Source organism: Heterodontus francisci, chromosome 23 (assembly GCF_036365525.1).
Source record: "Heterodontus francisci isolate sHetFra1 chromosome 23, sHetFra1.hap1, whole genome shotgun sequence".
Classification (NCBI taxonomy): domain Eukaryota; kingdom Metazoa; phylum Chordata; class Chondrichthyes; order Heterodontiformes; family Heterodontidae; genus Heterodontus; species Heterodontus francisci.
In genome coordinates this window covers 60,518,696-60,662,874 of record NC_090393.1, presented here as the reverse complement: position 1 = coordinate 60,662,874, position 144,179 = coordinate 60,518,696, and the positions used below count along the sequence as shown (strand labels likewise).

Sequence of the window (144,179 nt, the reverse complement as noted above, 5' to 3'; positions counted from 1 at the left end):
ACCAACCACAAAGCTGCTGTGCTGAACATCCTGCTCAATGCAACTGTCAGAGAGAGAGAGAGAGAGAGAGAGAGAGGAGGGGGGACAGAGAGAGAGAAAGCGGGGGAACAAAGAGAGAGGGGGAACAGAGAGAGAGAGAGAGGGACAGAGCGAGAGAGAGGGGAGCAGAGAGAGAGAGAGGAGGGGGGACAGAGAGAGAGAAAGCGGGGGAACAAAGAGAGAGGGGGAACAGAGAGAGAGAGAGAGGGACAGAGAGAGAGAGAGGGGAGCAGAGAGAGAGAGCAGGGGAACAGAGAGAGAGAGGGACAGAGAGAGAGTGGGAGGGAACAGAGAGAGAGAGGGGCAAAGAGAGAGGGGGGTCCAGGGAGAGAGAGAGAGGGGGAACAAAAAGGGGGGGAAAAATAGAGAGCAAGAGATAGTGAGAGAGGGGAACAGAGATAGTGAGAGGGACAGAGAAAGTGGGGAGCAACAGAGAGAGAGGGAGAGGGACAGAGAGAGGGGGGAACAGAGAGGTAAGGAGGCAACAGAGAGAGAGAGGGACAGAGAGAGGGGGGATCAGAGAGAGAGAGGGAGGGGGAAGAGAGAGAGAGGGAGGAACAGAGAGAGGGAGAGAGAGAGACAGTGAGAGAGAGGGGGAACAGAGAGAGTGGGGGGACAGACTGAGAAAGAGGAGGGAACAGAGAGAGAGGGGGAACAGAGAAAGAAGGGGAGAACAGAAAGAGGGGGCAGAGAGAGTGGGGGAACAGAGAGAGGCGGGACAGAGAGAGAGGGGGGGCAGAGAGAGAGAGAGAAGGGACAGAGAGAGAGGGAGGCAGAGAGAGACAGAGAGAGGGGTGAATAGAGAGAGAGAAGGGTCAGAGAGAGAGAGGGACAGAGAGAGAGGGGGGCGACAGAGAGAGAGAGAGAGAGAGGGCAGAGAGAAAGAGGGGAGACAGAGAGAGAAGGAGGGGGAAGAGAGAGGGGGGAACAGAGAGAGAGTCTGGGGGGAATAGAGAGAGAGGGGTGAATAGAGAGAGAGAGAAGGGTCAGAGAGAGAGAGGGACAGAGATAGAGAGGGCGACAGAGAGAGGGAGGGAGGGGGCAGAGAGAGAGAGGGCAGAGAGAAAGAGGGGAGACAGAGATAGAAGGAGGGGGCAGAGAGAGGGGGGAACAGAGAGAGAGTGTGGGGGGAATAGAGAGAGAGAGAGTGGTGATTAGAGAGAGAGAGAAGGGTCAGAGAGAGAGAGGGACAGAGAGAGAGAGGGCGACAGAGAGAGAGAGAGAGAGAGAGGGGGCAGAGAGAAAGAGGGGGGACAGAGAGAGAAAGAGGGGGGCGGAGAGAGGGGGGCACAGAGAGCGAGGCTGACACAGAGTAGGGGAGCAACACGGGGGGGGGAACAACATAGAGAGGGGGGAACATAGAGAGGGGGAGGCACAATTAGAGAGAGAGAGAGGCAGAGAGAGAGAGAGGGGAAGAGAGAGTGATCAAGATCACTCCTGACAGATGGACATCTATCCAGAATACTCCACATCGCTACAAGAAGTGTGCGAACAAACATTTTGACTACTTGTGCAAGCAAAAAAATGCTAGGTATCTCACTAAATCAGTGTACAACCTAGTGATGAGAAAGTAAGTCAATAAAATAATCTTCTCATTTAAAGCTTCTTCACAAAAATGCACATTTGTTATTGTTTCGATTAATAGTAAGATAGGTTTTTAATGCCTTTATCTTTCTGAAATTGTCTCAACGGCCCCCTATGTAAGACAAAAATTGTAATGTGGCCCCCCCCCATGCGAAAGGTTTGGACAACCCTGAGCTAAGAGATTATAGGAAGGAATCATGCCATTTCCAGTCATGTTAAGTGCCTTCTAGGACTATAATAATCGATTGCCTAATTATTCTCCGCAGGATCAGAAGCGGGCAAGTACAAACTGCTTTGCGCTGATGGAACCCAGGCCAATCTGAAGGACTTCAGAAAATGTAATCTTGGACGGGGGCCTGGGAATGCTATTGTGACCAGATACAACTACAGAAAGATCACACGGAAATTTCTTGCTGTGGCTCAGGTACAGTAACCTGCTGCTATGTGACAGGACCTGGAATGCTTTATTTGATTAATGATCTGTGTTAATAACCAAATGACAACTTAAAGGAGTTCAGTTATCTTCCATAAAAAAGGTGTCTGGTAAATGTTTGTTTGAAAAAGCATTGCGATATTGAGATAGGACACATCATTGTGTCACTTGCGTGTGACTTTACTGAATGTGACAGATGATTCTTTTTCAAGTACTCAGACCTGCTAAGCACCTTGTAATATAAGAAATGCTGGAAATACTCAGCAGGTCTGGCAGCATCTATGCAGAAGAAGGGTCTCTGACCTGAAACGTTAACTCTGCTTCTCTCTGCACAGATGCTGCCAGACCTGCTGAGTATTTCCAGCATTTCTTGTTGTTATTTCAGATTTCCTGCATTTGCAGTATTTTGCTTTTATTACCTTGTAATATAGGTAAGTTTCATTTAAAATCCCTCCCTAAAACACAGTGCTCACCAAGAAACTTTCAGGGGTAAATTTTCCACTTGGCTTCTAGTGCAGTCTAGCATGATTTCTTTACTTCATTCACGGGATGCAGGTATCCCTAGCATTTATTGTCCATCCCTAGTTGCCCTTGGGAAAGTGGTGGTGAGCCTTCTTCGTGTACTGCTGCAATCCATGTGGTGCTGTTCAGTAGGGAGTTCCAGAATTTTCACCCAATGACAATAAAGGAATGGCAATATATGTCCACATTTTTACTGTATTTTTACATGAACAGTCAGCGGAGGCGTTGAAAATGCTGGTATCTGAGTGCTAACTAATCACTTGCTCTGTTTATAGTCTACCAAGTGGTCCCAACCTCCTAGAGGCAAGCCGAGGTTGAAGGGGTACAGGCAGAGAATCCATGCTACTTTTCTGTAGGATTATCTCTGACTGCTGCTTCTGTCAAGCAAGGGCCCCTGCTGGGAATATGGGAGCACTGAATAGTTTCCAATGAGGGTCATTGTTTGAAAACAGCACTCCTGTCTGGACCAGGCTGATCCCATAACCCCATGTTCCTATCTGGTTTATTGTGGGATGCTGGGGGCTCCGGGCCTGCGACGAGTCGTCACTCAGCTGGAAGTGGAGGATCAGCCCTGTTAATCCAGTGACGTAAGCTCCCTGATCCTGATCATATGAGAAATATTATGGATTAACATGTCACAAATGACACATTGGCCGGGATCTTGTGGAGGCGGTAGGGCTCCTGGCGCGGGCCGAAAAGGCAGGAGGAACAACGCCTCGGTCTTTTTGCATCACCGGCACGATCCTCCTTTGTTCCGGAGGCAAACTTTCTGGCGCCGGGATCTCCGTCCCTTTAAAGACCGGGACCCCACCTCTAAGAATTGCCAGCCAATCAGAGGGCCGGCAGCTCAGCAGTATCAGCAGCACCAGCAGGAGTGGTGGCCACTGCTCGTACTGCAGAGGCCTTGGACCCAGGCCTTATGCTGAAAGCCTGAACTTCAGGTCTGGAGGTTCCCAGTGAGGTGGGGTGGTGGCGGGGGGTGGGGGTGGGGGTGGGGTGCGGGGTGGTGGGCGTGAAGTCCGGGGGAAGGGGGTCCAGGGAGTTGAAGGTTTTGCGAGTCCTCCGTGGGCCACAGTTTGCCCAAAAAGAGGTCCCCTTCTCTTCCTCATCTACATGCCACCCCTCAGCAACATTTTTGGATCCTCCAAAAACACAACATTGGGTTCCAAATGTACATTGACAACAACCTAGCTCTACCTCACACACCTCTCCCTTGACCCCTCCACTGCCACTGATTGTCACGCTGTTTGTCCTAGATATTCTGCAATTTCATCCAATTAAATATTGAGAAGATTGAAGCCGTTGACTGGTCCCTTGCAATCCATTCCATCCCCCAACACAGCTACTGTCACAGCTGAACTACACAATCTCGATATCTTATTTGATTCCGAGCTGTGCTTCTAACCCTATATGCTCTCCATCACAAATACTGCCTACTTTCACCTTCATAACATCACCCGTTTCTGCCCCTGCCTCAGTTAATCTGCTGATAAAACCCTCATACATACCTTTGTTAACTACAGACTTGACTTTTCCAATGTTCCACTGGCCAGCATCTCACTTTGCACCCTTCATAAAATTCAGCTCATCCAAAACTCCGCTGCCTGTATCCTCTCCAGCATCATCTTCAAATCCCTCCATGACCTGCTCCTCCCTATCTCTATAACCTCCTCCAGCCCTAGACAGCTCCAAAATCTCTGTGCTCCTCCAATTCTGGCCCCTTGCATATCTTTGATTTCCATTGCTTCACCATTTGTGACCGTGCCTTCAGTTGCCTAGGTCCTAAGCTCTGGAATTCCCTCCTTAAACCTTTCTGCCTCTCTACCTCTCTCTCTCCTCCTTTAAGATGCTCCTTAAAACCAAGCTTTTGTTCATTTGCCAAATATCTTCTTATGTGGCTCAGTGTCAGATTTTGTTTGATAACACTCCTGTGAAGAGCCTTTGGATATTTTACTATGTTAAAGGTGCTATATAAATACAAGTTGTTGTTGGTGCCAAGGGCTCTAATTATCTGCTTCAACTGAGAACTGTTCAATTGACATTGTAAATTTTGAGAATTACATTGTGTGATATTATTATGCAAATACTTAGCATGTTCACATCAAACTCCTCCTAAGTTATAAGTTAACATAAACAAGGTAATGTCTTCATCAGAATAGGAGACACAGGAATCATCAGAACCCGAGACATTTGCAGCACAGCAGGATCTCATGCGGTAAATTGGACATGAATGGCTGCGGCAGAGGTCTCCTGATTGTCCGCTCTGACTTCAACAGAAGATCTGCGGAAAGCCTCTGAGAAAGGGTGTAGACAATTGGAAGAGGCCTCTGTGGGAAATTATCCCCACTACATCCGTGGCAGTTCCCTGCTGGAACACTCCAAAATTAAATCTCCCTATTAACTCTATCACTAGCAATTTAATGATGTCATACAATAACATTTGATATTCTCCATGGCTGCCACACTTAATAGAATCATGGTGGGGGAGTGGTTCGTCTGCATAGTGCAGCTTTAAAGCGATGCAGTGCAGACCACGTAGATTCCCTGGGGCAGAAGCACCACTGGGCCACTCCTGCGTGATCCACAAAGTGTTCACCATTGATACATTGAGGAAACCTGCGTGGGTCACGGCCTGTGACGCTGTCGGCCTCTGGTTAATCGATGTAATTTGCGTCGCGTCGTGAACAAATTTGACTCCCATAGAATCTTACAGCACAGAAGGCAGGCCATTCGGCCCATCATGCCCATTCTTTGAAAGAGCTATCCAATTAATCCCACTCTCCGCTCTTTCCCCGTAGCCCTGCAGATTTTCCTTAAGTATTTATTGACTTCCTCTTTTGGAAATTACTGTTGAATCTGCTCAATCACCCTTTCAAGCAGTGCATTCCAGATCATAACAACGCGCTTTCATCAAAAAATTCTCTTCATCTCCCCCCGGTTCTTCTGATAATTATCTTTAATCTATGTCCATGGGTTACTGACCCTCCTGCTACTGGAAACAGTTTCTTCTTAGTTACTCTATCAAAACCCCTAATAATTTTGAACACCCTTATCAAATCTCCCACTCACCTTTTCTGCTCTAAGGAGAATAATTCCACCTTTTCCAGCATCTCCACATAACTGAAGTAAACGAGGCTTGTTCAGGAGATTTTCCAGAAGTAAGATCATTATTCTGCCATGGTTAGTATTGGAGAACGGCTTGGAGCTAACAGCTTGGTGTTTGTTGCAGCATCTTTTTGGGAGAAACGGGAAGCAGTCGCGACGGTTCCGCTTATTCGGCTCAGCCAGCTTCAGCGGTAGAAACCTGATGTTTCAAGATGCCACTGAGAAGCTCCTGCTTCTTGCAGACAACGCTGACATCAATCAGGTGTTGGGGTTGGACTACATCGCCCTGTTGAAAGGACTGGGCCATGGAGGTAATGCTGTCTGTTATCAGTATTGGCTGATTCCTGCTTTACCAGAAAAGATTAATGTGGCCTGAATTGTTTATCTTACCACTCCAACAGTCCCGATAGCACATTTCTCAAGCAGAGAACCAAGGGCCCAAAAATTTCAACCTGGATCAAGGGTGGGGATGAAAGGGCGGATCGCCCAGCAGTTGCTGAATTTGGGCAGGACCTGGTTTCGTCAGCATTCTGTCTTGTTTATTCTGGTGGGGTGGGAGGGTGGGAGACCCATGGGTTAATGCTCCACCTACATAGAGGGGGCCATGTCGGGGGAGTTTCTAGATTACTCCAGGAATTCTGCCTATTGTTAATTATGCATAAATTGTGTTTAATTGTATGCAGGTGGTGGGCATTCACGAGCCCCCTATAGACACAGATGAAAACTGTGGTTGTTAGGTTAGGAGATGTTTGCTTGTAATGTGTAATTCTGTAAATAAATGTAGCAGTGTGTAAAGATTGGCTCCACCTCTATCCTTTACCAGTTGGCTTTCTGAAATAGAATACCCACTCCACCCATGAAAAGCCTGTTATTGAATGTTCACCAACTGAGAGCTGCATGAGTCCCATTGAGGCCTTATAAAAGGACCTAAACCTCACTCAGGCTGAGGTATTTGATTCCGGGGGGGAAGCAATGACCTCCTGTCCAGAGGCGGAATGGCTCCTTCTGGTGTCAGAAACTCCTAAAGACAATTTCTTCCTTTGGTCAACTCTGGTTGTACTTATTCCTGGAGGTTTCATCACATGCCCTCTCATCTCCATTTGCCCCACATGGTCGAACATCCTCTTTTCCTGTCTCCAAACAACAACTTCCCATTTATATCACGCACTTAACATAGCAAAACATCCCAAGACACTTCACAGGAGAATTATCAATCAAAATTTGACACTGATCCACAGGAAGAGATATTAGGACAGATAACCAAAATCTTGGCCAAAGAGGTAGGTTTTAAGGCGCATTTTAAAGGAGGGAGAGAGGGGTAGAAAGGCCGAAAGGTTTAGGGAGGGAATTCCAGAGCTTTGGGCCAAGGTGGCTGAAAACGCAGCCACCAATGGAGGAGCGATTTAAAATTGAATACGCACTAGATACCAGAATTGGAAGAGCGCAGAGATCTCAAAGGCTTGTAGGGCTGCACGAGGTTACAGAGATAGGGAGGGGTGAGATTATGGAGGGATTTGAAAACAAGGATGAGAATTTAAAAATTTAGGTGTTGCTGAACTGGGAGCCAAGGTAGGTCAGCGAGCACAGGGTGATGAGAAATAAAGACAGAAGTGTTGGTAATACTCAGCAGGCCAGGTAGCATCTGTGGACGGCGAAACAAAGTTAATGTTTCACGTTGATGTTCATGTTCAAAGTTAATGATAAAGTCTAGTAGTAACGCAGGCGTGGATGAGGGTTTCAGCAGCAGATGAGCTGATACAGGGTTGGAGTTGAGAGATGTTACGGAGGTCGAGGTAGGAGGTCTGGGTAACGAAGCCGACATGTAGTCAGCACAACACCAAGATGGCAAACAGTCTGGTTCAGCCTCAAACAGCTGCCAGGGAGAGGGAGTCGTGACCAGGGACCAGAGTTTATGACGGGGACCAATTTGCAATAGCTTTGGTCTTCCCAATATTTCTGCTCACCTAGTACTGGATGTTGAACAAGCAGTGTGACAAACCAGAGACAGAAGGTTCAAGAGAGTTGGTGGCGAGATAGACCTTGGTGTCATCTGCGTACATGTGAAACTTGACATTGTGTTTTCGCATGTTGTAGCCAAGGGGCAGCATATAGATGAGAAACAGGAGGGATCCAAGGATAGATCAACAGCTCTCCAGAGATAGCAATGTGGGAATGGGAAGTGAAGCCTGGCAGGTAATTCTCTGGCTATGATTCAATATTCCAGAATAAAATATTGCAATTTTTAAAAATAAATAATAAACGTAAATGTTCAAAGATAATAATAAAGAACAATTTTTTTTCAATGTGCCTATGATTTTTCTCCTGGTATGCTCACTGCAGTTTTCAGAGGCTCCAGGGAATCCTGGACGGTTGGCGACCCTGGACCAGAAGGCTCGAGGGGCTGCACAGTTGGAGCTGCTGTGGGCTGCTCCGCCTTTCAAGGATGGATCAGGAGGGAGGGGCCTGGCTGAAGCTTCCTCTCAAGCACCGGCACACCAGTCAATGCAAGTGATCCTGTCCCCACAATTTGGGACAGAGTCTGTGTTCTATTGCACAGTTTAACAGAGGGGGATTCTGGAATTTTAAGCTTCAGTCCTCCATCTCTGGGATTAAGTAAACCACTGGGGAAAGAGGCTCCTGAAAGACTGAGTGGGCAGTTGCACTATGCAGTATGAAGCAGATTCATAGAATCATATGGCACAGAGGATGGCCATTTGGCCCATCGTGTCTGTACTGGCTCTTTGAAAGAGCTATATAATTAACCCTTCTCTTTCTCCATACACCTGCAAATTTTTATTTTTCAAATATCTATCCAATTCCCTTTTCCACCACCCTTTCAAGCATTGCATTTCAGGTCACAGTAACTTGCAGTGTAAAAAGGAATTCTCATTTTCCCTCTGGTTCTTTTGCCAATTATATTTAATCTGTGTGCATTGGTTACTGACCCACCTGCTAGTGGCAACAGTTTCTTCCTAGTCGCTCAGAGCAGGAAGATCCAGGTACAGTCTCTAATTTATGCCTCTTTTCTTCCTTCCTCAGGTCTAATTACTGATATTTGCTAATGGGTTTGTGTTACTCTTCTTTAAAACTTGGGGAATACAGAGGCCTGGAAATTTCGAGGGCTTCTCTTGGTCTTTCACTGTAACCTTGGCTGGAGATTGGCAGAAGCCCCAGAGAAAGGCCATTTCTGCCACTTTAGTCCCCAGGAGCAGTGAAGCAGTAAAAAGGGGCCAGAAACCCATTACATCAGATCTCTGACCCACACTATGCTGGCCTGGGATTTCCTGAGGTCTCCTCGATCAGCTGTGGATGGATGGGCATGTTGGACAACCAATGGCAGGAGTATTGGGGGCAGGGCAGTTGGAGACAGGAGGTCATGTGATAAAACCTCTCAGAATACATCCAATCAGAATTGGCAATCCTGATGTTACTGCCACATGGTGAGGTGGTTCCCATTGTTCAACTCCTACCTGACCGCAGCAAGTGTTTTGTAATATTAGGGTTTAACCCCTTTGTGTTTTATTTGTCAAATAAACTGACAGCGACAGGTTTTCTTGTAGGTTTAAAACAGAAGATTAATTATTTATTGAGCAATATGCTTTATCCTGACATTGTAGCAACCACATTCACTCACAAATTCACTCGCACAAGAAGAGACTGATAGGAAAATTGAGGTAGGGTTTCGGGTTTCACAGTAGACCTGTTGAATTCTCTCGGAAGTCAGGTTCTTGTTGGTTGCAGGCCCGAGGTGTTTGTAGGTTTTTCTCTTGGTGGAAAGTTCAGTTTGAAGACAAAGGATCACTTCCAATTCACTGCTGCACAAGTTAAAAATGTAGAATTTACAGCAGGGTGCCTTCCCTTCTGACTTGCTGGATTTTCTCCCAGCTCTTAGCTGAACAAGCTTTTTGCTGATGCTTCTTTCTGGGTCTCTCTGTTTCTCTCTCTGCCTCAAGGACTGTCTTTTTACGTTAGTTACATCAGATTCTGGTAGGAGACGCTTTGGTCTCTCCCCCACTGGTGATCACACAATGGCCCAGGATGAGAATAATCCAGTTCTGATGTTTCCACTTCATATCTTCTTTGTTTCAGTAGAACCCATTCAATTCAGAAATGTTTCAAGATAGGGGTAATTGATACTTCTCAACCTGGTTAGGCATCCATTGTTCTAAACCACAGTGTAGCACTGTTTGAATACACATGCGGCTATCTTTTGCATCATTGTCCTTTTATTTAAAAGGTAAAGTTCATTTTTTATAACTCTTCAGTTTGAGTCTGTATTTTTTCATCATCGCACTTCTCGTAAGTGTGACACTGGTTAGGAGAGAAAATTGGTGGGGGTGGGGATGGGGAGGGTGCAGAAGTTGCAAAATAAAATGTGCATTTTCCAAATGTGATCTTGTGCTGTTGTTCTTTGTTAGGGAGCTCCTTGGAAAACAGCATCGTGCGGTGGTGCTGTATCAGTGCAGCTGAGCAGAGCAAGTGTGAAGAGTGGGCCCTCAATACAAAATCCGACCCACTGGTCTGCATCAGAGCGACGTCAATGAGTGACTGCATAGAAATGATAAAGGTGTCTAATTTCACTGAATTTTAAATTAACCATCATCCCAAAAATGTTGTTGATGTAAGTTATTGTAATATCCACTGCCTGTTGAAATATTATTACTTTGTCCCAAAGTTTCATGCATAATTTACACAGAATTATGTAGAATTTACGTAGAAATTATACCACAAAATCTGGTGTCACATAAGTGTCTTAAATCACTCCCCTGTTTGACAATCACCATTTTGATGAAAAACCCTGTAAGTCACGTGGGTTCCGACATTAGCTGGCATAGAGATACTTACTTGGAGAGTTAGAATATTAAATAATATGGCAAAAGAATAGGGAATAGGAATTAAAAAGATAAAGAGCTGCCATGGCTGACAAAATAGTGGAGCCAACTCAATAAACCAGTGGCCTACTCTAGTTGCCCCTCTGGCTTTTTGAGGACCCACCTAAATCATATCTGAAAATACCACATTATATCACTAGCTCTGCAAAATTCAACCGCAACTTGTGTATATTTAGCACCTTTAATGTACAAAACTATCCCGATACTTCGGAGTATAAAATAAAAATGTATGTCAAGCTAAAGAAGGAACTATTTGAAGGGATGACCAAAAACTCGGTCAGTGAAGTGTCTTAGGAGGGTCTTAAAGGAGGGGAAAGAGGCAGCGAGGTTTAGGGAGAGAATTCCAGAATGTGGAACCCAGACTGCTGAAGGTATAACTGTTAATGGTGGGGTGAAGGGAGTGAGGGATGCATAAGAGGCCTGGGTTTATGGAGCAAAGTTCTGGGGTGGGGGGTGGGCGGTTTAGAGCTGAGGGAAGTTACAGAGATAGGGATGTTTGAGGGCTTGGAGGGCTTTAAACACAAGAATGAGGAATTAATTTGGAAGCATTGGAGGACCAATGTAGCAGCTGAAGGATAGGGGTGATGGTTGTGGAGGACTTGGTGGAGTATTAGATACATACAGCAGAATTTTGGATGAGCTAAAGTTTACAGAGGGTGGAGTATGGGAGGCCGATTAATTGAGCAGTGAAGTAGTCAAGTCTGAAGGTGATAAAGGCTTGGATGAGTGTTTACGAAGCAGATGGGCTGAGGCAGAGGCAGAGACTGGCAATGTTACTGAGGTAAAAGCAGGCTGACTTTGTGACGGATAGGATATGGAATCAGAAGCTCAGCTCAGGGTCCCAGTAGGAGCTGAAGTTGCAAATGGTCTAGTTCACTCAGAGCCATTACATAGGGAGGGGTTAGCGGGGATATGGAGTTTGTGGTGGGGACAGAAGAAAAAGTTCAACGGAAGGAAATGGCAGCTTATCCAATGGATATTAGATAAGCAGTGTGACAACAGAAGAGAATGGAGAGATCGCAATAGGTGGTAGAGAGGTAGAGTTGGGTGTTATCAGTGTATATGAGGCAGTGACCACATAACCAAACCCCAATTTATTACAGTACTCACACAACCATACCCCAAGAAGACATGCTACCCACAGAACCGTACATCAACACATTAAAGTACCTGCGCACCCGTACCCCAACCTGGGACAGTACCCACACAACCATACCCCAACATACGGCAGTGCCCACAGAATCATACTCCAAGATCAGGCCACACCTTTACGAGTGAATGGAAGAAAATTGGCTGTTGGGCGGAAGATAAAGTATATTTTTTGTTAATAATTTCCATGCAGAATAACATATATTGCCTTTCATTTACACCCTCGAAAACAAAGTGGTTGTGCCAAGACCACAAGAAGAATAGAGTTAAGGCTGTTTGTCCCATTGTTATTCATCCATTCATAAAAAAATCCACAGTCCCTCATTTAGGGCATCCCAGTGATCTGAGGTTGCTACCTCTACTTCCTCAATCAGAAATCCATTTCAAGAGTGTATTGCTCTTTATGCGAAGAAGAATCCTGAGCTAGTCCTAAGTTTTCCTTTAATCTCAGGGATCAGACTCATGAAAGCCTAACAATGGAATTTATTTTTATTTTGAAGAGGGATGAGGTGGATGCTGCCTCCCTCGATGCAACTCATGCTTACATTGCTGGGAACTGTGGTCTTGTTCCTGTGGTGACTGAATATTACGGTAAGTAACTAGGTCTATTTGGCATTTTCTTTCATTGCAAAGAAATACTGGTGAATATCGTAATAACTGAGTTGAGGGTGATCAGTAATGGAGAAAAGATTATGACTCATCCGGGATTAATATCAAATGTTGCAGGTTAGGTGCAGCACAAATGTCATATTCTTAGTCTATATTCCGGTAATGCATCTTTACTTGCAGATTCAGAAATATGACAGAAAAATTCCAATATAGAGGCACTGAATCCAAAGTGGATATTACTGCACTGCCTCAGATAAAGTAGTGACCTGGGTATCAGTATTATTTAAGAATGGGAGTTAAGAAAGCCAAGTGCATGTCATGGTGTGAATTCAGCTAATTACACTTACTTGCTCTTCTTGAGGCTGTAATAAATAGAATAAAAGCATAATACTACAGATGCTGGAAATCTGAAATAAAAACAGGAAGTACTGGAAATATTCAGCCGGTCTGGCAGCATCTGTGGAGAGAGAAGCAGAGTTAATGTTTCGGGTCTGTTCAGGAGTCAAACTGTTCCAGGTTTACTGGATAGTGCCTGAGTTGTACCATTCCAAGTACACTAGATAGCGATCAATTCATGCCATTACGTGTAGACTGGATAGTGCAGTTTCTAGTTAGATTTGCAACTCAAAACTTGAAGTTTGGACCATGAGCTCCCTGTCTGCCTCAACTGGTAAATTTACTGGCCAGTGTGGAACTCAGTCATATCGACCAGGATGCTCTCAGGTTCAATTCCCAGTCTCTGCCATTTTACAGCCGCAAGAATTTCAGTGGCTCTCTGTCTATGCAGAGCTCACTTAAGATGGTATTTGTCACAACACACTTGCCATATATGACCTGCGTTCACATGCACATGATGTCATTGATTTCAAACGCTGACCTGGGTTTGGAGAGGTAAATCAGCCAGGTGTTCCTCCACTGATGACTATTCACTTGATCCTACCTGGAAAGCATATGTGTGGGTGTGGGCTGAGGACAGGGTTGGGAATGCCTGCAAATATTCAATAACTAGTCTGACCCAGGAATAATAGCCACTTGTATGAAGTAATTGCAGGCTGCTGTGGAAATGTAAGAGCTGACCCCTTCAGGAGTTCCTGCTCATCCACTGACGACGCTCCTGACTCCTTCCACAATTCAGGTCACTTTAAATATTTTAGCCAGCTGGGTGAGAGGTAGGTGGAGAAATTAGAGAGGCCACGGGCTCTGGGATGGAGGGCAAAAATAACTGAAACCATCTGTTTCTTTCTTCTGCTAGTATCAGCAATACCATCAGTTGCACGCTTGAAATTGGCTATTGAATTGGGAAATTGGGCACGTGCCTTGCAGCCCGGGCTGTACTGTACCCCACCAAATCACAGGCATCCCCGGTATCCAGTGTTGCGAATGGTGGATGACATGTTTACCTAATTTACATTACATTATAACACCCCTGCCCAGGAGTATTATGGAGCCCATGCCTGAAAGTACAGGGCAAAGAGGGGTGAACCTTGGTGGATCTGGGTTCTGCCCCATATTCTGATCCTTCCCCCCGCCCCGAGTTAGTGTTGCCAATCCTCCAGTATTGCCCCGGAGTCTCCCATAATTAAACATTAATCTCAAGGACACTGCTGCAAGCAACGCAGGAGAAAAATCACGGGGGCATTAAAAAATATTGTTTTTCATTTTGGGGATGGGTAAAAAGCTGTTTGAGTGAGGCAGAACAGTTGGAGATGGGGATTCATGTGATGAAAGCTCCAGGAATGCATCTCGAGCGTGCAACCCTACCCCAGTGCACTGCAAAATTGCCATTTTACAGCCGCAAGAATTTCAGTGCCTCTCTGTCTATGCAGAGCTCACTTAAGATGGTATTTGTCACAAAACACTTGCCATATATGACCTGCGTTCACATGCACAGCACTTTCACATTACAGAATGCAGCGGTATTGTAAATCACATGTAAATCTTTCTGTTGGATGTACCTATTCTAAATGTTTTTTCCGGTAATGGTTAATAGGCATTCTGTGTTCCAGGTGAAAAATGTGCAACAGCCAATGGGAATAATGGAGAGGCTCACTTTGAGGCAGAAGGTATAGTGCTCGTAAATGCCTTCATGTATATGGAACAAAAGTAAAACACTGTGGATGCTGGAAATCTGAAACGAAAACAGAAAATGCTAGAATTACACAACAGGTCAGGCAGCAATCTGTGAAGAGAGAACTAAGAATTCCGGTGAAAGGTCATCAACCTGAAACATCAACTCTGTTTCTGTCTCCCCAGACACTGCCTGACCCTGCTGAGTGTTTACTTTATAGTGTTTTTTGTTTTTATTTAAAATTTAAGGATTTGGGTGTAATATGAAAACCCTCTGATTAAAATTAGGTCAGTTTGATGGGGGTTAGGAGGGGTGGTGGTGGTGGTGGGCCCTGCCTGATACAAGTCGCAGAAATCACAAAAGTACTTAATGATAGACTTGTCACTGAGGTGATTGCACTTTAACTAGATGCAAACAGTGAACTGCCAGAAATAGCAACACCACTTAATATGATTCAAGTGGCACCAATGTCATTGATCCCTATGGTGATGGAAAATGGTCAGCACCATTTGCTCGATAGAGGCGACTGCCAGTGATAATCGGGGACGGGGTTAATGGTGGGGACTGTATCATCTTAATCACATCAAACTGCCTGTGTACAATGAAGAGCTTTTTGAAGTTCCATTTACCCATGTGCTGCCATGTGATCCTGTTGCAGCGCTGCCTTCAGCCTACGCTGTTGCTGTGGTGAAAAAGGCTTCCCGGAGCGAGAACATATTTAATCTAGCAGGAAGGCGAAGCTGTCACAGCCACATGTACAGTCCAGCGGGGTGGCTCCTGTTAACAAAGTACACCATCAGATCTGATCAAAACAGCACCGACATCTGTAACGTCAACAAGGGTAAGAGCAGTGTGAGAGAGACAGGCTGAATATTGGAGTGATGTCTCTATCAGTACCAGCACAAACATGAGCCTTTCCTTGTGTTGCCAACTCACCAGGATTATCCTGGACTCTCCAGGAATTAGTGATTAATCACCAGGTCACTGCGGCGAGCATTTCCAGGAGAAAAGTCATAGGGGTTGCTGTGTGATTGCCTTTAAGAGTGATGTTTGTTTAAGATCTTAGTACGCTAATGAGCTAAGTGCCAGAACCAGAGAGCAGGTTATATTAGACTTGATTTTGTGTAATGTGACTGGATTAATTAATGACCTCAGAGTAAAGGCATCTCTGGCTAGCAGCGACTACAATGTGATTGAATTTTACATCCAGTTTGAAAGTGAGAAGAGTGGGTCCAAGACTAGTATTTTAAACTTAAATAAGGGCAATTCTGTGGGCATGAAAGCTGAGCTAGCTGAAGTGAACTGGGTTACTAGGCGAGGAGATAGATCAATAGAGATGCAGTGGCGGACATTTAAGGGGATATTTCAACTCAGAATAAGTATATTCCTACCATGGTTAACTAAAGAAGTTAAGGAAAGCATCAAATTTAAGGAAAAAGCATATAATTGTGCAAAGATGAGTGGCAGGTCAGATGTTCGGTCAGAATATGAAAAGCAGCAGAGAATGACTAAAAGGTTAATCAGAAGAAAGAAATTAGAGTATGAGAGGAAGCTAGCTAGAAGTGTAAAAACAGATAGAAAGAGTTTCTACAGGTATTTAAAAAGGAAAAGAGTAAGTAAAGTGAGTGTTGGTCTTCTAGAAGGTGAGAATGAGGAGTTAATAGTAGATAATAAAGAAATGGCGGATGAAATGAACAAATATTTTGCCTCTGTCTTCACTGTGGAAGATACAAAGAAACATTTCAGTAATAGCTGTAAATCAGAAGGTGGAAGGAAGAGAGGAACTTGGTGAAATTACAATCACCAGGGAAACAGTACAGAGCAAACTGATGGAGCTGCGGACTGACAAGTCCCCGGGTCCTGATGGGCTTCATCCTAGGGTCTTAAAAGAGGTAGTTAGTGAGGTAGTAGATGCGTTGGTGTTAATTTTTCAAAATTCACTGGATTCTGGAAAGGTTCCATCAGACTGGAAAGTTGCAAATATAACCCCTCTATTCAAGAAGGGATGGGTGGGGTGGGAGACAGAAAACAGGTAACTGTAGGCCAGTTAGCTTGACGTCTGTCATGGGGAAGGTGTTAGAATCGATCATTAAGGAGGCTATAGTCGGGCACTTAGAAAAAGTCAAGGTTACGCAAAATTGTCAGCATGGTTTAGTGAAAGGGAAATCATGTTCAACCGATTTATTGGAGTTCTTTGAAGGAGTAACATGCACTGTAGATAAAGGGGAGCCCGTTGACGTACTGTACTTGGATTTCCAGAAGGCATTTGACAAGGTGCCATATAAAAGGTTATTGCGCAAAGTAGGAGCTCATGGTATAGGGGGTAACATATTAGCATGGATAGAAGATTGGCTGGCTGACAGAAAACACAGACTATGCATGAATGGGTCCTTTTCTGATTGGCAGGATGTGACGAGTGGCGTCCCACAGGGGTCTGTGCTGGGGCCTCAACTTTTTACAATTTATATCAATGACTTGGATGAGGGGAGCGAAAGCTTGGTAGTTAAATTTGCAAATGACACAAAGATAGGTAGGAAAATATGTTGTGAAGAGGACATAAGGAGGTTGCAGATATAGATAGGTTGAGTGAGTGGGCAAAAATCTGGCAGAGGCAGTATAATCTGGGAAAATGCGAACTTGTTCACTTTGGCAGGAAGAATAAAAAAACAGTATTACTTAAATGGAGAACGACAGCAGAATTCCGAGGTGCAGAGGGATCTAGGTTCTACTGCGAGTCACAAAAAGTTAGTATGCAGGTACAGCGAGGTCATAAAGAAGGCTAATGGAATGCTATCCTTTATTACGAGAGGAATTGAAAATAAAAGTAAGGCTGTTATGCTTCAGTTATACAGGGCATTGGTGAGACCACATCTTCAATACTGTGTGCACTTTTGGTATCCTTATTTAAGGAAGGATGTAAATGCATTGGAGGCAGTTCAGAGGAGGTTTACTAGATTGATACCTGGAATGAGCGGGTTGTCTTATGAGGAAAGATTGAACAGACTGGGCTTATTTTCACTGGAGTTTGGAACAGTGAGGGGAGACTTGATTGAAGTTTATAAGATCCTGAACGGTCTTAACAAGGTGGATGTGGAAAGGATGTTTCCTCTTGTGGGTGAGTCCAGAACTAGGGGGCACTATTTAAAATTAGGGGTCACCCTTTTAGGACTGAGATGAGGAGAAATTTTTTTCTCTAAGAGGGTTGTGTGACTTTGGAACTCTTTGCCTCAGAAGGTGGTGGAGGCGGGGTCATAGAATATTTTTAAGGCGGAGGTAGATTCTTGTTAGGCAAGGGAATCAAAGGTTTTTGGAGTGGAGATGGAAGTGTGGAATTGGAGACACAAATGGATCAGCCATGATCTCATTGAATGGCAGAGCAGGCTCGAGGGGCCAAATGGCCTACTTCTGTTCCTAATTCGTATGTTCATAGATGCAGTCATGTGACTACATGCCAGTCTCATTCTGCTATTGTAACACAAAAAGGCAAGTCCTGTAAATAGTTAGCTCTGCACTGTATATACTTGTTAGCTGTTAATAAACCTGTTTGAGATCTTCAATCAACTAAACTCCAGGAATCTCATTTATGTTGCATCAGACAACATAAAAAGTTTCTCACTACATGGTGGCAGCTGTGGCGAGAAGACAAAGTCCAAGATTGAAGACTACAGGAAAACAGCGTTAAAAACTACCTACAAAAGAGAGAAAGTCAAAGGAAACACTGGCCGAAACAGTGTAAAGAAGAAAAAAAAATCACCTCCAGCTGTGGAAGACAGAGCTGAACGACAGGCTGCAAATCAATCACTGTGATTGGGTGAGTCAGTGTGCCATTGGTGCAGGAACCCCAGTTTAACAAAAAAAAGCTTTGAGGTGCTTACAAAGTTGATATTTCTTAAAGGCTCAGTAAAAGATAAAAACAGGGAAAACACGATCCCTATCTCAGGCTAAGTGATTGTTTACAAAAGCTCCCCCATGCTGATCAGGTCTGTGCCATTACAGGAGGCGTCCGGCAGCAAAACATGCGGCAATCCTCCATTCACACAGCTCGCAGCCAAAGCTATTAAAAAAACCCAATTAAATCACTCCTGCTTGAAGAGCTTTCATTCACTCAGCTGAAGTTTAAAAAAACTCATAAAACCACTCAGTTGTGAAGAATTGTCTATTGAACAGCTGCATAAACAAACTCTAGCAAAACAAGGACTTGAAATGCCTATTGCACAGCTGTATAAACAGACAGACAAGAGTACTGGAAGCTCGATAAACAGACACCTTGTTTCTGTCAATCAAACCAGCCAGTCTAAAGAACAGAGAATTTTTTATAAAGGGAAAGCAGTACAAAGTCACAGAACCATGACTTAAAGCAAGTTTTAAAGCAAAATAACAACAGGAACATGGATACCAATTTTCCCAGCATGAACTGGAAAGCGTTGGATATCCTATCCAAGTTCAAACTGTTACAACAAAGAATGCAATTGTGCTTTACAGTCCAAGTAATTGTAGAACCAGAAAAACAGGCTGTAAAAATAATGATAGCAATTGGAAATGAGGGATTACACAGAATCAATACCTCATGCATATCTAAAGAGGACCAGAAAGATCCCACAAAAATATGGAAGATCAACTCACATTAAGGGTGAATTTTAGAATTCATCGCCTAAAATTGATGTCCTACAGGCAACAGCCACAGGAATCAATAGACCAGTAGATGCCGTAGCAAGGGCAATGAGTGTGACTTTTCAGAAATTGAGCTGTCAGACCAAATAATGGAGCTGGTAATTGTATCAACACCCATTGAAGCGTTTCAGAAAGACCTCTTGGGGGAAAAAGAAAGGTCACAGCATTGAGGTACTGCTGGAAGATGGCAGGAAATATGAAGCCATTGTAGCTGGAGAACAGCACCTGCAAGCACTACGTGCAGCCAATAGTAGCAGAACGATAACCAGGATGAAAAGAGCAGGCAAGCAGTGTGGTAAGTGTGGTCTGTCCCACTAACGGCGAAATTGTCCTACACTTCGTGACCTGTGCAAAGCATGCGGTGCAAAAGGACACTGGGCCCACATATACAGGAATTCTGGCTCCAAAGACGCAGCCAGAAGTCACCGTTGGATGCAAACGAACAGACAACAGGGTAACAGCAGCAAGAAAAGTGGCAAAGACTGATGTAAACACAAACTGATACACGAAATCCACGACAAAACAGACCTGAGACAAGACTCAGACAGTAGCAGTTCTCAGACAGAAGACGAACAGGCATTCACATTGTGAACCTGACGCATCGTGTTGATAAGTCCAACAACTGGAAGCTTTCTCATGTGCCCAAAGAAAGCTGGCAAACAAACACTCAAGGTCAAGATTGACACCAGCGATAATGCAAATATCCTACCAGTCTGAATCCTCAAAGATATGTATCAAAGTCATTGGAGATCAATGATACAACTGACAACTGCCTAGCTGGCACATTAACAATGCAATGCAGCTATGGCAAGTCAGCATTGGATACCACAAACGTTCTACCTAGTAGACAAAAGCGGACCAGCAGTGGCAGGACTACCAGCGTGTAAGGACTTCAGCATCGTAACCATCCACGAGAGCATTGCCAAGGGAAAATCTCCAAGGACCAGAAGCCGCTCGCAAACTCTGACCAACATCAAATGGTGCAGTCTGGAAACCCAGAAACAGCACAAATATGCTGCGCATTCATTTCTGCTCTATTGAAAACCGCCAGCACCACTTCGAGCCAGAATGGACAGGTGTTTCCATGAGATCAATACTCAACCCCCAACAAGTCCTCGACTTTGAGCCCCAAGCCTTCAGACGCAGAGGATGAGGAGAAGCGAAGGACACACAATGCTCTCAAGAGGCAGAGGAGGAATGAGTTGAAGCATTGTCTATTGGCTCTTCGAGATGAGGTGCCGGAACTTTCCAAGAATGACAAGGCCCCAAAAGCAGTCATCTTGAGAAAAGCAACAGAGTATGTTAGCTGGCTGAAGGCAGAGCAACAGAAACTGAATGCAGAGAGGGAGAAACTTCAGAAAGAACAGCAACAGATGAGAAGCAAATTCCCTGAGCAAGAGTTGTTGAACCACCAAGACAATTTATGGACTTTTGAGCCTTTATATCTGTAAACTTCACAATCTCCATCCATGTGTAAATAATTTTGATGTTCTCTAATTTTAGATGTTTCTTACTTTTAGCATACGAGACTTATCTTTGGAAAGAAAGGGGATTTTATGTGATTGTCTTTAAGAGTGATGTCCCTTTAAGAGCTTAGTATGCTAATGAGCTAAGTGCCAGGATGCAGTCATGTGACTACATGCCAGTCTCACTCTGCTATTGTAACACCAAGAGGAAAATCCTATGAATAGTTAGCTCTGTACTGTATATACTTGTTAGCTGTTAATAAACCTGTTCTTCAATCAACTGAACTCCAACATCTCATTTATGTTGCATCAGACAACATAAAAAGCTTCTCATTACAGGGGTGTTAAAAACAATATTTTTAATTTTCTTTTTACAGTTTTATCAGTTATAAAAATATTGATGATAGGGCAGGGTAAAGGTTGTTTGACCATTAATTAAAAATCACCCAAATGGGTAACAAAGGGCAGGACATACCAGTTCGAATTGGGCTTTGGAACCCCGATGTTGGGATGAAATGGGAGTCCTGAGCTCGCACTTTCTGGCAGCCAGACCGGCTCAGCGATTTTACCAGAAGGAGTCTCCTAATTGGCTGCTTCCAGGATTGCTGTCCAATTAGGATGTGCAGGCGGGCTCCCGATGCTGCTGTTCCAATCAGAGGGCCGGCAGCTCTGATACCTCGGCAGCCCCACTGGGAGAGGTGGATGCTGCTGAGGCAGCTCAGGGATCGAGAGGGTGCCTGAACAGACGGGCCAAGTAGGCAGGCCCTTCCAGATGGACCAACTCAAATAGAGTTTTTCTGCTTTGAAAATGCATGAATTAACATGGTGTTGATCAAAATCTCACACTGAAGAGTGCCTGCAGAGTCTCATCGACAGGTTTGCGGCTGCCTGCAATGAATTTGGCCTAACCATCAGCCTCGAGAAAACGAATATCATGGGGCAGGACGTCAGAAATGCTCCATTCATCAATATGGGCAACCACGCTCTGGAAGTGGTTCAAGAGTTCACCTACCTAGGCTCAACTATCACCAGTAACCTGTCTCTAGATGCAGAAATCAACAAGCGCATGGGAAAGGCTTCCACTGCTATGTCCAGACTGGCCAAGAGAGTGTGGGAAAATGGCGCACTGACACGGAACACAAAAGTCCGAGTGTATCAAGCCTGTATCCTCAGTACCTTGCTCTATGGCAGCGAGGCCTGGACAACGTATGTCAGCCAAGAGCGACGTCTCAATTCATTCCATCTTCGCTGCCTCCGGAGAATACTTGGCATCAGGTGGCAGGACCGTATCTCCAACACAGAAGTCCTCGAGGCGGCCAACATCCCCAGCTTATACACACTACTGAGTCAGCGGCGCTTGAGATGGCTTGGCCATGTGAGCCGCATGGAAGATGGCAGGATCCCCAAAGACATATTGTACAGCGAGCTCGCCACTGGTATCAGACCCACCGGCCGTCCATGTCTCCGCTTTAAAGACGTCTGCAAACGCGACATGAAATCCTGTGACATTGATCACAAGTCGTGGGAGTCAGTTGCCAGTGTCCGCCAGAGCTGGCGGGCAGCCATAAAGGCGGGGCTAAAGTGTGGCGAGTCGAAGAGACTTAGTAGTTGGCAGGAAAAAAGACAGAGGTGCAAGGGGAGAGCCAACTGTGTAACAGCCCCGACAAACAAATTTCTCTGCAGCACCTGTGGAAGAGCCTGTCACTCTAGAATTGGCCTTTATAGCCACTCCAGGCGCTGCTTCACAAACCACTGACCACCTCCAGGCGCTTACCCATTGTCTCGCGAGATAAGGAGGCCAAAGAAAGATCAAAATAACTTGACAGACTTATTGTAACAATTTGTGCCAAGTATCTGATCTGGGCCATCTGTCAGGGCAAACAGACATCAAGGCCCCTCCCCAGAAAAATCAATGGATGAGTGTTCCCCCTCCCCACTTTACCCTCTTTCATTTGAGCTCATAGTTGCACTGGCACAGACCTAGAAGATAGGCCTGGCTTGCTCTGATGGAGAAAATGCATCTAAAGCGAAAGGACAGGCGAGAGGCACACTGAGGCCGCATGTCTAGTGCTATGGAATGGCAGGCAGGGGTTGGGAGATTTGTGCTGCTGCCCACGATCCTTCTTGCCACTGAATGGCTGATCCCAAGAAGTAACAGTGTCGGTGGAGAGATTATAACTAGTGTTCCCTCGAAGCTGCATGGCCATGCAGCAACCTGAAAGTTCCCACACAGGCTGCGCACAAGTTGGCCCTTTAAATTACTGCATGTGGGCAGCTGCACAAAAAAATTTAAAGGGGCCACGCACTTAAACAAAATTGCCCGTGCAGTCCAAAAAAAATTAGAGAATATGTTGGCACGGCAGGAGGGAAAAGCAGAGGGGAATTCATGATGGTGCTATTCTGGCCCATATGGTAAAAGCCTTGGTCATGGAGGTCTGAGGAGGTTAAAGTTGTACCTTTGACCAAGTTGAAATTTTCCCAGTTTGTACTGTAGCTAGAGAGCCTCACCTATTGGCTGTTCTGATGGGGACATTGCTCCACATTGTTACGACAGTGCTTCTATAACTTTTGTTACGTATATGTTTTTGAGGACTTGTATTTAAATTGTGGAGGTGGATTCATTGGAAGGCTGAAGATTTCATAGGAGCTGGACTTTGCTTTGTTGTTGACTGTTCATTGAAAGGACATTGGGATGTTGTTTGAAAACAACCTTGCTGGAAGTCATGTGCTTTAAGCAATAAACAACAGAAACCTGGTGACCTGGGAAGATGTTTACAGAGAAGTGAAAGGTCAAGATTTATAGGAGTCAGGAGGCTTGACTCTTGAGATATTGTTTTTGGTTTCGCTTTGGACAGTGTGTTGGAGTGTGAACTGTTTTGAAGACAGTTGGAGAAAACCAGCCAAGAGAGCAGCCACTATCAGCTCACCCTCTTCCATCTCTTTGAGAACTTCCTGAAAATCAAGTGTAAGAAATAGAGAAACTGATGCATTTCTCCTGAAAAGTGTGCCAGAAACCCGATACCGCATTTCTCCTGGAAAGCCTGCCAAACTGATCCTCAATGTCGTCTGGAAAGAACTGCTCTAGAAAGCTCCCAGTGACAGCCATCTACGTGTATTTGGGACGCCAGACCAAAAAGGGATAACTGACATCTTTCCATATCTTCTCTTTTTTCTTCAAGAATTAGAAAGTATTTGGCCACACAATTCTTTTTTGTCTTTTTTTTAAACAGACCTCAGCAGAGAGAATTTCTGTGTATTTTTCAGTGTGTGTGAGTTTGTGTGTGGGGAATTTAAAAAGGGAACTTTCATATTTCAATCTGTACGTTAATGCTTTGCTTCACTACTGGTTAAGTCCTGTTTTCTAATAAACTGGTAATTTTGTTGTTTATTAAAGAAACCTGGTTGGTGTATTTTATTCTGGGATAAAGGGTAGAGTATATGATTGACCGCCGGTAACTGGGTAAACATTTAAAAAAATATATGTTGTGACCTGTGGAGAAGTGGAACTAGAAAAAGACAGTGCACTCCCCCCACCTCGGTCGTAACAACATCAAACACTCAAATTTGGGTCATGACCAGTGCGTTCTACAGGCAACCCCCAAAAAATGTCTATACTCACTAAAATAAACACATTTTAAAACTGAAATGGAGCAGTGAAACTTCTGTAGAGAATACGTTAGAGAAAGTCATCATCCTTGTGAACTCCGCAGATGCTCTCCCTAAGTGAGTTTCCACTTTTTCCCTTCCTCTTCTGAAAATGCTAAATTAAGTTGGAGTAGTGTCGCCATCCCTCCAGGATTATCCTGGAATCTCCAGGACACTGCTGCAGGCAATCCAAGAGGAAAATCATAAGGACATTAAATTAATTGTGTGTTTTTTTCCACTGTTTTTGAACACTTTGTTCATAAAGTTATAGGAAATGGGAAAAAGATTGTTTGGGGCAAGGCCATTAGATACAGGAGGTAAAGTGATGAAATCTCCAGGAATGCATCCAACCAAAGTTGGAAACTCTAAGCTGGAGTTCCACAGGTTCTGGCTTCCCTCTGGTCTTTCACCCAAAGGCCCATTCTCTCTGATCAAGCCCAGGCAGTGGGATTTGGCAGGCTCTCAAATTGTTAGAGTCATCATAGTGAAACCTGATCCTGACATCCACACCCAGTTACTTCCAGTGGCAGAGGTGAGGGGTGTGACTGGATGAGACCAGAAGTGTGAGCACTGAATTTGACCTCCTTAGCTCTTGAGGTCACTCAGCACGCAGTGGGAACTGTGAAACATTTCTGCTACAGTCACCTGAACAATAGTAGACTTGGGGCATGAAGGTAACCTCATTTGAATAGAACTAACCGAACACTTGAACTTTGAACATTCAGTATTTTTTTCTCCCCATGATTTCTAGCGTACACAAGTTACTTCCGCAAAGGCTGTATGCCAGGAATGGATGGTAAAGGCAAACTTTGTAAAGTCTGCATTGGAAGGGAGCAAGCTTTGACAAAATCATTTAATCAGAGGTGTGCAGCAAACCATGATGAACTTTACTATGGCAATATGGGCGCTTTGCGGTAAGTATTAAGAAACATAAATGGATAAAGTTTGTATTATTTTATTGGTCTGCTGTGAAGCACATTGGGATGTCCTGAGATTGTGAAAGATGTTATATAAATGCAAATCTTTCTTTTCTCTTCTTTTCTATTCATTCATGTTAAGTAAATTACCGCTCAGCAGTAAGAGGCCCCCAGTCTGATGACCACTGGCCTCAGCAACCCAAGTTACGAGTGAGAAAAAGTTAACCAGAGTTACCAATCATGAACACTAAGAAACCTCCCCCCCCCCCACCCCCACCCCCGCCCCCGCCCCCAACTCTAAACCGTATGTGGAAAAGTGCTTCCTGATTTCCCCACTAAATGGCCCTTTTCTTATTTTGAGATTATGCCCCCTTGTTCTGGATTCCCCCATCAGTGGAAATAGTTTCTCTGCATCTACCCTATTGAACCCTTTTACCATTTTAAACACCTTGATTAGATCAATTTTCTAAACTCAAGGTAATACAAGCCTAATTAATGCAACTTGCCCTCATAGTTTAATACTCTTTCATTCTAGCTATTATTCTGGTGAACCTGTGCTGCATTCCCTCCAAGATCAATAAATTCTTCCTGAGCATCAATGCCCAGGATTGAATAGAGTACTCCAGCTGAGGTCTGAGCAAGGCCCTAAACAACTGAAGCATCATTTCCTCACTTTTATATTTCAAACCCAAACAGCATAGAACAACAAAAGAAAAAAGGGAATGTAGTGATGCCCACATCCCACGAAAGAATAAAGTTTAAAGCTATTTTAAAAACTGATGAAAGAAAACAGATTTGGTTGAGGAAAAATGTGTGTTTAGTACAGTGATTAAACAAGGTGGTTGGAAGAAGCCTTAAAAAAAAGGAATACTTTAGAATGGGGTGTGCAATCTATAGTTGTTTGTTACTCAGACGTCCTGGGAACTTGCACCACAGTCACAAGCAACTCAACCCTATTTGTGTTTATTTGGTCCATTTGAATTCCACAGGCCTATTGTCTCACTGGTGGAAAAATCTTAAATCAGAACACCAAGATCTGGTGCTAATTTCCACCAGGGGTCCGGCTTGAAGATGGGCGTTAAATTGTCCTGGAGCTCTGTCCGGTGCCGTCATGGGGCTTTCCAACCTCCTCCAGTCCCATGTACTGCACCTTGGTCCTTTAATGTGGCAACACCCAGAGTGGCCAGTGCACCTGGAACGAGATGCCTGGAATCGAAGCTGGTGATGTTACAAACTCATAGCACTGGTAATGACATGTGGGTCTAAACAGTCCAGTGGAATATTTGATCATTGGGCAGAAAAAATAGGGGTTAAAAAACTGTATTTGTAATACCAAAATTCAGAACAAAAATTATTGCTGTTGCTGTTACTGTTGTGCTGCTTTTCCAGGTGTTTAGTTGGGAATCCCAGTGGGAAAAGCTTTGGAGATGTTGCCTTCCTGGAGCACCACAACTTAATGGAAAACATAGAGAGTAAGTTTGTGACATTCTGATATAGACTGTGGCTAAAGAATATGTCCACTGTGAATTGGTTGGTAGTGGGTGAAGATTTCTGGTCCTGTATTCATGGTGTAGATAGATTTGCTGTTGGAGACTTAGAAAGCTTAGAGCTTTTTTTTATTCATTCATGGGATGTGAGTGTCTCTGGCAAGGCCAGCATTTATTTTTCATTCCTAATTCCTGTGAGGTGGTGGTGGTGATGAACTGCCTTCTTGAACTGCTGCAGTCCATGTGGTGTAGGTACACCCACAGTGCTGTTAGGAAGGGAGTTCTAGGATTTTGACCCAGCGACAGTGAATAAGTGGTGCTATAGTTCCAAGTCAGGAGCATGTGTGACTTGGAGCTGAACTTGCATGTGGTGCTGTTCCCAGGCATCAGCTGTCTCTGTCCTTCTGGGTGGTAAAGTTTATGAGTTTCGAAGGTGCTGTCAAAGGAGCCTTGGTGAGTTGCTGCAGTGTATCTTGTGTATGGTACACACTGCTGCCACTGTGCACTGGTGGTGGAGGGAGTGAATGTTTAAGGTGGTGGATGAGGTGCCAATCAAGCAGGTTGCTTTGTTCTGGATGGTATCGAGCTTCTTGAGTGTTGTTGGAGCTGCACTCATTCAGGCATCACACTCCTGATTTGCGCCTTGTAGATTGTGGACAGGCTGTGGGGAGTCAGGAGGTGGGTTATTCACTGAAGAATTCCCAGTCCCTGACCTGCTCTTGTAGCCACATTATCTATATAGGTGGTCCAGTTAAGTTTCTGCTTAATGATAACCCCCAGGATATTGAATTCAGCGATGGCAATGATATTGAATGTCAAGGGGAGATGGTTAGATTCTCTCTTGCCTGGTTCTTGTGTGGTGCAAATGTTACTTGCCACTTATCAGCCCAAGCCTGAATGTTATCCAGGTCTTGCTGCATGCAGGCATGGACTGCTTCAGTATCTGAGGAGTTGTGAGTGGGTCTGAACAGTATGAAATCAATCAGCAACCATCCCCACTTCTGACCTGATAATGGAGGGAAGGTGATGATTGGGTCTAGGGCACTCCCCTGCGGAACTCCTGTAGTGATGTCCTGGAGCTGAGATGATTGGCCTTCAACAACCACAATCATCTTCCTTCATGCCAGGTTTGACTCCAACCAGTGGAGAGCTTTCCCCCCAATTCCCATTGATTTCAATTCCAATATCACACTCGGTCAAATGCTACCTTGATGTCAAGGGCAGTCACTCTCACCTCATCTCTGGAATTCAGCTCTTTGTCCATATTTGGACCAAGGCTGTAATAATGTCTGGAGCTGAGTGACCCTGGCAGAACCCAAACTGAGCAATTGGTAAACACATTGTTTCTGAGTAAGTGCTGCTTGATAGCACTATTGACAACACCTTCCATCAATTTGCTGATTAAGAGTATAGATGGGGCGGTAATTGGCTGGTTTGGATTTGTCCCTGCTTTTGGTGTACAGGACATACCTGGGCAACTTTCCACATTTTTGAGCAGATGCTAGTATTGTAACTATACTGGAACAGCTAGGGAAGTCTTCAGCACTACAGGTGGGATGTTATCAGGGCCCATAGCCTTTGCTGTATCCAGTGTGTTCAGCTATTTCTTGATGTCACATGATGTGAATCAAATTGGCTGAAGACTGGCATCTATGATGCTTGGGACTTCAGGAGTAGGACAGGATGGCTGAAGGTGGATGCAAATGCTTCAGCCTTGTCTTTTGCAATGACTTGCTGGGCTGTACCATCATTGAGGGGTGGTTTTTGGAGCCTCTCACTCTGGTTAGTTGTTTAATTGTCCACAATCATTCACGGATGTATGTGGCAGGACTGCAGAGCTTGGGTCTGATCCATTGGTTGTGGGGTCACTTAGCTCTGTCCATGGCATGCTGCTCCCACTGTTTAGCATGCATGTAGTCCTGGGTTGTAGTTTCACCAAGTTGGCATCTCATTTTTAGATATGCCTTGTGCTACTCCTGGCATGTCCTCCTACACTCTTCATTAAACCAGAGTTGGTGCCTGGTTTGATGGTCATAGTAGAGTGGGGGATATGCTAAGCCATGAGGTTACAGATTGTGGTTGAATACAATTCTGCTGCTGCTGATGCATCATGGATGCCCAGTTTTGAGCTGCTAGATCTGTTCTCAATCTATGCCATTTATCACAGTTCTAGTGCCACACAACACGATAGAGGGTGTCCTCTGTGTGAAGATGGGACTTTGTCACCACAATGACTGTGCAGTGGTCACTCCTACCAATACTTCATGGACAGATGCATCTGCAATAGGTAGATTGGTGAGGATGAGGTCAAGTAAACTTTTCCCTTTCATTGGTTCTCTCACCAGCTTTCGCAGGTGCAGTCTGGCAGATATGTTCTTCCTCTGGCCAGCTCAGTCTGGACTGATGCTACCAAGCCACTTTTGGTGATGGGCAATGAAGTCCCCCATCCAGAGTACATTCTGTGCCCTTGCTACCCTCAGTGTTTCTTCCAAGTGATGTTCGACATGGAGGAGTCCTGATTCACCAGCTGAGGGAGGGCAGTTGGTGATAATCAGCAGGAGGTTTCCTTGCCCATATTCCATGTTTGACCCGATGCCATGAGACTTCATTGGGTCCAGAGTCAATGTTGAAGACTCCCTGGGCCACTCCCTCCTGACTGTATACCACTGTGCAGCCACCTCTGTTGGGTCTGCCTGCCGGTGGGACAGGACGTACCCAGGGATGGTGATGGAGGAGTCTGGAAATTTGGCTGTAAGGTATGATTTGGTGAGTATGACTGTCAGGCTGTTGCTTGACTAGACTGTGGGACAGCTCTCCCAACTTTGGAACAAGTCCCCAGATGTTATGAGGAGAACCTTGAAGGATCGACTGGTCAGGGTGTGCCTTTGTCATTTCCAGTGCCTAGGTCAATGCCAGGTGTTAAGGATGGCAGATTTCCTTCCCTGAAGGACATTAATGACATCCTATTTGAAGTGGACTAGTTAATGTGCCTGCTACAAAGGAATATTTTAAAGTCTCAGATTTCTAAAGGAAACCACGTATGTTGAAAGTGATCATGAGCTCCATTGACTGTTCCCTTTGTAGGTCTGGGCAGGAGCAAATGGGCCGATGGTTGGAGTGCTGATGACTTTGAGTTGCTGTGTCCAGGTGGTGAGCGTGCCCCAGTCACAGAGTGGGAGAAGTGCAACCTGGGCTCCATCCCTCCAAATATTGTGATGACCAGGTCTGTCATTGCCACCAAAATCTACGACTTCCTGATGAAATCCCAGGTCTGTGTTTGTTTGGTGGTGCATATTTCTGTCTCAGATCTTATGGTGTCATTGCTGGGAAGGACAGGAACAAGCTAGTGTGAAGAGTTGTTGAGAAGATTCAAAACTAATAGCTGAAGATGTCAAAGGGGCAGCACGGAGAGATGACTGGGCAATTCTGAATACTGGTGAGAGTGATGGTTCCTCTGGGGAATGCAGCCAGAGCCAAGGCAACGGCACCATGGCTGGCTCAGCTGTACAGGGGGCAGGAGAAAAATTGGGAAATAAAAAGTGGTCGGGGATTCAATTGTTAGGGGAACAGACAGGCATTTCTGTGGCTGCAGACATGAATCCAGGGTGGTATGTTGCCTCCCAGATGCCAGGGTGAAGAATGTAACTGAGCGGCTGCAGAGCACTTTGAGGGGGGACGGTGAACAGCCAACAGTTATGGTCCATATGGGTACCAACGACATAGGTAGAAAGAGGGAAGAGGTCCTGCAGGCAGAGTTTAGGGAGCTAGGAAAGTGGCAAGCAGGACCTCAAAGGTAGTAATCTCCGGATCACTCCCAGTACCACACGCTAGTGACGATAGAAATAGGAGGATAGAGCAGATCATAGATATCATAGAATCATAGAAGGTTTAAGGCACAGAAAGAGGCCACTTGTCCCATTGTGTCTGTGCTGGCCAAAAAACGATCCACCTATTCTAATCCCACCTACCAGCATTTGGTCCGTAGCCCTGCAGATTACGGCACATGAGGTGCATAACCAGACTCCTTTTGAATGAGTTGAGGGTCTCTGCCTCAACTACCCTTTCAGGCAGTGAGGTCCAGACCCCCACCAGCCCCTAGGTGAAAAAACATTTCCTCATCTCCCCTCCAATCTTTCTACCAATCACTTTCAATCTATGCCCCCTCGTCACTGACCTCTTTGCTAAGATGAATAGACCCTTCACCTCCACTCTATCCAGGCCCCTCACAATTTTGTACATTTTCAATCAGATCTCCCCTCAGCCTTCTCTGTTCCAAGGAGAACAACCCCAGCCTATCCAATCTTTCCTCAAAACTGCATTTTTCCAGTCCTGGCAACATCCTCGTAAATCTCCTCTGTACCCTTTCTAGTGCAATTACATCCTTTCTGTAATGAGGTGACCAGAACTGCACACGGTACTCAAGTTATGGCCTAACCAATGAGTTATACAGTTCCAGCATAACCTCCCTGCTCTTATTTTCTATACCTCGGCTAATAAAGGAAAATATGCCTTCTTAACCACCTTATCGACCTGTCCTGCTACCTTCAAGGATCTGTGGACATTCACTCCAAGGTCCCTCACTTTCTCTACAATTCTCAGTATTTTCCCATTAATCGTGTATTCCTTTGCCTTGTTTGACCTCCCCAAATGCATCACCTCACACTTCTCCAGGTTGAATTCCATTTGCCACTTTTCTGCCCATCTGACCAGACCATCAATATCTTCCTGCAGCCTACAGCTAACCTCCTCGCTATCTACCACACGGTCAATCTTTGTGTCATCTGCAAACTTCTTGATCATGCCCCCTACATTTACGTCCAAATTGTTAATATATACCACAAAAAGCAGGGGACCCAGCACTGAACCCTGCGGAATACCACTGGAAACAGCCCTCCAGTCGCTAAAACAGTCATCAACAATTACAATCAACAAAGGTTTTCTGCCACTGAGCCAATTTTGAATCCACATTGCTGCATTTCCTTGGATCCGGTGGGATTTTATGTTTTTAACTAGTCTGCCATTTGGGACCTAGCCAAAAGCCTTGCTGAAATCCATGTAGACCACATCAACTGCACTACCCTCATCTATCTTCCTTGTTACTTCTTCAAAAAATTCGATTAAGTTGGTCAAACAAGATCTTCCCTTAACAAATCCATGTTTACTATCCTTGATTAACCTGTGCCTTTCTAAGTGACAGTTTATCCTGTCTCTCAGAATTGATTCCAATAATTTGCCCACTACTGAGGTTAGACTGACTGGCCTGCAATTATTCAGTCTATCCTTCGTTCCCTTTTTAAACAGAGGTACATTGTTAGCAGTTCTCCAATCCTCCGGCACCTCACCTGTATCCAGTGAAGACTGGAAAATGATGGTCAGACCTTCTGCTATTTCCTCTCTTGCTTCTTTTAATAGCCTAGGATAAATTTCATCTGGCCCTCGTGATTTATCAACTTTCAAGGATGCTAATTCCATTAATACTTCCTCTCTCCCTATGTTTATCGCATCCAATACTTCAGATGAATGCGTTGCTGGAGAGATGGTTCAGGAGGTACGGCTTTAGGTTCCTGGGACATTGGGACCGGCTCTGGGTGAGATGGGACCTGAACAGAGCCGGGACCAATGTCCTTGTGGAGTGATTTGCTAGTGCTATTGGGGAGGTAGTGTGGGAACCAGGAGTGAATATTAGAGAGGAAAAACAAGGTGCAGATAATTGGGAGAGATGGGAAATAGTATGGTATTTGTTGGGGTCTGGGTAAGAGTGAATATAATAAGGTCTAAATTAGGTTTACTGTGCATGTATGTAAATGCGCAGAGTGTAGTCCATAAGGTTGGTGAGCTGCAGGCACAAATAGTCACGTGGGAATATGATGATGTGGCGATAACAGAGACTTGGCTCATAAAAGGCAGGACTGGGTACTAAATATTCCTGGATTCAAGGTGTACAGGAAAGATAAGTGTGGAAAGAAAGGAGGTGGGGTAGCAGTACTGATTAAGGAGAGAACATTATGGTGGTAGAGAGAGAGAATGTCCTGAGGGGTTAAGGGCACAATCTATTTGGTTAAAGCTAAGAAACAATAGAGGTACCATTACACTACTGGATGTATTCTATAGGTCACCAACTAGTGGGAAAGGTATAGAGAAACAAATTTGCAAGGAAATTACAGAGAGGTGCAAGAACTATAGAGTAGTTATAATGGGGGTTTAATTATCCTAATTATAGACTGGGTTAGAAATAGTGCAAAGGACAGAAAGGGGGAAGAGTTTATGAAGTGTGTTCAGGAAATATTTCTAGATCAGTATGTTTCTGGCTCAACCAGGAAGGAAGCATTGCTAGATCTGGTTCTGGGGAATGATTTGAGTCAAGTGGATCAGGTGTCAGTTGGGGAATATTTAAGAGAAAGTGATCATAGTATCGTGAGGTTTAGGTTAGCTATGCAACAGGACAAGGAGAAATCCAGAGTCGGGGGCGAGCCGTATTCAATGGGGTGAGAACAGATCTGGCCCAGATAAAAAATACTGCAGATGCTGGAAATCTGAAATAAAAACAGTAAGTGCTGGAAATACTCTGCAGATCTGTCAGCATCTGCAGAGAGAGAAACAGAGTTAACATTTCAGGTCGATGACCTTTCATCAGAACTGTTCTGCTGAAAGGTATTTGATCTGAAATCTTAACTCTGTTTCTCTCTCTGCAGATGCTGCCAGATCTGCTGAGTATTTCCAGCACTTTCTGTTTTTTTGTATTTCTGGCCCAGGTAAATTGGAATCAAAGATAGGCAGGCAAATCTGTAACGGAACAAAGGGCTGCCTTTAAAGAGCTGATAGTTCGGGTACAGTCGATTTACATTCGCATGAGGGGGAAAGGTAGGACAAATAAATCCAGAACTCCCTGGATGACGATAGTGATAAAGAGTAAGATAAAGTAGAAAAATGGTGCATATGATAGATGTCCTGTGGACAATACAAGTGAGAACCAGGCTGAATATAGAAAGTTCGGAGTGGAAGTAAAAAAGAAATAACAGCTGCAAAGAGAGAGTATGAGAAGAGACTGGCAGCTAACATGAAAGGAAATCCAAATATTTTCTATGGGCATATAAATAGTAAAAGGGTGATAAAAGGAGGAGTGGGGCCAATTAGGGACCAAAAAGGGGATTTATGCCTGGAGGCAGGGGGCATGGCTGAGAGACTAAATAAGTACTTTGCATCTGTCTTTACCAAGGAAAAAGATGCAGCCAAAAACATAGTGAAAGAGAAGTTATTTGAGACATTGGATGGGCTTAAAATTGATAAAGAGGCAGTATTAGAAAGGCTGGCTGTGCTTATAGTTAATAAGTCACCAGGGTCAGAAGAGATGCATCCAAGGTTACTGAGGGAAGTAAGAGTGGAAATTGCGGAGGCACTGGCCATAATCTTCCAATCCTCTTTGCATACAGGAGCAGTGCCAGAGAACTGGAGAATTGCAAATGTTACAACCTTGTTCAAAAAAGGGTGCAAGGATAAACCTAGCAGCCATTTAACCTCGGTGGTGGGAAAGCTTTTGGAAATGATTAGAAAAATGTGGATTAATTAAGGAAAGCCAGCACAGATTTGCTAAGAGCAAATCATGTTTGACGAGGTAACAGAGAGGGTTGATGAGGGTCATGTGGTTGATGTGTTGTACATGGACTTCCAAAATACCATGATAAAATACCACATAACAGGCTTTTCAGAAAAGTTAAAGTCCATGAAATAAAATGGACAGTAGCAGCAGGGATACAAAGTTAGCTGAGTGACAGGAAACAGAGAGTAGTGGTGAATGGTTGTTTTTCAGACTGGAGGAAGATATATGGGGTGGGGGGGGTGGGGGGGGGGGGGGGGGGGGGGGGGTTCCCCAGGGGTCAGTGTTAGGATCACTGCTTTTCTTCATTTATATTAATGACCTGTACTTTAATGTTCAGGGCACAATTTCAAAATTTGCAAATGGCACAGAATTTGAAAGTATTGTGAACTGTGAAGAGGATAGTGATAAACTTCAAGAGGACATAGACAGGCTGGTGGGATGGGTGGACAAGTGGCAGATGAAATTTAATGCAGAGAAGTGTGAAGTATTCATTTTGGTAGGAAAAATGAGGAGAGGTAATAAAGGATACAATTCTAAAGGGGGTGCAAGAGCAGAGGGACCTGGGGGTGTATGTGCCCAAATCATTGAAGGTGGCAGGGCAGGTTGAAAAAGTGGTTAATAAAGCATACAGGATCCTGGGCTTTATAAATAGGGGCAGAGAGTATAGAAGCAAGGAAGTTACGATGAACCTGTATAAAAAACTGGTTTGGCCTCAGCTGCAGTATTGTGTCTAATTCTGGGCACCACACTTTAGGAAGGATGTAAAGGCATTAGAGAGAGTACAGAAAAGATTCACGAGAGTGGTTCCAAGGAACAGGAACTTCAGATACATGGATAGATTGGAGAGGCTGGGTCTGTTCTTCTTGGGGAAAAGATTAAGAAGAGATTTGATAGAGGTGTTCAAAATCATGATAGGTCTGGACGGAGTAGATAGGGAGAAACTGTTCCCAGTAGCGGAGGTGTCGAGAACTAGAGGATACTGATTTAAGGTGATTGCCTCTTCAGCAACAGCGACATGAGGAAAAACTGTTTTACGCAGCGAGTGGTTAGGAACAGGATTGCCCTGCCTGAGTGTGCGGTGGAGGCAGATTCAATTGTGACTTTCAAAAGAGAATTGAATAATTATCTGAAACAAAAAAATTTGCAGGGCTACAGGGGAAAAGGGGGAGGGATTAGGTGAGTTGCTCTTGCAGAGAGCCGGCACAGACATGACGGGCTGAATGGCCTCCTTCTGTGCTGTAGCCATTCTATGATTCAATGACAACTATGGAGAGGAGACATGTTACCCAGTGACAGTGTTGGGATAATAACACACTTAGTTACACCTTACTGCACTTCATTCCTTGATTTCCAGGTGCCGACTTCAACATCTAAGCCAAGAGGAGGCGCTGAGCTGAAGTAAGGCGCTTCCTCTCTTTTCCCCACCCCCCAGCCCCACTAGGAGGGAACCTTGGTTGCACTTACATTACATTGACCTCGATGCCTGGCTTAGCTAACCGTCTTAAAAAAGTTTGCTTGCTCTCCACCTTGGATTGGAAGTTGTTAAAGACAGCACATGGGACCGAATGAGAACAAGAGTTCTGTTTAGTGTGAAGTCAAATTCTAATTGTTAGCTCATCCTCAGTCACGATGCTGCTGCCAGGGACAGTACCTTCATATATAGATGGCACAAGTATCTCCAAAGACAGTAAGACACTTCCAAAGGCAAAGATAAATGGTGGCCCCAGCAACACTAGTCTTCATTTTCCTGGCTGAAGCTGAGCTGATCTCTCCAGCTGCCCAGAGAAGCTGAAGAGCAGGTTTTCATTGCTGACGTTTATGGACAATCACCTATCATGGGTCATAGAGTGATACAGTACTGAAACAGGCCCTTCGGCCCACCGAGTCTGTGCTGACCAACAACCACCCATTTATACTAATCCTACCTTTAATCCCATATTCCCTACCACCTACCTACACTAGGGGCAATTTACAATAGCCAATTTACCTATCAACCTGCAAGTCTTTGGCAGGAAACCGGAGCACCCGGCAGAAACCCACACAGTCATGGGCAGAACTTGCAAACTCCGCATAGGCAGTACCCAGAACTGAACCTGGGTCGCTGGAGCTGTGAGGCTGCGGTGCTAACCACTGCGCCACTGGTTGTGACTTTGAAATCCACACTACATCATAATATAGGAGTGCTGCCTTGTCGAAGTCTCAATAAGCATTGTTAAACTGAGGTCCCGTCTGCCCATTCAGTCGAATGTTAAAACAGTGATAGACAGTAGACTTGAAGAATGAGAAACTTGTTCATGCAAACCTATCTTCATTTGTATTCACTAGGCTCCTGTGGAGCAGTGTAGTATGTCCAGATCATTCTGTGCTCCTTGGTAAGCAAGGTAAGTTGGATGTATCTGCCTGCCATTTGACTCCATGGCAGATTTTGTATCCTGATACCTTAGCCAGGTGGGTCTACGGCACTTGAAAAAGCAATATTTATAATTGACCAGGTACCCTGGCTCATTAATACCATAAAGGGAAAGCTGTCCCTGGCTAGGCAAGCAGCAACCAGATCACCAGTGCTCTGTGCATGGTCACAGCTGGCGAAACTCCAACAGTAATTCTTAATACCCTTGCAGTACCTAAACATTGGCTTTTGCCATCCTGCAGTGAAGCTCTCGGAGCCCCATGAGGAAGAAATGTGCACTCCATATTGGGCAAACAGATAGGTAAGTTGTGAAGAGGACATAAGGAGGCTACAAAGGGACAGAGATAGGTTAAGTGGGTGGGCAAAGATCTGGCAAATGGAGTATAATGTGGGAAAATGTGAAATTATCCATTTTGGCAGGAAGAATAAAAAAGAAGTATATTATCTAAATGGTGAGAGATTGTAGAGCTCTGAGGTGCAGAGGGATCTGGGTGTCCTAATGCATGAATCGCAAAAGGTTAGTATGCAGGTACAGCAAATAATTAGGAAAGCTAATAGAATGTTATTGTTTATTGTGAGGGAATTGAATACAAAAGTAGGGAGGTTATGCTTCAGTTATCCAAGGCATTGGTGAGACCACATCTGGAGTACTGTGTACAGTATTGATCTCCTTATTTAAGGAAGGATGTAAATGCTTTGGAAGCAGTTCAGAGGAGGTTTATTAGACTAATACCTGGAATGGGTGAGTTGTCTTATGAGGAACAATTGGACAGGCTAAGCTTGTATTGGAATTTAGAAGTGTAAGAGGCGACATGATTGAAACATATAAGATCCTGAGGGGTCTTGACAGGGTGGATCTGGAAAGGATGTTTACCCTTGTGGGAGAATCTAGAACTAGGGAACACTATTTCAAAATAAGGGGTCGCCCATTTAATACACAGATGAGGAGAAATTTTTTCTCTCAGAGGGTCGTGAGTCTTTGGAACTCTCTTCCTCAAAAGGCGGTGGAAGCAGAGTCTTTGAATATTTTTAAGGCAGAGGTAGATAGATTCTTGATAAGCAAGGGGGTGAAAGGTTATTGGGGGTAGGTGGGAATGTGAAGTTGAGGTTCCAATCAGATCAGCCATGATCTTATTGAATGGCGGAGCAGGCTCGAGGGGCTGAGTTGCCTACTCCTGCTCCTAATTCATATGCTTGTATGTAACTCTTCCGAGACGGATTTGTCAGTAACTTGGCTTAGCGATCGGGCGATGGGTTCATGTGTGCATATCCAACTGACCAAACCAAAATCTTGATCATTTGGTAAAGAAGGGAGCAGATGCACAGTAGTGAGATTAACATGTTTACTACATTAACACCAGTGTGTTTAGGCTCTTTGGTCATCACCGTCACCTCTTGGTTAGTAAATTAGCTGATCATCCATCTATTATAGGACCCGCCTGATTACATTTCCATTGGATGGTCTGCCGTGTTCTGTTACCTCTCAGGTGGTGAGATAAATTTACAATTTATAATATTACATTTTATTCTTCAGCCTCTGGCAAGTATTTGCATTACATTTATTTTTATAGGTTTCTTAAAATCTCAGTGAAATTCCTGTGGAGGTATAGTGAGTCAGAGAACATGACAGAGGGTGAAAGACATTAGTACTCCCTTTGTATTGTGCTGAACTGCCAGCCTAGACTTAGTCCTGAAATGAAGTTTAAACATGAGTTTCCAATTCAGAGGTGATAGGGCTACCACTGAGTGAAGTTAATTATAGTTATCCAGGTTTTAAGCTCATTGGCATTTGAGTCATGAGGTATCGTTAGGAAATCAGGGCCAGGATATTTCCCCAGTCGGGCACTTACGGAGATGATAGGTTTCAGACAAACGACGGGAAGCCAGTAGTAGCCTTGACTGTGAGTAACTCTGCTGCAATGTTTGGAAATTGTGGGTAGCATGCTGCCCCTAGTTTATTACCATACTAGTTCTTTCCCCCCCTTTGACGCACAGTTTAATGGTCTACTTCTCAATTAACAGGAATATTTTGGGGTTAGCTCCGACTCTGAATTTCAGCTTTTCCAGTCGGACAAATATGGAGAAAGGGACCTACTTTTCAAAGACTCCACAAAGTGTTTGACTCATGCGACTCACCTCAACTACAAGAACATCCTAGGTGCTGAATTCTTCAATCTAGCAGAATCCGTTTTCAGTTGCACAGATTCAGGTAATTCTCTCATCATTTTGTAATCATTAGAAGTGCATCAAACATAATACCAATGTCACCCAACAAGTCTTATCTAGATTTCTGTACTTATTGCTTGACAGAAATCCTTGAATTCTGCACTCAGGATGTCTGCAGCAACTTGTGAGTGCGACACTTCAACTGACTGACTCTCACACCCTGGCGACGTGAAGTGGCCCTGAGCTGAGTATAATTCTGGTCTTCACTGGGATTAGGTTGCTCCATACACAACTTTTAGGGGCAAGGTGCTTGGACAAATTCTTCTCTCCGTTGTGTTGCTGCAGTTGATAATTGTTTAAAATAGACGAGATACAGTCTGTGAGGTGATTTTGACATTGGCCAATAGTGTAACAAGAGTGTTATCGATTCGCGGCTTATTATACACCTCTTCCAATTTTAATTTCCAATGAAATATAAACAGAAAGTGTTGGAAATACTCAGCAGGTAAGGCAGCATCTGTGGAGAGAGAAACAGAGTTAACGTTTCAAGTCTGTGACCTTTCAGCAGAACCCAGACCTGAAACATTAACTCTGTTTCTCTCTCCACAGATGCTGCCTGTCCTGAGTATTCCCAGCACTTTCTGTTTTTATTTCAGATTTTCAGCATACGCAGTATTTTGCTTTTAATTTCCAATGAGTTTGCCAGCCGAATCAATGTCACCTGTTTGACATGATCACCCAAAATCAAACATAATCCCCTTCCACGTTGTACTAAAATATCATGCAGGACTTCACCAGAATGTGTTAACTAGTTTGCTAAATGTAGTTCACCAAGGAAATCAAAGTCCTGCATTAGAACTGGGTTCCATGAAATGCATCCAGCAGAATCTTGTCTCCATGAAAGGGTGATTTATTGATCCCACACTCCCAGCCTGGAGGAGTTGGTGTTGCAATTCATCTCCAAGCCATGCTCTCCTTGAGTACAGCCTGCAACAGGGACTGTGAACTTGATGGGATTACTCCATCAGGCTATATAATCCCTCAGGGCAATGAGAGAGGGAGTCTCACCCACACAGCCCACCAGTCATTTTATTCTTTTCCATGGCTGATGTTTCTGGTTTTGAAATTTTGTTTGTATTTAAGCTGGTTTGGAGTTATTACGGAGTTCCACATTGCAGAGGACCCTGCATGACCTGAAGCAACAGGCTGCTGGTTGCATTGTTCCTAATGTGAATTGAACTCCTGCACACTGTTGACTCAATGGGATTGATCCTGACTTTGTGTGATAGTGTACAACGGGTGACAGCGAGTCAGCAACACGTTCGACAACTCTCCCTTTAATGGAAATAAAAATTGGCGGAGATGTAAAACAGACTACTGACAAAGATGCATCCCAGTATCTTCTCTCTCATTGTTGCCCTAATAATCTCAGCAGGTTTCAATGGCTAAAAATCAATAAAACAATAAAGAAAACTTAGATAATTTCTGATAATTCTTCATAATTGATATTTGAAAGGGGAAGAGAGGGAGTGGTGGATGATGCTCTCTGTAATGGTCAATAGATCAGGATATAGGATAACAAAGTGGCCACAATCAGACATTTTCCTTTATGATACTGTTCTAAAATATTCTGCTGTCTTCAGCGAGTAAAATCCGAATGGTTTGAAATCCTGCTGTGATATTAATAATTAACCTTGACTTAGGGGTGTGTGGGTGATATTATAGTGGTTGTGTTATTGGACTAGTAATCCAGAGCATATGAGTTCAAATCCCACCATTGTAACTGGGGAATTTAAATTCAATTAATTAATAAATCTGGAGTTAAAGAGCTAGTGTCAATAATGGTGACCATGAAACTACCAGATTGTCATAAAATCCCACCTAGATCTCTAATGCCCTTTGGAGAAGGAAAACTGCTGTCCTCATCTGGTCTGGCCTAAACACGAATCCAGATTCACAGCAATATTAACTAACCTAAAAAAGGCCGAGCAAGTCACTCAGTTGTATTCAAGAAGGCAGCTCATCACCAGCTTACTAAGAGCAATTAGGGATGGGTAATAGTTTCTGGCCTTGCCAGTAGCACCCACATCCTGAGCATGAATAAAAAAACCTCCAATGTGTATCAAATTGTCCTGTCTGCTATTTTAACAAACCTGTTAACCCATTTCATGACCAGGTTAATGCCATCATTCTACAAGTGGACAAAGGAATTTGCTACTAGCTCATTCTATAAAGAATCGTAAAGCACAGAAGGAGGGTATTACACACATTGTGCACGTGATGGCTCTTTGAAACAGGGATCCAATTAATCTCTGCTCTTTCCCTATAGCCCTGCAATTTTTTTTCCTTTTCAAGCATTCATGCAAATTCATTTCAAAAGATTCTGCTGAATCTGCTTCCACCCTTTCAGACATTGCCTTCCAGATCATCATAACTCTGCGTTTAAAAAAGAAAATTCTCATTTCCACACTGCCTCTTTTGCCAATTATCTTAAATTTGTGTCCTTTGGTTACTGATGCTCCAGTCACTGGAAACAGTTGCTTTCAAAACCTTTCATAATTTTGAAGACTGCTATTATATCTCCCTTTAATTAAATTAGTTAAATATCTTTTAAACCTTTTCTGCTCTAGGCAGAACAATCCCTGCTTCTCTAGTCTCTCCATATCACCGAGGCCCTCATCCTCAGTACCATTCTAATAAATCCTTTTGCACCTTCTCCAGGGTCTTAGCACTGCACTTTAGGAAGGATGTTGAGAATTAGAGACAGTACTCCACTTGAGGCTGAACCAGTGTTTTATATAGGCTTAGTATAAATTCTTCACTGATATCATACTGAGATTTTAACCATGTGAGTTTGGTGTCTATTGACACTTCATTCATTATTTACCACTCATGGGGCCGGAAAGCCTGCTGGAATGTTCAAATTGGATACTATTTTTTGTCTAAACCATTTTCTGACACTCACCAAACCACCTGAAGACATAAATACATGATGGGAAACTCAGTCGCAGTAGCATGTTCACACTTAGTTTGGGGGGAAAACTTCAAAATCAATCACTTTCTGTTACTGCAACAGCTGCACAGTTGGTAGAATATAATAATAGGTAAAATATTGAATCTAGCCCTCTCATCAAGCCTGATGATAGAACCTGCCCAGTCTGCGGTCTAGTGAGTGCTGCAGTCTGAGTTCGTTTGGTGTGTTATTTAGTGCAGTAGTTTGTTATATGCATGTTATATGTTGAAGCATGTTTTTTAAATTCTTTCATGGGATGTGGGTGTCATTGGCAAGGCCAGCATTTGTTGCCCATCCCTAATTGCCTTTGGAAGGTGGTGGTCAGCTGCCTTCCTGAACTGCTGCAGTCCATCTGGTGCAGATACACCTACAGTGCTCATAGGAATAGGAGTAGGCCAATCAGCCCATCGAGCCTGCTCTGCCATTCAATACAATCATGGCTGATCATCCACTTATAGGAACATAGCAGCTATCCCATTTACTATGGTGGTAGTGCCACACAATATGATAGAGCGTATGCTCAGTGTGAAGATGGGACTTTGTCTTCAAAAGGACTGTGGGTTGGTCATTCCTACCTATGCTATCATGGACAGATGCATGTGTGACAGATAGATGGGTGAGGGTGAGGTCAAGTAGGAATTTCCATCTTGTTGGTTCCATCACCACCTGCAGGCCCCCATCTGGCAGATATGTCCTTTAGGGCTCGGTCATTAGTGGTGCTACCGAGCCACTCTTGGTGATGGACATTGAAGTGCCCCACCTAGAGGGTAGGTGGTAATCAGCAGGAGGTTTCCTTGCCCATGTTTGATCTGATGCCATGAGACTTCATGGGGTCCGGAGTCTAATGTTGTCTAATAGCTAAAAGGACCTGCACAGAGAAACAGTGTGAGGATAGATACAATGTATTGTGTAAATCCATGAGATGGTATGGGTCTCCAGGTGAAGGCCCAATTGATTTATGATTTAATAACTTTACATGTGATATTTAACATTCTTGTTTCATCACATTTGGAATGTTGATTTAAAAATAATTATTTGTGGAACATGTATACTTTAAAATAAGAGTCTTCATGTTACTAGTGGAATTACAATGAATGGATAACAAACAGTGCCTCTATTGACATAGTCAATGCCCTGTGTGGAATTGAATCAAACAAACCAGTATGGTCCCAGGTTCCATCCCTGGTTTGTGTTGAGCTAATAGAGTCAGGGTGGTCGTTGGAGTGCTGGAAGAGATAGTCAGGCCAAGAATATCAACAGTTAAAATCATCGAAGGTAACAAATGGTTCCTGTTAGTTGGACCCTCTGAGACAAGAAGAATTGTATCTTCCAACAACTGGGAGAAAGGATTAAAGAGGAAAAAGGGATTCAAGATTAAGTGATTCAGCCATTGCACTTGGAGAATATTAGATGTTGTGAACACTGATCTAAGAACATAAGAACATAAAAAAATAGGAGCAGGAGTAGGCCATGTGGCCCATTGAGCCTGCTCGACCATTCAATAGGATCATGGCTGATTTTCTACCTCAACTGCACTTTCCCGTCTGTTCCCCCTATCCCTTGATTCCCTGAGAGACCAAAACACTTGTCTATCCCAGCCTTAAATAAACTCAACAATGGAGCATCCACAATCCCGGGATAGGAAATTCCAAAGATTCACACCTTGTGAGTGAAGAAGTTTCTGCTCATCTCAGTCCTAAATGATTGACCCTTGATACTGAGACTGTGCCCCTATGTTCTAGATTCCCCAGCCAGGGGAAACAACCTCTGTCTACCCTATCCAGCCCCTTCAGAATCTTGTATATTTCAATGGGATCACCTCTCATTCTTCTAAACTCCACTGGGTATTGGCCCAATTTACTCAGCGCATCATCATAGGACAACCCACTCATCCCAAGAACCAATCTAGTGAGCCTTCATTGTACCACCTCCAATGTTTCCTTAGATATGGAGACCAAAACTACGCACAGTCCTCCTGATGTGGTCTCACCAAAGCACTGTACAATTGTAGAAAGACTTCCTTATTCTTCTACTCCAATCCCCTTGCAATAAAGATCAAAATGCCATTTGCCTTCCTATTTGCTTGCTGTACCTGCATGCCAACTTTGTGTGTTCCTCATGCAAGTACATCCAAGTGTCTTTGAACAACATTTGGAAGTTCCACGCCTTTTAAAAAAAATTCTGCTTTTCTATTCTTACTACCAAAGCGATTAACTTCACACTTCCCCACATTGCATTCCACCTGCCACCTTGTTGCCCACTCCTTTAACATGTCTATATCTCTTTGCAGCCTCTTTGTGTCCTCCTCACAGCTTACATTCCCACATAGCTTTGTATTATCAGCAAACCTGGATACATTACTCTCTGGCTCTTTGTCCGAGTCATTAATATAGATTGTAAGTAACTGAGGCAGCAGCACTGATCCTTGTAGCATTCCACTCATGACAGCCTGCCAATTTGAATATGTTCTATTTATCCCTACTCTCTGCTTCCTGTCCTCAATCCTCTATCCATGCTAATATATTATCTCCAATTCCATGAGCCCTTATCTTGCATACTAACCTTTCGTGTGGCAACTTATCGAATGCCTTTTGGAAATCCAAGTATACTACATATACTGGTTCTCCTTTATCTACCCTAGTAGTTATAGCCTCAACCAGCTCTAATAAATTTGTCAAACACAATTTCCCTTTCGTAAAACCATGTTCATTCTGCCTATGATTTTCTAAGTGCATTCAGACTTCCTTAAGAATAGATTCCAGCATTTTCCTGATGACTTATGGCCTGTATTTCTCATTTTTTTTTTCTTTCCCTCCTTCCTTGAATAGCAGTGTTACATTTGCTAACTTCTAACCTGCTGGAACCATTCTAGAATCTAGGGATATTTGGAAAATCATAACCTGTGCATCCATTATTCCTGCAGCTACCTCTTTTTAGAACCTGAGAATGTAGGCCATTAGGTCCTGGGGATTTGCTGGCTTTTAATCCCTTAAATTTCTCCAATACTTTTTCTCAGCCAATATTAATTACTTTAAGTTCCTCGTTCTTATTAGCTCCTTGGTTACCCTTTATTTCTGGTATGTAATTTGTGTCTTCTACTGTGAAGGCAGATACAAATTATTTGTCCAATGTCTTTGCTATTTTCTCATTCCCCATGATAATTTCACCTGTCTCTGCCTCTAAGGGACAAACATTGGACGGGCTAGGTTTGTATCCACTGGAATTTAGAAGACTAAGAGGCGACTTGATTGAAACATATAAGATCCCGAGGGGTCTTGACAGGGTGGATGTGGAAAGGATGTTTCCCCTTGTGGGAGAATCTTGAACTAGGGGTCACTGTTTAAAAATAAGGGGTCGCCCATTTAAGACAGAGACGAGGAGAAATTTTTTCTCTGAGGATCGTGAGTCTCTTCCTCCAAAAGGCAGTGGAAGCAGAGTCTTTGAATATTTTTAAGGCAGAAGTAGATAGATTCTTGATCAGCAAGGGGGTGAAAGGTTATCGGGGGTAGGTGGAAATGTGGAGCAATCAGTTCAGCCATGAACCTATTGAATGGCGGAGCAGGCTCGAGGGGTTGAGTTGCCTACTCTTGCTCCTTGTTCGTATATTTACTTTAGCAACTCTCCTTTTTATATACTTGTAAAAGCTCTTGTAACCTGTTTTTACATTCCTGGTTAGTTTACTCTCATTCAATTTTTCCTGTTTTCAACTTTTTGGTCACTCACTCTTTACTGGTTTCCAAAAATCCCCCAATCATAGGAACATAAGAACAAAGGAGCAGGAGTAGGCCATTCGGCCCTTCAAGTCTGCTTCACCATTCGATAAGATCATGGCTAATCTGGTTGTGGTGTCAACTTCACTTTTCTGTCTGCCCCCATAACCCTTGACTCCCTTATCTATCAAAAATTTAACTCAGCCTTGAATAAAACCAATGCCCCAGCCTCCACTGCTTTCTGGGGAAGAGAATTCCACAGACTAACGACCCCATGGAGAATATATTTCTCCTCATCTCTATCTTAAAAGGGAGTCCTCTTATTCTAATATTCACATTATAAGCCCCTTCTTTTAATCTAATACTATCCTTAACTTCTCTAGTAAGCCATGAATAGATCTTTCTAGCTGCATTTTTGTTTGAATGAAATGTATTTTTGTTAAACATTTTGAATTGTTTCTCTAAATATTTCCCACTGTTTATTTACTACCATATCTTTTAGTCTATTTAATCTTAGTCAGCTCTCCCCTCATGGCTTTAAGTTTAAGGTTCTTGTTTTGGACTGAAGTATGTTGTGCTCAAACTTAATATGGAATCCATTTGCATTATGATCTTTTTCCCAGATGATCTTTTACTATGAGATTACTAATTAAACCTGCCTTATTACACAATACTAAATTTAAAATAGCTTTATCCCTAGTTGCACAACATATTGTTCCAGGAAACTATCTCAAAAGCATTCTACAAACTCATCTTTCAGACTACTTTGCCAATTTGATTTGTTCAGTCTATATGTAGATTAATGTCCCCCATGATTATTACATTGCCTTTGCACCTTTCAGTCCCTGACCATTGACTAACTCTAAAGTTCTACTTAATCTAAGGGCTGTGACTGTCACCTGGAACAAAGTGTCCAGGTAACTCCACCCCTCCCTGATGACCCGAAATGTCTGCAGCTCAGTCTCCAGCTCAACAACTCTGAGCCGAAGTTGTGAAAGCTGCAGACACTTAATGCAAATATAACTGTATGGGATTGCAATGCTGTCCACAAACTCTCTCATACAACAGTTACGGCACACCACCTGCCCTGCCATGTCTGTCTAAACTTATTTATTTATTTGATTACTTAATTCATTACTAATTTAGTAAAGTAATAGCAAGTTACAATGTCCTAGTTTGGAGACAAAAGGACACTCACCAGCTGCTGGAGGTAAAAACCAAAAGAATAAAAAGCAGCCCCTCCTTCCCCCTCTGCAGCTATTTCCCACTCGCACCAAATTCCTGACTTTAGCACTCAGTTTACAAAGCACTCTGTTCCCCAATCACGCTGTGTCCGACATCTCAAGGAAGTCACTGAATGTAAAAATCTAGAATGGAATAATAATTGAAAGGAGCAGATGAGGTTAGATCATGAATGGAAATTAGAGATGGAGAAGAAACAAAGTGGGAAAGAAGGCTCAGTCCTGAGATAATGGGATGGTCGGCCAATGTTTGAGGAGATCTCAGAACCATGAATTTTCTGGCAAACTCACCTGTCCCTCACTCAGCTTTTTACAATCAGTGAGAATTGGAGGACTGATAGAACTCCCCATACCTAAGAGAGTGATAGTCTCTCAAGCATTAGTACACTGGGACCCTGATGAGAAAGCAGGGTTAACATATTTTTAAAAAGTAGCTCCTGAATTTTCTGATGAAATAAGTTTTTCAATGTGTATAAATGGGACAGTAGAAAACCCAAAGAAATAACATAAACACAGAATGAGAATAAGGCTCAAAGAACCCATTCCTTGCATAGACCATGTACAAACTACTATATACTGTTACAAGTTAAAGACTTGCCTTAGATATTCTTATGGTATGGCAGTACTGGTCACTCATGTTAGCAATCTGAGCATTTGACATTTAAGGGTGTGTCCGCTCTGCTCAATATCTATTACTGTCTCTTAAACCCCTCTCCTCACTCCTTCCACCTTCACCTACAGCAAGTGTGAGGAACTCATGGATTTCTTTGTCGCTAAAATTGAGAATATCTGTTGATCTGCCTCTGCTGCTTCCATCTTGGCCTTACCCACTATGTCAAACCCCAACCCCGCCCCCAGAGTCCCTCCTGTCCTAGCCCTGTCTTTCTATAATTTAAGCTGCTTTATTTCACAAGTGCAATTATCTTTCTGACCCATGTTATAAAATATGATGAGCACACTCACATTACCGGGTTATGTTACTTGACTTAGATTAACTCCTAATTAGCCTTCTGCATGCCCATTTCACCTCCTGAGAGAAAGTTCTTCTTAAACACTTCATGCTCTCCAAAGATTAATGAAACAAGGCTCCTGGATATCTACCTCTGCCCATATCTCTGCTATTAAAGGCCTTACTGTCCTCCACAAGACATAATCCCTCAGACTGTTGAATTGTGTGAAGCATTTAAACATTTCAGTCTTTGCCTAACCAATAACCTCCAGTCTGGTTCACAATCCATTTTGAAGAAATCAAGCAGCACAGTCTCAATGGTTTTTCTTTTTTGGCCCCAATTTATTCCAGACATCCACAAACTCTGTGGGAATGGGAGATAATGTTCCTTCTAAATAAAGAGTGATTTACAATGCGTTCTCCTGTTAAAAAGTTGTCCAGATGAATAGTTGTCTTGAAAAAAGAAGGCGCGGAAAATGTGGAAGTTGTTAGAAGTTGAAAAGGAAGCAAGGGTCACTTCTACAGATCTGATGCCCTTGAATCATGAAGGGGTATTGCTGAAATCAGGCACACATTGCAGCCACGTGCTGGGAAGGTGTGGGAGCTTCCTCAGCGAATGCTTTCAGCGTGCCCTCTAGCCCAGTCACTGATGGTACTTCTTTCCTGCTTCTCAACTGCTTTCTTATTACTCACATAGATCAAAAAGGGATGTACACAAGACTTTAACAACCTTGTAACCCAGTACCATCCCTGACTAAACGCTCTGTAGAGATATCTTTGAACTGAACATAATTAATCTGCACTTTTCCATTTGCTTCTGAATGGAATGAATTACATTTTTTCATTGTGTTCAAAATATTCAACTAAATAAATTCTAAAACTTTTTATGACTCTTATGTCTAACTCTGAATTAACGTGATTTTAAAAAGGTAGATAACTAGTTAAACAACTTGCATTTATATGGTGTCTTTCATGACTTCAGAGGCCCCCAAGCACTTTACAGCTAATGAGTTACTTATAATATATATAAATATATATATAATCACTAATAAATCCAATAAGGAATTCAAGAGAAACTTCTTTACCCAGAGATTCAAACGTGGAACCTGTTGCACATGGATTGAGGCAAATAGCATAGATAAATTTAAGGGGAAGCTAAATGGAGAAAGGATTAGAAGGTTATGCTGATAAAATTAGATAAAGGGTGGGAGGAGGCTTTTGTGGAGCATTAACCCTGGCACAGACCAGTTGGGCCAATGATCTTTTTCTGTGCTATACATTCAATGTAATTCTATGAAGTGTGGTCACTATTGTATTAAAAGAAATACAGCAACCAATTTATGCACATCAAGGTCTCACAAATAGCAATGTGATAATGATTAGATAATCTAATTTAGTTTGAGGGATAAATATTTACCAGGGAGAACTCTTCGAAATAATGCCATGGGACTTTTCACACCACGTGAGATGGCAAATGGGGCCTCGGTTTAACATCTCATCCGAAAGACAGCACCTCTGACAATGCAGCACTGCCTCAGTACAATTGTGCAGTATCAGCCTAGATAATTTGCTTAAGACTCTGGAGTGGGACTTGATCCCAGAGCCAACTGGTGAGAATACTGAAGCATGGTTGACAAGGCTGAAAACTGCTTGTTCCTCAATATTAATTCATTATCTTAATTTGACAGATTATAGGGAAAGGTTAAATTCTCCCATTTAATTTCACTTGCCTGGTATTTTTTCAGCCCTTGCCTAAATATTTAGTTAACTGAAATTCCGCAGAGATTCTACTGGTTTCATGTTGAAGCTGTGTGCACCAATAAACCCCCCTGGGGAAATGGCTGAGATCCAGTGTCGTGGGGGGTGCAGAACCGAGAGGCTAAACACCTCTTGGAGAATTTCAAGGCCATTGACTCTACGTGGTTCAGTGGTATAATGCATCATGCAAGGTTGGCAATTCCGGTGGGACATATTCTTGGAGGTTTCTTCATATGACTGCCTGCCCCCACACTCCTACCATCGGTCCAAACTCCAGACACATTGCCTTCCCATGGCCAATTGGAAAGCAAATATAATCTTCATTACCCAATTAGATCATTCTTGACTTTAAACATTTCCCTTCACGTCTGAAATTTATAAGACTAACAAGTATTCAAAGAAAATTTAAAAAAAATTGAATGCCCCAGTAGTTTTTCTCTTGGGTTAGTCAGAGCAGTGTGCTGGAGATTAATCTTTAATTTCAGAAAACTCCAAGGGCAATCCAGGAGGATTGGCAACTCTAGCACTATGCAGGGTTGCTACTGAACAGTACAGACCAGAAAGCTTCCAAGCTAAATCCCTGCTCCATGCTGAGTTGGCTAAACTTAAGGCGGAATATGAGTGGAGGTGATTCACTTTGCCTGCAATAGCAGGCTAGGAGCGGGTGGGGGAAATCCATCAAGATTTACATTCCTGATGCCCATGCAGTAACTATTGCTGAAAAGATGCAAGGATTTGGGAAAGGTCAGGTTCAGACCCAGCTAGATGACCACAATGGTTGAGTATAAACTGATATTTGTATTTGGTGACCTCATAACATCCCAAGGTGCTCAAGAGCCAATTTTGAAGTGTCGTGACTGTTATAATGTAGGAAATGCAGCAGCCATTCTGTGCACAGCAGAATTCCACAAACAGCAATGTGATAATCTGTTTATGGTGGTGTTAGTTGAGGGATAAATGTTGACCAAGACAGCAGGGAGGACTCCTTATTCTTCAAATAAGATTAACATCTGGACCCCAGTTCAACATCTCATCTGGAAGATGAATACCTTCCTGATGCTTATTAATTATGAAGAATGGTCACATTGAGGCATTGGAGGGCAGTGAGCTGCTCCATGGATCACTACCTTCAGGATAGAACAGCAAAGAAAATGTCCTGAATTGTATTTACAGTGCAAGAGGATCGCCAGAGGTGCTGTCCTTCAGGCAAGATGTTGTTCTGGTGGATGTTAAAGATCTCATGGCACTATTTTTAAAGAACAGAGTTTTCTCAACCAACACCCAAATCACAGTAACTGCATGTTCACCTTGTTGCTATTTGTGGGATCTTCTTCAGAGACAAATGCAACAGCCAATCTGCACAACAGTGCCTGGAATTCCCTCCCCACCTTATTTAATATGCTGCTTAAAACTACCTCTTTGACTAAGTGTTTGGTCACCTATCCTAATGGTTCCTTTGGCTCTGTCAGTTTTGGTCTGCTAATGCTCCTGTGATGTGCCTTGGGGTGTTTTACCACATTAAAGGTGCTAGATAAATGAAAGTTGTTTTAGGCACTCATTTTCATAAATCACTGACACCTATCGTGATATTAAATTTATATTAATGTGTTCCATTCCTTTCAGTTTCTTCACTTTTATTTCTGTCTAGTTTCTAGACTTAATGAAGAGGCATAGCTATTGGCCGTTCCCAAATCATCCTGGCCACCCCGATAACAGCACAGCTTCCCATCAATCCAATTTTCCCATCGCGTGCCAACTTGCTGAAAATTGAGGTCACCATGCAGCGAGGTGATTGTGAGGAAGCCATGAGATCTCAACACACCAATGCACTCAACTAGCACTTCAGAGAAAGGGATGTAGCTCAATGGGAGAGGCTGTGCATTGAGCAGAGCTTTTTCAAGACAGTTACTGGGTGGGAGAGTGCAGGTTGGTAAAAAGAATAGACTCAAATAGCTTGATTTGCCCCTCCTTCAAAGGTTCACTCACTCAAGCCAAACTATTGCCTAGTAACCTCTGACTTTCACATCAACAAGGCAACCAATAAAAAACAGATTTTATTAGTATCATTGAAAATATACAGAGACAACTCTCAAACAGAACACGATTAATATAAGATCTACATATAGGGCACATTAATCACTCGGGTACTCAAAAGGTACCAGTTAATTACATTTACAATAAAGCGGTATAATGGATTAGAAGCTGGTCAAGTGCAAGACATTCTGATCAATGAGACCAATCCAACCCAGTAACCAGCACTATCCTCGAGGTATAATCTCCCTGGTGTCAGACCAAAGGTTGGAACCTCCAAAAACAGCATTAAAAAGGCAGCCAAAAGAGTTGGAATATCCAGCCTCTCTCTCACTAGCAGATATACACATGCATGCAAGTGGAAAGTTCCCAAATTACTTTAATGGGTAACTGTCAGCTACATCACTGACTTGGTCCCGGCCTGTGCCGAGTTAGCCGATTTTAACTAGGGCTGCATTGAAGATTTCACATTCGCCCCAAGTTTCCCTGGGCTGGGAATCAAAAGTATTAGAAAACAAAAAAGTCAGCTGGCGTTAGGCAGGATTGGCTGCAATTCACCCCCTCCTCCTCCAGTTGAATAACCGGCTGTAACTGATTGCCTGGATGAGGTAGCGCGGAGACCATCTCTCCTCTAAGGGACACTTCTGGCAACTATTCAACACCCACAGGACTGCATTTCAGACTCCAGAACTGAGAAGGGCACGAAGAGGTCAGAATGCAAAGTTGCTCCCGACAAACTACACAGCAAGGTGTGAATGATACGCAGTACAATTCCCTAGAGATTTCAGTTCCAGTTAAAAAAAAGAATCGTCTGGTGACAAGGCAGCAAGTTATTTCAAAACCTGGTACCCGTAGGTACTGTAAAGATTATAGCACAGTTCCTCCAGGGCTACAGGAGACACTGGATAGACAGAATAGTCTTTCAGGGACACATGTGAAACAATGCAGCTGCTTCCACCCTCATTTCTTACACATTAAATAAGAAAGGTTGCTAAGTGAAACCTATTTGAAACAAAGATCAGATTCACATTGTATTTTTCAAAAACCGCTAGCGATTATAACTTTTTAAAAAAAGAGTGCATATAATACACACTTCAGGATCACCAAATGTTGGTGCTATCTTATCAGGACAAAAATAAACGTTCAAGTAACTACGGATTTAATAAAAGTTTGAGGTTTAGTATGTGGCTTATTTTTGTTCCCAGGAGCTGTTGATTGAGGTGGAAATTTTTTAGTCTGAGTTGAAATACATATATACTGAAATAAAACAAGTGAAGTTAAACAGTTAGTGTTGATGTGCTGTAAAAGTACCATTACCAATCCATTTGAAAACACCAAACTTGTGTTATGTGGACTGGTAGATGATAAAGATTTCTGTTTTAACAGGGTGATTGGATGGGTGAACAGAACATTTCCACCACAACATGCATGCATCAATCTGTAAATGATTAAACACCATTAAATAAACATGCTCCCACTCTCCTCAATCCAGGCATTAGCCAGCTCAGGCTGTTGTGTTGAAAGAGGGGAAAGGAGGAGGAAAGTCTTGCCGACGTGATACCTCACACCTCCTGTGTCTACTAGATGCCAATGACCTGCCACCTGCCCACATCAACAAATACAAGTCAAAGGGGAAAAAATTAAAGTGACAAGTTAAACAAAAAGGCATCCTGTGGTATCTATGCCACTTCCAAACAACTACAGTCAGCTTGGGTGCACAAGAATCCCTCCAATTCCATATGAATTACACCCAGTCCCCATGAATACCATTCACTCCTCCCAAAGGAAAATTGCCCCAGATGGATTTTATAACTGGAGCAATAGAGAGGAAAGACTCCATAGTTTGGGAACTGGACTCTACCCTGTGTAATAATCAGAGAATTGGGATGAGGGAAGGGATGCTCTCCCAGGATAAGGAAGCACAAGAACTTAAAAACTAAAAGTACATGTGCATCGATGTGAACTGGGGCAGAATCTAGGTCACTCCAGAGACTTGAGCACATAATCCAATCTGACACTCCAGTCAGTACCAATGTTCCTGCTAGTTACGCTTTGCTGCGCGCAGCTGGCTTGTTGCAGGACAGCAGAGTCCCTTTTAACGACTGCCACGTGATTGCACACAACTAACATTCCCTTTAAGATGCACAGTCTGTTTGTTCCCTGTGCGGCATGTTCTGGATTGCTGTGCGGCCAGGCACCCGTGCAGCTTCGAGTGAACATTGGTCAGTACTGAGGGAGTGCTGCAGCATCAGACATGCCATCTTCTGGATGAGATGTTAAACCAAGACCCTGTCTGCCCTCTCAGGTAGACATAAAGGATCTCATGGCGCTATAAGAACAGGAGTTCTCATGTTGTCCTTGCCCACTAAAACAGACAATCTGGTCATTTCTCATTTGCTGTTTGTGGGATCTCGGTGTGCGCAAATTGGTTGCCACCTTTCCTACAGCAGTAACTATGCATCACAAAATAAGTTAATTGGCTTTGAAGCGCTTAAGGACGTCCTGAGAATGTGAAAGGTGCTATATAAATACAAGTTGTTTAAACTGTGCACAATCCCCAATAATGGGAAGAGCTGCACACTGACTGCTGCTCTCCCAGTTATAATCTAACAGGAGAAATTGAGTTTCACAAATACCCCTCCAAAAAGAAACACTTGCCTTGTGCACCTCGAGCTCCCACAAGATAGATACAGCCGAGGAAGGCAATTTGGCCCATTCTAGCTTACGCAAAAAGGACCCTACAGTCCCATTACAGCAGTCAGCTGTTAAACAACTGCAGGAGTTTTTTCTTTGGCCCACCCCAAATCTGGAAATCTATTCAATGCATTAACCACTTTCCTCTGAACTTCCTGAAATCAGTCTGAAGCATTTCTTAGACCAACCTTACTAACAACTAAATTGACTGAAACCACTTGTACAGACCAGAGCTGACGGTCACACTCCGACTGTGTCCCTTTATTTGTTTTTTTTAGGTGTGTTTTTGTTTCATGCAGGAAAGACATAGAAAGGAGTTTATTTATTATAGTACCTTCAGGACTTCCCAAAGCACTTGGCAACCAATTAAGTACTTCTGAAGTGTCACCACTGTTGTAATATAGAAAATGCAGCAGCCAGATAATTTGTGGGTTGAGGGATAAATATTGGCCAGGACACCTGGAGAACTCACCAGCTTTTCTTCAGATTAGCTCAGTGGAATCTTTCATATCCATCTGCGAGACAAGACGGTGCCTCAGTTTAACATCTTACTTGTAAAACAGCATTTTTGACAGTGAAGCATTCAGTCAGTACCGCCCTGAAATGCCAGACTGGATTATGCGCTCAAGTTTATGAAGTGGGCCTTGAACCCATAACCTTGTGACTCAGAGGAGAGAGTGCTACCACTGAGTCACAGCAGAAATTAAAGACAAATCTTAAAACCTTTTAGTGAGCATTCGGGCTTCTGCCCTGTAAGAAATAAGGTGCACTATTTATACGGTACTGCTCCCGTTTCACCCTGCATGCTGGGTTACATACTGTAGCTTGCACTACTCAGATCTACATACAACACACACACACACGCCCCTAAATTCAAGAATGTCTGATCTTAATCTGGTTAAGATGGAGCAGATAATGCCAGTTACTGCCAATATGATCCAGCGTCTGACTATCAAAAACATTACCAAAATCTAGCATCAACTAGTTAAATCTGCAGTAATCATAAATCCAATTCACATGACCGCTGTAAATTAAGCACTCTGCCAGTGTAAAACTAAAAAAAAAAGAAATCAATATGGACCAAAAGCACATACAGGTACCTCCTCGAGCAATGCAAATCTTCCATGGTTAAAACTTAGGCCATCGTTACTGGAAAAGGACATAAGTTGTCAGTTTAAAGTTGCGCTACCCTCTACTTCCCAATGTCAGTAGTACCTGTACTCAATTTAGGAGCCGACAACCACAGCCAGAAGTATGTTTCAGTATTTACTTTGGAATATTTATTTTTAGCACTTTAGGCTATATATATATATATATATATATATATATATAAATAAGTCAGCATCCACCCCATCAAACTGATCTCAACCAGAAAACACACAAGGTTAGTCCTGCACCGATCAGTTAATCCAGCCCAAACCACTGAAATTTACTGCTGGATCTGCAATCTTGTAAACATTAAAAGATGTTTTCTGCATTATGTTCAAGCTACTCCTTCCCCAGTGTGAAGGTTTAAACCAGAAATTGGTTTACAGTTAATCAATAATTTGTAGAAATTGGGAGCAGCAGCTTCATTCAATGGCAAGCTTGCAAGGTGGATTTTCTCTGATGAATCCTCTTCCATTCAGTTCTGAATCTCTCTCTATAAATGACCTTTCAATTAAGTGTTCCTTTCTCCATCACTGCTCACACACAGTAACAGTGGAGCAAAGATGTTTAAAAGACCTGCTCTCCATTTTGCTTTTGCATGCAGCGACCTTCAAGCTTCGCACCATTCTCTTCCCAAGCAACCAGAAAACGAGGCAAACACCCAGTAAACCACCACCACCCCCTCCCCCCCACCATTTCCTGCATGTAGTGTAAACAGACCTGGGCACTCTAATGGCAAGCTGAAGTCTAGTACAACTGATTACATTTGTCAATTGTTTAACTGGAACTTTAGTCCTCTCCGGCCAGGAACGTCTCCAGTTCAGTTAGTTTTTGGACGAGCAGTGAATCGATCTCCCCTTCGCGTGTAGTCGCCTTCCTGCCTCGCGTACGGCTCTGAACCTTCACCCCAGCGTGTGCTCGCCGCTTGCGGGGAAGAGTGTAGTCTTGAAATTCTAATAGGCGCTTGCGTTTCTGGAGGCTGGTGCAGACAAAGGAGCCCTTCTTCAAAATAGGCTCTTCAAAAATAGTCTCCAGATATTTACTGTCGAGGGGAGAAAAAAAATTAATTACACAAAGAAATATTTGAACGCAAGCAGAGTCAAATAATTAGCATGCATTACAGGTTGCAGTCCTGCCCCTGCTTCTAGTAACTAATATACACAGCCAACAGTGCAGTGTAATCTCTATAGATTGCAGGTTGAATGACAAAGCCATGGATATTTCTGGTTACTCGACCTTCCCTGATGGTTTGGGACAACTCATTCAGGTGACTAGAGCAAGCTGCACATTTGTGACCTTGAACCATTACCTACCAAAAAGAAAAACGACAGCCAACTCAGTTGCATTGCAGCTCCCACCTCATTGAACACAAGGTATGACACATCACACTCTTGCTTACTGTGCCAAGTGGCCTCCTTGTCTTTAGAATCCATAGAATCACAAAGTTTACGGCACAGAAAGAGGCCATTTGACCCATCGTGTCTGCACTGGCTTTGGTAGGTGGAGGACTATAAACCCACTTCAGACTTAGACTCAGCCTATTAATTGAGAATTTTTTAATACTATTATCCAGGTAAACGAAAAGCACACACAGTATATTTACATCGTTTAAGTACTTTACCATCCTTTTGTGAAATGTTTAAGGCATTTCACAAAGTTCCAAGGTCCTCGCTAACAGAAATGGAGACCAAATCACTGAGCCACTGGAGGGAGGTTCAGAGCTGTGACTGAGGGTTGGTCAAATACAGGGCTTTTTGAAAAGATTTTTTTTTTTTAAAAGTAGAGGTGTGGGAGCAGAATGGCTAAAAGAAGATTTAAGGGAGGAGACACGAGGCTGGAGGCCGTTTTGGATACAGGGTGGGGCAAAACAGTAGAGGGATCTGAAACAAGGACTTTAATTTTAATGCACAGAAGCCAATGTAGTCAGCAAGAACCTAGGTACAGAGTAAACGTGACTTGGTACGGGATAGGAAATGGGCTGCTGTGCTTTGGTTAAATTGGAGTTGAGAGAGAATAGAAGGCTAGCAAGCACAATAACGTAGGAACAATTGAATCGAGAGGTAACTTGATCACAGACAAGGGTTTCAGTGATGGACGGAGGGGCTGAAAGGGGTGAAGGTGGAACATGTAGAAGGCTGCAGTAAGTGGTCTTACCGATAGACAGGGTATGGGGTTTTTCCCCAAGATTGAACACAACACCTGAACTACAACAGGTTTAGCTCAGCCAAAGAGTGTGGCCGGGAAAAGGCAGTGGAATCACAGTTAATGGCAGAGACTGATAACAGTAGCTTTAATCTTCCAGATCTTCCCCGGTGCCAACTCTGGATGGCCCAGTAACCGGTCTTTTCCCCCCCTCTTCACAACACAATCCTAGAAGTTCTGGTAAGTTTTTCTCAAGTTCAATTTAGATTAAGAGGCAGACTTTGACATAGAACTTCCAAACTTCAAGTTAGTTAAATTGCCTCGTTAAACAAACAGTCAGCTGCCTGGCAGTGCCAGTTACCCGTCAATCAGCTGAAAGTATTTGGTTCAATGGGTGTTAATTACTGTAGCAGCTAGCTAGTGACTCAGCAGAGGCTCTATAAAGGCAGTCAGGTTTTCAAGCTGCACGGAGTGAGGGACGCACAGAGTGGAGACTTCGCCAGAGTGAGATGTAGTCAGAGTGTGAAGATGGGAATTTGGTGCAGGGAGGGACGTAACCATAAAGGAGGTTAGTGATTAGTTGGTGAATGTTTTCTCTTTTTTTTTCCCTCTTATCTAAACTAAGGAATTTTAAGTGGGCTTAATGTAACATTATTTGGAATAAGAAGAATCTTCTGAGACTCAGGTAATTTATTAGTAAGGTTTGATGAGTAGTAGTAATAAGGTTCAGCAGCAGTAGTAAAGCTCATTAGGAGTGGGGCTTATTAATTATAAATCAAATGGTTAATTAAAACACAATAAAGACAGTAGTGCAGGTGATGTGTTGTGGCTGCAGTACGTGGGAGCTGGTGGATGCCAGTGTGATCTATGGCAAACACGTCTGTAATATTTATTTATTTAGAGATACATCACTGAAACAGGCCCTTCGGCCCACCGAGTCTGTGCCGACCAACAACCACCCATTTATACTAATCCTACATTAATCCCATATTCCGTACCATTCTCCTACCATCTACCTACATTAGGGACAATTTACAATGGCCAATTTACCTCTCAACCCGCAAGTCTTTGGCATGTGGGAGGAAACCGGAGCACCCGGAGGAAACCCACACGGCCACAGGGAGAACTTGCAAACTCCACACAGCCGTACCCAGAACTGAACCCGGGTCGCTGGAGCTGTGAGGATGAGGTGCTAACCGGTACTCGCAGCTCGAGGAACTCAGCTCAGAGTCAATGCCAAGATTGAGGACACTTGCTCAGGGCTGGAGAGGAACTTGCAGTGGAAGGGGGAGGATCTAGTTGTTGTGAGCCACATGGGTACCAATGACATAGACAGGACAAGGAAAGAGGTCCTGCATAGAAAGTATGAGCAGCTAAGAGCTAAATTAGAAAGCAGAACTCAAAAAGGTAATAATCTCTGGGTTATTACCTGAGCCACAAGCAAACTGAAGTAGGATAAATAAGATTAGAGTTAAATGCATGGCTCAAAGATTGGTGTGGATGAAATGGGTTTTGATTCATGGGGCACTGGCACCAGTACTGGGGAAAGTAGGAGCTGCACCATTGGGACAGTCTTCACTTGAACCATGCTGGGACCAGTGTTCTGGTGAGTCATAAAGCTAAGGCGGTAGAGAGGGCTTTGAACTAAACAGCAGGAGTGAGAGATCAAGTGGGGGAAGATGTGATAATTTAGAAAGAGAAAAGGCAAGAGAACAAGGTAGCAATAAGGGAATTGAGAATCTGAGTGTAGCAGGAAGGGAAGATTGGGGAGAAGTAAAACTGGTAACAGGAAGTAGAAAAGTAGTAAGCAAAATCAGAAGACAGATGAACCGAAAGCAAGCATCAAATAGGATCAGAATGCAGAATAATATTAAAGACAAAGTTAAGGGCACGCTATCTGAATGTATATAGCATTTGCAACAAGGGAGATGATTTGAAGGCACAAATAGAGGTAAATGGGTATGATTTAACTGCCATTAGAAACATGGTTACAGGGTGACCAAGACTGGGAACTGAACATTCAAGGATATTTGTCATTTAGTATGGATAGGCAAAAAGGAAAATGAGGTGGAATAGTGCTCTTAAGGGATGAGATCAGTACGTTAGAGAGAGGGGGGATCTTAGATCAAAGGATCAAGATGTAGAATCAATTTGGGTGGAGCTAAGAAATAGCAAGTGGCAGCAAACATTGGTGGGAACTGTTTACAGGACAACCAGTAGTAGTAATGTTGGGCACTATATAAATCTGGAAATTAGAGATGTATGTAACATGGGTAATACAGTAATAATGGGTGACTTCAATTTACATATAGACTGGATAAACCTAATCAGCACTAATGCTGTGGAGGAGGAATTCCTGGAGCATATACAAGATGGGTTTCTAGGGTAGTACGTTGAAGAACCAACTAGGGATTGGGCTATTTTAGAGTTAGTATTATGTAATGAGAAAGGGCTAATTAATAACCTTGCTGTAAAGGAACCTTTGGGAAATTATGACCATAATATGATAGAATTTCCCATTAAGTTTGAAAGTGATATAGTTCATTCTGAAACTAGGATCTTAAATCTGAGCAAAGGAAACTATGAAGGTATGAGGGCAAGTTGGCTATGGTGGATTTGACAGTATACAGGCAATGGCTAGTATTAAAAGTAGTATTACATGGTCTATAACAAATATAGATTCCCCTAAGACACAAAATCCCAAAAGATGAATCAACCATGGCTAACAAAAGTTAAAGATCGCATTAAATCAAAGGAAGTGGTTATAAGGATGCCAGAAAAAGTGGTAAGCCTGAGGATTGAGAGCAATTTAGAATCCAGCAAAGGATGACCAAGAAACTGATAAAGAAAGGGAAAAGAGAATATGAATGCAAGCTAGTGAGAAACAAAGGAGGACTGTAAGTTATAGGCATGTACAGAAGCAAAGATTAGCCACGTCAAATGTGGGTCCATTACAGGCAGAGACAGGAGAATTTAGAATGGAGAATAGCGAAGAAACTAAACAATTACTTTGTGTCTGTCTTCAGAAGATACAGAAAATCTCCCAGAAATACTAGGGAACCAAGGGACTTGTGAAAAATGAGAAACTGGAAGAAATTAGTATTAATAAAAAGCTAGGACTCAAAACATTAACTGGATTGAAGGTTGATATATCCCCATGACCAGATGAGCTATATCCTAGAGTGCTGAAGGAGGTGGCTAGAGATAGTGGATGCATTGGCGATTACATTTCTAAGGCGGTACAGTGGTTAGCACTGCAGCCTCACAGCTCCAGCGACCCGGGTTCAGTTCTGGGTACTGCCTGTGTGGAGTTTGCAAGTTCTCCGTGTCTGCGTGAGTTTCCGCCGGGTGCTCCGGTTTCCTCCCACCTCCAAAAGACTTGCAGGTTGACTGGTAAATTGGTCATTGTAAGTTGCCCCTAGTATAGGTAGGTGGTAAGAGAATGGTGGGGATGTGGTAGGGAATATGGGATTAATGTAGGATTAGTATAAATGGGTGGTTGATGGTCGGAACAGACTCGGTGGGCCGAAGGGCCTGTTTCAGTGCTGTATCTCTAAAAATAAAAAATAAATTCTATAGATTCTTGAGGCTCCTGCAGACTGGAAAGAAGCAAATGTAACCCCACTATTTCAGAAAAGAGACCTGTTAGTTTGATGTCAGTAATGGGGAAAATGTTATAATCCATTATAAAGGATGAGATAACTGGACATTTAGAAACTAATAATTTGACTGGACAGAGTTGACACGGATTTATGAAAGGGAAATTATGTTTGACAAACCTGTTGGGAGTTTTTTGAGGATGTTACTTGTAGCATAGATAAAGGAGAACCAGTGGAGGTGCTGTATTTGGATTTTCAGAAGGCTTTTGATAAGGTCCCACACAGGAGGTTAGTAAACAAAATTAGAGCACATGGGATTGGAGGTATTATACTGGTTTGGATAGAGAACTGGTTAACAGACAGAAAACAGTAGGAATAAACAGGTCATTCTCAGGCTGCTACTGGTGGGGTACCTCAAGGATCAGTGCTGGGCTACCCCACCCCAATAAAACTTAGTCAAACTGAAGTAGAGGCGCAAAACACACTGGAACAGCACATTCCAAAACACAACCATTTTTGGGTGTTCAACTTGGATTTTGGTTTGTAAATAAAAATATTTAATCCTGCAACGTACCTGTGTGCAGATGGTGATTTATAATTCTGGTTAGTGTAAATCTCCTCCAAACTAAATTCTTTCTTCTTCAATCTAGAAGTATAGAGGTCTCCAATTAACAGAAAAAAAATCAGCAAATTATCCAGAATATCAAATGCTGTGACATGCTAGCTGCACACAGGGATACATCGTACTAACCTCTTGGGTTTGGGCAGCCCCATGGGGGTGAGATTAGTGTCTTGTTTGGGAGCCCTTTTCCGGATTCGGATTTGGGAGACCTTCCTCAGAGATCCCTTCGATTTGCTGACGGACTTGTCGGGAGGTGCACTTTCCTGAAGAGGAGCCAAGACTGGTTAGTGCCACATCAGTATCAACAGGGCAAGAGATGGGAACAAGAGTCAACCATTCAGGCCCTCGCACTTGTTCCACCATTCAATTCGATCATGGTGATCTGTATCTTAACTCCATCTACCCGCCTTGGTTCTGTAATCCAAGTATCTATCACTCAGCTTTGAAATTTTCAATTGATTCCCCAGCAACTTTTTTTTTGGTGGGGGTGGGGGGGGGGGGGGGGAGGGGAAAAGAGACAGGGGGAGAGTTCCAGATTTCCACTACCCTTTGTGTGAAGGGCTTCCTGACATCACCTGAGTGGACTAGTTCTAAATTTTAACGTTATGCCCAATTGACTCTGCCATCAGAGGAAATAGTTTCCATCTACCCCATCAACTCTTTTAATTACTTTAAAACATCTCAATTAGATCACCCATAACCTTCTAATCAATGGAATACAAGCCTCGTCCTGCAACCTGTCTTCTTAATTGAGGCTAAAAGAGTTCAATCTGGTGAGTATGTGCTCCAAGGCATATTATGGAGCATCAGCCAGAACTGATGATGATAATCATAATACGGTTATAGCACAGAAGGTGGCCATTCAGCCTATTGTGTCTGTGCTGCCTCTCTGCAACAGCAACTCACTTAGTCCCAGTCCCCCGTGGCCCTACAGATTTTCTCTTCAGATAATTTTCCAATTCCCTTTTGAAGGCCTCGACTGAATCTGCTTCCACCACACTCTCAGGCAGTGCATTCCAGATCCTAACTACTCGCTACCTAAAAACGTTTTTCCTGATGTCACTGTTGCTTCTTTTGCCAACCACCTTAAATCAGTGTCCTGTGGTTCTTGAACCTTCTGCCAACTGGAACAGTTTTCCCCCCCATTTACTCTATCCAGACAGTTCATGATTTTGAATACCTCTATCAAATATACTCCTAATCATTTTTTCTCCCAGGAGAACAGACCCAGCTTCTCCAATCTATCCACATAACCAAGTTCCTCCTCCCTGGAACCATTCTCATGAATCTTTTCTGCACAGTCTCGAATACCTTAACATCGTTCCTGAAGTATGGTGCCCAGAACTGGTTTCTGCAGCTTTATCTTAAGTTACTTGGTTTTGCACTCTTATAAAGCCCAGGATCGTGTATGCTTTATAAACTGCTTTTCCATCCTGCCCTGCCACCTTCAATCATGTGTACATATACCTACCCCCAGGTACCTCTGCTCCTGCACCCCTTTTAGAATTGTACCCTTTACTTTATATTGCTTCTCATTTTTCCTACCAAAATGAATCACTTCTGTGCATTAAATTTCATCTGTCACGTTTGCCCATTCCACCAGCCTATGTGTTCTTGAAGTTTATCACTATGCTCGTTACAGTTCACAATAGTTCCAAGTTTTGAGTCATCCACAAATTTTGAAATCATGCCCTGTACACCAAAGTCCAGGTCATTAATATACATCAGGAAAAGCAGGGGTCCTAACACTGACCCCTGGGGAACCCCACTGTAAACCTTCCTCCAGTCCAAAAACAACAGTTCACCACTGTGACTCAGCCAATTTTGTATCCATGCTGTTACTGTCCCTTTATTCCATGGGCTCTAACTTTGCCTACAAGCTTGTTATGTGGTCTTTATCAAATGCCTTTGGGAAGTCCATGTACACATCAACTGTATTGCCCTCATCAACTCTCTGTTACCTCATCAAAAAACTCAAGCAAGTTAGTTAAACATGATTGTCCCTTCACAAATCCATGCTGGCTTTCATTTAATTAATGCACGTTTGTCCAAATGACTTCATTTTGTCCCCAGTTATTGTTCCTAAAAGCTTTCCCGCCACCGAGGTTAAACTGACCAGTCTGTAGTTGCTGGGCTTGTCCTTGCACCCTTTTCCTGAACAAGGGTGTAACACTTGCAGTTCTCCAGTCCTCTGGCACCACACCTGTATCTATGGAGGTTTGAAAGATTGTGGCCAGTGCCTCTGCAATTTCCACCCTTACTTTACTCAGTATCCTTGGATGCAACTCATCTGGTCCTGGTGACTTATCAATTTTAAGTACAGCCAGCCTATCAATACCTCCTCTATCAATTTTTAGTCCATCCAGTGTCTCACCTACCTCCTCTTTCACTATGTCTTGGGCAGCATCTTTTCCCTTGGTAATGACAGATGCAAAGTACTCATTGTACCTCAGCTATGCCCTCTGCCTCCATGCATAAAGTGCCATTTAGCTCCCTAATCGGCCCCACTTCTTTTACCATCTTTTTACTATTCATTTACCTATAGAAGACTCCAGATGGGTTCCAACCTAGAACACTGTACTGGTCAGTCCTTTCACTTGTAAAGCAACACTAGGTTCAAGGTCTTGGGAAAATTCCCTTGTACTCATCAGACTTCCAAAGAAATCCTTTAAAACTCTAATTGGAGGCCCAAGCAGCACAGCACAAGATATCACTGTCAAAGAACAGTTTTAACATGGCCCAGATTGTTCAAACACTCTGCAAGGGTACATGTCTACACATTTAATACAGTGTACAATGGGCTTACATGGAGACCAGTCTTCACAGGTTTGAGTGCAGGTCTGTCACTGGTAGGTGCTGTGGTCAATTTGGTTGATACATGTCTGTTATAAGGAACAGGAGCAGGAATAGGCCAAATGGCCCCTTCAGCCTGTGCCACTCAGTAAGATCATGGCTGATAGTCTGCATTAGCTCCATTCTCCTGTCCTAACCCCATATCCCTCGATTCCCATAGTGTCCAAAAATCTATCCATCAGTCTTGCAAATATATTAATTAAACATCTACAGATCTCTGGGGGAGAGAATTCCAAAGATCCTCAGTGGGCAACCCATTATCCAGAGACTGTAACCCCCTATTTCTGGACTTTCCAGCCAAGGGAAACAGCCTCTCAAAATCTAAACTGTCAGGTTCCTCTGAGAATTTTATATGTTTCAACGAGATCACATTCTTCCAAACTCCATTCTACTCAATCTCTTAATGGTCAGCTCCTTAGGTAAGGAGACCAAAACTGTACACAGTACTCCAGGTATGGTCTCAGAAAAGCCCTATATAATTGCAGCAAGACTTCCTTACTCTTGTACTCCAATCCCCTTGCAATAAAGGCTAACATACCATTTGCCCTCTTAATTGCTTGCAGTACCTGCATGTTAACTTGGTGATTTGTGTACAAGGACACCTAAATCCCTCTGAACACCAACATTTACTAGTCTCTCGCCTTTTAAAAATTATTCTGCTTTTCCATTCTTCCTACCAAAGTGAGTAATTTCACACTGCCCCACATTATACTCCACCTGCCATCTTGCCCAATCACTTAACTGGTCAATACCCCTTTGTAGGCTCTTTGCATCCTCCTCACAGCTTATTTTCCCACCTAACTTTGCATCAACAGCAAATTTGGACACATTATACACGATCCCCTCATCTAAATCATTGGTATGAGTTGTAAATAGCTGGGGCCCAAGCAATGATTCTTGCAGCATTTCATTAGTTACATCCTTTACTTTAACCACCGAACTCATCTATTAAGTGTCAACATGATCTCTATATCTTAATTTCTTCACCCAGAGAGTGGTGAATCTGTGGAATTCGCTACCACAGAAAGCAGTTGAGGCCAAAACATTGTATGTTTTCAAGAAGGAGTTAGATATAGCTCTTGGGTCTAAAGGGATCAAAGGGTATGGGGTGAAAGCAGGAACAGGTTACTGAGTTGGATAATCAGCCATGATCATAATGAATGGCGGAGCAGGCTCGAAGGGCCGAATGGCCTACTCCTGCTCCTATTTTCTGTTTCTATTCCATGGATTTGGATCAAAGGCAGCTAAATGGGATTAAAGTACAGATCAGCCATGATTAGACTGAATGGCTGAACCTGCTCCAAGACTTGAATTTACCCATCTTTTGCTTCATATGCCTCGATATCTAACAAAAATTTATCAATCTCAGTCTTAAATTTCAGTTGAACTCCAACAACTACCATGAGTTGTGGGCGGTGAAAAGAAAACAGTTCCACATTTCTACTACCCTTTGTGTGGAAAAAGGCCTTCCTGATTGGCCTAGCTGTAACGCTAAGAATGCACCCCTTTTTGGAACAACAGGAAGAGCTAAACATGTAACTGCCCCCAATTTCACTTGCCTCCTTTTGCTCCGAGTGGAGTTGAGTTTCCACATATGTAATGCTCGGGACGAAGGGTGAAGCAGAGGAGAAGGTGCTGTTAGTAACAGTGCATTCTGGGGATGAGGTAGGCGGGTCTGGTAAAGCGAGATACGGCTCTTTGACGCAGGCAAAATTCAAGTGCTGCAGGTCACTGTGGGGAAAGCACAAAAATTACTATAGCCCCTCCTTTAGAACAAGCCCATCCACCACTGCAAATTCCCAACAAAAAAAAAAAATCACAAATTATTTTGTGTTGTTGGCCAATGGCAAATGTTTTGCTCCTCTCCCTACAAGATGCTGATTCAGGCTGGAGTAAGAGTCTCATGAACACCAGCCCTCCAGTATCTCGTCCAAGTAACCAATCTGCATGCGAGTCTGCAGCAGTGTTACCAGGCTACTAGACCATGGGGGTGGCATTCCAGCCAATTCTAATGTTGAGCTCACCCAGCATTCACATGACTGAGTACTCTCCAGTAGGGAGGCTGGACAGTGATCAGAAGCAAGAACACTCACTGGTCCTCTGTCTGGGCTTCACGGAGACAAGCACATGGGTCACAGCCAAGATCATTCAATTCTCCTGGAACTTAAGCTTGGACCTTCCAGCTCTACTTGACCCAGTACAACCCCAGCCTCACTAGAGGATATTGCTGCAGACGAGCCTACTTCACCTGATGTTTCTGAAACTAAAAGATGAAACTCTCTCCATGTTAGACAATCCAGATTTTATTTTAGGAACAAAGTGGACAAGGTGAGGGCACATTGTGTTCCCAGAGGTTATCATTCAGGGGCAGGAAACCAACTGTTATTTGGAAAGAAAGCCCAAGTTCCATATCAACCAGCTAGAGAATTCAAAATTTAAGAGGGACAAGCTCACCTCCACAGGCAAGGGCTGCTGGAGTGACATTGTATTTTTCTAAATGCACAGTCTGTGGCTGGCAGGGAGAGGGATGAGGAAAGGAATGAGGGAGAGGAAGGTGAGAGACCAGCATTCTATAGTAACCCACATGAGTAACTTTGACACTTACATCGTCTTATTGGTCTGTAGAATGAGCAATGACTTTGCTTCACTCAAATTGGTTCCATTTCCAGTGATGAGATAGGATGGACGGAAACTGGATAAACAAACATATGTTTATTAGCTGTACAACTCTATCCCTAAAAACAATGCAGAGGGGTGAAAAACACTGATGTGAAAGATGTAAGACTTTTTCTAAAGTATCAGCATAGGACACGAGGCTGGGAAACAGCTACAAAAACTACAGAAAGCGATGGGCCAAGACTCAACATCACAAACAGACATCAGAACACAAGGTCTATATTAAGTATTTTAACTTCCCCAGCAGCACATCAGGGGACATTTTGATACCATGACATAAAATCTTACATAAAGAATGCTACACGTATCCTCGGGTCAGAGGCATTTACCTCCAAGTTTGAACAGAACCTGCACATTTACTGCACTCTATTTACATATACCATTGAATCTTAAGATAGTACCAATCATTTACTGCACTGACATGGTTTTGAAAACTTTATACACAGGGAATATAATTCAATTCAATAATTAAGAGGACAAATAACAGTGAGAGTGTTCGGGAGGGTGTGTTGCCTACCTGCTGCTACAGTAAACAACTCCTCGAGGCAACTGAACAGTAACTTGAAATGGGACAGGGAACATCCAATTGTTCTGGTCCATATTGGGACCAATGACGGGAAAGAAGAGGGTTCTGTTAACACCGGAGCTAAGAACTAAAATGAAAAGGCAGGAACTCACGGCTGGTAGTCTCGGTTTCACTGCACAAGCAACATCCTAATTGGCATAAAGGTAAACAGATCAGAAAGGCAAATGCACGGCTGAAAGAATGATGCTGGACGGAGGGGTTCCACTTCATGGAACACTGGTACCAGCGTTGAACAGGAGGGAGCTGTACAGCTGGGATGGGCTGCACTTCAGCCAGCAGGAGATCACAGCATACAAGCAATTAGGGAGGCAAATGACATGTTGGCCTTTATTGCAAGGGGATGGAGTATAAGAATAAGGAAGTCTTGCGATAAATTGTACAGGGTTCTGATGAGACCACACCTGGAGTGTTGTGTGCAGATTCAATCTCCATATCTAAGGAAGGATATACTTACCTTGGAGTGCAAGGTTCACTAGATTGTTTCCTGGGATGAGAGGGTTGTGCTATGATGAGAGGCTGAGTAAATTGGGCCTTTACTCTACAGAGTTTAGAAAAATGAGAGGTAATCTCATTGAAACATACAAGATTCTGAAGTGGCTTGACAGGGAAGACAGTGTTTCCCCTGGCTGGGGAAATCTAGAACCCGGGGGTAGGTGGGCACAGTCTCAGCAAAAGGGGTCAATCATTAAGGACTGAGACGAGGGAAATTTCTTCACTCAAAGGGTTGGGAATCTTTGGTATTCACTAGCCCAGAGGGTTGTGGATGCTCATTCATTGAATATATTTAAGGCGGAGACACAGATCTTTTATCTCTCAGGGAATCAAAGGATATGGGGAGCAGAGGCAGAAGATTAGTCATGATCGTATTGAATGCTGGAGCAGGCTTGAGGGACAATACGATCTACTTCTGCTCCTATTTCTTATGTTCTTACAGAAAGGATAAATAGGGCTGTGCATAAAACTTTAAACTAGAAAAACAGGGGTGGGGGTATATCTGGTGGAAATGACAGAAGCCTGAATGTAAAAAAGATCAGACCAGGGTAAGGCATGAGGGTATCAACGGTCAGAGAACAGACAGTTGGAACATTAAACAGGAGGCCATTCAGCCCCTCAAGCCTGTTCCACCATTCAATTAGATCATGGCTGATCTCTATCTCAACTCTACATCCTTTAATACCCATTCTGAACAAAAATACTAATTTGAATTTTTCAGTTGACTCCCAGCCTCAACACTTTGAGGTAAAGATTTTCAGATCTCCTGCATGAAGAAGTGCTTCCCAACATCACCCCTGAACAGCCCAGCTCTAATTTTAAGGTTATAACCAATTATTCTGGATTCCGCCACCTGAGGGAGTAATTTCTCTTATCTATCCCCTCAGCTCATTTAAAGCATCTCAATTTGATCATCCCTTAAATTTTCCACACTCGAGAATACAAGCCTAGTCTATACAACCTTTCCTCATAATTTAAAGCTTTTAGCCTGATATTATTCTGGTGGATCTGCATCCCTGAGATGCCCAGAAGTGAATACAGTACTTCAGATGGGGTCTAACCAGAACTTTATGCAATTGTAGCGTAATTACCAACTTTGAAGTTAATATTAAGCCTTTAAATTATTTTCTGTACTGGTGCACAAGGTTTTAGTGATTTCTGTGCACCCAAAATATCTGTTCCTCAATTCCCAGCTTCTTACCGTTTAGAAAATGCCCTGATCAGTTTCTTCGGTCCAAAGTGGAACACCTCTCACTTCCCCCACATTGAATTCCATCTGCCAGTTTTGCCCACTCACAAACTATTAATGCCCCTTTGCAACTTTCTGGTTTCATCTGCACTACTTACTACTCTTAAGTGTTGTCATATACGACTTTCTATTTCTTCAAAGAGAGCTGAGACCTTTAGTACAGACCCCTGGGGACACCACTAGTTACATCCTGCCAATTGTAGTACACGCCCATTTATCCCTACTCTCTGTCTATCTCCCTACCCATTAACAGGTTGCCTCCAATTCCATTCACGCTTTTGCTAAGAGTCACTTCCGTGGAAACTGATCAAATGCCATCTGGAAGTCCATATAACGTCGACAGACACTCCCTTATCAACCACGTTGGTACCAAGTTACAGAACACAAGTATAAAATAACAGCAAGAGGAACAATTCATAAAAATGAATTAATTTGACTGTACAGCAACGTGCACAACATCTGAAACAAAACAGGGGAATGGCAGGCAATAATTTGTGGAGAGAAACTTGATGTAGTAGGGAACAACAAATATGACTGCATAAAGAACAGGACCAGAAACTTAACTGGACCAACCAGTATCCACCAGAGCAGGTCAGAGGTGGGAATTCTGTGGTAAGTAACTCAGCTCCTGACTCCCCAAAATTTGTCCACTGTCTACAAGGCACAAGTCAGGGGTGTGATGGAATATTCTCCACTTGTCTGGATGAGTGTAGCTCCAACACTCGAAGCTCAACACCATCCAGGACCAAGCAGCCCACTTGATCAGAACCCCATTCTCCAACTTAAACATTCACTCCCTCCGCCACCGATGCACAGTGGCAGCAGTGTGTACCATCTACAAAATCCACAGCTACAATTCACCAAGGCTCCTTCGACAGCACCTTCCAAACCCGCGACCTTTACCACCTAGAAGGACAAGGGCGGCAGATGCATGGGAACACCACCGCCTTCAAGTTCCCCTCCAAACCACACACCATCCCGACTTGGAACAATATTGCCGTGTCACTGGGTCAAAGTTCTGGAACTCGCTTCCTAACAGCACTGAGTGTACCTACACCAGATGGACCTCAGCAGTTCAAGAAAGCAGCTCATCACCACCATCTCAACAGCAATTAGGAATGGGCAATAAATGCTGAGCTGGCCAGCGACGCTCACATCCCATGAAATAATTTTTTTTTTCAAATTGCAGGATGCAACTTATTTTGAAAAGATAGGGGAGGAAGAGGGGCAGGGTTAGTATAATTAGAGATAACAATGGCAGTAGGAAAATAAATGACATAATGAACATTAAGGTAGAAACAGAATCCATATGGATTGCGATAAAGGATGAGAAGGGATAAATTATGCTAATAGGACTATACTACAGACCACCAAATACTGGAATGGAAGTGAAGGGAAAAATATGTAGGCAATCCTATGAAATTTTTAAAAGACAGAATAATCAAGGGAGATTTCAACGACCCTAAAATAAATTGGCAAGAATAGGGAAAAGAAAATGGAGTTTTTGAACTGTTGCAAGACTCTTTTCTTACCCAGTACAAGAAGCCCCAGGAGAGTGAAATCACTGCTGGATCTAGCAATGGGAAATGAAAGAGAGCAGATAAGAGAAATAAGCACAGGGGCGCATCTAGGCAATAGTGATCACAAAATATGAGAGATAATGACAAGAAAGAGATATAAACAAGACAAAGTAATAAATTGGAAAAGGTGATGAGAATGGAAATAGGTAAGGTAAACGGGAAAAAGTATTGACAGAACAGTGGGAAATATTTGAAGAGGTGATCGAGAGTTTAGGAGAAATATTTGTCTAAGCCACAAAAACAAACTAGCCATTAATGAGACACCATGGGTGAATAAACAGATTAATGCTAACCATAGCTCAAGAAAAAGGCATAAAGTACAGGGAAAAAGGATAACAAAAGGGAATACAAAGAGGTTAGGAAGGTCGTTAAACAGTCAAAGGCAAAAAGAGGGACAACGAAATTAAATCCTGAAGGAATATAAAAATAGTGAAGTATTCTACACAGACACAAATGGCAAAAGGAAAATTCAGATAGGGATATTGCCACTAAAGGATGCACAAGATAAGCTCAGGTAATAGCAGCAAAATGGAAGAAATATTGCATAATTATTTCATCTCCGTATTTACTAAGGTGTGATATTGGGGGAAATCTAAAAAGAATATCAGGACACTTAATTTAGAAGGTTGGGGGGGGAAAGAGAATTTATAAACGAGAAATAAACCCATGGTTTGGATGGATGCATCTGAGGAGGTAGGGATACATACATAAAAATAAGAAATGGGAAAAGTGCCAGAGGAACAATGGATAACTAATATTACTATACTTTAAAAAAAAGAGAATAAATGCAGGGAAATATAGACTAGTTAGCTTCACGTTGATGGCAGGAAAGATAGTGGAATCTTTACTCAAAGATGCAATAGAAAAACATCCTGAAACTTATAGCAGTTTCAAAAAAAGGTAATTCACGACCAACATTTTTGAATTCTTTAAAGTAACAGAGATAGACCAAGGGTAATGCAGTGAATATATTATATACGGACTTTCAAAAGACCTTCAGTAAGGTATTTAAAGTAGACGCATGACCAAGGTCAGAACATGTGGATTCAGAGGACAAGTAGCAGAATGAATCTAGCAACAGAACAGAATAGGGGTTAAAGGTAGTTGATCAGACTGGCAGATGGTGGGAAGTAGTGTCCAGCACAGATCAATACTGGGATCACTGTTAACCATCTACAGAAACTGTTTGGACACAAGAATTGGAAGTACAATTTCAGAATCTGCAGATGACACCAAGTTATTTGGCGTAGCAATACCAAGGAAGACTAGAAATAACACAAGGTGTTAAAAAACAATTTGCAGAATGGACATGTAAATAGGAAATGAATTTCGATATAGATGAATGAGAGCCTCTTCCCTAGAAAAAAAAGATGAGCAGTAACCTGATAAAGTCATTTAAATCCTGAAGGGGTTCGATCAGGTAGAATCGGAGATTTATTTATTTTTTATTTAGAGATACAGCACTGAAACAGGCCCTTCGGCCCACCGAGTCTGTGCCGACCAACAACCACCCATTTATACTAACCCTACAGTAATCCCATATTTCCTACCACCTACCCACACTAGGGCAATTTATAATGGCCAATTTACCTATCACCTGCAAGTCTTTGGCTGTGGGAGGAAACCGGAGCACCCAGCGAAAACCCATGCGGTCACAGGGAGAACTTGCAAACTCCGCACAGGCAGTACCCAGAATCGAACCCGGGTCGCTGGAGCTGTGAGGCTGCGGTGCTAACCACTGCGCTGCTGTGCCGCCCAAAATGCTTCCACTTGTGGGGGTGTCTAAAACTAGGGGCCTTAAATATAAGATAGCCACTAAGAAATCCAATATGGAATTCAGGAGAAACTTCTTCACTCAGAGTGGTGAGAATGTCAAAATTGCAATTACTACATGTATTTTAAATAGTGCCTTTAACATAGTAAAATGTCCCAAGGCAGTTTACAGGAGTGTTATCAAGCCATGTAAAGAAATATTTGGACAGATGTCCATATTTTTTGGAAGAAGAGATAGATTTTAAGGAGTGTCTTGAAGAGGAGGACATAGAGATGGAGGTTTAAAGAGCAAAGGGCTAAAAAAGCTGATGAAATATTAAAAATCTGTGATGCGTAAGAGGAGTGCAGAGATTTCCGAGGGTTGTAGGGCTAGAGGAAGTTACAGGGATAGAGAGAGAGGTGGGACCCTGGTAGGATTTGAAAACAAGGATGAGAATTTTAAAATTGATGCATTGCTGGAACAGGAGCCATTGTAGCTCGAGCCCAGGTGAACAGGACTTGGTACGAGTTAGGATGCAGGCAGAGATTTTGGATAAGCTCAAGTTTATGTAGAGTGGAAGGCAGGCCAGGAGAGCATTGGAATAGTCGAGTCTAGAGGTAAAGACATGGATGAGGGTTTCAGGAGCAGGAGCGGAGACTGTCAATGTATTGGAGCTGGAAGGAGGTGGTCTTGAAGAGGATGAGTTGGGGAGCTCAGCTTAGGATCGAGTAGGATGTTGAAGCTTCAAACAGTCTGGTTCAGCCTCAGAGTGGCCAGAGAGGAGGATGGTGATGGAATCGGTGGCTAGGGAATATGGCCTTGATCTTTGCAGTATTTAAATGGGAGAATTTTCTGTTCATTCAATACTGGATGCCTGACAGTGACAAATCAGAGGCAGTGGAAGGGTCAAGAGGTGATGGCGAGGTCGAGCTGGGTGCTTTCAGCATGCTTGTAAAACTTGATGTTATATTCTCTAGTGATATCTGAGGGGCAGCACATAGATGAGAAAGGAGGGTGCCAAGGGTAGATATTGTCACAGATGCATTTAAGGGAAAGATAGAGAAGCAGGAGAGATAAAGGAATAGAAGGATATATTGATAGTATTAGATGAAGGTGGGAGTCTAGTGTGAAGCATGAACGAACAGTCATGGACCTGTTGGGCAGTTCGACCTGTTGCTGTGCTGTAACATTTTAATACAATAATCAGAAACAATTCAATCAGGAGTATAGGCTCACTATAGGAGAGTTGGGATGCAGGGCAATAATCCTGATCCTGCTTTTACCCCTACCTCACCAGAACTAACTACTGATTAGAAACCAGAGGCACTCTTGACTGGTTTTAAAACTTGATGGATCAGGGATAAACATGGGAGGACCCCGAGCTACAAATACCAGGATGGTTCCCTGTGCAAATGATGGACACATCAAAATAAACTTCAGCAACCTAGACTTGAAAGGGGAGACGAAAGGGAAGGGAATCAAACTTCCGCTCACAACCCAATGGCTCCCACTGGAAATGCATGTATTGATGGAAATAAGAACTGAGCTGCAATGGCACCTGCCAGCCGACAGCCATCTAGGCTTATATGTAAAGTAGGCCCATTTTTGGGCGAAATGCTGGGGATGCGGATGTCTGGGTTGTCACTGGCAGTGCCCAGAGAACCACATCCCCAGCACAAGTTTACCCTTCCTGTCCTGAAGGTGGTAAGTGGAGAAATGTGAAGGGGTTAAGAGAATGCACATAAGTTTAACATTGAACAGAACTGTGGGCAAGCAGCAAGTTATGATCTGCAATGCTTTACCTGAAAGGGGACTGGTAGCAGATTCAATGCAATCTTTCAAAAGGGAACTGGATATATACTTGGAAACATTTGCAGTGGTTTGGGAAAAGAGGGGAGTGGGACTAATTGGTTAGATCTTTCAAAGAGCTGGCACAGGTACAGTGGGTTAAATAGACTCTGTGCTGCAAGATTGACCAGTACTTTCCCCATTACAACAAATCTCCTCTGAAGTGCACCCGATATAATAAATGTACCTGGGACTGTTCCTCCTGCAGTTGTTTGAAGCGTTGATGTTGAATGTTGACACACAAGATGGACTGTGCTGATTCCACCATGACAATACTCCACCCAAGGTGTAGCTCAGCGACCAAAAGGATTTGTCTGAATGAACTGGAAGAATTAGTCTTTTTAAACTCTCTCCAAACTGAGTCAAGAATGGTCGCTGGGCATTAGGAACTCTACCAAAATGGCGCTGCCTTGTCCAGAGCCTGTAACAGGCTGGGGAAGAAAGTGCTAGAACAGTGTGCAACCCAAACTTGGAACGAGTACAAAGGCACCTCCCAGCCTTGAATGGTGAAGCAGGTGGACAAAAGGTCTTGCCAAAGCTGGCCTGGCATTGGGAAACCTTCCAAGAATCTTGACTCGAGTGTTGTGGAATGATTGATAAACCTGTCCTTTCAGACACACAGCAGTGATCAACTGTTTCACTGCTACCAGCGTATAAAGAAAGCAGTGAAGCCAGGTTGAGATGAGACGAAATAGGGAAAATGGGAGTAATGAAATGCACCGACTGTGTACAATTACTTGTAAAAGGCCAGTGCTGATCCTTTCTGTAAAATGGAGCAAGAGGCTTCAAGCTGATGGACTGATTTTTACTTGGGGTCGATAAGTGATAGCAAGTATCCAAGTAGGATCTTTGATCAGTATTGGAGCAAAACTGTAGGTCCATAACATTTTGGAATTGAAACCTACTACACATACCCATAGCTATAATAAGGTCAGATGCTCTTGAGAATTCCTCCTGCATTTCTAAACACTTGGAAAACACATTCAGATCATTGGCAATGGTTGACAAGTGTTCCAATAGCAAGGGCTTTCCGCACCATTTACTACGTGCTAAATTATTAATCAGTTGAAGAGGCAGGTTCTTTGGTTTTATTTCTTCCATCTGTTGGACCTTGTGGTCCACATCAGAAACGTCACAGTTACTCTCTCTGCTACAACAGTCCATATACCCTGAAGTCCTGTTTATCCAGAACTTAGCCAGTTTAGGGAAATTCTGAGTACAATTTGATAAAAGCACCGTGTGGTTTAATTTCCTCATCTTTAACCTGACAAACTCTTTTCTCCTATTTGTACTTCTCAATGCTTTCAGCTTTACAGAGCAAATAGCTGCTTCCATATGCACTGGTGCTGTTCCAAATTCTCCAAGTGTGTCTGATCGGTGCATAACTGTTTGACCATGTTTATCTCCCAAACAGCTTATCTCCTGCTCTCTGCACTGAGCACGCACAGTGTGTGTAAACGGTAATGACACAGATTCCAAAGCACGGTTGAGCTCAACACCTTGGTGTCCATTACCCTTACAACATGTTGCATCACGTTCAATGTAGGCACAAACATTATGTCCTTTAAATGTGAGTGATTCAGATTGCTTCTTTCGCGAGGTGCTGCTTGAGATTTCATCTGATATCTTGCTTTCCACTACGCCTTTAATACACTCTCCAGTTGCATTTCTTGCCACCATTAGTTCACCGTCTGCATCATCATTGGCCAATGCCCCTATTACCTCACCTTCTGCAGCCATCCTCATGTTTGGATGAGAATGGTTTGATGAAACCACCTCAAGTATGCTGTCAGCCAACACATCCTCAAAAGGAACTTCTCTAACCTTTTCATCCTCTATGGGTGCCAAACACTCCACAACCAATCCATTCTCTGAAAACACCCGACTGGTTGTTACACCATGGGAAAGGACTGCTTGAGCTGGGCCAGTGCTATCTGGAGATATCATAAATAATCCATTCTCTGCAAGCGTCCCTTTGGTTGTTGCAACTTCTAAAGATGTTGTTTTGTCGTCCTCGTTCTCTGCGGTCATTTCAGTGACTACTATATCCGTGGGTATATCAACTAATTCCCCATCTACTAGAACCGCACAGGTCACATGTTCAGCTGTTTCAACTTCAGCAAGTGCCTCACCAGCCAGCTGTCTCTCTGCAAGTGGACTGCTAGTTGTTATGCCTACTTCCATGGCCATCTCAACTGCTGTATAAACCTCCATTGCAGCAGTAGTATCTGACGTGTCAGCCAACTCACTCTCTGTTCGTGCTTGATCAGCCACTATATCTTCAACAGACACTGTGGTCAGCTCATCTTCTGCAGAAACCTCAATGGCAGCAGCAGTAGTATCTGTAGGTACATCAGCCAGCTCATTCTCTCCAAACAGGATACTGGCCATTACCTTTTCTACAGAATCCTCACTGGGCAGCCCACACTTAACAGACATCTCCACGGTCGTATCTGGAGGGAGCTCTGGCAATCTTTTCTTGGGAAGAGAGCATGTGGTTGAGGCAACTCTTGAAGGCACGGCTTCTGTAGTGGGTGCATCAGTCAACTTGTGCTCTGCTAGAAATTCAAAGGTCACAAATCTTGCATTTGTTTCTTCCTCTACAAGTACCTCAGTGGCTAGTTGATTCTCAGCAAGTGTTCCACTGGTCATTGCATCTTCAACAGGCATGGCTCTGGTCACTTCATCTTCTGCACCCATCTCCAAGGCTTCTGTATTATCTGAAGATACCAGAGTCAACATGCCCTCAACAGCTCCATTTGTTGTTTTAACTTCTATGGTCACCTCATCCTCTGCAGTCAACTTCCTGTGTGCAGTATCTACTGATACATCAGCCAACTGGGCCTCTCCTAGATTAGTACAAGCCACGCATTCTCTAATCACTTCACCTTCTAATACTTCACAGGCCACCTGACTCTCTGCAAGCACATCTGTGGTCACTTCACCTTCCACAGGCAACTTAACAGTTGTTTTATATGAAGGTGCCTCAGCCAGCCCATTCTCTGCAAGCATCCCATTAGCTGCTGCACCTTCTACAGGCACTTCATTAGCCACCTCATTTTCTGCATGCAAGTGGCTGGTTGCTGCGGCAGCAGAAGGAAATTGGTCAGGCACATCACCGGTCCCATCATCTTCGAAAGGCACTTCTTGAAGCAACTCAACCTCTGCAAGCTTCTCAGTGGCTGCTGCATGGAGAGGTACCACAACCAATTTATTTTTTGTAAGTGCCTCACCAGTACTCTCAGCTTCTACAGACTTGTCTAGCTCAGTGTGCTTCACCAGTGTGGCAGGAAGCTTTGCTCCACATTTTAGAACTTTGGTACACATGTTTTCTTCAGATACATCACCGCTTGCTCCATTTTCTATACACATTTCATTGGCCAAAGCTGAAAACAGACCATCGGTGCTGGTAGACTGTTTCACACTTCTACACAGAAGATAGCTACACTTTGTTTCACCCTGATGTTTATTAGCAGCAGGGTCTCCTCTCTCGCACTTATCCATTACAGTGGGATATTCTTCTCTCTCATATCTGGCTACTGATGAGGCAGTACCACAGCTCAAGCCATCTCCACCTGTCAATAAAAAGAAAGAGAGTTAACCCCAGTCTGTTCAGCACTGGGGAAGGTTACAAATATAGATGAAATCTTTCTATCCAGTTTTCTCCACAACGATCCTAGTCCACTTCATGGCTCGGCCAATGAACAAACAGTCAACTTGAGGTTGCTCAAAAATGAACCAGAACGAGGGTCGCCAATTCCTGTTGCATCCTGCAGCCCTAAATTACTTCACCTCACTGCAATGGTGTTGCTATAAATCTTAAAAGATTCAGTGTCTGCTCTTAAGTTTGAAACTGAAGCCACAGCTAAGCAGCCTGGTACTGTTTTACAAAGGCAAGGACAAGATGTTTTCCTTGGTACTTTCTGTTTAAAGTTAACTTTGATTGGTAGACAAATGTAACCAAAGAAAAGATGTAGATATTGGATTTTTACAAACTCAGCTTTAAAAATCTAGACTCCAATAAAACTGATGAGATAAGGATGAAAAGGAAAAAAAAATGCAGGGCTTTGGGGAAAGTGTAGGGGAGTGGGACTAATTGGATAACTCTTTCAAAGAGCTGACAGAAGCACAATGGGCTGAATGGTCTCCTTCTGTGCCGTATGATTTTATGAACAGAACAGTGAATACTGGTTTGCGTCATGGATGGCAACAGAACTTCATAGCTTATCAGAATATTTAAAAGAGATTCCTTGATCAGTCGGTACTTGATCTTGAGGCCAAGTAGACCACACAAGCTTGCTCATCATTCCCTCCTTTACTTTAAAAAAAAAAGTAGGCAAAACAGATGAGTTGGCAAAACACTTCTTCCTCTTTTCTTTCCTCTTCTCTCCTCAACAATAAAGTTTGGATCACAGTAGGAATTTCTGGCGTCAGACTTGCACCATTGTTAAAGGCATAGGCTAGCAATTAAAATATAGAAACACCCAAATACAATAAAATAATAAATATGGCAAGTCACAAATATGGAATGAGAAGCCCTGTAGGATGTACCAAAGCCCTGCTCAGCTAACGCATTATGTTTGAGGTGTAATCAATTTATGTAGACAAATGTGTGACAGATAATCTTTATGCAAGGACCCACAAACAGGAAATAAAGTAAATCACCAGTTTAATCAAATAAAAGCAAAATACTGCAGATACTGGAAATCTGAAATAAAAACAAGAAATGCTGGAAATGCTCAGGTCTGGCAGCATCTGCGGAGAGAGAAGCAGAGTTAACGTTTCAGGTCAGTGACCCTTCATCAGTTTATGATAGATTGTGGAGAATCTTGGGCAGGACACCTCCCTGCTGCTTCCGGACAATGCCGTGGGATCTTTTATATCCACATGACCAGGCCTTAGTGCTTTAGGCCCTTTCACACAATGTATTTTTTGAGTGCAGTGACCCTTATAAGATCATAAGAACTAGGAGCAGGAGTAGGCCGTCCGGCCCCTCGAGCCTGCTCCGCCATTCAATAAGATCATGGCTGATCTTTTCGTGGACTCAGATCCACTTACCCCTGCTCTCACCGTATCCCTTAATTCCTTTATTGTTCAAAATGATATCTACCTTAGCTTTAAAAACGTTTACTGAAGAAGCGTCAACTACTTCATTAGGCAAGGAATTCCATAGATTAACAACCCTCTGGGTGAAGAAGTTCCTTCTTAATTCAGTCCTAAATCTGCTCCCTCTAATCTTGAGGCTATGCCCTCTTGTCCTAGCTTCACCTGCCAGTGGAAACATCCTCTCTACTTGTATCTTATCTATTCCCTTCATAATTTTATATGTTTCTACAAGATCCCCCCTCATTCTTCTGAACTCCAATAAATACAATCCCAATCTACTCAGTCTCTCCTCTTAAGCCAACCCCCTCAACTCCGGAATCAACCTAGTGAACCTCCTCTGCACCCTCTCCAGTGCCAGTACATCCTTTCTCAAGTAAGGAGACCAAAACTGCACACAGTACTCCAGGTGCGGCCTCACCAGTACCTTATACAGCTGCAACATAACCTCTCTGCTTTTAAACTCAATCCCTTTAGCAATGAAGGACAAAATTCCATTTGCCTTCCTAATTACTTGCTGTACCTGCAGACCAACCTTCTGCGATTCATGCACTAGGACACCCAGGTCCCTCTGCATAGCAGCATGCTGCAACTTTTTACCATTCAAGTAATAATCCTTTTTACTGTTACTCCTACCGAAATGAATGACTTCACATTTACTAACATTGTATTCCATCTGCCAGACCTTTGCCCACTCACTCAATGTATCTATGTTCCTCTGCAAAGTTTCACAGTCATCTGCACACTTTGTTCTGCCACTCATCTTAGTGTCATCTGCAAAATTTGACACCCTACACGTGGTCCCCAACTCCAAATCATCTATATAAATTGTAAATAATTGCGGCCCCAACACCGATCCCTGAGGCACACCACTAGTGACTGATTGCCAGCCAGAATAGCACTCATTTATCCCCACTCTCTGCTTCCTGTTAGTCAACCAATCCTCTATCCATGCTAATACTTTACCCCTAACGCCATGCATCCTTATCTTATGCAGCAGCCTCTTGTGCGGCACCTTGTCGAAGGCCTTCTGGAAATCTAGGTACACCACATCCACTGGGTCCCCATTGTCCACCTTGCTCGTAATGTCATCATAGAATTCCAAAAGATTTGTCAAGCATGACCTGCCCTTCATGAACCCATGCTGCGTCTGCCCAACGGGACAATTTCTATCGAGATGCCCTGCTATTTCTTCCTTGATAATAGACTCAAGCATCTTCCCCACTACAGAGGTTAAGCTAACCGGTCTATAATTCCCCATCTTTTGTCTACCTCCCTTTTTAAACAGTGGCGTCACATCTGCTGTTTTCCAATCTGCTGGGACTACCCCAGAGTCCAGCGAATTTTGGAAAATTACCGCCAGTGCACCTGCTATTTCTCCCGCCATCTCTTTTAGTACCCTGGGATGCATTCCATCAGGGCCAGGAGACTTATCAATCCTTAGCTCCATTAGCTTGCCCAACACTACCTCTTCCGTAATAATGATTGTTTCCAGGTCCTCACCTACGTTCGTCTCTTTGTCAATTACTGGCATGTTATTAATGTCCTCCACTGTGAAGACCGATACAAAATACCTGTTCAATGCCTCGGCCATTTCATCAGATCCCATAACTAAATTCCCTTTCTCATCCTCTAAAGGACCAACGTTTACTTTAGCCACTCTTTTTCGTTTTATATATTTATAGAAACTTTTGCTATCTGTCTTTATATTCTGTGCTAGTTTTTTCTCATGTTCTATCTTACTTTTCCTAATAGCTCTTTTTGTGGCTTTCTGTTGACCTTTAAAGTTTTCCCAATCTTCTAGTTTCATGCAGTTTTTGGCTACTTTGTATGCCTTCTCTTTCAATTTGATAGCCTCCCTTATTTCCTTAGACACCCATGGCAGATTACCCCTTTTCTTCCAGTCCTTCCTTTTCACTGGAATATACTTTTGCTGAGCACTTTGAAAAATTGCTTTGAAAGTCCTCCACTGCTCGTCAACTGTCCCACCATAAAATATTTGTTTCCAGTCTACTTTAGCCAAGTCCTCCCTCATTCTATTGTAGTCCCCCTTGTTCAAGTACAGGACCCTGGTATTGGATTTTATCTTCACACTCTCCATCTGTATTCCAAATTCAACCATACTGTGATCACTCCTTCCAAGAGGATCCCTAACTATGAGGTCATTAATTATTCCTGTCTCATTACACAGGACTAGATCTAGGATAGCTTGCTCCCTCGTCGGTTCCATTACATACTGTTCAAGAAAACTATCACGGATACACTCAACAAATTCCTCCTCAAGGCTGCCCTGACTGAGCTGGTTCGACCAATCTACATGTAGATTAAAATCCCCCATGATAATGCTGTACCATTTTTACAGGCATTAGTTATTTCTTTGTTTACTGCCCGCCCCAATGTGATATGATTTGGTGGCCTATAGACTACGCTTATCAATGACTTTTTCTTCTTAGAGTTTCTAATTTCCACCCAAATGGATTCAACCTCATTCTCCATAGAACCTATATCATCTCTCAGCACCGCCCTGATGTTGTCCTTGAATATCAGAGCTACACCACCTCCCTTACCTTCCTGTCTGTCCTTCCGAATAGTCTGGTACCCCTGGATATTTATCTCCCAGTCGTGACCAACCTGTAACCATGTCTCCGTAATGGCTACCAAATCATATTTATTCACGATGATTTGTGCCGTTAACTCATCAACCTTGTTACGAATGCTACGAGCATTCAGGTAAAGTGCCTTTATGCTAGCTTTCTTCCCCTCATGATTTCCAACATCTCTAATAATAACTCCAGAGTTATCCTTCCTTTCTGCTTCTTTCATAGTCTGCCTTGAACTTAAACCCTCCTGCACACATGTTAAGTAACCCACAAAGAACAGAGACACATAGAGCCAACATACCAACAAAGAATAATGAATTAATCAAGGGAAGATGCTGCTTTTCAAATAATGCTACAGGATCTTTAACCTCTACCTGAACAGCCAGGATGTTGGATGTCTTATTAAAAAGGAACGGCTCGTCAGCCTACACAATGACGACGACTCAAACTGTTTTATGGCTCCGGAAAATGAGGAAAGGTGGTAGCTCACAATGCCAGTAGATTGGCTGGTGCCACGATGAGCTGTGTGGTAAATCTATACAGCATCACAGAAGCCGGGGGTGTTGAATGGAGGACACAGACTCAACTAACGGCATCAACTGGTACCATCCAAAGGCCTTGACAAGAACTTTAGTATGTGTGACCTAAACCTGAAAACCCTCCATGCTGGACTACCAGGTGCTGAATTTACCATTTGTACTGATAGAACGGAGTTCAATGTAAACACAAGTACGAGAACAAAGTCAACACGGACTTTGTAAAGAGACACTCTGGTATGCCTCTACACAGCACGGATTTAAAGGCGGCACTAGGTGGTGCAGTGCTGGCACATGTACAAATGCAGCCCCATTGACTGAAACGTCACAGCCTGCGACATCAGTCAGCTGCCAGTAATAAAGATGGCGCTGCTCAATTTGACAAATGGATTGAACCCACTGACCCCTCAATGGCTGTAACTCCACACCAAACCCTCCCTCCTGCCATCAACGCATTTAGTTTTACGTGATCACTGCTTCTGTTTGCCGCTCCCTGCTCCATCCTGCCATTCTCTCCCGCACCCATCTGCTGGTCGTTCCCTCCCTCTGCCCGGAGATGTGGGGTGGGGGTAAAGTGATGAGGTATGAAGCAAGCAGGCAGCAGTCGGGAGCAGGAAGAGGTGGTGATTGCATGAGGGAGCGGGTACTGTTGTGGGGGTTGGGGATGGAGGTGGCCATCATGCCATTGAGGAGTGAGGCAACACTCTGATGTCATTATGTGGTGATGTCGCCGCGTGTATGCGCAAATTCATACTAGCAGGCTGGCAAATGTCCGGATGTACTGATGGCGTTGGTGATCGCTCTGCGCTGTCAGGGAGATACTCCATTTAAGGAGTTAGTGTTGGAGTTCCTGTGACTCATGTATCCTGTATATCAAATGGAGGAGAGCAACATGCCAATGGTTTGCCCCAATTTGTACAGAGGTGGAATGCATGCAATCTATTTAGGAGCAGGGTACACCGTGCGTTATTTTTACAGGGGATGTTGGCCTTATTCTGGTTATATAACAGACATGCATACTCACCACACAGGCTGGCTGCCAAGGCAGCCGCATCCTCACCAGACTGGATATGGACTTCAGGCAACTCTAACTTCAGCTTGATGCTATAAACAAGACAAAATGTTAAGTTAATAAAATATTTTATGGAGACAAAACACAAAAAGGACTCTCCCGACTCCCACAATACTTTCTCACATTTACTTTTTTTTTAATGAAGAGTTCTTTTCTTTATGCTTCTCTTTCCCTCCTTCTAGCCCTCTAATCATTCACATATATCTACTCTCTCCTCCTGTGAATATTTTTACCATCGTTAGAGGTTGGTTCCTCGTAATACAAAACCTGCAATGGAGCCAATCCAAGACTCAAGCAGCCTTCGTTTGTTACCATACATTTCTCCAAGAATCAATGAAGTTACATACAGGATGTGGAGGAGAACATTTTATTTGTTCCAGGCTGGGGTTGGGGCCAGACAGAAGAGAAGTATTTACAGAAAAGATAATGAGGGTGAAAGTAATATCAGGCAGTAGCATGAAACAAGCAAGAGCAAGTCAGCAGCCCTTTACACTAGGCCCCATTTCTTTTTACACTCTCCTGGAATTTACGTTCAGTCACATTGAATTTTTCAACATAATCTGTGCATATGATTGAGAAATTTTAGGCAAATTACATTCAGTACAACTCTAGTTTCTGCAATCTTTTGCAGTAGCTTAATAAGCAGTATTAGCAGGCCCTGCCCACAAAACTAGCCCTACCCCCCAGCATGAATTAGTCACCATTGGGAGTTTCTGCTAATTGTGCGCATTTGAGAGCCTTTGAGACGGCTGGTTCTTTGGGCTCAAGGACACACAGGGAGGGCAGTTTTTAAAACTTTTAAATAAGTTTTTCCGAAAAAATTGACTGCTATAGTCCAATATGACTAACAAATGTTTCCATATTTCCTTTAAAAAGTAATTTACAGTATTTTTAAAAATCACGTTACTTGCAGGTGGTGGATTGAGACTGATTGAAAATGCTTAGTCTTTGTGATAAACCCACTTTCAGCTGTACAAATCAAACCAAGTTGCCACTCAAACAAAGAAACATTTTTTAAAGCAATTAAAAAAAAAATTAAAACACTGCCCGGTTGCACTGCTTCATGGCAGATTGTGTGTTCAGTGATGTGCAAATGAGTTAGAGTGGAAACTCAAGGGGGATAAAACTTTTCAAAATGGGCGTTAATCTGTACCCATTTTTGCTGATTGCACCAAAAGGGAAAATTCTGTCCCACTGACAACAGAAATGAAAATCAGAAGGAATATAAAGGGTTGTTAATTTGTTATTGCCCATGAATTTCATCTCAATGGGTACCAGCAGACAGGGTTTTGGGGTGCAATTTTAGATAGAATATAAAACAAAAGAAACTAACCGTATGGCCTAACTGGTCCTTGCTGGTGTTTATGTTGCATACAAGCCTCCTCCCATCCCTCTTCGTCTAATCCCATCAGTATATCCTTTTTGAAAGTATCTAAACTATATACTTCAACCACTCCCTATGGGACTGAGTTCCGCATTCTCACCACTCCGGGTGAAGTACTTTCTCTTGAATTCCCTACTGGATTTATTGGCGACGATCTTACAGTGATGACCCTTAGTTTTTTATATCTAGGGCACTCCCCCACAATTGGAAACATCATCTCTACATCTACCCTATTGAACCCTTTAATAATCTTAAAGGCTATCAGGTTACCCCTCAGCCTTCCCTTTTGTAGAACAGCGAGCCTCAGCCTGTTCAGCCTTTCCTATAGTTATATCCTGTTATACTCTCAGTTCTAGTATCTGTGTACATCATCTTCTAAAATAGAGCCCCACGAGATCACAAAGTCCACTTGGAAACCTATGTAAACAACTCATCCAACCATTCCACCATCTCAATGACTGCAAAATACATTCCTGCCAACAATTTAAGACTCTCTTCAACCAAGTGTCGACCTTGGCTCAGTGATAACATTCTCATCGAGAAAGATCAGGGCTCAAGCCCCACTCCAAGTACCTGAGTACAACAAAGTCTGATTTAAGCAGTGCAGTACTGAGGGAGTGCTGCACTTTCAGGGTGCTATGTTAAACCAAAGCACATTCTGCCTGTTTGGGTGGGTGTAAAAGATTCAATGGCACTATTTGAAGAGCCAGAATGTTCAAGTGCCCTGGCCAATAGTTATCTCTCAAACAGATTAAGTGGCAATTTGCCTCACTGATGTTTGGGGGACATTACTGTGTGCAAAGACTATAATACACTGGGTGCAAAAGACTGGACTGAAAGAAAGAAACTGCATTTAAATTGGATCTTTTACATCTTTAGGACGTCCCAGTCAGACAAGGCAATGAATTAACACTTCAAAGTGACTGTGTTCACACAGTTAACCAAAGTGGCTCAATCTTTGAAATGATCCTTCTCAACGATTATACTCACTCAGTAATGGTTGAGGACCAAGTCTCAGGATCCACTTCACTGTTGCCCTGTTTATACAGAAATTATGATTAATGATCAGAGAACTGTCAGACAGATGCCATTCACTCCAGCCTTGCACAATAGCTGCCCTGCCCACTGCACCTAATTCAGAACTGTACTCCCTTAAAATCACAAAATCTTTTCTGGGAATTACAGTATGTACCAGTCTTTCACGAGACGTTAAACCAAAGCCCCTCTTAGGTGAGCATAAAAGAACCCAGGACATTATTTTAAAGAGTAGGGACGTTCTCCCTGATGCCCTGACCAGTGCTGACCCCTCACCCATCACGAAGAGAGATTATCTGGTCATTATGACATTGTTAATTGTGGGAGCTTGCTGTGCACAAATTAGCTGTTGTGTTTCCTACATCACAGTGACTACACTGCAGAAACACTTCACTGGCACTTTGGGACGCTCTGAAGTTGTGGAAGGTGCTATATAAATGTAACTTTTTCTTCTTTTGAAGCGACAGTGACTATGACACTGCTCTGTGGGCTACATAGCTCTTGTACAGCCAGCAGTTACCCAGCACGACAGCAGACTCTTTCTTTGACAGAACTGGCACTGGCAATTTTCCAGTTCTTTATATCCAAGGCAGTTTCCTCTCCTGACTTCCCTCTGCATTCTAGGATGCAACCACCAGAACCTTTCCCACTGTGTTGCACCGATTTTATTCAACACTTACCTGGTTCAATTGCTTCACCTGTCTGTTACTATCCTCCCCACTGTTTATATTTCCAAGTTTTGCATTATCTGCAAACTTTCAAGTTATGCCCTATATACCCAAGTCCAGGTCATTAATATCAAAAAGAGCAGTGGTTCTAATACTGACTGCCGGGGAACTCCACTGTACACTTCCCTCTGGTCTGAAAAACAATTCTTCGCTACTCTCTGCTTTCTGTCCCTCAGCCAATTTTCTTTCAATGCTGCAAATGTCCCTTTAGTTTCTTAGACTTTACCTTTTATCAAAGTATAATATGTATTACTTTAAAATCGAACACCTTCTGAAAGTCCATATACACATCAGCCACACTACTCTCGTCAGCCCTCTCTGTTACTAAAAAAATTGTTAGTCTGCTAGTCTGCAAGGTATTGTTAAAGGCTGACATTTATTAACCCATGTTTTTCCAAGTGACAGTTCTGTACCTTCACAAGATTTCCCTTCTCAAACCAGCTGGAACAATTTTTTGAGCCATTTCTACTTTTAAAGCATTTATAAAACCCTGTTTCGCATTTGCCTTTTATGTGCCCTGCCAGTCTCTCCTCATATCCTCTCTTTGGCTTTCTAATCACCTCTTTGGCATGAGTGGACCCTCAAAGTGCATCAGCTGGCTTAGCTTCAACATTGCTGGCCTGTCACAACTGCAGTGGTTCAAGGGCTCCTACCAATTCCTGTAATGGAACTAATGTACAAGTTGGAACTTTGCAAATCATTTTCTGAATACAGGGGGAAACCCATATATCAGCAGGATATAGAGTCATAGAGCACAGAAACAGGCCCTTCAGCTCATCGTGTCTGTGCCAGCCATCAAGCACCTAACTACTCTAATCCCATTTTCCAGCATTTGGCCCGTAGCCTTGTATGCTATGGCGTTTCAAGTGCTCATCTAAATACTTCCTAAATGTTGAGGGTTCCTGCCTCTACCACCTCTTCAGGCAGTGCGTTCCAGATTCCAACCACCCACTGGGTAAAATTTTTTTTCTTCAAATCCCCTCTAAATCTCCTGCCCCTTACCTGAAATCTATGCCCCCTGGTTATTGACCCCTCCGCTAAGGGAAAAGTTTCTTCCTATCTAACCTATCAATACCCCTCATAATTTTGTATACCTCAATCATGTCCCCCCCTCAGCCTTCTCTGCTCTAAGGAAAACAACCCTTGCCTTTTCAGTCTGTCTTCATAGCTGAAATGATCCAGCCCAAACAACATCCTGGTGAATCTCCTCTGCACCCTCTCCAGTGCAATCACATCCTTCCTATAGTGTGGTGCCCAGAACTGTACACAGTACTCCAGCTGTGGCCTAACTAGCGTCTTATACAGCTCCATCATAACCTCCCTGAGCTCTTGTATTCTATGCCTCAGCTAATAAAGGCAAGTGTCTCATATGCCTTCCTAACCACCTTATCTACCTGTGCTGCTGCCTTTAGTGATCTATGAACAAGTACACCAAGGTCCCACTGACCCCTCTGTACTTTCTAGGGTCCTACCATCCATTGTATATTCCCTGGACTTGTTAGTCCTCCCAAAATGCATCACCTCACACTTCTCAGGATTAAATTCCATTTGCCGCTGCTCTGTCCATCTATATTGTCCTGTAATCTAAGGCTTTCCTCCTCACTATTTACTACACCAATTTTCGTTTCATGAATTCTACCAAAGCCTGTACAAGGAGAGATTCACAATTATTTTCCATACAATAGTTAGAATTTTATTGCAGTTTTAATTGACAAACGAGCAGTCTTTAACCTGTAATCATCAGGAACGCATCTTCAGGATGCTCAGCTTTGCACAACTTGCTTTATATAGCACATTTAAATGTAGTAAAGCATCCCAAGGTAGTTCACAGGACCGTTCTCTGACAAAAACTGACACCAAGTCAAAGCAGGAGATAAAAACAGAAAATGCTGGAAATACTCAGCAGGTCTGGCAGCATCTGTGGAGAGAGAAAGAGAGTTAATATTTCAGGTCAGTGACCTTTCAAAGAAGGCGCTATTAGGTGACCAAGAGTTTCGTCAAAGAGATAGGTCTTAAAAGGAGCAGAGACAGAGGGGGTTAGGGAGGGGAATTCCAGAGCTTAGCGTCTAGATGCCTGAAGGTATGTCCAACAATAATTGGAGCGAAGTCAGACAGGGGTGCACAGGACACCAGAATTGGAGCGATGCAGAGATCGGTGTTGCACGGTTGGAAGAGGTTGCAGAGATAGGAGGGGTGAGGCCATGGAGGCATTCAAACACGAGGATGAGAATTTTCAAACTGAGCCATTTAAGAGAACTAGTGCTCAACAATTTGCCCCATTGGGGGAGGAAAAAGATACTCAATGGTCAACATGGTGGAGTCCCTAGCAGCTCAAGTAGGAATGTAGCCTGCAGTGACCATTCTTTGACGGTAGAGGGAGCTTTAGCAGAGACACTGGTAAAGCTAAAACTCAACATGATTCCTTATGTCAATGCCTCCATTTGTCCATTTCAATTAGTAACTTTTCATTGCCTTACACCAAGCCAAGCTTTATAGTACCCAATGAAACAGCTTCAATTAGCTTTATTTAGTCTGTTTACTGAATTAAATAAAACACATTAGAATTGAAAACAAAAAAAACTAGCGCAATGAACTATTACCCAAGGCATTACAAAAGCACAGCACCAAATCACCCACAGGGCTGTGGTCACAAGTCACACATACTCTCCAACAGGATCCTTTGGAAGGACAGGGGCTCAAGCTGCCCACTGCGACTTTGGAAATGTCGGATGATTAATTCTCAGTTCACTATTCAAAAATGGGTGTTCCAGAATTCAGTATTCTTGGGTCAAAGGCAATATTGAATAAGGAATTAGATGGCAAAGGCAGAAGCAGCACAGCAATATTGAGAGGACCCAAATAAGTTGCATTTACATAGCACCTTAAACAAAGTAAAACATTACAAGGTGTTTCATCAATGTGTAATTGGACAAAAATGGATGGCAAGCTGAAGGAGGATATTAGAAAGAAAAACTAAAGTTTTGTTCAAAGAGATAGGTATGAAGGGAAGAATGGTAGACAGGCAGAGAGGTTTAAGGAGGGAATTTCAAAGCTTGGGGCCGAGACAGCTGATGGTATGGCTGCCAATGGTGGGCAAAACAAGGGGACAGAGGTAGCGGGACTGTGGATTGGTGCTCTGGTAAACCTAACTCCCATGAACTTCCCAATTGGATGCTTTTCTTTAAGTTGCCTGAGGCCCACCCCTCTCCTGCAGGAGGTGGGGGAAGGGGAGGCCGTTACCTCCCATTTGGTAGTTTGCTAAAGGGAACAGTAAACATGAGGCACAAGAGGGCACAGAGGAGACTAAGCACCAAGGTTCAACGCCTATTCACCCTTGCTTATCTACTGCTTGCAGTATGGGCGGGGGCAACATACATGAAAATATATTACTCAAAAAATATTCAGGCAATGAAACTGGGTTCACTAGCCCTCAATCTTAATGACCAAAACTTAAAGGTTGAATCAAATTGATCTGCATAATTGCACTGTTTCAAATGTACCAGACACTGGATTTTAAATCCACTGCTTTAACGTTGGCCCAAGTGACTGCTAAGTTCAGAGTCTAAATAAGTTAAGAATTTTTAGGAATAGGGAGGTCCAGGTGAAAGATAATGTAGCCCTTTCCCAGACAGACCTCTGCTATTGTCCAACTTTTTACTGAAGCTTCAGGGTTAATATCTAATCTTTATCCTGGCTATCCAGAGACCCTCTGGTCAGAATAAGCTTCAGACTTCATTTCCAAACTGGTTTCAATTTCATACTTGACAGTCAGGATTTTGATCCTCCCAATTTATCTAGACAGCTATTGACACATCATTTGTCTATTCAATGTATTAATGCTTCTACCCATTACTTGACTGAAATGATCTGCTACATCACTCCAAAAAGACCTTTGTTTATATAAATATTCTCTCCCCCCACCCCCCCCCCCACAACTTTTTTGATATTAATATGCAGCCCAACTCTTACTTTTGTAAAGGTGGTAACTGACCAGCTGTGCTTTTTCAGTATCTGCAGTGTTTTGTTTTTACTCACAAAGAGGACATGCTCTGAAGCAATGCATGAAACCCAGGACAGGAAGAGAAAGTCAACACAAGTAGAACCAGGTCAAGTACAATAAGTTGAGAGGGGAAGTGAAGAGGAAAATTTGACTGGCAATTAACATAAAAGGGAACCCAAAAATCATCTTCTAGCTTGTAAACAGGAAGCAGGTAGTAAGAGGTGGGGTGGGGCCTATTATGGGGAAAAGAGGGTGATGTATACTTAGAGGCATGGGGCAAAGCTAGAATACTTAACGAGTACTTTGTATCAGTGTTTGCTAAGAGGATGCTGACAAAATATAAGAGATGATGATTGAGGTAATGGATGGGGTGAAAAATTGAGAGGCAAGAGGTACTGGAAAGGCTGGCTATGTTTAGGAGTCAATAAGTCATCTGGTCTGGATGGCTTGCATCCCAGGTTGCTAAAGGAGGTGGGGGTGGAGACAGAAGGACTTGCCATAATCTTCCAATCTTCCCTAGATATGGAGGAGGTGAGAGAGGATTGGAAAGTGGCAAATGCAACACCCATATTCAAGAAAGGGTGTAAAGACAGTCCTAGCAACTATAGGCCAGTTAGTTCAACATCAGTGATGGCAAATCGGGGGGGGGGGGGGGGGGGGGGAACCAAAAACAGGTACTTGGAGAGGTTTGAGCTAATTAAGGAGACAGCACGGATTTGTAAAAGGCAGATCATGTTTGACAAATCAATGGAATTATCTGATAAAGTAACAGAGAAGGTTGATGAAGGGAGTGCAATGGATACTGTCTTTTTGGATTTTAAGAAAGTATTTGACAAAGTACTACATAAAAGGCTGGTAAACAAAATTGAAGGTCATGGAATAGGAGGGTCAGCGGATAAAAAAAACTGGCTTAAGGACAGAAAACAGCGACTCGTGGTAAATAGCTGTTTTTCAGACGAGAGGATGATAGACAGTGGTGTTCCCAAGGGTCAGTGCTAGGATCACTGCATCTTTGAGAGTGACTTGGATACTGGAAGAGGGAGTAACGTTTCAAGATTTACCGATGATACCAAATTTGGAAGAGCGGCAGTGAGGATGATACAAATCAACTGCACTAGCAGAATGCACAGACAAGTGGCAAATGGAATTTAATACAGTGAAGTGTGAGGTCTTGGCAGAAAGGATGGGCTGAGCTCATATAGACTTAATGACACAGTTGTAAAGAGTGTGCAAGGACAGAGGAACCTGGGGGCAGATGTGCATCGATTTTTGAAGGTTGCAGGACATAGTGAGAGTGTGGGCAGCAAAACATAAGAGGATCTTGGGCTTCTTAAATAGAATCATTGAGTACAAAAGCAGCAAAGTTATCCTGAACCTTTATAAATCTCTGGTTAGGCCGCAACAAGAGTATTGCGTCCAGTTTTGGTCATCAGTCTTTAGGATGGATGTGAGAGGGTGCAGAGGAGATTGACCAGAATGGTTCCAGGGATGAGCGATTTTAGCTGCAAGGTTAGGTTGCAGAAGCTGGGGTTGTTCTCAGAGGAGCAACGGAAATTGAGGAGATTTGATGGAGGTTAAAGATTATGACAGGTTTGGATAAGGTAGACACAGAAAAACTGTTCCCATTAGCTGATGGCACAATGACTAAGGGACACAGATTTATGATATTGGGCAATAGACGCAGGGGGAATGTGAGGAAGAACATTTTTTTTTTTAAAAACACAGCGAGTGGTAATGACCTGGAACTTGCTGCCTACAGGGCAGTGGAGGCAGAGACGATCAATAATTGCAAAAGGAAACTGGATGGACACCTGGGGAAGATAAACTTGCAGGGCTACAGGGATGGAGCGGGGGAGAGGGACTGACTGAATTGCTCTACAGAAAACGGGCATGGACTCGAAGTGCCGTAAATGACGGATGACTATACGACGAAGTTTCAAACAGATGAACAACAATGGTCGAGGTCTGGTAAACAACAGAAACAGGACAAGACACTCATGCTAAATCATTTAAACGCAACTGCTGAGAAGGTCCATCTCTGAAAGTACTCCAGGATATAGAGAGCTATGGGAACCAGGTGTGAAACAGCAACAGAAGGCTGGTAGCCATGGTAAGCGTAGATTGTCCTCTTCAAGTGCGGATTTGTTAATAGCTCTGGAATGGTTTGCACCTTTGGTCATCCTCGCTCCCCTGTGACCAGATGTTCATGCAGCAGTAAAACAACTACAGGCAATAATGTATAACATTGCGTTAGGAAGCACAGATTGTGTAAATGGGAGTAGAAAGTTACAAAAGGGACTGACAGATTAAGGCGAGTGGGCAAAAGGATGGAAGATGGAATTGGATGTAGGGAACTGTGAGGTCATCCATTTGGGATCCAAGAGAAAATCAGAGTATTTTCTTGATGTTGAGAATCTAGGAACTGTGGGGGAACAACAGGAATCACATCTTCAGTTACAAAAAGTACTCAAAAGCTGGCAAACAGGTACAAAAAGTAATCAAAGGTCAATGGATGTTGGCCTTTATCTCAAGGGCTAGAATACAAAGGGGAGGAAGCAATGCTCCAGTTGTAGAGCCTTGGTTAGACTCCATCTGGAGTACTGTATTACCAGAAGGATATACTGGCCTTGGTAAGGGTACAGCACAGATTCACCAGAATGATAACAGGGCTTAAAGGGTTAAATTATACAGAGAGTTTAGAAGATTGAAGGGTGCTCCAACTGAGCTCTTTAAATTGATTAAAAGATTTAGAGTCATAGAGTCAGAGTTATACAGCACAAAAACAGGCTCTTCGGCCCATCGTGTCTGTACCTGCCATCAAGCACCAAACTACTTTAATCCCATTTTCCAGCAATGGCCCATAGCCTGGTATGCTATGGCGTTTCAAGTGCTCATCTAAATACTTCTTAAATGTTGAGGGTTCCTGCCTCTACCACCTCTTCAGGCAGTACGTTCCAAATTCCAACCACCCTCTGAGTGAAAATTTTTTGCCTCAAATCCCCTCTAAACCGCCTTAAATCTATGTCCCCGGTTATTGACCACCCTGCTAAGGGAAAAAGTTTCTTCCGATCTAACCTATCAATGCCCCTCAATTTTGTATACCTCAATCATGTCCCCCCCTCAGCCTTCTCTGCTCTAAGGAACACAACCTTAGCCTATCCAATCTCTCTTCAGTGCTGAGATGCTCCAGCCCAGGCAACATCCTGGTGAATCTCCTCTACAACCACTCCACTGCAATCACATCCTTCCTATAGTGTGGTGCCCAGAACTGTACACAGTACTCCAGCTGTGGCCTAACCAGCGTTTTATACAGCTCCATCATAACCTCCCTGCTCTTATATTCTATGCCTCGGCTAATAAATGCAAGCATCCCATATGCCTTCCTAACCACCTTATCTACCTGTGCTGCTGCCTTCAGTGATCTATGGACAAGTACACCAAGGTCCCTCTGATCCTCTGTACTTCCTAGGGTCCTACCATCCATTGTTTATTCCCTAGCCTTGTTAGTCCTCCCAAAATGCATCACCTCACACTTCTCAGGATTAAATTCCACTTGCCATTGCTCCGCCCAGCTCACCAGCCCATCTATATCGTCCTGTAACCTAAGGTTTTCCTCCTCACTATTTACGAGACTAATTTTCGTGTCATCTGCGAACTTACTGATCATACCTCCTATATTCACGTCTAAATCATTAATGTACACTACAAACAGCAAGGGTCCCAGCACCGATCCCTACGGTACCCCACTGGTCACAGGCTTCCACTCGTAAAAACAACCCTCGACCATCACTCTCTGCCTCCTGCCACTAAGCCAATTTTGGATCCAATTTGCCAAATTTCCCTGGATCCAATGGGCTCTTAGCTTCTTAACCAATCTCCCATGCGGGACGAGGCGGAGAGTATCGTGGATAGCACATATAGAGAGATGGTCACACGCAGGCTCAAACCCCACAGGCAGGAGGGGAATGGGTGACCACCAAGCACAGCAAAAGGACTAGGCAGGCAGTTCAGGAATCTCCTGTGGCTATTCCCCTGCAAAACAGATATACTGCTTTGGATACTGTTGGGGGGAATGGCCTCTCAGGGGAAAGCACCAACAGCCCAATTCGTTGCAGCATGGTTGGCTCTGCTGCACAGGGGAGGAGTAAAAAATGTGGGATGTAACAAGTAGAGTTGATGAGGGGGAGCCAGTGGATGTGGTTTATTTGGACTTTCAGAAGGCTTTCGACAAAGTCCCACATAAGAGATTAGCATGTAAAATTAAAGCGCATGGGATTGGGGGTAGTGTATTGCGATGGATAGAAAATTGGTTGGCGGACAGGAAACAAAGAGTAGGGATAAATGGGTCTTTTTCTGAATTGCAGTCAGTGACTAGTGGGGTACCGCAGGGATCAGTGCTGGGACCCCAGCTATTCACAATATATATTAATGATTTAGATGAGGGAACTAAATGTAATATCTCCAAATTTGCAGATGACACAAAACTGGGTGGGAGGGCGAGTTGTGAGGAGGATGCAGCGGGGCTTCAGGGTGATTTGGACAAGTTGAGTGAGTGGGCTAACGCATGGCAGATGCAAAATAACGTGAATAAATGTGAGTTTATCCACTTTGGTAGCAAAAACAGGAAGTCAGATTATTAACTGAACGGCTATAAACTGAGAGAGGGGAAAATGCAGCGAGACCTGGGTGTTTTCGTACACTAAGAACAAAGAACAGTACAGCACAGGAACAGGCCATTTGGCCCTCCAAGCCTGCCCTGATCACGATGCCTGCCTAAACTAACACCTTCTGCACTTCCGGGGCCCATATCCCTCTATTCCCTTCCTATTCATGTATTTGTCAAGATGTCTCTTAAGCGTCGCTATCGTATCTGCTTCCACCACCTCCCCTGGCAGCAAGTTCCAGGCACTCGCCACCCTCTGTGTAAAAAAACTTGCCTCGCACATCCCCTCTAAACTTTGCCCTTTGCACCTTAAACCTATGTCCCCTGGTAACTGACTCTTCCACCCTGGGAAAAAGCTTCTGACTATCCACTCTGTCCATGCCACTCATAACTTTGTAAACCTCTATCATGTCACCCCTCCACCTCCGTCTTTCCAGTGAAAACAATCTGAGTTTTTCCAACCTCTCCTCATAGCTAATGCCCTCCAGACCAGGCAACATCCTGGTAAACCCCTTCTGTACCCTCTTGAAACCCTCCACGTCCTTCTGGTAGTGTGGCAACCAGAATTGCATGCAATATTCTAAGTGTGGCCTAACTAAGGTTCTGTACAGTTGCAACATAACTTGCCAATTTTTATACTATGTCCCGACCGATGAAGGCAAGCATGCCGTATGCCTTCTTGACTACCTTATCCACCTGCGTTGCCACTTCCAGTGACCTGTGGACCTGTACGCCCAGATCTCTCTGCCTGTCAATACTCCTAAGGGTTCTGCCATTTACTGTATACCTCCCACCTGCATTAGACCTTCCCAAATGCATTACCTCACATTTGTCCGGATTAAACTCCATCTGCCATTTCTCCGCCCAAGTCTCCAACCGATCTATACCCTGTTGTTATCTGTGACAATCCTCAACACTATTCGCAATTCCACCAACCTTTGTGTCGTCCGCAAACTTACTAATCAGACCAGCTACATTTTCCTCCAAATCATTTATATATACTACAAACAGCAAAGGTCCCAGCACTGATCCCTGCAGAACACCACTAGTCACATCCCTCCATTCAGAAAAACACCCATCCACTGATACCCTCTGTCTTCTGTGACCGAGCCAGTTCTGTATTCATCTTGCCAGCTCACCTCTGATCCCATGTGACTTCACCTTTTGTACCAGTCTGCCATGTGGGACCTTGTCAAAGGCTTTACTAAAGTCCATACAGATAACATCCACTGCCCTTCCTTCATCAATCATCTTCGTCACTTCCTCAAAAAACTCAATCAAATTAGTAAGACACGACCTCCCCTTCACAAAACCATGCTGTGTCTCGCTAATAAGTTCGTTTGTTTCCAAATGGGAGTAAATCCTGTCCCGAATAATCCTCTCTAATAGTTTCCCTACCACTGACGTAAGGCTCGCCTGCCTATTATTTCCTGGATTATCCTTGCCACCCTTCTTAAACAAAGGAACAACATTGGCTATTCTCCAGTCCTCTGGGGCCTCACCTGTCGCCAATGAGGATGCAAAGATTTCTGTCAAGGCCCCAGCAATTTTTTCCCTTGCCTCCCTCAGTATTCTAGGGTAGATCCCATCAGGCCCTGTGGACCTATCTACCTTAATGCTTTGCAAGACACCCAACACCTCCTCCTTTTTGATAATGAGATGACTGAGACTATCTGCACTCCCTTCCCTAGGCTCATCATCCACCAAGTCCTTCTCTTTGGTGAATACTGATGCAAAGTACTCATTTAGCACCTCGCCCATTTCCTCTGGCTCCACACAGATTCCCATCTCTGTCCTTGAGTGGGCCAACCCTTTCCCTGGTTACCCTCTTGCTCTTTATATACGTATAAAAACCTTGGGATTTTCCTTAATCCTGTTTGCCAATGACTTTTCATGACCCCTTTTAGCCCTCCTGACTCCTTGCTTAAGTTCTTTCCTACTGTCTTTATATTCCTCAAGGGCTTCGTCTGTTCCTAGCCTTCCAGCCCTTACGAATGCTTCCTTTTTCTTTTTGACTAGGCTCACAATATCCCGCATTATCCAAGGTTTCCGAAACTTGCCAAACTTGTCTTTCTTCCTCACAGGAACATGGATTCTAATCAACTGACGTTTGAAAGACTCCCACGTCAGATATTGATTTACCCTCAAACAGCCGCCCCCAATCTAAATTCTTCAGTTCCTGCCTAATATTGTTATAATTAGCCTTCCCCCAATTTAGCACCTGCACCCGAGGACTACTCTTATCCTTATCCACAAGTACCTTAAAACTTATGGAATTATGGTCACTGCTCCCGAAATGCTCCCCCACTGAAACTTCGACCACCTGGCCGGGCTCATTCCCCAAAACCAGGTCCAGAATGGCCCCATCCTCAGTTGGACTATCTACATACTGTTTCAAGAAGCCCTCCTGGATGCTCCTCACAAATTCTGCTCCATCCAAGCCCCTAGCACTAAGTGTGTCCCAGTCAATATAGGGGAAGTTAAAATCATCCACTATCACAACCCTGCTACCTTTACATCTTTCCAAAATCTGTCTACATATCTGCTCCTCTACCTCCCGCTGGCTGTTGGGAGGCCTGTAGTAAACCCCCAACATCGTGACTGCACCGTTCCTATTCCTGAGCTCCACCCATATTGCCTCGCTGCATGACCCCTCTGAGGTGTCCTCCCACAGTACAGCTGTGATATTCTCCTTAACCAGTAATGCAACTCCCCCACACCTTTTACATCCCCCTCTATCCCGCCTGAAGCTTCTAAAGCCTGGAACATTTAGCTGCCAATCCTGCCCTTCCCTCAACCAAGTCTCTGTAATAGCAACATCATATTTCCAAGTACTAATCCAAGCTCTAAGTTCATCTGCCTTACCTGTTATACTTCTCGCATTGAAACATATGCACTTCAGTCTACCAGTGCTCAGCAACATCTCCCTGCCTGCTCCTCCTCCTAGTCCTACTGGCCTTATTTACTATGTCCATCTCATTTATTTCACTTGCTGTCCTACTGCTCTGGTTCTCGCCCTCCTGCCACACTAGTTTAAACCCTCCCGAGTGACGCTAGCAAACCTTGCAGCCAGGATATTAGTGCCCCTCCAGTTTAGATGCAACCAGTCCTTCTTGTACAGGTCCCATCTGTCTCTGAAGAGAGCCCAATGGTCCAGATATCTGAAACCCTCCCTTCTACACCAGCTGCTCAGCCACGTATTTAGCTGCACTATCTTCCTATTTCTAGCCTCACTGGCACGTGGCACAGGGAGTAATCCAGAGGTTACAACCCTAGAAGTCCTGTTTTTTTAAACTTTCTACCTAACTCCCTAAACTCCCCCTGCAGGACCTCGTCACTCTTCCTGCCTATGTCATTGGTACCGATGTGTACCACAACCTCTGGCTGTTCACCCTCCCCCTTCAGATTGCCCCCTGTCCGTTCAGAGACCTCCTTGACCCTGGCACCAGGGAGGCAACATACCATCCTGGAGTCTCTTTCACATCCACAGAAGCGCCTATCTGTGCCCCTGACTATAGAGTCCCCTATAACTATTGCTCTTCTGCGCTTTGTCCTTCCCTGCTGAACAGCAGTGCCAGCCGTGGTGCCACTGCTCTGGCTGCTGCTGTTTTCCCGATAGGCCATCCCCAACAGTATCCAAAACAGTATACTTGTTCGAGAGGGGGATAGCCACAGGGGATTCCTGCACTGACTGCCTGCCCCTTCTAGCGGTCACCCATCTATCTGCCTGCACCTTGGCTGTAACCACTTTTCTAAAACTCCTGTCTCTGCCACCTGCATGCTCCTAAGTGCATCCAGTTGCCGCTCCAACCGATCCATGCGGTCTGTGAGGAGCTGCAACTGGGTACACTTCCTGCAGATGTAGTCATCTGGAACTCTGGAAGCGTCACGGACTTCCCACTAGTCGCTGAAGGTAAGCATGCAGGTGCAACAGGCGGTAAAAAAGGCAAATGGTATGTTGGCCTTCATAGCGAGAGGATTAGAGTACAGAAGTAAGGATGTCTTGCTGCAATTATTCACAGCCTTGGTGAGGCCACACCTGGAATATTGTGTGCAGTTTTGGTCTCCGTATCTGAGGAAGGATGTTCTTGCTATAGAGGGAGTGCAGCAAAGGTTTACCAGCCCGATTCCTGGGATGGCGGGACTGACCTATGAGGTGAGATTGAGTCGGTTAGGATTATATTTGCTGGCGTTCAGAAGAGTGAGGGAGGATCTCATAGAAACCTATCAAATTCTAACAGGACTTGACAGGGTCGATGCAGGAAGGATGTTCCCGATGGTGGGACAATCCAGAGCCAGGGGTCATAGTCTCAGGATACGGGGTAAACCTTTCAGGACTGAGACGAGGAGAAATTTCTTCACCAAGAGTGGTGAGCCTGTGGAATTCGCTACAACAGAAAGCAGTTGAGGCCAAAACATTGAATGTTTTCAAAAAGGCGTTAGATATAGCTCTTGGGTCTAAAAGGATCAAAGGGTATGGGGCGAAAGCCAGAACAGGCTACTGAGTTGGATGATCAGCCATGATCATAATGAATGGCGGAGCAGGCTCGAAGGGCCAAATGGCCTACTCCAGCTCGTATTTTCTATGTTTATGTTTCTATGACCTTATCAAAGCCTTACGGAAGTCCATGTGGACTACATCAATTGCTTTACCCTCATCTACACATCTAGTCACTGCCGTGAAAAATTCAATCAAGTTAGATAGACACAATCTCCCCCTGACAAAGCCATGCTGACTATCCCTGATTAATCCCTGCCTCTCAAAGTGGAGATTAATCCTGTCCCACAGAGTTTTTTCCGATAGTTTCCCAACCACTGATGTTAAACTCATCGGCCTGTAATTACCTGGTTTATCCCTGCTACCCTTCTTGAATAATGGTACCACATTCGCTGTCCTCCAATCCTCTGGCACCTCTCCTGTGGCCAGAGAGGATTTGAAAATTTGTGTCAGAGCCCCTGCTATCTCCTCCCTTGCCTCACGTAATAGCCTGGGATACATCTCATCTGGGCCTGGGGACTTATCCACTTTTAAGCCCGCTTAAACAGCTGATACTTCCTCCCTTTCAATGCTAATTTGTTCAAGTATCTCACAAGCCCACTCCCTGATCTCTACACCTACATCGTCCTTCTCCCTAGTGAACACAGATGAAAAGCAATCATTTAAAACCTCACCTACGTCCTCTGGCTCCACACACAGATTGCCACTTTGGTCCCTCATGGGCCCTACTCTTTCCCTGGTTATCCTCTTGCCCTTAATATACTTATAAAATGCATTGGGATTTTCCTCTATCTTGCCCGCCAGTGTTTTTTCATGTCCCCTCTTCGCTCTCCTAATTACTTTAAGTACCCCCCTATACTTTCTGTACTACTCGAGTGCCTCCGCTGTTTTCAGCGCTCTGAATCTGACATAAGCCTCCTTTTTTTTTCCTGATTTGATGGGATAGAGGAAAACTACTGCCTTTGTTGGGGAAATCCAAATCAAGGGGACATAATAAAATTAGAGCCAGGCCATTGTGGGGTGAAATTAAGAAGCACTTTTCATACAAAAGGGAGTACGAATAATGGAGCTCTGTTCTCCCAAAAGGCTATGGATGCTAGGCCAATTGAAAATTGCAATATGCAGATAAGATTTTTGTTGGGCAAGAATATCCTGGGATATGGAGCAAAATGTATTCAGGTACAGATCAGCCACAATCCAATGAAAGGGCAGAAGAGGCTAAAGTGGCTGATTGGCCGACTTCCATTCCTGTATTCCAACTGTTTTCACTCAATTTTTGCACCATTTCACTCCAATTTGCTATTGCCGGTGACAGCTGCGGGAAGGGGGAACAGCAGAGGAAGGCGAGGTGCAAGGAACTGCAAGCAGCTTCAGTTAACTATTACCAGTCTTGAAGGGTTTGAAAGGCAAGAACGTTGGAGTCTCAACATCTACCCAAATTAAAATTTCATTAATACAAATTGACCATATCCTGCTTCTGGCTGTTCCTAAAGCTTCCCCTTTCAACAGGATGTTTGCACCAAATCAACCTGAAGGAAAAGTGGCTTTGATAGGCAACAGTAAATCCCAGCTTACTGTGCCCAGTGAACATAACTCAATTACCAATCAGTATATCTTCCCAGTGCACAAGCAGCCAAAACAGTACCACAACCAACTTCCCACCCAAAACTGGCACACTACAACTGCTCACTTTAACTTGCATTGGGTTCTCACCTGGTTACTGCCTGGCTTCACAACTGAACGTGCCTTACTCCGTCGAACTACAGAGTGGCTCTTCCCTACAGCCCCTGCTCTCTTCCTCTGCACCAATCCAACTTCCCGGGCCACCTTAACACTCGTTTCCTCCTTGCGCTTAGCACGAGACTCCAGCCTTCTCACGTCACCAGCTTCGGCTGTCGACTCTTTACTCTTCGCCCTGGCATTCCGTTTTGTGGCACCAAAATCTGGCGATCCAATCAGTCCGCGGTTAGCTACCTTACGGTAGTTCAGTTTCCTGACAGTCCTTCCACTGGATTTGAGCGTGTGGGTTCGGATGTGTGTTGCAGCCTCTGGGTTGGAGGGTTTGCTCTGGATGGACATCCTCGTCACTCTCCGACTCTGAAGCTCCTGCGACAGGAGAAGGGAGGCAGCCTCTGACACAGAAAGCTGCCGGCTCCGCTGCCCCAGTCTATGGGTTGGTGGGACGGCCTGCGGCTGAGATGGTCTACCTTGGACGGACATTCTAGTCACTCTCCTACTTCGAAGTCCGATGCATAACTCCTGGGCCAGCAGAAGTGAGGCCGCTTCAGACGTTGGCAGCTGCTGGCCCCTGCTCATCCCTCCGCCTACAATAGCTGAAAGCATGACTTCTTTTGGACGGGCCTTCTCAGTTGGGGGAGTGGGGGGAGGGGTGGGATTTACACTGCTGATGTTTAGGCACACATTTTACACAGCAACACCTATAAAAAAAAAACAAACAAAAAAACTGTAGAACCCCTTGAAATGATTCCCAATTCTAAGCTTACATCATTAAAAATTAACAGCCACGCCCACTCAGATCTAGAAGTAGAAGCCAGAGAATATAAGAAATAGGAGGTCATTCAGCCCTTCGAGCCTGCCATGCAACGAGATCATAGCAGATCTACTTCAACTCCACCTTCCCACCCTATCCCCATACCCCTTAATACCCAAAAATCCATCAATCTCGATCTTGAAAATACTCAATAACTGAGTATCACAACTCTCTGGGGTAGAAATTCCAAAGATTCACAACCCTTTCAATTGAAGAAATTTCTCATCGCCTTCCTACATGGTCAACCCCTTATGCGGAGACTGTGACCCCATATTCCAAGCTCCCTGGCCAGGGGATACATGCTCCCAGCATCTATCCCTTAAGAACTTGGTTTCAATTAGATCTGCTCATCTCATTCTGCTAAACTCCAGGGAATATAGGCCTAGTCTACTCAATCTCCTCACAGGAGAAGTCCTCATCCCAGGAACCAGTCCAGTGAACCTTTGTTGCATTCCCTCTAAGTCTAGTATATCCTTCCTTAGGTAAGGAGACCAAAACTACACACAGTACTCCAGGTGTGATCTCATCATAGCCCGACATAATTGCAGCAAGACTTCTTCACTCATATGCTAATTCCTTTGTAAATATAGGTCAATATACCATTTAGTTTCTTAATTGCTTGCTGTACCTGCAGGTTAACTTAGTGATTCATGTACAAGGAAACCCAGGACCCTGAATATCAACATTCTTCAGTCTCACCATTTAAAAAAAAAACTTCTGCTTTTCTGTTTTTCCTTCCAGAGTGGATAACTTTACACTTACCCACGATATTCCATCTGTCATGTTCTTGCCCATTTAACATGCCGATATCCCTTTGCAGCCTGTGTCCTCTTCACAGTTTACTTTCCCACCTAACTTGGTATCGTCAGCACACATTAGTCGCTTCCCTCATGATGTAGATTGTAAAGAGCTGAGTGGTACCTTGTGGAACCCCATAGTTACAGCCTGCCAACCCAAAAATGACCAGTTTATACGTACTGTTTTCTGTCCATTAACCAATCCTCAATTCATACCATTGTCCCCAATCCCATGAGTTCTAATTGTAATAACTTGTGTGGTACCTTATTGAATGCTTTTTGAAAATCCAAATACGCTACATCCTCTGGTTCCCCCTTATCTACCCTGCTAGCTATAACCTTAAAAATCTAACAGATTTGTCAAACATGAGATGTCCAGCCCTACCTAGATTTCATGACCCTGTCAATCGTTTTTTTTAATTCATTCATGGAATGTGGGCATCACTAGCTATGCCAGCATTTATTGCCCATCCCCAATTGCCCTCGAGAAGGATGTGGTGAGCTGCCTTCTTGAACCGCTGCAGTCCATGTGAGGTAGGTACACCCACAGTGCTGTTAGGAAGGGAGTTCCAGGATTTTGACCCAGCGACAGTGAAGGAACGGCGATTATAGTTCCAAGTCAGGATGGTGTGTGAGACTTGGAGGGGAATTTGCAGGTGGTGGGTGTTCCCATGCATCTGCTGCTCTTGTCTTATGAGGTGGTAGAGGTCACGGGTTTGGAAGGTGCTGCCTAAGGAGCCTTGGTGCGTTGCTGCAGTGCATCTTGTAGATGGTACACACTGCTGCCACTGTGCGTCGGTGGTGGAAGGAGTGAATGTTTGTAGGTGGGTGTCAATCAAGTGGGCTGCTTTGTCCTGGATGGTGTCGAGCTTCTTGAGTGTTGTTGGAGCTGCACCCATCCAGGCAAGTGGAGAGTATTCCATCACACTCCGGACTTGTGCCTTGTAGATGGTGGACAGGCTTTGGGGAGTCAGGAGGTGAGTTACTCGCCTCAGGATTCCTAGCCTCTTGACCTGCTCTTGTAGCCATGGTATTTATATGCTACTCCAGTTCAGTTTCTGGTCAATGGTAGTCCCTAGGATGTTGATAGTGGGGGATTCAGCGATGGTAATGCCACTAAATGTCAAGGGGAGATGGTTAGATTCTCTCTTGTTGGAGATGGTCACAGCCTGGCACTTGTGTGGCACAAATGTTACTTGTCACTCATCAGCCCAAGCCTGGATATTGTCCAGGTCTTGCTGCAGTTCTAGACAGACTGCTTCAGTATTTGAGGAGTCGCGAATGGTGCTAAACATTGTGCAATCATCAGCGAACATCCCCACTTCTGACCTTATGACTGAAGCAGCTGAAGATGATTGGGCCTACCCTGAGGAACATCTGCAGTGATGTCCTGGAGCTCAGATGATTGACCTCCAACAACCACAGACATCTTCCTTTGCGCTAGGTATGACTCTAACCAGCAGAGAGTTTTCCCCGATTCCCATTGACTCCAATTTTGCTAGGGCTCCTTGATGCCATACTCGGTCAAATGCTGCCTTGAAGTCAAGGGCAGTCACTCTCACCTCACCTCGTGTTCAGCTCTTTTGTCCATGTTTGAACCAATCAAGTGCATTTACTTAAGCTTAGCACGATACCAAACATTAGATCAAAACTAACCAATTATGCTGCTAGGGGGTCCAATGTTGGACACTGTCCACCAATATCCACTGGACTCTTCAGCAACATCCAACATGAACCCAAGTTCAATCAACTAAGGGAAACAAAAATTTATAGTCAACAAGCTGATGCATTTTACAGAAAGAATGAAATTCAGTGCTATATTTAGTGCCCACACTCATCACTTTATTCATTCCATAGTCAGAGTTAAATAGCACAGAAATAGGCCCTTCGGCCCATCGTGTCTGTGCCGGCCATCAAGCACCTAACTGTTCTAATCCCATTTTCCAGCACTCGGCCCATAGCCTTGTATGCTATGGCGTTTCAAGTGCTCATCTAAATACTTCAATGTGGAGGGTTCCTGCCTCTACCACTTCTTCATGCATTCCAGATTCCAACAACTCTCTGGGTGAACCATTTTTTCCTGAAATCACCTCTGAACCTCCTGCCCCTCACCTTAAATCTATGCCCCCTGGTTACTGACCCCTCCGCTAAGGGAAAAAGTTTCTTGCTATCTAACCTATCAATGCCCCTCATAATTTTGTATTCCTCAATTATGTTCCCCCCCCTCAGCCTTCGCTGCTCTAAGGAAAACAACCCTAGCCTATCCAGTCTCTCTTCATAGCTGAAAATTCCAGTGTTCTATGAAAGGAGACAGACCAGGTTCAATAGTTTGATTGTGCTGATAGCCCAACTCAAGCAGTCGAATAATAGGAACACAATTAGCCTTGGGTTGGGCTGATCAGCCATTATTCTTGCTTCTGACTGATATTCACAACTTTTTAAAATTCATTCATGGAATATGGGCATTGCTGGCTAGGCCAGCATTTATTCCCCATCCCTAATTGCTCGAGAAGGTGGTGGTGAGGTGCCTTCTTGAACCACTGCAGTCCTTGTGGGGTAGGTACACCCACAGTGCTGTTAGGAAGGATGTTCCAGGATTTTGACTCAGCGACAGTAAAGGAACGGCGATATCGTTCCAAGTCAGAATAGTGTGTGGCTTGAAGGGGAATTTGCAGGTGGTGGTGTTGCCATGCATTTGCTGCTCTTGTCATTCTAGTTGGTAGAGGTCATGGGTTTGGAAGGTGATCACTTCAATCTTGACAGAGAAAATATTAATGGACATTATAAGGAGCCTCCATACCTCTGGTCAAAAGCAGTCTAGTTCATACTCCCCCTGCCAGCTGGCCAGAAGGTTCACCCCCACCCCCCCCATCCCCAGCACATCCACCCAAACCACCCCCCACCCCCACTCTAAAACCAGGCGCACACACCCTCCCCAAAGAAGCAAGTCCACCTTGAACACACACAGACTCCGCTCTATGCGGAGGTGTCAGTGGCAGATGTTGCAAATACAAGCAATACAGACTTTATGATTGCCTTAGTAAGACAATACTAAGGTACTGTATTAGGCGCTACACTTCATAGATAGAACAAAAACACTTAGAAATCTGCAGCACAACTGGGAAAGGGAACAGCAATGAACAGAATCTTTGAGCAGATCCAGGAGATATGATTGCTTTTAAAAGAATGGCAGGGGAGATTTTTTTTAAAATTACACATTACACAATGAAGTTAGCAAATGAACTGCCAGAGGGGTTAGTCTGGCAATAATTCAACCTGGGCCTCATAGAATGGCCACTTCCTGTGGTGTAACCATTCAGCCCGCTATGTCTGCGAGAGCAACTCAGCTAGTCCCACTCCCCCACCCTTTGCCTGCAGCCCTGAAAATTCTCTCTTCAGGTGCCCATCCAATTCCCTTTTGAACGCTCCAATTGTATCTGCCTCCATCATCCTCTCAGACAGTGCATTCCAGATCCTAACCATTCGCTGCATTAAAAAAAGCCAACTTTACTTCTGCTCATAAGTGGGACCCAAGACGACTTGTCAGTTACAGGCACTGGATCACATTCAAGTTCCTGGTTTCCATTATATTTGCAGTTGGCCGCCCCACTGCAACTTCAAACCAATGAGGACAGAAAAGTAGTAAGGAAAAATAAACTTACAAGAATGTCTTTTACAAACTCAGGACACCCCAAAATGTTTTACAGCCAATGAAGTATTTTAAGTGTAGCCACTGTTGTAACTTAAGAAACGCAGGAGCCAATTTGCACACAGCAAGATCCCACAGCGATGAGATAAATGACCAGACCAGTTACGAAGATAGATTGGAGAAACTGGGATTGTTTCCCTTGGAGAAGAGAAGGCTGAGAGGTGATTTGATAGAGGTATTCAAAATCATGAGAGGTCTGGACAGAGTAGATAGAGAGAAACTGTTCCCACTCGTGAAAGGATGGAGAACGAGAGGGCACAGATTTAAAGTATTTGGTAAAAGAGGCAAAAACAACATGAGGAAAAACATTTTCACGCAGCGAGTGGTTAAGGTCTGGAATGCACTGCCTGACAGCGTGGTGGAAGCAGGTTCAATTGAAGCATTCAAAAGGGAATTAGACTGTTAGATACTTTTTTTATTCATTCATGGGATGTGGGCGTCGCTGGCTAGGCCACCATTTATTGCCCATCCCTAATTGTCCGTGAGGTGGTGGTGGTGAGCTGCCTTCTTGAACCGCTGCAGTCCACATGAGGTAGGTACACCCACAGTGCTGTTAGGAAGGGAGTTCCAGGATTTTGACCCAGCGACAGTGAAGGAACGGCAATATAGTTCCAAGTCAGGATGGTGCGTGACTTGGAGGGGAATTTGCAGGTGGTGGGTGTTCCCATGCATTTGCTGCCCTTGTCCTTCGAGGTGGTAGAGGTCATGGGTTTGGAAGGTGGTGTTTAAGGAGCCTTGGTGCATTGCATCTTGTAGATGGTACACATTGCTGCCACTGTGCATCGGTGGTGGAAGGAGTGAATGTTTGTAGATGGGGTGCCAATCAAGCGGGCTGCTTTGTCCTGGATGGTGTCGAGCTTCGAGTGTTGTTGGAGCTGCACCCAGCCAGGCAAGTGGAGAGTATTCCATCACACTCCTGACTTGTGCCTTGTAGATGGTGGACAGGCTTTGGGGAGTCAGATGAGTTACTCGCTGCAGGATTCCTAGCCTCCGACCTGCTCTTGTAGCCACGGTATTTATATGGCTGCTCCAGTTCAGTTTCTGGTCAATGGTAGCCCCTAGGATGTTGACAGTGGGGGATTCAGCGATGGTAATGCCGTTGAATGTCAAGGGGAGATGGCTAGATTCTCTCTTGTTGGAGATAGTCATTGCCTGGCATGAATGTTACTTGCCACTCATCAGCCCAAGCCTGGATATTGTCCAGGACTTGCTGCATTTCTACATGGACTGCTTCAGTATCTGAGGAGTCACGAATGGTGCTGAACATTGTGCAATCATCAGCAAACATCCCCACTTCTGACCTTATGATTGAAGGAAGGTCATTGATGAAGCAGCTGAAGATGGTTGGGCCCAGGACACTACCCTGAGGAACTCCTGCAGTGATGTCCTGGAGCTCAGAAGACTGACCTCCAACAACCACAACCATCTTCCTTTGTGCTAGGTAGGACTTCAAACAGCGGAGAGTTTTCCCCGATTCCCATTGACTTCAGTTTTGCTAGGGCTCCTTGATGCCATACTCGGTCAAATGCTGCCTTGATGTTAAATGCAGTCACTCTCACCTCACGATGAAAATAATTAATGTACAGGGTTACGTGGAGAAGACATGGGAGTGGCACTAGGTGAAATGCTAATTAGGAGAGCCAGTACAGACATGATGGGCTGAATGGCCTCCTTCTGCACTGTAACTACTCACTCTGACTATCTGGTTTTTTGTGATGCTGGTTGAAAGATAAGTATTTCTAGGACACTGGGAGAACTCCCCTGCTCGTCGAAATACCACTGAGAAGACTGACAAGGACTCCGGTCAACGTCTCATCTGAAAGACGGCACCTCAAACAGAGCAGTACTGCAGTGTCAGTTTAAGTTTTGCACACCAGTAACTGGAGTGTTAGGCATACGACCAACAGACTCAGGAGAGTGCACTTCCAGTTGGCTACATGGACACAAATAGCAGAACAAACTGGAGCAGCAGCATGAAGACTAGTAAGGACGACCCTCCAACTTATAACCCTCCACAAAAATAATGTGCAGAGGGGTGGGGAAAAGTTACCCAGGCGTGTATCCACCTCCTCATGGCCTGTTCCAGAGGTGACCAGTAACGGTTTAGGTGTACATCACCCAGCCCTCTAACATGTGGACAGGGTGCAAAAAGGTGCAGAAGAATTCCAAATTCAAACAATATATGCCAGGAGATATACAAACATTTCAAACAACCGCTGCAGGGTATCACGCAGATTATCCATTAATAATTCTGTCCGATGAATTTGGGGGTGGAGGCAGCGGAGGGAAAATGAGATGATAGGATTGGTTAAGTGTACTAATTTGATCGCAAATGCTTTGTGGGTGTCTGAAATAAAAGCAGAAAACGTGGAAATAATCAGCAGGTCTGGCAGCTTCTGTGGAGAAAAAAAAAGAGATAAACCGAGTTAACATATCAGATCTGATCAGTTTCTGACGAAAGGTCATCCACCCAAAAGATTAACTGCCCGAGTATTTCTGGCATTTTCTGTTTTCATTTTATATATTTACAAAAAAAGATCTGCACTGAGGGCAGTCAATTGGTGCTGAAACATCTTTTACATATGCTCTGTTTGACTGCTGTGTCTCTTTGCAGATTTGTAATACTCCCCACCTGACTGAAATTTAGTGATAGACAAGGCAGCAGTGCTTCAGACCAGACTTTAAATGATTGTGCAATATCTACTGCCGTGTTACTTGATTCTAGAAAATTCTCCAAATCCAAACACTGCAAATGAATCCTGCCTCAAACTGACAATCCAAATTTTTAATCTTTGGGTTGGGGGAAAGAGAGGAAGAAACATTTGACACCAGCCATTTGAAAGGCAACAAACGTTCCATTAGACGCTGACTTCCAAGTTAAACACAGCCCTTTTTTTTTTTTTTATAGAGCACCTTTAACATATTAAAACGTCACAAAGCGCTTTACAGAAACATTATAGAGCAAAGTACCACGTCGAGCCACACAAGGAGATATTAGGAAGAATGACCAAAAGCTTGGTCAAAGAGGTAGGTTTTAAGGAGTGGCTCAAGGAAGAAAGCGAGGTAGAGAGCAGGTATTCCAGAGCTTAGGGCCTAGATAACTGAAGGCACAGCCACCAATGATGGAGCAATTAAAATCAGGGATGCTCAAAATGCCAGAATTAGAGCAGCACAGATATCGGAGGGTTGTGGGGCTGGAGGAGATTACAGAGATAGGGAGGGGCGAGGCCATGGAGGGATTTGAAAACAAGGATGAGAATTTTAAAATGAAGATAATGCTTGACCTGGAGCCAATGTAGGCCAGTGAGCACCAGGGTGATAGGTGAACGGGACTTGTTGTGAGTTAAGACACAAGCAACAGAGTTTTGGATGATCACAATTCTATGGAGTGTAGAATGTGGGAGAGCAGCCAGGATTGCATTGAAATAATCAAATCTAGAGGCAACAAAGGCATGAATGAGGATTTCAGCAGATGAGCTGAGGCAGGGGCGAAGTCGGGTAATGTTCTGGAGATGAAAATAGGTGGTCTTGGTGATGGCACAAGCATGAAGTCGGAAGTTGATCTCCCAGTTAAATGAGACACCAAACTTGCAAACAAACTGGCTTAATCTCAGACTGTTACCAGGGAGGGGGATGGAATCAGTAGCTATGGAATGGAGCTTGGAGCAGGGACTGAAAACAATAGCTTCAGTCTTCCCAATATTTAAACAGGAGGAAATTGCTGCTCATCCAGTATTGGACGTCAGATAGACAGTCTGATAATATAGCAACAGTGGAAGAGTTGAGAGAAGTGGCAGTGAGGTAGAGCTGAGTGTTGTCAGCATGCATGTGAAAACTAATGCTGTGCTTTTCCGATGGGGCAGCATGTAGATGGGAAATAGGAGGGGGGCAAGGATAGATCCTTGGAGGACACCAGAGGTAACAGTGCAGGAGCAGGAAGAGAAGCCATTGCAAGTGATTCATTATGATTAGATAGATAGATTGGCTATGATTAGATAGATAAAAATGGAACCAGGTGAGAGCAGTCCCACTCAGCTGGACAACAGTGGAGAGGCATTGAAGGAGGATGGCGTGGTCAAGAGTGTCAAAGGCTGCGGACAGGTCGAGAAAGACAAAGAGGGAAAGTTTACTTTTGTCACAGCCACATAGGATATTAGTTACTTTGATAAGAGCTGTTTGGGTAGGAGGCAGGGGTGGAAATCTGATGGTAGGGACTCAAACATGGAATTCCTGGAAAGATGGGAACAGATTTGGGAGATGACAACACATTCAAGGACTTTGGAAAGAAATGAGAGGTTGAAAATGAGGCAGTAGTTTGCAAGGGTGGTGGGGCCAAAGGTTTTATTTTTGAAGAGGAGGCAATGACAGCAGATTTAATGGAGGGGGACAAAAGAAAGAACCATTGACAATATCAGCCTACATGGGAGTCAGGAGGGGAAGGAGGGTGATCAGCAGTTTAGTGGGAACAGGAGGTGGTTCTCATGGACAAGATAAACTGGGACAGGGCATGAGGGGAGATAGAGAAACTAGAGAAAGATGCAAGTTCAGGGCTAAGGCAACAGGGAGCATTAGAGGAAGTTAGGCCTTGTGGGCTAGTGAAAGGGAGAGATGCAGCAGAGGCAGCAGATCAGATGGTCTTGATCTTAGTGACAAAAGAACCCAGAGCTCCTCGCACTTATTGTTGGAGGCAAGGTTGGAGCAGACAGGGGAGTGGGGTTTAAGAAGATGGTATGTGCTAGAGAAAAGCAGCCAGTGTTATCTTTGCTATTCCAGGATCGTCCTGGAATAGCAAACAGTTTGAGATGAAGAGAGTAGAGCTCAATAGTGTTTTGCGTGGTCCAGCCTGCTGAGTATTTTCCAGCACTTTAATTTTTATTTCTAGCGGAGTCTTGCTGTATTCCAGCCTAATCTGGTGGTGGATGGCTAGACCATATCCTTTTAAGTCCACAAAGCTTGGATTTAAGGGAGTGGAGTTGAGGACCATACCGGGGGAACGGCCAGGATGAGAGAGAGTGATGGTTTCATTGCGGACTAGGGCATCAAGGGTGGAGGAGAGGGTGTGGTTGTGCAAATCTGTAGCCAGAGAAATGTTGTAGTGAACGGAGGATCAAAGGCTAGAGTTGGGATTTTGAAAGTGTAATTGTCAGTGAATTGGTGGATATAGGCGGTGGGATTGGGGCATAGAAGGGGGATGTGGGTGGAGAGCAATACAAGGAAATAATCAGAGAATGTCTTGTGTAATTGAAATGACGGGATAGCATGGGACATGAAATGTCAAGGTCAAGGGGCGGCTGTGAATATGGGTTGAATATCGCTGAAAACAAAGTTAAGCTGTTTTTCTTCTTCGTAAGTCACGTAAATTAAGCTCCCCACAGCAACTTAAAGGCAAAACACAAAGCAAAGAGGAGGCAAGTGAAACAGAGGCCAGTGTACAGCTGGGAGAGGAAACCTGGATCCAGATAGGCTGCCAAGAGATGAGGAACAACACTTGGACCAGCTGACATCTCAGCAGATGGAACAGCAAGACTCAACTAGAAATAAAAAAAAAAGTGCTGGAAAATACTCAGCAGGTCTGGCAGCATCTGTGGAGAGAGAAGCAGAATTAAATGTTTCAGGTCAGTGACCTTTCATTGGAAATCAGACTAGCTAGACTCAGCTACATTATATTAAAAGATGAAGGCAAATTATTTGGAAAGCTAAACTTGCAGCAATAGTCAGGACTTTGTTTCCCCATCAGTATTACAGACAACAGTTGGCAGTTCAGGCATTTATTGGAAAAAAAGATCCAGTTCCAAGGTTGAATTGTGTTAAAGAACAATATGCACCTTGGAATGTAATACCTTGAGAATAAGCTCTCAAACCATCTCTAGAAACACGAGCATGCCTGCCAACCACGAGGCACTAATGTTTGGAATTTTCAGATATTTCTGTTGAATTAAAAGATTTAACAATTTTAACAAAACCGATTGCATTTTCACAGTAAAGGTTATTGTGTGGAATAAAGCTCTTTCTACATTGCCTTTTGCCCCAATAATTCAGCTTAATTTCTAAGAGAGGCAATCCCATTTCCCCCCCATGCCCAGTATCTTGGGGTCTCGGTCCATTTGCCAATCAGGCACCGAGTGTTTTGAGGGGAGCTGATCACTACAGCCACTAGAAATGGAGTTCAGCCTGTCCAAATTCACTTTAATTTGGACCCTTAGCAGAGAGCAGAAACTCCCATGGTGTGGATCAGAATCAAATCCTGGTCTCTGCCTTGTTCTACTTTACAATCCCCTCACTCTGCTGCACCGAAACACAGTGTAGAGTCTTCTACAACACTGGAGGCTGGGGGGGGGGGGGGGGGCGGGGGTAAAAAAAACAGGCACCAATAAGCTTTACACAAAAAAGTAAAAGATCTTGCATATTAAAAATATCCTCTCAGGATTGCACACATTCCAAGAAGCTGCAAACTGGACTAGAAAGCAGTGTGAACTATCCTTACAGTTCACACATACAGTCTTTAGTTTCTCCATCCCTAGGTCTGTGACCCGGAACAGGACTGTTATAATTGGAAGATACAGGAAGGCCTTAATGTTGGCACTGCTCACAAACAGCTGCTAAGCAGCAATGGCTGAGTGGGTAAAAATGCATAAGACAAGACGTTGAGCTGTGACAAAGGTAACTCCCAGGACTGATCTACTTGTTTTTGCTCAGTTAGGTCATCTCACCAGTGCCTTACAAGAATTTGTCTCAGAGGGAGGAAAATAAAACAGGAAAAAGCCAAGGCTCTGAACCAGGTTATTATTCCTCCCACCCACCCATGACTGAACAGCCCATTGACACTCACGACAGAGGCTTGCACAAAGGCCTCAAACACAAGCCACCTTCAATGAAGGTGCGTAGGGGAAGTGGGGAGGGAGGAGGTGGAGGGTTTAAAATAATGAGCTGAATGCAAACTCAGGTATTTTACACAATCAGTGCCTGGTCTGAAATTGTCTTCACGATTGCACATCAATTCAACATTCCAGTATCTAAACCTGTAAGTTAAGCAGTCACACATGTACACACCAGGACATCTTTTAGATACAGTGAGGGTGGGGGATGGTGCACACTAGAGAAACAGTTTGCATTTTTCCCAACGACTAACCATTTAACATGTTAGCCACCACTAAAAGCAGTGAACCTTCAAGCCTCTTGCCATCCCCTTTTTCTGTCACTTTCACAGATCAAAATGATTGAAACCTCTCGATATCCTGTCTTATTCACCAAGAACAATAACGGCACATACATCTGCTTCCTATAGTAGTGGGTACATCATACCAGGGCTACAAAGATTTCTGTTTTCCTGGATCACTTGGCTGTCAATCTAGACAACCTTGACGGGGAACATTATCCCCCCGACTGAATCCTCATTCAGAGATGCACAGAAATATATTTTCAGCAGCAGTTACTGAATAATAGTGGGAATCTTGGCCAATTCCCTTCCCCACCCCACCAACCAAGGGAGGGCCAGACTCGACCCTGTTCCCACTGCTGCACTGACTGAAATCAGCGAGATCAACATAGATCAGAAAATGGGTGCTGGGACTGTGATCAGTCAGTTCATTAGTGCTCAACACAATTAAAAGGAAGAGAAAATTAGGAAAAGGTGGTGTCATTAAAAGCGCACACAGCAATGACAGAACCCAAAGAGAACTTAAGTATATAGGTAAGCATCAGGTATCCCTTTGTGTGTTTAGTATCTTTAGTGATTGGAGTTAAGCTTTAGTGAGGATTCATTAGTGCAAATAAGTGTAAGCCAAAGGAAAACAAGCTAAATGATTAAATTCTCACTACATTTAAAGACACTAACTGACAAATGGCTAAATAAATCACAGTAACTAGTTAAAAGCAAAATACTGCGGATGCTGGAAATCTGAAATAAAAAACAAGAAATGCTGGAAATACTCAGCAGGTCTGGCAGCATCTGTGGAGAGAGAAGCAGAGTTAACGTTTCAGGTCAGTGACCCTTCTTCAAAGGAAGGAAGGTGCAACACAGGAGAGTGTGACTGTCAGCCAGTTAAGACCAGTAGACACTGCTCAAGTCCAACAGGTAGAAAATACTTAGTACCCATGAGAATGAGGAGGAAGATTATGGGAGGTCATGCAGAATGCCGATCAAGGCACAGTCAAGCCCAAGGCTGCCCAAGGGGAGAAGGTGCAGAGTAGAAAGTTTGTAATTATAGGGAATTCTATAATAAGTGGGATAGATGATATTTGCTACAGTCAGGATCGAGAGTTGCGAAGGGTATGTTGCTTACATGGTGACAGAATAAGGGCCATTTCAAAATGGCTGGAAAAATCTGGATAGGGAGAGAATTCAGTTGTTGTGGTCCATATTAGAACCAATTAAAAAAAAAAAAAAATTCGTTCATGGGATGTGGGTATCGCTGGCAAGGCTATAATTTATTACCCATTCCTAATTACCCTTGAGGTGGTGTTGGTGAACTGCAGTCCGTGTGGTGTGGGTACACCCACAGTGCTGTTAGGGAGGAAATTACAGAATTCTGACCCAGTGAGAGTGAAAGAATGGTGATATATTTCCAAGTTGGGACATTGAGAGACTTGCAGGTGGTGGTGTTCCCTTGCGTCTGCTGCCTTTGTCCTTCTAGGTGGTAGAGGTTGTGAGTTTGGAAGGTGCTGTTGAAGGAGGCTTGGCGAGTTGCTGCAGTGCATCTTGTAGATGGTACACACTGCTGCCATTGTGCATGATGGTGAAGGGAAAGTTTAAAGGTGGTGAATGGGGTGATGAAATGGGCTGCTTTGCCCTGGATGGTGCTGAGCTTCTTCAGTGTTGGAGCTGCACTCATTCAGGGCAGAAGGAGAGTATTCCATCACACTCCTGACTTTGCCTTGTAGATTGACAGGTTTTGGGGAGTCAGGAAGTGAGTTACTTGCCACAGAATTCCCAGCCTCTGAACTGTTCTTGTAGACACAGTAATTAGGTGGCTTGTCCAATTAGGTTTCTGGTCAATGGTGACCCCAGGATGCGGGTGATGGGAGATTCAGTGATGGGAATGCTGTTGAATGTCAAGGGGAGATGGTTATGATTCCCTCTTGCTGGAAATGGTCTTTGCTTGGTACTCGGGTTGCACGAATGTCACTTATCAGCCTAAACCTGAACATTGTCCAGGTCTTGCTGAATGTAGGCACGGACTGCTTCAGTATTTGAGGAGTTGCGAATGGTACTGAACACTGTACAATCAGCGAACATCTCCACTTCTGACTCTAAGATGAAGGGAAGGTCATTGATAGAGCAGCTGAAGATGGTTGGGCCTTGACACAAAGATTAGGAGAGATATCCTGTGAAGGGAGTATTAGGAGTTGAGAAACAGGACCTCATGGGCATCTCAGGGTTACTACCCAAGCTATGCGCAAACAGGCATAGGGACAGAGTAGGACAGTCAATAGGTGGCTAAAGGAATGGTGTGGGAAGGAGTTCTAAGACATGGAGCTGTACCATTGGGATGACTGTACCTGAATCAGGCTGGGACCAATTCCTAGCAGAAAAGGATGACTATGACTATAAATAAGACTTTAAACAAATAACATGCAGGATGGAACTAGTAGAAATTCCAGAAACCAAATAATAAAAGTATCAGGAATAAAGGGCAAGCTAAAAGGAAGGAATATGGATAACACAAATGGCTAGTGATCAGACAGTCATATAGCATAAGGGTAAAATAACAAAAAAACAATTGTTGGTACAACGATGTACATAGTACTCAAACAAAATACAGATAAACTGGAAGCAACAAGTTGTAGAGGGGATCCGGATATAGTAGAGATGATAAACATGGCTACAGAAAGAACAGGACTGGCAACTAAACATTGCAGGATACAACATATTTGGGAAGGGAGGAGAGAAGGTGCAGTAGCTGGACTATGTGAAGGTAACAATGGCAGTAGAAAAGGAAAAGTAGCCCTAAGATAGATGCAGAATCCATATGGATGGGTTAAAAGAAGGGATCCATACTAAGACCAGTAAATAGAGAGGGAATTGAAGGAAAAAATATGTAGGTAAATCTATGAGGTGAGTTGCAGGAATAGAATAATCACAGGAATTTAAACAACCCCCAAATCAACGAGCAGAAAGATGTATTGAAAGGAGAAAAAGGAAATCACATTTTTAGTGCATACAGGACGCCTTTCACATCTGTACGTGTTGGATGCTGCAATGGATACTGAACCAGAAATGAAAGTAAAACAGCATCTTAGCAGCAGTAAGGTTCAAGGTTAGGATCTGGAATGACACAAGTAGGACAAAGTCTAAGGCAATAGATTGGAAAAGAGCAGATTATGAGAAATGACGGCAGAACTGGCAAACTGGGAGAAAATCTTCAAGAACTAAGACAGAAGATACATGGGAAATCTTTAAAAGAGTAATCAATAGAACTTGAGGAATATATTCCACTGAAAGCCACAAACAAGCAAGCTAATTATGGGGCATCATGGACGAATGAAGAACTAAAGGGAAAACTGAATCTAAAATAAAAGCATACAGGAAGTACTGAGATACTAAAGGGGAAGATGATTAAAAAGGGATCTGAAGAACTTGGGAGAGAAATTAAAAAACCCCATTAGGAAGGCAAAGAGAAATTACAAAATTAAATCAAGAAATATAAAAATAAAGCTTTGTACAGACACAAATAACAAAAGGAAAATGGAAGATGGGTCAGGGTCACTAAAGGAGGAGCAAGATAAGTTCACAGGTGATGAAAGTGAAATGGCAGAAGTATTGAATAACTACTTCACCTCAATTTTTAAAACTAAAGATAACGAAATAGACACTTCACCAGAGAATCAATCTGGATATTAATACAGCTGGGATAGAAACAGAAAATAACTGAAAAACTGGCAACACAAAGGATAAAACCCCAGGTTTGGATGGTATGAACATATGCACACGTTCCATAGAATGGGTAGTGCCAAACGAGTGGCGGATGACTAATGATTTTATGTTAAAAAAAAGTGGAGATAGAACTAAACCTCAGAGCTTTAGACAAGTCAGCTGGTCAGTGATCGGAAGGATACAGGAAGCTATACTAAAAGATGTCTTTAGCATCCAGAGACATAAAATGTAATAAAAAAAGTTAGCTTGGATTCCGAAAGGCTGTTTATACTTAACTAAAACAAGAAATGCTGGAATCACTCAGCAGGTCTGGCAGCATCTGTGGAAAGAGAAGCAGAGTTAACGTTTCGGGTCAGTGACCCTTCTTCGGAAGGGTCACTGACCCGAAACGTTAACTCTGCTTCTCTTTCCACAGATGCTGCCAGACCTGCTGAGTGATTCCAGCATTTCTTGTTTTAGTTTCAGATTTCCAGCATCCGCAGTATTTTGCTTTTATGTTATACTTGACTATACTGATTGTTACCTCTTCAAAAGAATTCTAAGAGTAGACAAAGGTAATGTATAAATGTCACATACTTGGATTTTCAAAAGGCCTTTGATAAGGCATCAGTTAGAAAATAGGAGTGGGCCATTTGGCCCTTCGGGCCTGCTCCGCCAATCAATGAAGATCATGGCTGATCGTCTAATTCAGTACCCTGTTCCTGCTTTCTCCCCATATCGTTTGATTCCTTTGGCATTAATATATCTATCTCCTTCTTGAATATGTTTAATGACCTGGCCTCTACTGCCTTCTGCAGTAGAGAATTCCACTGGCTCACCACCCTCAGTGAAGAATTTTCTCCTCATCTCAGTTTTAAATGGCATACCCCGACTCCTGAGACTGTGAACCCTGGGGTTCTGGACTCCCCAGCCATCGGGAACATCCTCCCTGCATCTAGCCTGTCTAGTCCTGTTAGAATTTGACAGGTTTCTATGAGATCCCCTCTCATTCTTCTAAACTCTATTGAATATAGGCCTAGTCGACTCAATCTCTCCTCATACGTCAATCCTGCCATCTTAGGAATCAACCTAGTAAATCATCTTTGCACTCCCTCCAAGGCAAGAACATCCTTCTTCAGATGAGACCAAAACTGCACACAATACTCCAGGTGTGGTCTCACCAAGGCCCTGTATAACTGCAGTAAGACATCCTTGCTCCTGTACTCAAATCCTCTTGCATTGAAGGCCAACATACCATTCGCCTTCCTAATTGCTTGCTGCACCTGAATGCTTGCTTTCAGCGACTGGTGTACAAGGACACCCAGGTCTCGTTGCACTTCCCCTTTTCCAATCTATCACCAGATAATAATCTGCCTTTCTGTTTTTACAACCAGAGTGGATAACCTCACACTTATCCACATTATACTGCATCTGCTATGCATTTGCCCACTCACCCAACTTGTCCAAATCATATTAGAGCCTCTCTGCATCCTCCTCACAGCTCACATTCTCCCCCAGTTGGTTAGTGAGAAAGCTTAGGGCATGTGGAGTCAGGGCACAAATAGCTGAATGGATAGCAAATTGGTTATAAAATAGAAAGCAGAGAGTAGGGGGTAAAGGGTAGTTATCAGATTGGAGGAAGGTAAAGAGCAGTGTTCCACAAGAATCAGTATTGGGATCACTTATTTATAAATTACATTAATGGTTTGGACTTAGGAACAAGTAACTCCATATTAAAACTTGCCAATGAAACCGAACTGGGGGTGGAGGTGGTGGGGGGGGGGGGGGGGGGGGGGGGGGGGGAGAAAGTGCTGTAGAGATAACACTTAGGAAGAATGCAACATAATACAATAAATTAGAAAACTTGCAGACTGGGAAGTTAAGTGGAAATGAACTTTAACAAATAAATGCGCGGTGATGCATTGTTGTAGGAAAAATTAGAAACATTGTCAACACCTTAGCAAATAACAAAATATGAGGTGGAAGAACAGAGGGACTAGAGATGCAGGTGAACAAATCATTAAAAGTGCTAACAAAGCACTGGGATTTATTTCTAGGGACACAGAATTCAAAAGCAGTGAAAGTATGTTAAACTTGTATAGGACCCTGGTCAGGCCACACTTGAGTGCTGTTCAGAGTACTGGTATCCATACTACAAAAAAAACAAAACACAAAAGCACTGGAGAAAGTGCAAAATAGATTTACAAGGATGACATCAGAACTGAGAAATTAAAACGACTGAAGATTGAACAGATTGAGACACTTTCCTTTAGAAAAGACTAAGAGGAAACCAGTTTTTAAAAAAAATGAAGAATGGGTTAGACAAGGTGGATGTGGAGAGAATGCTTCCAATTGTGGAAGAATCAAAAACTAGGAGCCATAAATACAAAAAAATAAAAAAATTGCTGGAAATCCTGAGCAGGTCTGGCAGCATCTGTGGAGAGAGAAACAGAGTTAACATTTCAGGTTGATGACCTTTCATCAGAACTGAAAAAAGTTGAGACATATAATGGGTTTTAAGCAAGTAAGGGGTGGGAAAAGAACAAGAGGGAAGGTCTGTAATAATGTGGAAGATAGGAATTACAACATGATAAATGGGTTGAAGTAGTGGCAATGGGATAAGAAACAAAAGAGGTGCCTAAAGGAGATGTGAATGGCAGAATGATGAACAGCTGCCGTCCAAAAGCAAAGAGTGTAAAACCAAGACCAGCAAAGAAAAAGGAAACAAAATGATGGCAGAGGTTACGATCCAAAATTTCTGAAACTCTATGTTGAGACCAGAAGGCTGTAAAGTAATCAGCTTAAAGATGATGTGCTGCTCCTTGAGTTTGCATTGAGCTTCACTGGAACACCGCAGGGGGCAGAGAATAGGGATGTCAGAGCAGGAACAAGGTGCAGAACCAAAATGACAGGTGACTGGAAGCTCGAGGTCCTGCTCACAATTTTTTTTTTCACTTTCATGAGATGTGGGTGTCACTGGCAAGGCCAGCATTTGTTGCCCATCCATAACTGCCCTTGACAACTGAGTGGCTTGCTAGGCCAGGTCAGAGGGTAGTTAAGAGCCAGCCACATTGCTGTGGCTCTGGAATCACATGTAGGCCAGACCAGGTAAGGTTGGCAGATTTCCTTCCCTAAAAGGACATTAGAGAACCAGATGGGTTTTTACGACAATGATAGTTTAATGAGCTTTCAATTCCTGATTTTTATTAACTGCATTTAATTAATTGAACTTAAATTTCACCAGCTACTGTGGTGGGATTTGAACCAGCGTCTCAGGGCATTAGCTTGGGCCTCTGGATTACTAGTCCAGCAACCTTACCAATTTACCTTCATCTCAGCACTTTGCTTTTGTGGCCATAAATACAAGGTGGGTACAAATAAATCCAATCGGGAAATAAGGAGTTATTTCTTTACTCAGTGGTTAAAATGTGGAACTCTCATTACCACAGGAATGTTGGCTGAGACAAATAGCTTGGATGTTTTTAAAAGGAAATAGACAAGCAAGACAGAAAAGAGAATAGCAATACATGCTGAAAGGAGGTAGATGGAATGGAAGCAAACACCAGCACAGACCAGTTGGGCCAAATGCCTGTTTCAGTGCTGTAAAGTCTTAAATTGTGTAATTATTGAGCTCAGGGATCCACAATTGATTTTTCCTTTTTAAACTCCATCTATTAGGAGTTACACAAGTCTGGAAAGTCTGCAACTTTTAGGCCTTTTTTAAAAAAAAAGGACATTGCCATATCGACTGATGTCCTACACACAAACTAGGAGCAGGAGTAGGTCACCCGGCCCTGTTGTATCACACAGAGTTGGTCAGAATGAGTTGAGGACTGTTTAAACAGTGCAAGTTAACTTATTCTCTTGAGCTCCCAATCTCCAAGACTTCACTGCTTCATACACTCTAGCCGCTGCACTAACTACAGTCGATTCAGACAGCCCATTTGCTGATGGCAGGCAGCAGGACACGACGCCATATAACTACAGCTCCCTACCCAAATCCCACTCTCCACCTCCCCACCCCTGCAGCTTGCTCGAATTTGTCTCTTCAACTACTCAGCAGAGCAAAGAGCAAAATCCTTTAAGCGCAGACACACCCACGTCCTGCGACTTACACAATGCACACTATAATAATGCAGGTGAATAGTACTTGTAGATGCATACAACTTCATTGGCTAGTTCATGGCCTCATTTCATACAGTGTAGTCACAGATGTACTTGACACCAATATTATGGGCAAGGGAGCACCAATCACACGATCAATACTTTTCAATTTTAGGTCTCGCTTTTTTTTTTTTGAGTGATACCCTTAGTCTGTCCTGTCAAATTGCTTTCACCATTACCAATAGAAACCCAAGTGATAAACAATACAAAATACTCTTCCCCAGACACAATCCAAGTCTGGATAGAAGTTGATGCCTGGACTGTTTCTCAGTGGGCCTAGCATGAAGGCTTTATGCAGCCGTCAGTATAACTGAAATCCTGGTGACAGAAATGTACTGCTGCTTCCCCTACTGCTGACAGCCAATACAGCAGTCAGACAGGCTCTTTATCGGCACTTTCCTGGAAGTATAACAGCTGTGCCTTGTTCTTTGCTTCTCCTAACCCTCACAAGCAACCAGTTTTTATTCATTGTTGGATTGAATTCTACCCTTTTTTAAAAAGACGACGGGTGATTGCATGGCCACTGCATTGCTTTACATCCATGCAAATTAGTTTAAAATTTGGCTCCCTAGTTGCAGCCACTACCCAGTGGAGTTAGCTGTATGACAGCCAGTAATGGAACTCTCTCTTATGCTGGAGAAGCTGGTTCTATTGACCCATGTGTACATCCAGCGTCTGCATTCAGAGGCGTATCAATTCATCAAAAGACAGTATATGACTACAGCATTATGAGAAGAGGGGAGGAAATAATCCCAGCTTCAAAACTCAAGGGAGTAGAGTTTCTGCTCGGTTGCGCTGGGTTTTTGGGCTTCGGTGCAATTCATCTGAAATTGGCATTAACCCGCACAAAAAATTGCAGAATCTAAGAGCAAATTATGTCCAGTGCAACTCTTTCTCTCCCTGGATGCTCTACTCTCTTACCCCCTCCCATCCCCCAACACTGCAGCACAGTGGCGCAGTGGTTAGCACCGCAGCCTCACAGCTCCAGGGACCCGGGTTCGATTCCGGGTACTGCCTGTGTGGAGTTTGCAAGTTCTCCCTGTGTCTGCGTGGGTTTTCTCCGGGTGCTCCGGTTTCCTCCCACAAGCCAAAAGACTTGCAGGTTGATAGGTAAATTGGCCATTATAAATTGTCACTAGTATAGGTAGGTGGTAGGGAAATATAGGGACAGGTGGGGATGTTTGGTAGGAATATGGAATTAGTGTAGGATTAGTATAAATGGGTGGTTGATGTTCGGCACAGACTCGGTGGGCCGAAGGGCCTGTTTCAGTGCTGTATCTCTAATCTAAAAAAAAAACCCCTGAAGTTTTCACCGAAATTACTCTTAAAATCACAAATGACATCCTAGATGATGGTGAAAAGGGTAAACTGCCCCTTCACATCCTTCGAGCTGTCTGCAGCCTTTGTCACAGCTAACTACACCATCCTTCAATATTTTTCCAGCCAGGTGGGATTGCACTTGCCTTGTTCCATCCTTGGCTAATCGTAGCTAGAGTATCACTTGCAATGGCTTCTCTTCCACTTCCTGCGCTGTTACCTCCGGTGTTGCCCAAGATCCATCCTTGGCCCTCTCCTATTCCTCATCTACATGCTGCCCCTCGGCCACATCATTCATAAAACTCAGCGTCAGTTTTTACATGTATGCCGACGACACCCAGCTCAACCTCACCACCACCTCTCTCAACCCCTCCACTGTTGCTAAATCATCACTGCTTCTCTGACATCCAGTCCTGGATGGGTAGAAATTTCCTCCCATGAAATACTGGGAAGAATGAAGCCATTGTCTTTGGTCCCCGTTACAAACTCCATTCCCTAGACACTGACTCCATCCCTCTCCATGGCAACTGTGAGGCTGAACCAGACTGTATGCAACCTTGGGGTCACATTTGACCCCAAGATGACCTCCCAACTACAGTTGCACCACTAAGACCATCTATTTCCACCTCTAATGTCGCCCACCTCTAATCTGCCGCTGAAAGCCTCATCCATGCCTGTTACCTCTAGACTTGACGATTCCAACGCACTCCCTGCTGGCCTCTTATATCCTATCCTCCATAAACGTGAGGTTATCCAAAACTCTCCTGCCCACGTCCTTACTCATACCAAGTCCCGTTCACCCACCACCCCTGTGCTCCTTGACCTACACTGGCTCCCGGTCAAGCAACACCTTGATTTTAAAATTCTCAACCTTGTTTTCAATTGCCTCCATGACCTCACCCCTCCCCATCTCTAATCTCCTCCAGCCTTAGAACCCTCAGATATCAGCGCTCAACATACTCTGGCCTCGAGCATCCCTGATTTTATTCTCCCCATTATTGATGGCTGTGCCTTCAGCTGCATGGTCCTCAGCCTCTTAGCCCCTCTTTTCTTTAGGACGCTCCTGAAAATCTACCTTTGACCAAGCTTTTGGCCATCTGCCCAAATATCACCTTATGTGGATCTGTTTCCAATTCTGCTTCATAACGCTATGAAGCAGCTTGGGGTGTTTTATTACATTAAAAGGTGCTATATAAATACAAGTTGTTGCTGTTGGATACTCTGTTCCCTCTCTTCCCCTTCTCTCCCTACCCCATCCCCCAACAAATTGGCTAGATTCAACTGGATGCAGGGCAAGCAAGCGAACGGTAATACTGGAAGAGCATCCAGCATAATCCAGACAGACATTGCGTTAGAAACTGGCCCCACCCACAAAACTGGCCATGCCCTCGGGCGAATTAATTACAATTGCGGGTTTCTGCTAATTGCGTTTGCTGGTGAGCCTTTGAGGAGGCTCTAAAAATTCAGCTGGCTCTTCTGGGTGCAAGACATGTTTTGAAAGTTTGGTATACAATTGTGTTTTAATTTAAGGAACTGACTACTGTACCACAAGTAAATTTTTATTAAGTCATTTTCAGTAATTTAAAAGCTGGTTTAATCAGACACTGATTAGAATTTTTTGTTTGCGATGAATCAAACTGCACCTAGTTACCACTCTGAAATATCAGTCACGCAAACGCTAATCCACTTGCAAAGGATCCTTTACACTGCCCGTTATTATAGCTGCCCCCTGAAGCTGGTGGTGAGCATTCTTCTTACACTGCTACAGTCCTTACTCATGATGCTCTGTAATTAATTGTTTATTACTGAGCCGCTCGGTAGAAACTGGAGTCTCTCACAAACCAGACCTGCTGGAGGTCACAGGATCCATTTCCTGAAGGGGATTAGTGAACCAGGTGAAACAGTCCAGTAGCTTTGATTTATTAACTTGTTATGGGGACGGGGTGCTGACCTCACGATCCCTAGGCTGCTAGCCCAGCACAACATTCGTGTGCGTGTTGCTAAGGCTGCTGGTACTAAACAGATCTTGCTGCTGAGATTTAGGATTTCACAGAATCACAAGTCACAGAAGGAAGCCCTTTGGCCATCGTGCCAGCTCTCCGAATGAGCTATCCAATGGTCTCTCACCTGCTCCTTCCCCACAGCTACATACATCTCCAATTCCCTTTTGAAAGTTATTACTGAATTTGCTTCCACCCACCCCCGCTTCTTTTGCCAATGATCTTAAATCTTCTGCCAATAGAAACTGTTTCTCCTGATTTACTCTATCAAAACCTCTCAGTATTTTAAATACCTCTATTAAATCTCTTCACCTTCTCCAGTCTCTCGACATAATTGAAGTCCCTATCTCTGGTACCATTCCAGTAAGTCTCCTCCACATTGCAAGGCCTTGACGTCCTTCCTAAAGTGTGGTGCCCAGAATTGAACACAATGCTCTGGCTGGGGCCTAACCAGTGTTTTATAAAAGTTTGATGAAAAACAAATGCAGTCAACTTCAGGTTACCTCCCTCCTTAAGACAGGACTGCACATACACACACATCACCACCCAGCAAATACTCGATATTCATATTCACACACTTTCTAGGCATCACTGGATAGGGATTAGGAGTGAAATAGGAGCATGGATGAATATTAGCTCGACTGAAATTTAGGATAGAACAGATGAACGCGTGGCTGGAGAGTTGGTGCAGCAGGAAGAGCTTTAGATCCCTGGGACATTGGGAAGGTGGGACCTGTACATGTTGAAAGGGTTGTACTTCAACAGAGCTGGGACCAATGTCCTTGCGGGGCAGTTTGCTCGTGCTGTTGGGGAGGGTTTAAACTAACTTGGTAGGGGATGGGAAAGAGGATGTAGCATCAGGAAGGAAGGATAAACAAGCACAAAGAATTAGGAGACACAGATAGCACAAGAAGGAACAGTAAGGTATTAGGCGGCGTCAGACTAAGAGGGAATACAATTACATTTAATTCAGTTCATGTATATAAACGGACGAAGCGTGGTACATAAAGGTGGGTGAGCTGCAGGTGCAAATACAACATGGCAATTGATGCCGTGGCCAGAGACCTGGCTCAAAGCAAAACAGAACTGGGTACTACATATTCCTGTATACAAGGTGTTCAGGAAAGATAGTGGAGGAAAAAAAAAGGAGGGGTGGCAGAATTATTAGAGAGAATATTGTAATGCTAGAGAGAGGATGTCCTGGAGGGATCAAGGACAGAATGTATTTGGTTAAAGCCTATGAAATAATAGAGGTACCATTACACAACTGGGTGGGAAAGATAAAGAACAAATTTACAGGGTAAATTACAGAGAGGTGCAAAAACAATAGAGTAGCGATAATGGGGGACTTCAATTATCTTAATATAGACTGGGATAGTAATCGTGTAAAGGGCTGAGAGGAGGGAAAAGTTTGAGGTACGTTCAGGAGAGTTTTCTTGATCACTATGTCGCCAGCCCAAAGAGGAAGGAGGCATTGCTGGATCAAGTGTCAGTCGGGAAACTTTTAAGGAACAGTGATTATAGTATTAGAAGGTTTAGGTTAGCTATGGAAAAGGATAAAGAGCAATCTACAGTAAAAGCACTTAATTGGGCGAGGGCCAATTTCAGTGGGTTGAGAATGATTCCAAATTATCTGGGACAGATCCAAAGATTGGCAGGCAAAACGATCACAGAATTCTTACAACGGAAGAGGCGGCCATTTGGCCCACTGTGTCTGCACCAGCTCTCCGAAAGAGCAATTCACCCAGTGCCGTTCCCTCGCCTTCTCCCCGTAACCATGCACATTCTTCCTTTTCAGATAACCGTCTAATCCCCTTTCAAAAGCTTCAATTGAACCTGCCTCCACCACACTCTCAGGCAGCACATTCCAGACCTTAACCACTCACTGCGTGAAGTAGTTTTTCCTCATGTCACTTTTGCTTCTCTGCTCATTACTTTAATGTGCCCTGTCTTTCTTTCACATGTGGGAACAGTTTCTCCCTATCTACTCAGTCCAGATCCCTCATGATTTTGAATACCTCAATCACATCTCCTCTCAGCCTTCTCTCCCCCAAGGAAAACAGTCCTAATTTCTCTAATCTATCTTCATAACAAGATGTTCTTCATCCCTGGAACCATTCTCATGAATCTTTTCTGTACTTTCTCCAATGCCCTCACGTCTTTCCTCAAGGGTGGCTCCCAGAACTGGATGCAATACTCCAGCTGAGACCGAACTAGTGTCTTGTACAAGTTCAGCATAACTTCCTTGCTCTTGTACTCTATGCTCCAAATAATACTGTATGCTTCATTAACTACTCTCTCAACCTGTCCTGCCACCTTCAATGACTTATGCACATATACACCCAGGTCCCTCTGCTCCTGCACACTCTTTAGAATTGTAGCCTTTATGTTATGTTGTCTCGCCATGTGCTTCCTACCAAATGAATCATTTCACATTTCTCTGCATTGCTTGAAAGGTGTGTGGGGGGTGGACTGAAAACTGAACAGCAGAAACAATATTTCACAGTAAGTGGCGAATCTATGGCACATACTGCTTAGGGAGATGGTGGAAGCAGATAGGATTCATTCGTTCAAATCTAGTATTTGATGCATGATTTTTTTTATTCATTCATAAGATGTGGGCGTCGCTGGCCAGGCCAGCATTTATTGTCCATCCCTAATTGCCCTTGAGAAGCTGGTGGTGAGCTGCTTCTAGAACTGCTGCAGTCCATGTGAGGTAGGTACACCTACAGTGCTGTTGTGAAGGGAGTTCCAGGATTTTGACCCAGCAACAGTGAAGGAACAGCAATATAGTTCCACGTCAGGATGGGGTGTGACTTGGAGGGGAACTTGCTGGTGGTGGTGTTCCCATGTATTTGCTGCCCTTGTCCTTCTAGTTGGTAGAGGTCATGGTTTTGGAAGGTGCTGTCTAAGGAGCCTTGGTGCATTGCTGCAGTGCATCTTGTAGATGGTACACACTGCTGCCACTGTGCCTCAGTGATGGAGGGAGTGAATGTTTGTGGATGGGGTGCCAATCAAGCGGGCTGCTTTGTTCTGGATGGTGCCAAGCTTCTCGAGTGTTGTTGGAGCTGCACCCATTCAGGCAAGTGGAGAGGATTCCATCACACTCCTGACTTGTGCCTTGTAGATGGTGGACAGGCTTTGGGGAGTCAGGAGGTGAGTTACTCGCCACAGGATCCCTAGCCTCTGACCTGCTCTTGTAGCCACAGTATTTATATGGCTAGTCCAGTTCAGTTTCTGGTCAATGGTAGCTCTGTGGTACATGTAGCATGCTTGGGACAGACAGGTGAATTTAGATCTATGGTTCCTAAGGCTTTCCAGCAGTGAGCCTGTTGTAGACTAACTGATAGAGACTTATTGCTACAGTTAACAAATCCATTGTTGTATTACATGACTACCAGGATGGTAGAAGGCAAACTAGATAGCCCCTGGTTTCTTTTCATCTCAGGTGCAAGGGGAAGAGTGTGATGCAGGGTAGAGTCAGTCAGTGCCCACATTTACTGGTCACTTCAAATATGGATCAAACCCACTGGCAAGAGAGCAGAACACTCGATTTTTACTCCCTGTATTTTCTAGGGTTTTTATTTCACTAGGTTTAAAGTAGCAAATAGCAGCCAAGTCACTTTTAAAAATATTAGCTGCCTCTAGTTCTCAACTACAAGCTACAGATGCTACAAACCTTACAGCGGTCAAGAGTTTTCACTGTCATTCAGTTCGATTCAAACCCAGGTCCTAGGGGTGAAAAAACAGGAAACAACATTCAGCACAAGGATCGGGCAAGTAATGCATATGCTGTAATGTAAGTACTTCAGTGGACACACATGCAGTTGAGGTCACACTGACCCTAAGATCATTCCATTACACAGGGTGCAAACAAAGTGGGGCTGCAAACAGGATGCAATTTGTACCCCAAGGAGCAACACAACTGCAGTCCACACATCCCAGTCACCTAACATCCTGCTCTAGTATTCCCCTGTACCATTTTGCTTTGTGTACCTGACCCCCAGAATCTCTCAATGATTTGCAACAAGATTCACCCACACAAAATATATCATACACACAGTGCAAACTGTAATAGTAAACACTGGAATGAACAGCCAGTCCATCAATCCTGTAAAGGGTGATGGACAAGCTGGGGTTAAATGTTGGAAGCACTCAGGTCAGGCAGCACCTGTGGAGAAAGGAAGGTTGGATTAACATTGCAGTTTGATGATCTTCCATCAGAACCATTTTGGGGGAGGGGAGGGAGGTGTTGAATCTTCCCCATCAGATCAGACAGTATCCAGGCTTGGGCTGATAAGTGGCAAGTAACATTCGCTCCACACAAGTGCCAGGCAATAACCATCTCCAACAAGAGAGAATCTAACCATCTCCCCATGACATTCAAGGACATTACCATCGCTGAATCCCCCACTATCAACATCCTCAGGGCTACCATTGACCATAAACTAAATTGGAGCAGCCATATAGATTTCAGAGGCTAGGAATCCTGCGGCGAGTAACTCACCTCCTGACTCCCCAAAGCCTGTCCACCATCTACAAGGCACAAGTCAGGAGCGTGATGGAATACTCTCTACTTGCCTGGATGGGTGCAGCTCCAACAACACTCAAGCAGCTCAACACCATCCAGGACAAAGCAGCCCGCTTGATTGGCATCCCATCCACAAACAAACATTCACTCCCTCCACCACCGAGGCACAGTAGCAGCAGTGTGTACCATCTACAAGATGCACTGCAGCAACACACAAGGGCTCCTTAGACAGCACCTTCCAAACCCACGACCTCTACCAACTAGAGGACAAGGGCAGCAGTTGCATGGGAACACCACCACCTACAAGTCACACACCATCCTAACTTGGAACTATATCACCATTCCTTCACTGTCATTGGGTCAAAATCCTGGAACTCCCTTCCTAACAGCACTGTGGGTGTACCTATCCCAAATGGACTGCAGCGGTTCCAGAAGGCAGCTCACCACCACCTTCTCAAGGGCAATTAGGGATGGGCAACAAATGCTGGCCTGGCCAGCAACACCCACATCCCATGAATGAATAAAAAACTGGAAAGAGGGTTTACATCCAGAACATTAACCCATCTGATGGTTATTTCCAGCATTTTCTATTAGCTGCATATGTTGAAGTACATTCCCACTCAGGCTGTGCGCGCGCGTTTTTGTCTGTTTGGAAAAAAATCTAAAATCTGAAACCCGACATTTCCCCCAATGTTACCTTCGAATGGGTGAAGCCAGTCTCCCTCAGGACCACAGGGGCCTTTCACCATGTCTGCTCCAAACAGGACACCAATACCTGAACATCTCGGAGTGTAATCGTGCACAGCAACTGTGCAAAATTACATCACCATTCAAATATGTTGACAATTCAAAACACAAACTTTGAAAAATACATTTCCAGTGCATCAAAGGAAAAAAAGATCATTGCATCATTCCCCCCCCAATTAAAATAACTGGATCATACTGAAATATTTTTGTAGTAAATCCTCCTCCCGTCCCCATCCCCATCCCAATCTAATTTGAACGGAGACCGTTTCCTGCACCAACTGTTTGCATTAGTCACTGGCTGGATTGGGGAGAGGGGGGGGCGGGGGCATAGAGCGGAGTTCCCGCTTCCCCACTGGGGTTTGTATTACCTGGGCTGAGGGCGTGGCGGCCCCGCCGCTCCCGCTGTGGCTGGCTGGACCCCCGGGACTGGGGGCCTCTTCTCTCTCTCTCTCTCTCTCTGTCTCTGTCTCTCCGCCGCCCCGCTCTCTGTCACGCGGCCGCACGCGCACTCGTTACTTTTTTTTTCCGCTTCCTGCCAGCGCCACGCGGGCTGAAAGCGCTCCTCCCATTGGTCCGCCCGCTCGCCGCATGTATCCAATTCCAGGTAACCAGCGGACGCCGCCGACCAATGGCAGCGCGCCTTTCATCGCCCCGGGTCTACATTCCAATCAATGGAGGGAGGGAGGGGGCGGGCGGGGAAGGTCACCATGGCAACCACCCCACCCTTCAAAGGAAAGTTCCTCTGTGGGAATGAGCGCTGGTGCTGGGAAGCTTCGCCTCACTGGAACTTTTCCGCCTGATTCACTTCCAGCCTGTTCCCGCTGGCAGGGCTTCGCTTCCTCTGACAGTGGCAGTTTACGGCCATTGTTTGAAGGAAGGAGGCTCGCTGTGATTGGAGCTTCCTCTCACTGCACTTGGGTAATCCGCGAATGGAATAGCGAGTGGGCTTGGGTTAATTGGCTTAGTTTTGCTTTCTGTTTCAAAAGAACAGAATTTGCCACTTGTAATCCCCGTGCTGCTGACTGAATGCAGGCTGATGCTCCCAGTCTGTAATCACTGGCTTTGCCACATTCTCATTGCCCACATGGCTTTTTAAAAATCACATGAGAATTATTTGCCATCCCCTCCCTCCTCTGGGTGTCTCTATAGGCATTACTTACTCTCCCCTACCCTGCCCCTTTTGACCATTCCTCACATGTGAGTATAGACAGAGCCCGATTCTGGCTTTACCCAGTGTGCAGACCCATGTGCACTTCCTACCAGATGCCATGGGATAACAATCAGGAGCAGAAACCCGGGTTTAAGGGTATTGCGCCTGATTGTCCTGCTCCTTACTGTCACTCCAACTGTGATCAGCAAACTCAACAAAGGCCATTTGATAAATTTCGTACTTTCTCGTATCGGGGAGTTTAGCTCAATCACAACAATAAAACAAAGTTCCAATTGCTGAGCTGAACTGGATTAAACATCAAAGATTGGGGGTTAGAAGACAGAAAACAAAGAGTCGAATTTAGGTGCAGTTTTTCAGAGTGGTTGGAAGAGACCAGAACTATGAACAGTACTCTAAGCCACACTCTGGTGAGTATAGAAATAGGAGGATAGAGCAGATAGAATCATAGAAAGGTTAAGGCACAGAAAGAGGCCACTTGGCCCATCGTGTCTGTGCCGGCTGAAAAACAATCCACCCATTCTAATCCCACCTACCAGTATTTGGTCCATAGCCCTGCAGATTACAGCACTTGAGGTGCATATCCAGACTCTTTTGAATGAATTGAGGGTTTCTGCCTCAACTGCCCTTTCATGCAGTGAGTTCCAGTCCCCCACCACCCTCTGGGTGAAAAGGTTTTGACTCACCTCCCCTCTAATCTTTCTACCAATCCCTTTAAAACTATGCCCCCTTGTCACGGACTCTCTGCTAAGGTGTATAGACCCTTCACCTCCACTCTATCCAGGCCCCTCAAAATTTTGTACATTTCAATCAGATCTCCCCTCAGCCTTCTCTGTTCCAAGGAGAACAACCCCAGCCTATCCAATCTTTCCTCATAGCTGCATTTCTCCAGTCCTGGCAACATCCTCGTAAATCTCCTCTGTACCCTCTCTAGTGCAATTACATCCTTTCTGTAATGAGGTGACCAGAACTGCACACAGTACTCAAGTTGTGGCCTAACCAATGAGTTATACAGTTCCAGCATAACCTCCCTGCTCTTATATTCTATACCTCAGCTAATAAAGGAAAGGATTCCATATGCCTTCTTAACCACCTTATCGACCTGTCCTGCTACCTTAAGGGATCTGTGGACATTCACTCCAAGGTCCCTCACTTCCTCTACATCTCTCAGTATTTTCCCATTAATCGTATATTCCTTTGCCTTGTTTGACCTCCCCAAATGCATCACCTCACACTTCTCTGGGTTGAATTCCATTTGCCACTTTTCTACCCAGCTGACCAGACCATCAATATCTTCCTGCAGCCCACAGCTATCTTCCTCGCTATCCATCACACAGCCAATCTTGGTGTCATTTGCAAACTTCTTGATCATGCTCCCTACATTTACGTCCAAAATGAAGGTTATATAGGTTCGTCATAACTTCCTTGTTTTTATACCCTACTTATAAAGCTTGGCCCTTATGCTTTATTAACCATTTTCGCAGCCTCCCCTATCCAGATGAATGTATGGCTGGAGAGATTCCTGGGACATTGGGACCAGTTCTGGGGAGGTGGGACCTGTACAGACTGGACGGGTTGTACCTCAACAGAGCAGGAACCACTGTTCTTGTGGGGTGGTTTGCCAGTGCTATCGGGGAGTGTTTAAACTAAGTTGGCAGGGGGATGGGAACCAGGAGGTAATATTAGAAAGGGAAAAAAAGGTGCACAAAGGATTGGGATAGACAGATAGCACTAGAGTAAGAAATATTAAGATATTAGGTGGGGTCAGAGTAGGAGGAAATGCAATAAGATCTAAATTAGGTTTACAGTGCAAGTATGTGAACACATGGAGCATGGTAAATAAGGTTGGTGAGCTGCAGTCCCGAAAGCTGTGTGGGACTATGATGTGTAGATAGAGTCATAGAGTTTTACAGCACAGAAACAGGCCCTTCGGCCCAACGCGCCTGCGCCGACCATCAAGCACCTGTCCTAACTAATCCCATTTCCCCGCACTTGGCTCCTAGTCTTGGATGTGATGACGTTTCATGTGTTCATTTAAATACTGCTTGAATGTCGTGAGTGTTCCCGTCTCCACCTCTCCGCTCAGGGAAAAAGTTTCTTCCTATCTATCCTATCAATGCCCCTCATAATTTTGTAAACCTCAATCAGGTCCCCCCTCAGTCTTCTCCGCTCCAAGGAAAACAACCCCAGCCTATCCAGTCTGTCTTCATAACCGAAATGCTCCAGCCCAGGCAACATCCTGGTGAATCTCCTCTGCACCCTCTCCATTGCAATCACATCCTTCCTATAGTGTGGTGCCCAGAACTGTACACAGCACTCCAGGTGTGGCCTAACTAGCGTTTTGTACAGTTCCATCATAACCTCCCTGCTCTTATATTCTATGCCTCGGCTAATAAAGGCAAGTATCCCATATGACTTCCTAACCACCTTATCTACCTGTGCTGCTGCCTTCAGTGATCTATGGACAACTACCCCAAGGTCCCTCTGACCCTCTGTACTCCCTAGGGTCCTACCATCCATTGTATATTCCATTGCCTAGTTAGATCTACCAAAGTGCATCACCTCTCACTTCTCAGGATTAAAGTCCATTTGCCACTGCTCCACCCATCTTACCAGCCCATCTATATCGTCTTGTAGTTTAAGGCTTTCCCCCTTACTACTTACGGCACCACCAATTTTCATGTCATCTACGAACTTACTGATCATACCTCCTATATTCACATCTAAATCATTGATGTACACTACAAACAGTTAAGGGTCCTAGCAACGATCCCTGCGGTACCCCACTGGTCACAGGCTTCCACTCGCAAAAACAACCCTCGACTATCACCCTCTGCCTCCTGCCACTAAGCCAATTTTGGATCCAATTTGCCAAATTACCCTGGATCCCATGGGCTTTTACTTTCTTAACCAATCTCCCATGTGGGACCTTATCAAAAGCCTTACTGAAGTCCATGTAGACTACATCAACTGCTTTACCCTCATCTACACATCTAGTTACTGCCTCGAAAAATTCAATCAAATTTGTTAGACACGATCTCCCCCTAACAAAACCATGCTGACTGTCCCTGATTAATCCCTGCCTCTCCAAGTGGAGATTAATCCTGTCTCTCAGAATTTTTCCAATAATTTCCCAACCACGGATGTTACACTCACAGGCTATAATTACCTGGTTTATCCCTGCTACCCTTCTTGAATAATGTTACCACATTCGCTGTCTTCCAATCCTCTGGTACCTCTCCTGTGGCCAGAGAGGATTTGAAAATTTGTGTCAGAGCCCCTGCTATCTCCTCCCTTGCCTCACATAACAGCCTGGGATACATCTTATCTGGGCCTGGGGATTTATCCACCTTCAAGCCCACTAATACAGCCAATACTTCCTCCTTTACAATGCTAATTTGATCAAGTATATCACAATCCCCCTCCCCGAACTCTACACCTACATCGTCCTTCTCCGTAGTGAACACAGATGAAAAGTGATCGTTCAAAACCTCACCTATGTCCTCTGGCTCCACACACAGATTGCCTCTATGATCCCTAATGGGCCCTACTCTTTCCCTGGTTATCCTCTTTACCCCTAACATACTTATAAAACACTTTGGGATTTTCCTTTATCTTGTCTGCCAGTGTTTCTTCATGCACCCTCTTCGCTCTCCTAATTACTTTTTTAATTATTCCCCTACACTTTCTATACTCCTCGAGGGCTTCCACTGTTTTCAACACTCTGACTCTGCCATACGCCTCCTTTTTTTTCCTTAGCCAATCCTCTATATCCCTTGACATCTAGGGTTCCCTTGACCTGTTGGTCCTACTCTTCACCTTTACAGAAACATGCTGCACCTGAACCTTCACAATTTCCCTCTAAATGACTCCCACTGGTCTTTCCAATAAGAAGCTGCTCCCAGTTCACTTTGGCCAGATCCAGTTTTATCATATTGAAATCTGCCTTCCCCCAATTCAGTACTCTTATTTCCGGTCCCTCTATGTCCTTTTCCATAACAACCTTAAATCTTACCGAGTTATGGTTACTATCCCCGAAATGCTCCCCCACTGCCACTTCTACCACTTGTCCGGCTTCATTCCCTAGGATTAAGTCCAGCACTGTCCCTTCTCTTGTAGGACTCTCTACGTACTGGCTCAAAAAGCTCCTGAATGCACTTGAAGAATTCTGCCCCCTTTAGGCTTTTTGCACTAAGACTATCCCCTCTAATATAGGGGAAGTTGAAATCCCCTACTATTATTACCCTATTATTTTTGCTGGTCCCGTTCTGGTTCAGGTGCAACCTGTCCATCTTATACAGATCCCACCTTCGCCAGAAACAGGCCCAGTGATCCAAGAATCTAAAGTCCTCCCTCCTGCACTATCTCCCCAACCATGCATTCATCTGCTCTAACCTCCTATTCATCTACTCACTAGCCCGTGGCACCAGCAGAAACCCAGAGATTACAACCTTTGAGGTCCCACTTTTTAATCTGCTGCCTAGCTCTGTAAATTCTTTTTGCAGGACCTCATCCCTCTTTCTACCTATGTCAATGTAGACCACGACCTCCGGCTGTGCACCCTCACCCTCCAGAATACTTTGTAGCTGCTCAGTGATATCCAAGACCCTTGCAACAGGGAGGCAACATACCATCCTGGAATCACGTCTGTGACCACAGAAACGCCTATCTGTTCCTCTAACCATAGAATCCCCTACCAATATTGCCCTCTTGACCCTTTTTTCCATCCCAGCACAGCTGAGTCAGCCATGACATTCCAGTCATGACTCTCGGTGCATTCTGCAGAGGAACCCTCTCTCTCATCGGTACTCAGGACTGAATACTCGTTAAAAAGTGGGACGTCCTCTAGGGACTCCTGCACTACCTGCCCTGACTTCTTTGTCCATCCAGCAGCCACCCAGTCACCCCCTGTCTGTGCTCGCCTAGGCACCAGCTTGACTACTTCCTGAAGCGTGCCATCCACGTAGTCCTCCACCTCGCGGATGCGCCACAGTGACTCCAGCCGCCGCTCGAGCTCCGAAACCCGAAGCTCAAGCTTCTTCAACCAGAGACACTTTCCGCAGACATGTTCACCAAGGTCACATGGCACATCCACGACTTCCCACAGTGCACAGGAGGCACATTCTGCTTGGCCAAGCTGCCCTGCCATTGTTTACTTTTACAATGAAAAAAAACTTGCTAGTGTAAATAACTTACCAGCTATTTACAATCAACTTTTATCCCCTGTACCTTTGAGGCTGAGAAAGAAAAAGACCAAAGAGCACCTAACACCGCCCCCAGCTAACGAAAATACCCACACTTAACTCACAGCCTGACTCCATGCAAACAGTACTAATATAGCCAGTAAATACTAAAAATTTACAGGTAGCTATCCTAGGGATTTAATTGAAAAGGAACCTTTTTTTTTAACTCCAATCAATCTCAGTTATAACAGCTGCCGCCCACCGACCAATCAATGCATAGAATTACAGTGACGTTTCCGTTTGTTTTTTTTTACACTAAATCCAAACAGAGCGCGTGCAGAAACAGTCAGAGAGTCCGCTGTCGCCATCCTCGACTTCAGGTTAGTGAAGGGCCTCGAGCCCCGCTCTTTCTTTGATAGGTCTGATTCCACTCCCGACTCCTTCCAGGTCTGCTTCCGCTGCCCCGGACTTCAGATTAGAATGAGACGAGGCAATGTAAAATAAAGGATACAATTCTAAAGGGGGTGCAGGAGCAGAGGGACCTGGGGGTGCATGTGCACAAATCATTGAAGGTGGCAGGGCAGGTTGAAAAAGTGGTTAGTAAAGCATACAGGCTCCTGGGCTTTATAAATAGGGGCAGAGAGTATAGAAGCAAGGAAGTTATGATGAACCTGTATAAAAAACTGGTTCAGCCTCAACTGGAGTATTGTGTCCAATTCTGATCACCACACTTAAGGAACAATGTTAAAGCTTTAGAGAAGGTGCATAAAAGATTCACAAGAATTGTTCTAGGGATGAGGAACTTCAGTTACGTGGATAGATTGGAGAAGCTGGGGCTGTTCTCCTGTAGAAGAGAAGGTTGAGAGGAGATTTGTTAAAGGTGTTCAAAATCACGAGGGGTCTGGACAGAGTGAAAAGGGAGAAACATCTCATTAGCAGAAGGGTCAAGAACATTGATTTCAGGTGAATGGCGGCACGAGGAAAAATGTATTGACGTGTCGAAAGGTCAGGATCTGGAATGCACTGCCTGAGAGTGTGGTGGAGGCAGATTCAATCGTGGCTTTCAAAGGGGAATCGGATAATTATCTGAAGAGAAAAGATTTGCAGGGCTATGGGGAAAACACGGGGGAGTGGGAGTAGGTGAGTTGCTCTTGCAAAGAGCTGGCATGGACACGACGGGGTGAATGGCCTCCTCCTGTGCTGCAACCATTCTATGATTCTAAGTGCAGCCTGACCAGGGTTCTGTACAAGTTTAACATAATTTCACTACTTTTGCATTCTATATGCCTGGAAATAAATCCCAGTGCTTTGTTCACACTTTTAATTGCTTTGCAGACTTGTGAAGCTGCTTTGAATGACTTGCTTACCTGTTTGCCTAGTTCCCTTTGCTCCTCCACCCCATTCATTTTCTTATTCTCCAGGGTGTTGGGGGTGGTTCGATTCTTCCTCCCAAAATGCATCACCTCACATTTATCTATTATAATGTTCATTTGCCACTTAAGTGCCCAGTCTGCAAGTGTTCTAATATCATCTTGTTCTCACCGTGTACATCAATAATGACTTAGGACTCGTGGGATAGTGTTTAAATTTGCAGATGATACCTGTGACGTGAACATTTGTTTGTTGTATGTGTGTGATGTTTGTGTCATGGTCATGTGTCTATGTGTGTGATGTTTGTGTCATGGTCATGTGTCTATGTGTGTGATGTTTGTGTCATGGTCATGTGTCTATGTGTGTGTGTGTGTGTGTTTGTCTGTGTATGTTTTTTTTATTCATTCATGGGGACATGGGCACCGCTGGCTAGGCCAGCATTTATTGCTCATCTCTAATTGCCCTTGAGAAGGTGGTGGTGAACTGCCATCTTGAACCGCTGCAGTCCATGTGAGGTAGGTACACCCACAGTGCTGTTAGGAAGGGAGTTCCAGGATTTTGACCCAACAACAGTGAAGGAATGGTGATATAATTCCAAGTCAGGATGGTATGCGACTTGGAGGGGAACTTGCAGGTGGTGGTGTTCCCATGCATCTGCTGCCCTTGTCCTTCTAGGTGGTAGAGGTCTCGGGTTTGGAAGGTGCTGTCTAAGGAGCCTTGGTGCGTTGCTGCAGTGCATCTTGTAGATGGTACACACTGCTGTCACTGTGCGTCAGTGGTGGAGGGAGTGAATGTTTGCAGATGGGGTTCCAATCAAGCGGGCTGCTTTGTCCTGGGTGATGTCGAGCTTCTTGAGTGTTGTTGGAACTGCACCCATCCAGGCAAGTGGAGAGTATTCCATCACACTCCTGACTTGTGCCTTGTAGATGGTGGACAGGCTTTGGGGAGTCAGGATTCCTAGCCTCTGACCTGCTCTTGTAGCCACGGTATAGCTACTCCAGTTCAGTTTCTGGTCTGTGAATGCAGACTTTGGTTTCTGTATTTTGGAGCAGAGCAACAAACTATTATCTTCTCTCCCTGTGTTCCTGCTCTCTCCGTGCCCCCGCTCTATCCCCGCCCTCGCTCTCTCCCTGTGTTCCTGTTCTCTCCCTGTGTTCCTGCTCTCTTCCCGAGTTCCCGCTCTCTCCGTGTTCCCGCTCTCTCCCCGCCCCCGCTCACTCCCCGTGTTCCCGCTCTCTCCCATGTTTCCGCTCCCGTGTTCCCGCTCTCTCCCGTGTTCCCGCTCTCTCCCATGTTCCTGCTCTCTCCTGTGTTCCCGCACTCTCCCATGTACCCGCTCTCTCCCCGTGCCCCCGCTCTCCCCGTGCCCCCGCTCTCTCCCCATGTTCCTGCTCACTCCCCGTGTTCCTGCTCACTCCCATGTTTCCACTATCTTCGTGCCCCCGCTCTCTCCTCATATTCCCGCTCTGTCTGTGTTCCTGCTCTCTTCCCGTGTTCCTGCTCTCTCCCCGTGTTCCTGCTCTCTCCCCGTGTTCCTGCTCTCTCCGTGTTCCCGCTCTCTCCCCGCCCCCGCTCACTCTCCATGTTCTAGCTCTCTCCCCGTGTTCCCACTCTCTCCGTGCTCCCGCTCTCTCTGTGTTTCCACTCTATCCGTGCTCCCGCTCTCTCCGTGTTCCCGCTCTCTTATATTCCCGATCACTCCATGTTCCCGCTCTCTCCCTGTGTTTCTACTCTCTGCCCGTGTTCCTCTCTCTCCCGTATTCCTGCTCTCTTCCTGTGTTCCCAGTCTCTCCCCATGTTCCTGCTCTCTCCCGTGTTCCCGCTCTCTCCCGTGTTCCCACTCTCTGCCCATGTTCCCGCTCATTCCCGTGTTCCCGCTCTCTGTCCATGTTCCCGCTCACTCCCTGTGTTCCTGCTCTCTCCCATGTTCCCGCTCACTCCCCGTGTTCCTGCTCTCTCCCATGTTCCCGCTCTCTCCCCGTGTTCCCACTCTCTCCCTATGTTCCTGCTCTCTCCCTATGTTCCCGCTCTCTCCTTATGTTCCCGCTCTCTCCCTATGTTCCCGCTCTCTCCCTATGTTCCCGCTCTCTCCCTATGTTCCTGCTCTCTCCCTATGTTCCCGCTCTCTCCCTATGTTCCCGCTCTCTCCCGTGTTCCTGCTCTCTCCCTATGTTCCTGCTCTCTCCCTATGTTCCTGCTCTCTCCCTATGTTCCCGCGCTCTCCCGTGTTCCTGCTCTCTCCCTATGTTCCCGCTCTCTCCCGTGTTCCTGCTCTCTCCCTATGTTCCTGCTCTCTCCCTATGTTCCCGCTCTCTCCCGTGTTCCTGCTCTCTCCCTATGTTCCTGCTCTCTCCCTATGTTCCCGCTCTCTTCCGTGTTCCTGCTCTCTCCCTATGTTCCCGCTCTCTTCGTGCCCCCTCTCTCTCCTCATATTCGCGCTCTCTCTGTGTTCCCGCTCTCTCTCAGTGCTCCCGCTCTCTCCGTGTTTCCACTCTATCCGTGCTCCCACTCTCTCCCCGTGTTCCCACTCTCTCCATTTTCCCGCTCTCTCCGTGCTTCCGCTCTCTCCGTGTTCCCACTCTATCCGTGCTCCCACTCTCGCCGTGCTCCTGGTGTCTCTCTCCTCCTGCCCCCTCCATCCTCCTGCCCCCTCCGTGCTCCTGCTCCTTCTCTGTGCTCCTACTCTCCCTCTAAGCTGCTGTCTATCTGCTCCTGCCAATGCTCTGCAGTGAGAAACAGGCACACCCATCTCTCTGATATCAGTTTTCTCAAAAGCATTATTTAAACACGTTTTACATGCAGCACTTTTACATTACGAGTATGATTTGGTATTATAACTTAGATTGGGGCTCAGTAATTACTAATCCATTTTAAAAGTCGCCTTTCAAAAGAGTTTGAGAATCATTGTCGTACAGCACTGCAAAAACCTGCTGTTGGGTTTGAGTTCCGTTTTATAATGCCAGAGGAGAAACTCGGAGCCTGACTCCTCTTTGGGATTGTAGATACAATGTATGAGGGAGTCTGCTGCAAGAGGCTGAGCTAACTCTGTTGAAGATGGATACGATCTGTAACGTATCTCGAATCACAACATCTGCATTGTTTTGCTTTTGTAGCATTCAAGGTTAAATTGGAGAGGTGGTTGAAGGAAAAAGAAGGTAAAAGGATATGGGAACAGAGTGGTTAGGTATGATTTGAGCTGTTTGCTTGCGTGAAGGATAAACACTGACACAGACTGTTTCCGTGTTGTAATTTCTGTGTATTTCTCTGAAGGTGTGAAAAATGCTGGAACATGAAAGGTTTGAGCTGTAACCTCTCAACTCTGTCCAGAGAGAAACATCTGCCAAGACTGAGTCTCACCAGGTTGGTGTTACCTGTTTAGCCTTAGAGCTTTACTTGCTGAAGACTGCACTGCTGGATGCCCTGTGGCATTGCTCACAGATAGTGTGGAGAAACTTTTTATAATGACAGGAAACGCAGGGTTACGTGTGGTATAGTGACTCTCGCAGCACTGCTGACAGACAGACAGCTTCGCAACCCCTGCAGGTAAACGGTGTGAAGATCAGAGGATGTTAAACCTTGCCATAACTCAGTGAAAGTGCTGGCGTCATTCCTGGTCTGAAGATGCTGGGGGCATGTGGTGAGCGGGAACAAGCTGCTGCAGTAAGTCGGCACTGTGCAATTTGGGGCCTGTCCTTTCCAAAAATTCTCAGGATGTGGGGGTCGCTGGCAAGGCGAGAATTTACTGTGCATTCTGATGCCCCCTTGAGAAGGTGGTGATGAGCCTTCTCCTAGAGGACTGGTTCCTGGGATGAAGTGATTGTCCTATGAAGAGATTTTGAATAGACTAGGCCTGTATGCCCTAGGATTAGAAGAATGAGAGGTAACTTCATTTAAACATATAAAATTCTTAAGGGTAGTCACTGAGAGGCTGTTTCCCCTGGCTGGCGAATCTAGAACACGGGGGCACAGTCTCAGGATAAGGGGTCGGCCATTTTGGATTGAGTTGAGGAGAAATATCTTCCCTCAGAGGGTTGTGAATCTATGGAATTTTCTACCCAAGAGGGATGTAGATGCTCAGTCATTGAATATAATCAACACTGAGATCGATAGATTTTTGGATAGAAGGGGAGAGGATAGGGAGGTTTAACTGAGGTAGAAGATTAGCCATGATGGTATTGAATGGCAGAGCAGGCTCGAAGGGCCGAATGGCCTACTCCTGCTCCTGTTTCTTATGTTCCTTGACCCACTATAGTCCGTGTGGTGTCGGCACATCCATAGTGCTATTAGGATGGGAGTTCCAGGATTTTGACCCAGGGAGGAAAGACAGCATCGAGCAGGTCTGGCAGCATCTGTGGAGAGAGAAGCAGAGTTAGTGTTTCAGGTCAGTGACCCTTCTTCAGAACTTCCAGCATTTCTTGTTTTTATTTCAGATTTCCAGCATCTGCAGTATTTTGCTTGTATTTTATTATTACTGAGCTGGTCTGGTTGTGGTAGCTTGAGGAGGGCAGACCCGCCACCCCCTCCCCCACGAATCTCCCGCTGTTTCTTTAAATGTTTGCAGAGTTGGTACAGTACTTGCTCTGACTGAACCACTCTTGAAAACCTTACCTGTATCACCACTTCTTTTGCCTTTCAGGAGTATGTACATACTTTGTGATGCATTAATTAAATCGAGACGGTCATGCCAACAATTACAAGCTACCAATTTAAATACAGCCAACAGTGACGCCCAGTGGTTATATAGTGATATTACATGAGGCTGTTTTAAAAAAGACTTGCATTTATATCGCACCTTTCAGGACCACCAGACATCCTAAAGTGCTTTACAGCCAACGGAGTATTTTTCAAGTGTAGTCACTGTTGAAACAGCAGCCAATTTGCACACAGCAAGCTCCCACAAACAGCAATGTGATAATGATCATATAATCTGTTTTTGTGATGTGGATTGAGGGATAAAGAGTGGCCAGGATACTTTGGGTAACTCCTGTACTTCACAATAGTGTCATGTGATCTTTTACATCTGCCTGAGAGGGCAGACGGGGCCCTCAGTTCAACATCTCATCCAAAAGACAGCACCTCTGACAAGGAGCACTCCCTCAGTACTGCACTGGAGACTCAGCTGGAGTGGGACTATAAAACCACAACTCCTGAGAGGCAGGAATGCTACTAACTGAGCCATGGCTAACACCTAGTTTAGTATGGATCCTACATCTGCATGCACTTTCTGTCTGCATAACCTGACCTGCATTTATCTAATTTTTGTTACACTTTATGAATCAAATTTTTCCCATTTTAAATTCCTACACGTGGTAAGAAATGTTGATAAAACTGTTAAAAAGACAGACGGGATCCTTGACTTTATAAGGCAAACAGTACATATCAAGGAAGTTATTGCTAAACCTTTATAAATCCCTGGTTAGGCCTCAGCTGAAGTATTGTGTTAAATTCTGGGCACCAAACTGTAG

The 144,179-nt window shown here is 44.2% G+C and overlaps 2 protein-coding genes across 13 annotated transcripts in view; one reads left to right on the top strand and one right to left on the bottom strand.

The window, feature by feature from the left end:
* sxph (saxiphilin) overlaps nucleotides 1-39,254 on the top strand; it is a 114,144-nt gene extending 74,890 nt beyond the window's left edge. For all 4 annotated transcript variants that reach the window (XM_068055617.1, XM_068055613.1, XM_068055615.1 and 1 more), the window contains exons 8-18: nucleotides 1,890-2,047; nucleotides 5,808-5,994; nucleotides 10,102-10,250; nucleotides 12,225-12,315; nucleotides 14,340-14,396; nucleotides 15,060-15,242; nucleotides 24,935-25,097; nucleotides 26,490-26,572; nucleotides 29,672-29,856; nucleotides 38,617-38,803; nucleotides 38,905-39,254. In XM_068055617.1, the coding sequence (XP_067911718.1) occupies nucleotides 1,890-2,047; nucleotides 5,808-5,994; nucleotides 10,102-10,250; nucleotides 12,225-12,315; nucleotides 14,340-14,396; nucleotides 15,060-15,242; nucleotides 24,935-25,097; nucleotides 26,490-26,572; nucleotides 29,672-29,856; nucleotides 38,617-38,803; nucleotides 38,905-38,948 (1,487 nt within the window). In that variant the 3' untranslated portion in view covers nucleotides 38,949-39,254. The remainder of the gene's footprint in view (nucleotides 1-1,889; nucleotides 2,048-5,807; nucleotides 5,995-10,101; nucleotides 10,251-12,224; nucleotides 12,316-14,339; nucleotides 14,397-15,059; nucleotides 15,243-24,934; nucleotides 25,098-26,489; nucleotides 26,573-29,671; nucleotides 29,857-38,616; nucleotides 38,804-38,904) is intronic.
* A 12,218-nt stretch (nucleotides 39,255-51,472) lies between these two features.
* Nucleotides 51,473-131,491, bottom strand: LOC137382858 (uncharacterized). Of its 9 annotated transcripts, XM_068055379.1 has the most exons (13): nucleotides 131,361-131,491; nucleotides 129,394-129,446; nucleotides 105,329-105,422; nucleotides 103,638-103,820; nucleotides 102,038-102,762; nucleotides 86,391-86,437; nucleotides 83,969-84,048; nucleotides 74,893-78,280; nucleotides 67,127-67,213; nucleotides 66,081-66,252; nucleotides 61,798-61,931; nucleotides 61,621-61,692; nucleotides 51,473-56,347 (listed from the first exon to the last, which is right to left on the bottom strand). In XM_068055379.1, exons 5-13 carry the CDS (start codon nucleotides 102,665-102,667, stop codon nucleotides 56,095-56,097), a joined length of 4,863 nt encoding a protein of 1,620 aa, XP_067911480.1. In that variant the 5' UTR covers nucleotides 102,668-102,762; nucleotides 103,638-103,820; nucleotides 105,329-105,422; nucleotides 129,394-129,446; nucleotides 131,361-131,491; the 3' UTR covers nucleotides 51,473-56,094. The 9 variants fall into 9 exon arrangements, with proteins under 9 accessions (XP_067911480.1, XP_067911479.1, XP_067911483.1 ...); XM_068055378.1 differs by lacking the exon at nucleotides 105,329-105,422; XM_068055382.1 differs by lacking the exon at nucleotides 105,329-105,422 and having other exon boundaries at nucleotides 129,399-129,446.
* Between the last annotated feature and the right edge of the window lie 12,688 nt (nucleotides 131,492-144,179).

What these genes read in the sequence shown, in the direction of transcription:
- LOC137382858 (XM_068055379.1), bottom strand. Translation starts at nt 102,667, where the DNA reads ATGCTTTCAGCTATTGTAGGCGGAGGGATGAGCAGGGGCCAGCAGCTG. An exon ending in TGAAGCCAGGCAGTAACCAG is followed by an intron (nt 86,438 to 102,037) that starts GTGAGAACCCAA and finishes CTGTATAAACAG; the next exon opens with GGCAACAGTGAAGTGGATCC. An exon ending in CTACAGACCAATAAGACGAT is followed by an intron (nt 66,253 to 67,126) that starts GTAAGTGTCAAA and finishes CTTTCCCCACAG; the next exon opens with TGACCTGCAGCACTTGAATT.